The 131,541-nt window shown below is 40.8% G+C and overlaps 2 protein-coding genes across 2 annotated transcripts in view; one reads left to right on the top strand and one right to left on the bottom strand.

Moving 5' to 3' along the window:
• Nucleotides 1-15,991: 15,991 nt before the first annotated feature.
• zfpm1 (zinc finger protein, FOG family member 1) lies at nt 15,992-123,616 on the bottom strand. Its single transcript, XM_053319189.1, has 9 exons — nt 123,129-123,616; nt 74,937-75,083; nt 67,139-67,279; nt 42,567-42,700; nt 23,637-23,739; nt 22,696-22,944; nt 21,512-21,745; nt 21,118-21,360; nt 15,992-20,910 (listed from the first exon to the last, which is right to left on the bottom strand). The coding sequence occupies exons 1-9, from the start codon at nt 123,166-123,168 to the stop codon at nt 18,272-18,274; spliced, it is 3,930 nt and encodes a 1,309-aa protein (XP_053175164.1). The 5' UTR covers nt 123,169-123,616; the 3' UTR covers nt 15,992-18,271.
• A 7,755-nt stretch (nt 123,617-131,371) lies between these two features.
• Nucleotides 131,372-131,541, top strand: part of ces3 (carboxylesterase 3) — a 10,022-nt gene continuing 9,852 nt past the window's right edge. Inside the window, exon 1 of the mRNA XM_053319201.1 lies at nt 131,372-131,531. Coding sequence (XP_053175176.1) covers nt 131,465-131,531 — 67 coding nt within the window. The 5' untranslated portion in view covers nt 131,372-131,464. The remainder of the gene's footprint in view (nt 131,532-131,541) is intronic.

Raw genomic sequence — 131,541 nt, 5'->3', positions numbered from 1 at the left:
CATGCTGTGGGGCTTTACTCTTCACTTAGGAGGTCGTTTGAGTCTGTAAAATTACAACCTAGGTTAAGATCATTTATCTTATTAGCACTTAATTGTAAAAAAGACTTTTGGTTTGCTTTATCTATATCTTTTCAAGGGAAAAGTTAGAGTGTATTTTGGATTGATGTGTGTTGCTTGGCAACAATTATTGCTTCCCATGTATTAATGTGGATGTGCATCATAACATCAGGTGCAGCTACAAATGTGAACTAAATGTACTGTATTTACACCAAATGTGTTAAAACATTCTTGACCAGTGACCCAGGCTTGACACTGTGTGAGCAACAGATCTTTGAACTTTCTGTAATTTAGTAATGAGAAATTACTTTCAGTCATCTGGATTTTCTAATCTAGTTTTCAGCTGGCTGGACATTTTGCTTTCATACGAGGACTTCAACTGGGCGTGTGTCAAAGGCTTGTAATGTTGTGCAGTCATACTTTTACCATCTGTGTGCTATATCAACATTAAACTACAGCTATCTCTAGCTCACTTACAGAGGGTCAGTTGTGCATTTAAGTTTTGGTAAGACAGTCCTGTTCACAAAACATCTTCTCAGTTTTTACCTCCTTACACTCACCTGTTACCCATTACATTTAGAATCACTTTGAGGACTACATGTTCTCTGTTCAGGAAATGATTCTCTGTTATCTTGTAAAAAATAGTTTTCTTTAACAGTAATAATTATCTAACATTATATCAACACACACGCATATCTATCCATTTATAAAAAAAATATAATTAGATTTAATTGTGCTGTAAAATATCCATGCGTAAAAATGTTCAAAATGTATTGATGTATTTTATTTTATGTGATAAAAGGCTGCTACTTTTACAGTGCGGAATCCTTTTAGAGAAGTGTATCTAGTCACACAAGCTTTTGCATATTAATTGACTGATGTCTGTGTGTGTGTGCATGACTGAGAGCAGAAAAGAGCAGAGAGTGAAGAGCAGGGGCAGAGAGAGAAGCAGTTAATAAGCTGATGCAGTAGTTTTTAATTTACTTGTGTCTTAGATTATTTGCTAAGATGATCTGCCAGAGGATTTGTTTCTGAGTAAGAGAGAATTTCTACCTGAGGTTTGCTGTGCTGTTGATCACCTGTATCTGTGTTAATCAGCTAAGGGGTTAATCAGTGGTGTGAATGGACTCTGAGTAAGAAGCTCACACAAATAAATAGACTAATTTCATATTTAATGTTGCTTGACTCTTCTTTAGGTTATACACTAGCTACAGGTTGCTCATTGTGAACAACATTTAGAGTCCAGACTTTAGATAAATCATTTCCACTGTTCAAAAGACACCATGATCATATCCTGAGTTAGCAAATATCAGAATATCAGGCAGTTAATTAATAAATAGTATATAAACACACTCTGAGTGCTGATCAGGAGACAGTGGACAGTATAAATACAGAATGCAGGTTTTTATTCATGTGCAGGTCATTGTCGTACAGGTAACATGCTGCAGAGAGGAAAAAGTGCTGCTCTGTTAGTGTTAACATAGTGTGCATGCAGATACAGCCTCCATCAAAAGTCTCTACAGCTGTTATAAAGCTGACTGACGGCTCATCCAGCTGTGATCAGCTGCAGCCGTCATCAGAAAAGGACGTTGTTTGGGACGCCGCAGGGGAAAGGACATCTCTAAAAACAGAATGTGTTTCATTAGTAGTTCCACTTCTCCTCACTTATTACCCTCAACAATTGTAATGATATAACAGCATATTGCACAAGGCCACTTGGAGAGCAGTGGGATTGTGGCCGGGGGAGGAGCAGGTGATGTAAACAGAATGCACTCTTCTACTGACCTGTAAATACCATAATAACATACACAAACACTATTGCCTGGCCTCACATAACTAGATTGTTAAAACGATGTGCAACACAGCATGATTCAGTAACTTGGGCAGTTCTGAATACAAATAAATGGGAGTCGTAACGTTGTAGTGAAGTAATTACATGAAGCAAATTCTATAGCATGGCATACTGTGATCACCCAGATATTGTTAATTTAATGAATTAGATTAAATGTATTCTATTTATGGCAAAACTAAATGATAATAAACATAAATGCAAAGGGATAATGAAATTACATAATGAAAGACACATTTTAGACAATTATATAGTTTACACATATTAAGAGTTTTTAAGGCTCTGGAGTTTGTAGAGTGCTGAATAGTTTGTGTGTTTGTTGCATTTCATTAATTCAAACAAAATTAAATGAGGCTTGCTTTTTTAAAATGTACTGTTGTGAATGTAAGATAAACTAAAAGAATATTTTTGTTCTGAAGTGCAGACATCATAAAAACCAAACATCTTTGTGTGGTAATGAAACGCACATCTGTTGATCTGCAGCACTGAGTGACCATCGTTTATCACTTGCTCCCTCAGCCCTTGAAGAGTCTATCTTGTGAAGTTCACTTGAGTTTTCAAAGAACTGGAATGACACTCATGGCAGCAGGGATTTCTTGGAGGGTAAGAGCAGAGAGGAATTCAACAAGGACATGTTTCCATGGATTCAGAGACTTCCTTTGTACCTCCTATATGTGCTACAAGCTACTGTCATCCCTCCAGATATGAGCAATCCCAAATCATCTTTGACAGATATGAACTCCATCTCATATGATGATATTCTGGTGACAGCTGCTAGTTGGGTATGAGAAGCTGGGAAGGAGTCTGGGTTAGTCAGTTGTGGTGGGCGGCAGTGACTAATTCACAGAAGGTGTGAGTGTTGGTGAAAAACTGATAGATCTGTTTGATCTATGCTTAAACGCTGTGAGGTAGTCTATGCTGGAGAATAATGATGAGAGAACAAGTACTTAGTTAAAAGATGCACTTAATCAAGAAGAACTTCATGTTTCACTTTCTGGTCAATAATAATAAGATGTGGAGTAGGGATGAGCATGAGCCCATTTTTTGGGTGGTCAGAACTGAATATAAAATAACTGAATATTTGCTGGGTGTGACTAGTGGCTGAAAGTGAAAAATGGTGTTAATTAACCCTTTATACTATCCCTCCTGTTGTCTTCCTGTCCACTGTGCAACCTTTGTCTTCCTGGGTCAACAATGGTCTGGTTTGACTGTTCATAAAGCATAAGGTATAAATTATAACCCATTTATTTGTTAAGACATTTTTATCAAACTTCATTCCAATTTATTAACACAGGTTTTACACATATTCCCTGGAAATGATGGTCAATGGACCTCATTTAAATGAAACAATACCTTGAGTTAATGCCTGTTGTCCTCTTGGGTCAAAATTGACTCAAGAGGACAAGGAGGAGGGGTGTAGTGAAAAATATGTTTATATTAGTCTTTTAACTACAAAGCGTCAAAATTATTTCATTACTGACCAGTGATGTTTCCCGTCATTTCCACTAAAAATAATATAGCGTTTTCTTTATGTTTTTCTTTCATTGTCTTTTTTTTTATTTCTCTCATGCAGTCTGAAACATGTACTTTCATGCCTACCTTTGTTCAGCCAGCATGATGGGCACTGACATCCATTTGTTTAGTTCACCAAGTAAAAAGCACTCTCACTTAAGAGAAGGCTCTTCGGTAGAAAAATAAGCCCAATGGAAAGAAAAAAATCAAAGCATGCCTTCAGAGTGATAATAAAAAACCTTCATCAGAGCTGACTTGCTGCAAAACATGAAAGTGTTGGTGTGTTTCAGCTTGTCACTTCAGTCACTGTGGATGATTAGTCTTTTGTTCTTCAGTGCTAAAAGTGGTTATTAAAGTCTGAGCTTTTAGTTATTTGCATGAGTTTTGTTTAAATGAAAATCAATCTTACCTCTCCGTATCCTTTAGATACTGTAATGTTGGAGCTCCTATATTCTAATCCAGGCAGCATCTGAGGAAGTGGTGGAGCGTTTTTGATCCTACACACCTCACAAACACCTTATAATGAGGAACTTTTGTTACAGGTTTGGCCTCATGCAGTATGGATTTTAAGTTGGTAAATCTATACAAATAATTGCCACACATGATTTATCACAGCTAACTGAGCACTGCAGTCAGAGGAAACTGCATCTGAAACTTGGCATATAGGGGTGGGTGCACTGATACCAACAAGTCCAAAGAGTGTTTTCTAACGTGCAGTTATCCATAGCACAACATCATTTGTCAGTGCTTTCACATAAACAAATGAGGTTAAATCACGTTTAGGAAAAGTGGTTTTGGTTATAATGGTCACTTTGTTAAGGTTAGAGGAATATGTCCACAGTTTTTACTTCTATAAAGTAAGGGGATCTCGTCATCATGGCTACAGGAATAACCACAGGGTTAAGGTTAGAGGATGATCATAGTTTAATTTTTTAATGTCCCAAACAGCGGTCTCTTGAGGCAAACTCCACTATTGGGTTAATGCATCCAGCTACTCCTCCTCTGAATGAAAAAATAACCCAACACATTTTGACATACGTCATCTGAACTGCACCTCTGCTCTGGGTCATAATTACTACGGCCACTAGATGGCATCCATCACTCAAACGTAACTATAGGACTTTATGACCTATTATGTCTTTCTTCTTGAAATGACTCATTGATACCTTCAGTAATACAACCCATATAATTTTGAGTGTCGACCAAGTGTCAGTACCAACAAAATGATATGCTCTGAGTACATGAACACTCTCCATAGTGCACATCCATGCAGTGATACCCTTGTTAGTTTTACTGACCTCTAATAAGTAAGCAGAGGTTATGTTTTGGCACTAGCTGTGTAGGTTTACTCTCTTTACAAAGGCAGAACAAAATTAATATAGACTTTAACATCCACGCATATTTAAAATGTACCAATAAATACAGTTCTAGTGGTACTGAACGAGCAGATTCTCCATTATTCCTTGCTAAGCGACACTCTTATACACAACAGGTATTTTCAGGGCTATTTGCAGGAGGCTGTGGCAGTAGATGTGGACTACACAGCAGTATACTAGAAGATGAATTATGATTTTATTTGATTGTTGTGCCCTTTTTTATTCCCCATCCTGGTCGTAAATGGCTGAGTGGATTCAGTTGATGTATTGGAGTATGTTGTGGAAAGTGTGTGGGTGTGCACTTTCATTGCTGAGCATCAGCAGTTGTGTGCTGGAGAGTCTGGGTCTGCTTCAGTCTCCTTCATAATGATTTGTCTCCTTTCAGATGCACTCTAGCTTTTTCACTTACTGCATTATTTCACATTTCTGTCGAACAACTTGTGGTTAATCACAGTACATCAGATTGTCTCACTGACAGCTCCTGAGCACTCAAAACATAAGGGAAAAATATGGTCTTGTCATAATTTCTTGATTGGGTACATCTTTGGCATCAAGATTTTTATCAGTTGGCATTTCCAAAACTTTTGAACAAAGTCTTACATTCTCAACATCTATTGGCCTGAATCCCAGGAAATGTATCCCCATAAATCCTAATGGTTTGGTGATCTGCTGACTTTTCCTCCACAATCATGCAATAATTTGAAAACTCTTTTCGGAAATATCAACCTTTAATGGGCTAAAATGGAATAAACTTCTTGATTTGATCAGGATCATAGATGTTTCTCAAGCACAAAAATTTACATTTAAGTCTGCTCCTTAATTTCCTTCCTTCTGTGATAAGCACCTGATTGATTTTGGTTCAAGTCTGACAGCTTTATGTTCCGACAGCCATATGTTCCCTCAGTCCTGTGACCCCTCAGTTTAATAATAAAATAAAGAATTTCACCTGTCTTTCAAGCATTTTCTAGATGAAACACATTAAGTGCATTAGGGAAATTGGTGGAAAATCCTTGAGGGTACATAAGGCTGAGGGAATATTTTTAGAAATGAGGACCAGTGCTGTGGGAACATAGGTATGGCACCACCAAATGTGCTAAATTTAGCTAAGCTACTAGCTGAACTACTTTCCAATAGCAGTTGGGTAGCGTTCAACTGTTCAAAATAGTGATTGTAGTAAATGTGACTGTGTTGTGTTGTGTTGTGTAGAAGGTAAAGACCACATTGTCTTTAAGCATTTTGTTTCCCAACCAGCAGCAACAGTAACTGTAGTTATTAAAAAACAAAATTTCCATAGGGTTTCTCTTGCATAAATCCTTTTTGTGCCTGTGTAACGTCATAAGTAAAGTCACTAAATGCCCCATGCTAGAAAAACACAATCTCAACAGTACACTATAGCATGGCAAACTATTTGGCAACTCTGCAATACACATGCCACAAACTTCTCCCAAAAAATACACTATTTATGCATGAAAAAAAAATTAAATTACTGTACAACAACCCTGCCACAGTTACAGTTGACAGCTGCAGGGTAAAAGTGTTTGTCATCTGATTTTTTCACCCACAATAGGAGCACTTGAGCCTTCAGTTACAAACCTGCCCGCTCTTACACAAACCTCCTCAGGTAATAATGTTTGTGATGCATTGGACATGTTCAAGGTGGGAAGCAAAAACTTTTATCTCATCCCTGAAGCTTAAATAAAAGTACACCTTCCTTATTAATCTGAATCAACTATGAATCCGGCTCTCTAATCAAGTATGGAAGTGTCTTCGTCTGCACAGCATTTGTCTGATAGAGACTTATTAAAATGTATTTTTCATTCATAGACCATATCTGACAATGTTAGAAGTCCTCATTCATTTTTTTCTCCCTTCCATTCTGCACACTTCCACTACAGCCGAATTAATCAGGAAACAATCATGACAACTATCTACTATCTGCCGTTTTCTTCCTGAACATTAAGCAGGGCATATCCTAAACCTTTCACACTTTCCACACACTGCATCCTTAATCAGCCTTGTTGAGTGTACCGCAGGAGAGGAGAGATCCTAAGATAAAAAACCCTTTTCATTTAGTTCTGTATGGAGGAATAGTAGGGAGGCTTTCAGTCATTTCCATTTGGAGACATCAGGGCCTTTGATAGCTTCAGACCAAGAGGGATTGCCTCTTTAATTCCATGACCACCAGGCACTCCACTCTCATTTTACTGGTCTTACTACTCAAAACCTTCATAGAAACTTGAGAATTGAAGTCATCGAGCACTGAGCCCTTTTTGTAAAGCAGATTTCTAGATGAGAAGTGCATACAAATCATAATTGCTGGTTTACTACGTCCACCTAGAGAAAACTAATGCAGTGCAATAAACCTCCATGAAGCTTCTAATGATCAGCTTTTGTTTAAACTGTTTTAGAGAGGTGTTGAAGCAGAAAACCCGAATGGGCTTATTTGAAGCCTCCACCTAAAAAGCTGTGTGGAGGAAACCAGGCCTCTGCTGTACTCCAGATGCTGCTACTCTACTAGTTTAGTTTTTGCAGCTTGTAACCTCAGGTCATCAATATTTCTCATTTGACACATAAAAGCTGACATATATATGACAATATATTATGACTTTATCTTTGCAATATTACACATTTTTCCCCTTACAGTAATTTGAATTTTATTCAAATAGTATTTTTTATATATTTTTTTTAATCTCATAGTGGCCCTATACTCTGTTTGATGAATGTTATTCCATCTATTTATCCATGTTCTGCTTATCCGGGTAACCCAGACATCCTTCTCCCCAACAATGTCCTCTAGCTCCTCTTTAGGGCTGCCAAAGCATTCCAGGCCAGAAGAGATATGTAATCCTTCCAGTGCATTTTGGGTCTGCCCCTGGGTCTCATACCAGTTGGATGTGTTGGATGTGCCTGGAACATCTCTAGAGGGAGGCATCCAGAAGGGATCCTAACCTTCATTTCGATGCAAAGGAGCAGTGGCTCACTCCTCCCCCTGTCTCTCAGGCTGAGCTCAGACACCCTGTGGAGGAATCTCAGTTTGGGTCACTTGTATCCACGACCTCATTCTTTTAGTCACTCACCAAAGCTTATGATCATAACTGAGGGGTGGAACATAGACCCACTAGTACATTGAGGGCTGAGCTAGAAGGTGAAGCTCTCATATTGTACCACAACAATGCACCAATTTACCTGTCAACCTCACCCTAAATCTTACCTTTACTCATGAATAAGACCTTACTTCAACTCGTTTAGTACAGGCATATGTACTGTGATGTAGTAAACTGAGACAAAGCTCAAAAGTCATTTGTCTTGCAAAAGTTAAGTGTTGGATTTTGAGCGACTGAGGCCAAAGAAATAACTGATGACAAAGTTTGCAAGTCTGGGTGATGCCTTCAAAGAGAGAGTCCTCTCATACTCAGACAAAACTCCATCTGAAAGAAAATCCTCAGAGGAGACACTTCTTTTCTATGCATTGTTTCTCCTTTTTTGGCTAGTCTCAATGTTCAAATTTGTATTATTCCAAACTCTGGGTTGCATCCGAGGAGTCATTTCTCTCTCTCTCTGACTCTCTCTCTTTCTCTCTCACACACACACACACACACACAGAGCTGTCATCTCTCACAGTAGCAGATATGATCCCTCCACTAGCTTGTCACACCTCGCTGCTCTTGTGGACAGCTGGTATTGGCTCGCCATCCGCTTTGTCACACTTGACCACTTTTGTCATAGAGAGTCATTGGCCAAATTCTATGACAACGTGCTGTCTAGTGTTGTGTGTGTGCGTGTGTGTGAGGGAGTGTTCCTTGTTTTCTCCTTTTGAACTACAGGTACACTTTTTAAAGTAGTAATCTACCATTTTGACTCCACTTGACCTCATGTTCCTTCTCCTAATACTTTTTTCATTTCTCCACATGAGAGATGTGCTGCAGTGCAGAGAACACTATGTTCAGAGACTTCCAGTAGATAACTGCTTGCTTAATGGAGAGATGAAATAGAGATTGAAAAGGCCAAAGATTGTATGAAAATTCTGGAAGATTACTTCTTTGAAAACCACCATGTAGACTTATTTTTTTCTTCATTAAAGCCGGGAACTGCAGCCACTGTGTGATAAGAATGGATTTACGTGGGGTTTTTCAAAGCTGCTATTGTTATTTCAAAATCAAATTGGTCATATTTTTTGACAGAACTCAGCGTCTTTAAATTTGAACACTTGCTCAATTAGAGTAATTTAAAGAAAAAAATGTAGCTTCTTCTTTGGAATTTGATTCTTCTCGGGGTAATAAAAGTTGTTTTTTTCACTGCGTTGTTACAGGACTCTAGTTGTCAGCTGGTAGACAGGAGACACCGGAGTCATCAATTTATTTTTGAACCACGGGTACAGTGACATGAACAAAATCAGTCTCCATGCTCCTTCATTAAAACAGGGGTCCTCTGAGAGCAGAGTGCAGTCAGCCGGTCTCCTCAGCAGGTGCAGCTGCTGCTAAAAACATCTCACCTGCCTCAAGTGCACTTTGGTCTAGGGTTGGATTAGTATATTTGTCTGATATTGGTCACTTATCCACTTATCTGAGGGATAAGAGCATGGAAAATGTGATGTGGAATAACTTTTTTCAAACAAATATTTTTTTTATTATTACGTAGGTGTAGAATATGAGCAGGGTTGATATTTGGCATCTAGGCTCTGAACACCACACCACACAAGGAAGCATCAGGCTCAGCACAGCAGGGAGTGGGGAGGGGCTGCTGGTAAAATGAACAGCAGCAGGAGCAACAGCAAGTAACAGTTTGTCTTCAGGCTAAGATTTATCATGCTCTCACCCTCATTAAGAATGTTGGTATTGTCAGTGATAAAATAAGTACTCATTTACTCATCTTTTATTAAACTAAAATATTAAAAGTATTATTAATAAAAAGTTAAACAGGATTTTGTGTTTTGTTTTAGACCTTTTTTAGTTATGTCCAACTGTGTTTGTGAACAGGGCTTTTTAGTTAACTAATTGGCTGGTCCAACATTAATTAGAAAGATAACCTTAAGTTTAAGCTAAGTTAGACTGCCTTTCACATTGTTAATATACGAGACAATTGGGGAACTGATTCAGGGTCCTGTAACCAGTTAAACTATGTGGGCACGTCACTAACTAAACCAGTGCCTGTTCATGCTTACGTCTTTGTACACTCTGTTGTTTTACATACCTCATTCATTTGACCTGTGTTTCCTCTCTGTTACAATCACTGCTGCCAGTGATGTTGAAGGTGTGCAACATTGTGATATACATTTTCTGTGTTGTACTTTTCACTTTAGAGTCATTTAGTGTCCTTTAGAGCAATTATAATATAAATATAATTTCAGAGCCAAGCAGTGTATAGTATTATTTAACAGGAATGTAACGTCATCAATCTTGTGTCTAATCAGACTTAAATCATAATAAGTCTGACACTGTGTTCACTGTGTTTACTGAATACAGCATAATTACTATTCTTTTACTTTATAGTTGATGAAATGAAGAAGTTGTGGAAGAATTTAAGGGACACTTATGTGAAAAAAAAAGCGAGAGGAGGGGGAGGTGAAGAGTAGCCAGGCAGGCAGCAGGCAGAAGAGGTACAGGTTTGTGGAGGCAATGACTTTCTTAGACAAGTCCACTTCATACAGGAGATATGTAACTCTTTAAACTTACCTCTAATTTTCTCAATGACGTAATTTTTTTGTTTTTACCAATCCTGTTATCTGGTGACAATTAGAAAAATTTGTTTCAACACATGGTGCCTGATTTTTTTTCTTTTTTGGTCTGTCTGTTAATACAATAGTTGCTATTATTAACCGATTCCTGGAAAAAAAAATCAACTGCTCTAATTTTCACCTGTCATTCTGTCACTTAACGTTATTATTAATAGCACCCAGAGCAATGGGATGGTGAGGAAGAGCAGGAAAAATGATGCAGGGCCAGCAGAGTGTCTGCCCAAGCAGAAAGTAAGGGAGAGTGTGCTGCTTTATAGCTCCCAGGCCAGCCAAGGCAAAGAGGAAGAGTAGTAGTGACAGCGTGCTGGAGGAGTACCTGAGGAAGAGGGAAGCCAGGGAAATAGAGAGGGAGAGCACTACAGAGAGATGAGGTCATGCTCGTCCTTTTAAGCTTGGTCTGTCCCTATAGAAAGACAATCCTGGGTTAGGATCAAGATGCAGGAGTCATGAGTTTCCTCTTCTTTGAAACAAAATCATCTACTAATCTTGGAAGCATGAGTGAAAAATACAAATTGTGGAGGAGTTTCATGTGTGTGTCTGTGTAGTCTTTGTCCAACTCCAGGTGCTCCGTTGATGTCCTGCTTGCAGCATCAGATGCATTGTTGTCAGCTGGATCTGTTATAATACATGTAAATAAAATGGCTTACATTTATTTTAATGAAGGTTCTGTCAAGTATCTGTCACATTGGCTTACACAATATAAGTAACAATATTTTTCATTAACCTGGAAGTAGTATTCTCTTTGAGAAAATTGAGATACTTCCCATCATGTAAGCATTTATTGTCCCTCTTCACATGGCTTGGCACCCTACAGTGGACACCTAATCTCATGGAGCTGTGATGATTCGAACATACCATCTGGGCTGGCTCCAAACCAGAGATGGTCAGGACACACAATCACGCCTGAACCTCCTCGCTTTCTTTTCAATATTTAATTTCAGCTTTTCCATATAGGTCGTTAGTAGTGCTGTTTAGAGATTCTCTTTGCTGTGCTGTGTATTGTGCTGTGTTCTATGTCTGTTCATTACACTGGCTCTGAGAACACTACTGAAGGAGACTATCTGTCTGCAGCTGAAATAACAGAGCCATCACAAAGGACTGACAAAAGTTTAGAATTTTGTGTGATCCTTGAAAAGTTTGGGGACGTTTATGGGATATAGCGTTGATGTTGATGAGCCTAGATGAGTGCACTCTGGTTTGTGACGTTTGAAATGTATGTGCTTCACCTTTTTCAGGTCTACATTCTTCCCTGTGCTTGCATTCCACTTCCTCTGTGCATCGGTATATGACATTCCTATCTTTCCCTGCATTCACAACCCATATTAGAAAAGTGGCCAATATAAAATACACCCAGCGGTCACAACTGTTACAACATTAATTAAAAAACAGTCATGAAACAATCAAAAGACTGTTTATCTTCTATAATATTGCAGCTGCATGGCTGCAAGACCACCCTGGTCCTGCAACACATGAGCACCAATCCTTTTGCATTGCCCCTCACATTGAAACTAAAACCCAGGCCTGGTGATGTGGGACTATAAGATTCTGACCAGGCAACACAAAAGCTAAAATTAACTTTCATGAACTGAAAACACACTGAAATAGCGCTGACTGCTGCTACACCTGTACTCTGTGAATCTTGAGTTACTCCATGGTTACATAACATGACCAAAGTTGTTACAGTGGTAGCGGTTTGTCAATCACAAAGTAGCCACATCCTAAAGCATACCCTTCTTTATTGTCTATTTTACTCTAAAAGGAATCACAATTTACTAAATGAAAATCATGCTGCATTGTGGAAGACTTGAAACTAGTGATTGAGACCATAAACTCATTAGGAAACAGTTAACTGAAGTAATAAATTGCAGACTTCCATACAAGCAGGCCTCTTTTTGGAGCCAGTGGAGTTGCCCCCTACTGACCATTAGAGAGAATGCAGGTTTAAATCACTTCCACATTGGCTTCACCTCACCTGCTTCTGTTTCACTAACTTGTCACATCCTCTTAACCCTGTACTACATAATACATTTCAGAACAAAGTCAATAGGTTGTGAATTCAAAAATGCTAACTTTCTGTGTCCAGACTAATTTATTGGACTTGTTCAGTTTTGCTGTGAACTGCCCCAGGGCTAGAATCGCTTTTGATCCACACACTGTAGGTGTTTCACCTCAGGAAACTCCAGACACTCTTTGGCTCAGCATTGAATCAAACATTCAGCAACATTCAAAGCAATTATCCCGACAAGGATGACTATAAGTTGAATTAAATTAGAATAGAGTAATTAGAGCATTGTGTCCTTATGTTTCTATTTAGATTGACTTAACTTTGTTGATAATCTGTCTATAGATGTTCTGTCCTTCCTTAATCTGGCAGAAAGTATCAATATGCTTACATAGATTTTTAGATACTTTGACTTGGGTTAAATTGTTGCTTCCTGTCACCAAAACTCATCAACTAAATCTCAGCTTTTTCAATATAGATGTTATTTCTTGCAGTGTTGTGCTATATTTCCTGTCACATCCTACTTAAATGTCCTACAGTATATGGTGCATTATTGTCCCAGTAGTGGTGGTGCTGGACAGTGACTACATAGCACTATGGTCTCGTTCATGCCTCACTCCTTGTGTCTAGAGCCCAAGGACAGAATGTATACATTGTTGCCTTTGAGTTCTGGTCCACTTTGGTTTCACATTGACCTCCAGTACAATAAAGCAAAAGCTACTTCATTCATTAGACAGTTTTGATACTATGTGGGCCTATGTGGGAGGAATGGGTACAGTACAGTGTTACAATACTGTTCTATTGACTTCTGATTTTAATAGAATTTACAGATTTCCAAAATTCTGAGATGGTATATCACAATTGTCCTTGGTGCCAAGTATGAATGAATAGTTTCAGGGCCTCATCTTGCGGTTGGTGCACAGTGGATGTGTCTTTGTTAATTTCCACGAACGCAGTTGTCATTTTCTCGCCCTACGCCCACGTTGTCAAAATAACAAATGCACTTGCACCAGTCTGTGCGCCTATGGGCGTGTTGGTCTCAAAATGAGGTGTGGTCAGGTGCATTGGTGGCGCGTTGCTATTTTGAGGCAGAGGAAAGCGATTGAGCTACTGACCAAAAAACAAACAGAACTAAAGTCACTGCCGCATATTTCACTGTTATTAAAGGGCGCATCATCAAGAGTCCAATATGCTCCTATGTTTGCTCGAAACACAGTTAGATGTAGGATACTCTGGTTGTTTGGTCCACACCAGAGTTCAACTGTCAATTTATGACACCGGTCTTTATCCAAAGAGAGCTTAAATCAAACCTGTACAGTCAAGTTTGAAAGACAAAAAATGATGATTCATATAGTGCCAGCAGTCTATTGTAAGAGTATGTAAGTCTAGTGTAATAAAGTTATTTATTTGAAGTTTTTGACACCTAAATAACTTCATAGTCTTTGCCAATTAAGCCACTGACTCCCTTTTGCTGGTAAGCCATCCAGTAAATACATATAAGACAAGACATATAAAATGGAAATAGGAGTTTTCTTTTAGGAATAGTCTTATTTGTTTAAGGTAATTGTACTCCCCTTGTAATTAACATGTCCATAAATTCATGTGTTTAGTGTTTTGCTGTCCCAGAACACAGAATACAGCAGTGAAAAATTAATCCACACACCATCATTGAAGGGTTAAACCTGAGGTGAGAAAGTCGAATATGGAAATATGCATATGCTTGCAAGCTCCCAGTGTTTAGTGTTGCACTCTGCCACTGCCTGGAGCAGCCTTGTAGGTGTGCATGAGCACAGACAACTTTTCTTCTCTCAGGTACTACTCATTCTCATTCTCACATAAATTAAAAAGAAAAGCTGATGATTCATTCAGACTTTTTGTACTAGCTGACATCACACAGAAACAGCGCACTAGAAACTTTTCTGATGAAAAGAAAGTGATTTGTGAGTGACTACGCATAAGCAACAGTGCCTCAAATGTGTTCTAAAAGTCAAGGACTACCACTCAGACTCATGACGAGAGCTGCGCGTAGGTGTTCATGAGGAAAAAGACAAGAAAGAAGCACAGTCACACTCTTCATCAGTGTCTCTCAGAACTTTTTTATTTCCCATGCATAGTTTGGACAAGAGTGTAGTGGAACTGAGCTGAAATGGAATATAAAGAAATAAAAGTTTTGACATTCATTGTGATTTTTCTCCATTATGGACATCAGAGGAATCAATAACAAAACATGTTTACAACTTAAAGAAAAAAAGAAAAAAAAAACAATTACGCGAGGGTCAAAATCTTTCAGAAAGTCCTTCATGTTAGAATGATGCATTTTTGGACGGGGGAGGGGGAAGTGCTGTATAACATAAATACATTACAAAAAGTCCCTAAAACTAAAACATTCAGCACATTTTTATACAACACAGTGCAATAAAAAACGGGTAAGTTCAAAGGGTGATTTTCCAGCACTCAGTTCCTCAATTTGTGAATAGTTGACATGACTGTGTCTTTCTCCTGCTTCTTCTCTCTCCTTTTAGGACCCGAGAGAGACAGACCAGCACAATTGTAAACACTAATAAGATATGTCTGATAAAGTGCTGCTCCAAATCACAGCAGAGGAGAGAAATCAACCAGGATTTTTAAAAATTGTGATAAAAAAAAAAATTCCTCCATTTTTTATTTAGTTTTTTACATAATGGTCTTCCAGTTTTTGGGGTCAACATTAATTGTTTGATGATTTCACACCTAAGCAGGTTTTTGGGGAGTAATGGACACATGTGATATCAAAACTGGACAGCAGGTGACAATTTGTGCTCTTCTGGAAAAAAAGTGTGTAACTGAGAAATTAAATTTGACTTAATTTTCCATATTTGAATGTTTGTTAGTGGATGTAAAGGATAACAATGCTGATCTGCATAATCCTACGACTAGTAACACAAAGATGTACCTGAAAGTAACCACATGACCTCAGTGAGTATGGATCAAGGTAAAAATCTGTATTCTTAAAGCTGCATTAATCAATATATCTTTTATGTTTACTGTGGATACAATTAGAGTGCAGTTCCCCTCACTTCTACAGTGCATTTAAGCATCTTTAAGCTCGTCGTTTGTTTTTGTTTTTTGGCAGCCTGCAGCTTGTGTGGTTGAGTCTCACTGTCGTTATCAACCCCTGTTTCTATGCCAACACCTGCCCAGCACCAAACTGCAAACAGCTAGCTGGTGAACATAGCAGAGCATTTAGCAGCTAAAGAGCTACATATCGTTCTCAGGATTTGGTGGAGACCAAAAATAGAGCTCAAAGGGGACCGGATGGCTCTGAGCCTGCCATATGTGCAAATATGCCCCCCCCCCCCACATTGGTCATAACAACTTCAAAATGTGATATTATGTCAATGTTGTGTTTACAGCTTCTTGTTGCCCCCCCCAACTACCCCAACCCCCAGAAAAGAAAAAGAAAAGAATCAATTAATGCAGCTTTAACATGACAACATTCCTCATCACTGCTGTGGAGTTGTGAAGACTTGACTTCCTTTAGGTGTAAGTGTGGGTCCCTTAATGCTACTACTGATAATAAACAGGGTTCCAGATCTGCCTTGTGTTGGTAGGTCTACAGTTGGACTGATATTAACAGAGAAATCCTTTCAGTATGGGAGAATTGGCCTCAGAACTTACAATTAAGCTTTCACATCTGCTATCCCACTCATAACTATATCATTAGTCGGGAGTTTTAGTGTCCCGTGATGGTCCAAATGCAGTTTTAGATGCTCCTGCACATGTAGAGGAGTAAAATCCTGAGGAAATGTTGATTTTCTATTGTTTGGGAGAAGAAATTACCATTTTTAATGAATTCAACACCAGGACGCATTATTGCCTGTTGACAACTTCGATAAACAATGAAGTTTGTGCCTCAAAAAACGTATGAGCCTTACATCGGTAAGTATGCAATATTGGAGATGAGAAAAAAAAAAGTATTTCACAGTTCTAGCTAACACTGTATTGCAACTGCAACAGCAGCATGGGAACATGTGGCGTAAACTCTGTGTGAGTATGTGTGTGCAAGTAAAAGAGCAACAAATTGAAAGAAGCAGAAAACAGACTCTCTCTCCCTCACACACACCATGGGCCACGATAAGTGGTTATTACATATGTGCTTTACCCTACTGTGTGAGGTGTTATACTAAGATGGGACTATTCCCTGCTACGCCTTCATTGCCGGACAGAAACACAATCATTAAAAAAGAAAAACTACATCTTTTAAGATGTGTATAAACCCCTAAGCAGTGATGTGTTTTGTGTATCCCTTAGTATGTACATCTGAAATGACAGGTTTGCAACAAATAATGTAAAGCTGTGTGTCCTCAAAGGTCACATTTTGGATGATATGCAGCTGGTAACTTAACATTGTTTTAGATTTTTGTATACCCTAAAGTCTGGGAGGCTTCATCATTCTCACCAAAGTATTAAGCAACAGTATGAGAATCCACTCTCAACTCAACTTTCTGATGTGAGAAGCTGTTCTGATATAATCATGTTTCTGATCTGTAAAGGTACAAGAGGAGATAAAACTAAATAGTGCTGGTTGCCAGACCTCACCATCAAATAAAGACGACAGAAACAACACAAACTGCTTTACGTGATAACAAAGTTCAGTGTGATCCCAGTGATTACTGTGAGAAGATATTACATATCTACACTTAGAAAATACACTTCAACATACCCAGATCCAAACAGTTCCTTCCAACAGTATGAAAAATATACAAATAAAAAATACAAATACTCTCAGACACTAGGTAGGTAGTTTTCTGTTGACATGAAATCAGTGAGGACTAAAAGATAAATATTTCACATTTTTTCTCCCTTGCATTTTAAAGAGAAAATAAAAATTTGTGTGTATGAAAGAAAAAAAACTGTCCATTTTTGAAATATTATCCTTCAGTAATTAGTAACATTGTGATACCACATATTTGTTTTCCAGCTAAAAACGCTTTAGCTTTTTCTAGTAAGCAAAAAGAGCCAGTGTTGAAACCAAAAGCATATAGAATTCTTTTTTTTCTTTTTTTTAGACATCATACACTATGCACAGATAATAAAAACATTAACAATGATCAAGTCTTTTCCACACAAGAGAAATGATTCCTCCTTTAAGGTCTGAAACATCAATAGCTATAGAAAAGACTGAAGATCCATCATAATCAGCATTATCGTTACTGTATCATCATCAGTCAGAAATGCCTCCAACAGTCCAAATCTAATTACTGCCATTATAAACAACTCGGTTCAACAGAGAGACAGAAAAGAGGTTGTTGACAGATCTTTTTAACGTCCCATAATGCAACATACTGTGAGGCCTGGGAGTGGTAGGTGTCCAATGTGGGGCAGGGGGATGAAGACAGAGAGTGATCTAGGGGACGGGGGCACACCAGCGTGTGCAGGTAGACAGGTGGAGAGCCACGTAGCATCTGTATCAGCTCTTAGTGTACTACAAACTTTGACCCATAGAAGGAGGAATATCAGTTACTTTATGTTAGTAACACCACCTGCAAATTCTGCTCTGGAGCAGTTGGGCATCAGGCCCTGCCAGGTGAGTAACAGTCATTCATGATCCTGCCAGCTGAGTGCCGCTTTGGCACCCACATGGGAGGACTGGCAGAAGAAGAGGGACATCTGAGCTTCTTGGAACTGAATGAAGAAAAATCTCCACTCAAGAAGAAAAGGGGAAAAGGAAAGAGGGAAGAGGGAGAAGAGAATGACTCAGTTCACTTAACATGTTCAGCGCTGTGGGAAGAGCAGTAGTATTTCTTATGAGCTATGAACGTGGAGAGGCTGCTGAACTTGATGTTGCACAGCCGACAGAAGCGGGAGTTACCGTTCTGGACTGGGGAGATCACTGGGGTTTTAGCGCCGGGAATGGGAGCAGGCTGGGACGCGGGGATGGGATGGGAGGCCGTGGTTGGTGTGGCCTTGTTTGGAAGGAGGGATGAACCCACTGTCTCCCTCAGGACCTCAGGCACAGGTGACAAAGTTAGAGAGGGAGCCCTTGAGGGGGACATGGGCAGAGGTGAGCTGGCCGTAGGTGATCCAGCCCCACCTGAAGGGCTGCCATTTACCACTGGAGAGGAGGGAGAAGTTGTACCACTCCTTGTCTGCCCGTTGATGCTGTCTCGGTGAACTCGAGAGACCAGTCTGGGCTGCCCAGTTGGGGTGGTGGAGGTGGTTGCTGCAGCGCCATCCCTTGGGCTAAGGCTGGGGCTGCGGCTAACCGCACTGCCTGGTTGGGGTAGGGCCTCCTGGGGTGGCTGAATAGTTACAACCAGGCCGTGGGTGGTCTTGAAGTGCTCCATCAGATCAGAGGTGATGGGCCTGTTAGGACAGTATGGGCAGACCATCTGAGAGGAACCAGCGCCTTTGGCTCCAGCTCCTGGGATGGCTGCAAGTGTGGTAGCTGTATGGGGAGAAGATGTGGCATCAGAGGCAGGTAAGGCAGAGGGACTGGATGATGACCCTTGAGCCTGGGCGACCCACTCAGCGGGTAGGGCTTTAGCCTCCATAGGGTGCAAAAGATCCTGGCGCTCCTGTTGAGACCTGCTTTTGGGCGAGGTAGAGGCTGATCTCTTGAGCCTGTGCAGCTGCTCCATTGTGTGGGGCTGGAGGGTGGTGGCGGGGCAATAGTAGGTTTTATGAGCCAGGTAGTTCTCAATGCTGTTGAAGCTGATACTGCAGGCGGTGCACTTGTGGTAGTCGGTAAGCGGCAGAGCAGGGAGAACACTGCTGTTCCCGTGCCGTGGAGCCTCTCTCAGACGGGGCCTTTTGCTCAGGTCAATTGGGCCATCTCCTTCGGGGCTTGAGCTGCCTGCCCCACTGGGAGAAAACTCTTGCTTCACTGCCAAACCGAGTACAGAGGGGGACGGGGCGGAGGCAGCAGCAGTGGCAGCAGCAGCAGCAGCGGCGGCAGCTGCAGCAGCGTTAGCTAAGGCTTCAGTCCTGGCCATGTGAATCTCATACATCTTCTTCCTCTTGCGTGTGCGGATGGGCTGGGGAAGGAAGGCTGCTGTGGTGGTTGCCTTGGCCATGTGTACGGATCGATGGTTAGATGGGTCGTGGCGTGACGCGCAGTAGAAGCGTTTGTGAACAGTGTAGTTTTCATGACGACTGAAGCGGATGTTGCAAGCCACACAAAAGGTTTTATTGGGATCATCTTCCAGGTCCTCTGCAGAGCCACTGGCAGGACTTTGGCTGCCTTCGCTTGCTCTTCCTCCTCCACCTCCCACACTACCACCTCCACCTTCCCCTTCAGAAGAGGATGATATTCCCTCTTTTACCACAGGAGTTTCTGACTTCACTTCAACCACTCTCTTCGATTCTGTTGTTCCGCTCCCTGCAGCAGGGTCCAAGTCAGTAGGAGAGGCTGAGGCTGCTCTGCTTGCTGCTCCACCCTGAGGAGATGCTGATGATCCATGTGCCCCGCTGGACGGAGCAGTGGCTGGGCCTGCATCCCTTGTTGATCCTGGGCCTGAAGCTGAGGATGCACCATCTGCTTGATGTCTACTGGAGCAGTACAGCCTCTTATGTGCATAGAAGTTGTTGATGTTATTGAAGGTGATATCGCACTCAAAGCAAGTGGCTCCTTTGTGAGGTGGAGTGGCTGTAGCTGTAGGTGCAGTCGGTCCAGAAGGGAAAAAGGTGGCTGGGTTGTTCTGGGGAACTGTCTGGCCCTGTTTCAGACGACTGTGGACCATTTCTGACATTTTGGCCAGGATCTCTGAGGCCTGAGGCAATATCGCTGCCTCAGGGTTAAACATGTACTGGGGCAAGAACATTGCTCCTCCTGGGAGAACTGACCCTGCACCTCCCACATGAGCTGGGCTAGAACCAGGGGTGGGACTTGTTGGTTCAGCCTTCACAGTTGTGGCTGTTGGACTCTTAGGAGAATTTGATGCCCGGCAGGAGGAGGTAGCAACTGGCTCCTCCTGTGTCTTGCTTGCGGCTTCTTGGTCACCCTCCTCTCCATCAACCTCGTCCTCTCTATCCTCCTTAATTTCCATCTGCTGCTCTTCTGTCTCAGAGTCTGAATGAGGTTCCTCTTTGATCTTTAGGTTGGTGGTTGGGGCATCAGGGGAACTGCAGCCTCGCGGAGTGGCTGAGCCACCATTTGCGCCTGGGCTGGATGAGTCTGGCTTAGGTACACATGCTAGGGGCTCCCTCTCTGAGGGAGATGGCTGGAGCTGGAATTGGTCAACTGATGATGGGGTACTTTGGCGTGGGGTGGGGCTCCTTTCAGCTGGGACCCTGACCTCTAAGTGGGTTCGTACATGTTGCTGAAGCTGGGCGGGGGAGTCAGAGTTGTGACCGCAGACTTGACACTTCAGCACCACACCAGAATCCCCTGGACTGAGACCTGATGAAGAGAGTCAGAATTAATTAACTGTCCTAGTCGCTTACATGTACATGGATTTGAAAAGTCAGGACCAATGTCTGGTCCTGATTGAAGTTGAAACATGTGAAAACCTTGATCAACAGTCCTAAATCCTGACACATGATAACATTGTCTATAGAATCACATCAAGTGATAAAACTCTCTGATGATGATGGTAGTGTGACTTACCAGTGGACAGAGGCAGCTTAGGAAGGCCTGGTCCTGGAGAGTAGACCTCACTACGAGATCCAGGCTGGCAAACCATGTGGCTGGTGACCAGATGGCTGTAGAGGATGTCCCTTGTGGTAGAGACGAATCCACAGCCATGACACACCCCATTGAGTGTGTCAGTGTGGACCTTAAGGTGGCGCTCACAGTTTGCTTTAGTGGTGAAGGCTGACAGACAGATGAGACAGACAAATGGACGTTCGCCTGTGGAGGGATAGAGAAGGAAAATAAGTCAAATCTGTGAGCTATGATCTATCACAACTAACGAACTGGTCAATAAAAGCACACTGGTCATGTGTCTGCATCAATGTTTTGACCTCTGCATGTTTAGTCTATGTAAATATCTTGCTCTCACCGCTGTGTGTGCGCATGTGGATCTCCAGTGAGCTTGCACTGGGGCAGCTCTTGTTGCACTGTGGAAAGGGGCAGATACGTTCATTGGGATAGGACTCCTTGGGTTTGTCCTGTGGCGGCGACGAGGCTGCGGCCGGTTGCTTCTGTCGGCTGGCGCAGTAGTACATGAGGTGGGCCTGCAGGTTTCTCTCACTGCGGTACCAGATTCCACAGTCCTTGCACGGGAAAATGTCCTCTGAAACATCAAAAGAACATACATTTAGGGTCACTTGACTAAACAAAAAGACAGCCATTCAGTGTCGGGCACACACACACACACACACACACACACACACACACACACACACACACACACACACACACACACAGGCATTGCATTGTTATGAGCAACACATTGCAAAAGGTTATAGAGCTAGAAGTCAGCTTTATCGCATATCTTATCAGCTGAGTTATTTTTGACACCTCCCAATTATTGCTGCAATGTTGCCAGATCTAGGAATGTGTAATCATCTAGACTGATTACCAACAGTCTAAACAAAAGTGTGTTTGTACATGTTGCTCAGCATCAGCCGCAGACGTCAACACGGCTCAAGGCCAGTAGGAATCTTTAAGTGGTGGCAGTTAGAAGCTGAGCAGTGATACTGGCTGATAAAGACCTGTGGCACCATCTTGTGGCCAAAGAGAATATTACAACTTTAAGACAAATGGGGAATTGACTAGCTAATATTACAGTACTATGAATGACAAAGATAACACAACAAGGTTTCTATTTTAACCTTTTTTTATTTTAACCTTTATTTAACTTTTTTCTGTTATTATTGCATATTATTTTCTTATGGATTTAAACATTTTTATCATTCTTATTTTCTCTCACATGTATTGGTTTTTGCTCCTTCTCTTAATGTTATTCTTGGCCTACACTTGTTCAGTCTTATTATCAGCTTGTCCATCAACTGTGAGTACTTTGAACTACATTAGCCTGTATGAAAGGTGCTAAATAAAGACAGTTTGATTGATTGACTCGAGGAAAGTAATGTAAAGCATGAAACCTTATAGCTCATATTTTATGTGTACAAATTATATCCTACTTGAAAATACTGTACATACACTCTACTGTATTAAAAGGCCCAAATACATTGCCAACAAATTAAAAACTTATTTTCATGCCTTTAAAACAACACTCACTATTCACAACAGCAGTAGCCAAGATGGCGGCCATGCCTGCTTGCTGTGGGAGGAGCTGGATGTCTGAGTGCAGAGCTGCTGGGTACAGCGGCTCCTCCTTCACCACAGGTTGTTTCTGGGTGACAAGGCTGAGTGGAGGGGAGAGCTGGTCCATGGGAGAGGAGGAGTTGGTGGGAGGAGGCAACAGGGAGGCCAGGAGCCCTTCACCGGTTGCAAGCTCTCTGGTCACCTTACAGAACAGCTCCTCACCTGAAAACACACAGACACATAACTGTGATTGGCTCATTAGAGCAGGACAAGCAAAGCTGGAATTAATAACATTAATGAGAACAATCAGGAGCCCTGTGACTGACACACCTGATTGAAATGCAACCATTGTTAATGTGATTCCTCCTGTTCATACTGACTATTAGAAGATCCCTTCATGATGCACTTATAATGTATGTGATGGGGGACAAAATCCACTCTCCTCCATCTGTGTAAAAATGTATTTAAAAGTTGATGTGAAGCTAATATGAAGCTTTAGCGTCCAAATGAGTCAAATCAAGTCTTTTATGTTTCAACGTTAGTCCTTTTAGTGCCAAAGTCCCTCTTTTTGTTACTATACTATAAACACAGGGAGAGGGAGGGAACTTGATGCTAAAAAGAATGTAAATGTGTCAGATATACACTTTATATGACTAACTCATATTGCTGAAGCTGAATATAAGCTACACATCTACTTTTAAATGACTGTGTGTATTTTGTCCTCCATCACTTCCATTGAAAGCACATTTGAAGGAGATCTTTTTTATAGTCAGTATCAACAGGAGGAATTGCTTGATTTTACTGTTCATATGGACACCTGACTGCTGGTTTAACACACATTTGAAAAATTGTGAGCCTGCACTGCAAGAATATACATCAGACACCAAAGTGAGCCATATTCATGCAAATCTCACCTTGGCTATAAATGGTACAGTTGGCAGAAGAGGCGTCAGAGGTCACAGGGAGATGGCTCATCCAACAATCTGGATCCTCGCACACCAGTGTCCACCTGCAGTCCTGCAGAATGAAGAAGACGAGGAATAAACATGACGTGAAGGTCAGACTCATCTCACTCACTACTAAATTGTACTGTATAGTATATCATAAAGAAAATGCATTATTTAAAGGTCCCTTTTATTTTCTTTAATTGTCAATATGTTAGTCCCCCCCCCCCCCCCCCATACCACCATGAAATGATTGTTTTGATTTTACACAAATGTCAAATACACTGTCAGTGTAGGTCTTGATTTGTGCCAAAACAAGTCAACTGTATGCAAATGCATTGACACCAATATTGATAATTGATCAATTTACTTTATGAAGCAATGTTTTCTGGTTCCAGCATCTCACATGTGATTTGCTAAAATAAATAACTTTGGGTTTTTGATTGTTGGTCGGACAAAACAAACACATAGAAATTTGTGGAAATTCACAATTCCTTTAAAAATGGTAGAGAAACTCTTTAAAACCCACCCCTGCCTAAATATTAAATAAAAACAAAAAAAAAGGTTTTTGTTCATCTGGACATAAAGTTTTCAAGTATGACACTGTTGGGCTGCTAGGACAGCTTCAAACACTCTAGAAGCCACACAACCTCTACACTGGTGAGGCATCCTGTCAATCAAACGGTCACTCTGTCCTTAACTGATTCCCTGTGTGTTGATGCTTTTCTCTCAACATTGCTTCATGTCCTCAATGTTTTCTTCAAATGGAAACATGTCAAATGAAATAAGAAAGACTCTCACACTCTTCAAACAAGTGCCATTATCACTTTAAGTATTCATTTTCCTCTTTAGCAGGACTTCATTATGTGTGTCAACCAGGAGACAATCACAAAAATCCAAGCATTAATTGCTGTCAATTGTGAGTAAACAGTCACACAGAACTGTCCAGTGTGTGTCCAGTGTGTATCCAATGGTACACCCGCTTATAAAAAAAAAAAAGGCCGCCATCGAGCAGAGGATGATTACAACCCAAGAAGGAAATGAGGAAATGAGGGGAGCATGGGCTGAACAAAGCCACACGCACAATAAATGAGAAGAGAGAAGAAAGAAATAGAGGGAATAAAAGAGGGAGAGAGACCCCGAGAGAGAGAGAGAGTGAGAGTGAGACAAGAAAAGAAAGAGAAAGAAGATCTGATGAGGTCGACAGGCTGCTATTCAGCCCGCTGCCATAATAAGATCCACGGTGGATACAACGGACAAAGACTGGAGAGGCAACATCTACTGTGTCTGTATGTGGAGGTATGAGAGAGAGAGAGAGAGAATACACATATTTTATGCACACGCACGCACACACACACACACACACACACACACACACACACACACACACACACACACACACACACACACACACACACACACACACCTGTGTCAGTACAATCTTGTCTTTGTTCATTTGAGGCACCAGGAGCATTCCCTCTGCTTATCCCATGTCTCCATGACACACACAGTACTACAGTCTGCTACTTTCAACTCATGCTCAATTGATTTTACTGCAACATGCTGCGAAAAGTCAACTTTAGACATATCTTCACGTGCAAAAACAGCATAAACACACTGTGGATGTGTGTTTAGCTTGCAGGGATATCTTGGAGCATCATAAAGGGGAACATACTGAATGAGCTCATTCTGAATTCACACAACTGCGGCTCATGAAAATGTTAAATTTATAAGAAAACAACATCTAAGCATATTGATACATGCACAGGAACTGCACCTTTACCTTTCTGTTCTTCCAACTTCCAATTTCAGAGATGAAAATGAATGTACAAGAGATCTATTCTTCTAATTTATAACAAATTCAACATTTTAAAACACTGAAAATGTATCAGTGTACATGCAGTGGCTGAACGTCTTTATCAAACCCACTATGCGAGTATGTGATGCAGTACAGTACATGTCCACCAGGTGGCAGCATCCACTTAGTGCTGGACCTGAGTCCTACTGAACACTTACAATCATTATTGATTGTCAGTGAGAGTGAGAGTTGACATGATGGTATGCTCTGCTCTATTTCTTTATATTGTAGCAATTTAATCTTTCTATTATTATTACTTTTTAATCTATACTGCTGCATTTAAAGGCTGATGAGTGAAAATAAATCCAAGGATGTATCGCTGACTTTCTGGGAGGAAAACCATGGGTGTGGAAAATCAGCAGTAGCATAAAACAGACAGTGTGTTTCAAACTGCCACAATTCATGTATTTGGCCAAGAAAAGGACTCCCCAGATTAAAGAGCATGCTAACTGTACATATATGTGACCTCCATTTATTCCATCGGTAACAAACTGCCAAAAACCTGGTTCACCATATTCCCCAAATCCTCCTTCCTCAAAGAAGCAGAAAGCACTCTGAGAGCTCATACAATCCTAGATTCATTTACCATTGAAAAGTACAGTTTTAGATTTTTGGATGTATTTCATCGTATTAATCAATGGTTTTCACTCACTTTCGTACATTATGAATATGTATTAGAAGACTCTTGAAAGTATGCGATGTGACCTAAACTCAAGTCTGCATACTTTAAGGATACGTGGTGACTTCTCAAATTATATCACACTTCCGACTGGTTAGTTGATTTCCATACTGGATAGAAATGAATGGAAACCTATGGCTTCCTGGAATAATGATAGGCAGCATGGTTTGCAACGTAGTTAGCTTTACAGTACGATGTATGTGATTTGTGGTAAAACAGTGGGGCTCGGTGTGGGTGTTGGGAGGGTCAAGGGGGCACAAGTTGATTCAAGAGGTGATAAACAAGACAGGAAAGAAGAAGGAAAAAACATTTCTCTAGATGTGGGCGGTTTCACTTCTGTAGGACTAAACACATTCAATTGATAGTCCAATAGATTCAGGACATTTGGGGTCGATTCCAACACTGACATAACAGATGCACTGTTTTTTGTTTTTTTAAATCTGACTGATATATTTGCCCATTTTCTTTACACAACCCATTACATAAATGAACATTTTGATAGAGTTCATTAAATGTATTTTGGTTTTATAACTGTGACCTGTGCTGAAGGTTTTACACATGACAAAATAAACCTCACTACTAATAATCTGGTGGACTACATTTCGACACTTGTAGTCTACAGAACAACTTAATTGTTAGACCAACGCGTTTCGGCTCATAGCCTTCATCAGGGTAATCATAAAACACATTACAAACAGTATTTAAATAGTGTCGTTAAAAAGCAGAAACAAATACACAAAAAATAACCAATTATGTGCATTCAGATATGTATCAGCTGATGTGGTATCTACCAATATGGGCTAGGTCACCCATGTCTCTTATTGGATACTCCCCTTGCCCTCCTGTCTGTCTAATTCATTTTTTCCAGTTTTTTCCCCTTCTCCATCCACCTTGGAAGTTGTGCTAGAAACCTCTACTCTGCTTCGACATTACACTTCAGTTTCTCATCATTCATTGGTGGTCACATCGTCAGTTTATCGGTCAGGCTCTAATTCAAATGAAAGACAAGAATGTTGAATAGACGGTATTTCTTGGATATAAGGGGACCCAATCAAAAAGGTTGTGAATAAGTTTGATTGGGCTAAATAATCAGTATCAATTCTCAACCAAATGTAATCAAAATCTGGTTTTAGATATTCACCTAAATGGGAAGATATTATTAGTGGAGATAAATAAAAAAAAATACTGCAATGATCAACATGTTACATCCCTCCATTAAAATGCCTCTTTACCTGGATTGAACACCTTTCCTTCATTACAGTATACATGATCAGTCAGACACAGATACCGTCGCAGCCTAACAACTAAGCTTGAAACACCTGAGGAAGATGGACATTTGTCTTTGGGACGGTTTGGGGAAGACAGTGAGAAGAGAAGAAGGAAGCCTCTCAGTCTGTTGCACGTTGGAAGATTGAGGCAGAGCGTATTGTATTTCATGGGGAACTAGCGCTGATGTGGAGATACGGCTGCTTTTGTTTTAATTTGTAACCCAATGCTGGAGCCGTCTGAGCTGTAAGTACTGCTAATTTGTTTCAGACTAATTCATCACGGCCACGGCTTTGGAATTCACCATGATAGGGCAATGGGGAGAGCTCAGTAGCGCGCCAGTGGAAAACACACACACACACTCAGACACACGCAGATATACAAAGCAAATTAGAATGAAACATATTCACACTTGTTCCTTCAAAGATAAAAAAATATACTGATTTAAAAAAAATATTTTTTGATATTGATTCATACTCTTCCTCTTTTCTGATATGAAAATCAATCACCTGTTTACTAAAAGTCAATATTGTCCACTTTTCCCTGATGAAGCTTCCTCTCAGACCACAGTCACATGAACATATTTGTATTAATATTAGGACAACTGTAGGATAAAATAAACATGACTTACAGTATCTCTGAGAGCTTATTGATTCATAATTCCCTTCATCTTTATATATCTGAAGTCTGGCCGGTTAAATGACTCCCCAGGATGTTTAGAGAATAACTCATTTCTGTGGACACTGATAAATACTGTAATTTTTGTGATATGTTTTTTTTTTTTTATTCCAGAAACTTTCCTAATCTTATATTGGCCCTGGCATAAACAAGCAGAGTCAAGTAGAGAGAAACCCTCCAGCCAAGTGTGGCTCAGGATCAGATGAGAGGACAGGAAGCCTGGAGGACTGAAGTATAATGTTTTTATTTCGGGGAGGGGTGGGGGGTCAGCCTCTGGACACATTCAGGATTCAGGAAACACTACAGCAGCTACAGTCGCATGTAATTACACTACATGCACCTATATCTACAGGCTGTGAGAAAACTTAACCAAACATGACTTGCAATACTAGATCATCTACAGTATCAACCTGCAACAAGATACACATGCTACTTTACAGTCACAAATACACACATGTAAAACCGCTTCATGACAAGATAATGAGAATCAGAGAGGCAGGGGGCCAGATCACACCTGGAATGTGTGTGTGTGTGTGTGTGTGTGTGTAATTAACCAGGCCAGTAGAGACAGCAGGTGCCAGAGATTTCAGGGTGAGTTAAGGAGAGCAGAGTAGCCACCGGATGCTATCAGAATTCTTTTCACTTGTCTTGGTCTGACGCCCATCTCAGTGACTAAAATGACCCGAGGAACGTGTCTGGACACACAAACAGTCTGACAACTGTTTGAAACTGTTTATCGGTGTATTATATCAAATGTCAGAACAAAATACATAAATATACAAAAGAACCTAAACTCATGCAGTAGTACTCATGTGTGTTCGATGTTATGACAAAACTGCTAGAAAACACCACGTCACTATCTGACAGCGTCCAAAACATTAAAGTCCTCCTGCACTCAAAAATATGTTTTTCTTCTTGTTCCTTCAGTTGGATGTTTGAGCTTCTCTATGAAGAGTTCCTCTTTGTTCACCTTAAGGTGTCAGCCTACAATCAGGAATTGTGACATGGTAAATGTACTTATATAGCACTTTTCTAGTCTTTTTGACCAATCAAAGCACTTTTACACTACATGTCCCATTCACCTATTCACACACATTCATACACTGATGACAGGAGCTACCACACAGGGTGCCAACCTGCTCTTCAGAGGGGAGACTAACATTCACACCCATTCACACACCATTGGTGCAGGGAGCAATTTGGGGTTAAGTATCTTGCCAAAGGACACATCAACATGTGGACTGGAGGAGCCGGGAATCAAACCACTAATCTTCCAATTGGTGGACTGGACGACCACTCTACCTTCTGAGCCACAGCCACACATAACAACTGCAGAGCCAATCGTGTTCCAGTATGCAACTTACACAATGTGATGTGAACACTTGAAGCCTCCAAGTTTTGTTTGTCTCACATGTGCATAAAGACAAAGTCACTGCCAATGGTTTCACAACATTACACTGATCTACAGGTGTCATAGCTGTAAACAGTAATTGATGTAGGGTTTAAAATCCTTAAAAAACAAACCACATGTTTAGCATTAGCTAGGTGATGAGGGTTAATCTTGGAGTTAATGTCTACCTACTTTGAAACTGTCTGTCTCCTGGTAAACTTCTCTTAAGTTTCAGTTATCATATACACTACACTATACTGCACTGCACTGCAGTAGATCACACATAATGTCAAATATTAAACGTGGAATTATTTCATAGACTTGCTAGAAAATGAAATGATTTCACAGGAATAAAAGATGGAGTGAAGAATCAAGGCGAACTAAAAATGTCATTTACAGGTCAGATTTGACTAATGAAATGTTCTGGTGGGCCGCCAGTTTGAGATTCGGAGTCAGACAAACAGCAGCTGCTTCACATCACACCACAAATCAATCCAGCAGATTTCCTGACTAATTTGAATTTTTGCTGATGGTCTTTTCTGCTTTCCTCATCTTCTGATAACGTGATTCGCTCTAGTTAAATATCTTGAATGATTTGTAATTTTATCGTTAAACAAACTACCGAGCCACTTGACGGCCCACATGCTCTGCTCTCAACTGGTATCACTGAGAAGTTTTCATGTATCACATGTGTTTTCCCCTACAAAAACAGTCTGAGGAGAAAAAATGGTGGATATTGGGAGACTACAAGTGTCAGGATGGAAATAGATGCTACATTTTTTTTAAGAGAATTGTCAAGTTTCCTGCATTATATTAAAACTACAAGCTCAAATAAAGATCCACAGATCCACGAAGCTGCAGGTGTATTCAGCGCCACACCTTCCTCTTCCTCCTCGTTTGCCCTCGCCATCCACCCAGCCCTCCATCTATCACTGGGATGTCAGGCCTCCCCCGGCAGAGCTCCATCTTGGTTGAGAGCACTGCCTTAAGCCCCATCAGCCGGAGGAGAGTCTTTGAGCCGCAGTCTAAGCCCCTCGCCCGGACCCCGGTCCCCTCATGAATATTAACCAGCCCCGAGCCCGGCTTTAATCTGCCTGATCCCCGCACTGCTGCCGCCGAGACGATAGTGAATCTAATTATTTGGTCTGATATTAACCCCCCGCTCCCGCTCCCACACACACCCACCACACACACACACACACACCATTCCCACCCCCCAACGCTCAGTCCTCACTATAGCTGCTGCAACATTCACGTGTGTGTGTCAATGCAAACACACACCAACTGAACTCCAGAGCCACCTTCTTTTTGCCAAAGTCAGTTCACATATAACATTCACATCCACACACACACACTCACAGAGGCACACACCTCCACTAACCCCCCTCCCCCCACCTCCAGCGCAGCCTGCGACGCCCTCTCCTTATCAGGCCTAAAAACGCCCTCCTCCTATGCCGATAAAACTTGAATGCAAATGATGCCAGGCTGATTTCATTTCTTCATTTTCTTCCTCCATTCCCTCGTTCAGTATCAGAATGGCTCCTCGCTCTCCCTCCCTCTCCCTTCCTCCCTCTCTCTTTCTCTGGGGAGCCAAACAGTGATGGTGATGATGATGATGACGACGGGCAGCAGAGAACTTTCCCTAACCCCAATGTCTAACCTCTCATCTCATATTGCCTTGCCACACACACACACACACACACACACACACAAACACACACACACTTCAATTAAAGGGGAGGAAATAGAGAAAAAAAATTCCCCCCTCCCTCACCCCTTTCACCACCACCCTACCCTGCAGATGAGCAGATTAAGATTTCTCTCTACAGCTGTCAACGGCCACAGTTTTACTGCTACCACAGGGGAATAAGTGTTTGTATATGCAAATCACCACTGGTACATCTAGCACATCTATGTCTCAATGGCGTGTACTGTTACACATTGTCTAATATAGTTTACACTGGCCTGTGATGCTCTGAACGGGCACAGACCTGCAGTCATTAAATGTAAAACGTGCAGATCATTTCCAAATAAGTAAACAAGACAGTGTGTGTGGAACACCTCACACACAACTAGTCTTTGTTATTTTCCTCTGTGATGCAGCCAATGTCTCAAAAAGCTTCTTTTACAAGGGTTACTTATGTAGTGTTTATTGTGTATACAGATACAAGTACTTTTTTTTAATATAGTTACCAAAACAATCGTCATTAGAATTAAATGTCTTTCAAGTTTATTTACAGCACCTGATGATGATGTCACATGTTACTGTCTAATCATAAGTTTCTCTAAATCAGGAGGGTCAAATTCATTTTAGTTTAAGGGTCACATGCAGCCCAATTTCATCTCAAGTGGGTCAGACCAGTAAAACCATTGCATAATAACCTATAAATAATAAAGAATATATATATTTTATTTTAATAAACCATCTATTTACAAAACAGATGAACATGCTGAGATTTGTTAAGAAAAATTAGTGCAATTTCAACAATATTATATATCAGTTTTTTTCAGATTATTTTCAGAAGCCACTGATTGACATTATTTTGTACAATGTTCAATATATGAATGTTTTAAATATGACCACAATATGTATTCATTGTCAGGGTGGGAAAAAAGCAGCAGAAAAATGTAATTTTCAAACTTTTCAAAGTTATCCAGCAGGCCAGTTTGGATCCCTTAGCGGACTGGTTCTGGCCCGCGGGCTGTATGTTTGACACCACTGCTCAAAATTTTGACTTAACCAGGAGCTCTCTGATTAATAATGACTGAAAATAAGATTTAATATATTTGATGCCAACTTTCAACATACTGTTTAGTAGTTTTTGAGCCTTAACATTCAATGTGTGGCTCCATTAGTTAACTGTAGAGCCTGGCCAACCACTCAAGACTGACACTGCTTTTTAAGGCTAATATCAATATTTGTGAGATAAAACAAAACTGATAAAAACATGTTGGCCTATGTTCCATTTCTTTTCTTTTTACATAAACAGACTTTTTTTAAATGATTGTGATCAATATCTGATATTGTCTCTGATCTACGCCAACAGCATCACATCTTTAGATTAAATAACACCACATTCACTTGGTAAAGTTTATGAATGAACACTCTGCTCTCCCTTATCACTGTATTAATCATTGTGCATTTTCACTTTTCAAATTTCATAACATAACATAAGAAAAATGAAAAAATTGAAATCTGGACATTGATCGATGAAAAAAAAAAGTCCAAACTAATCAATGATAGAAAAAACATCTCCAGCATTAAATGTTTCACATGTTTGGAGCTTCTCTTGCTGGGAACTTAAAGCTCCACCCTGCTCCTCTCCTGACCTTTTCAACCATCATTCATTCATTCACCCCTCTCACTAAAATCATTCATTCAATCATCCAATATCACCCTCTTCCTCCCGTCTCCTCTTTCACTGTCTCTCCTGCACTGCCTCCTTTCTTTTATACACCTCTTTCTTTCTTTCTTTCTTTCTTTTCTTAGTCTCTTATTCTCTTTTCCTCTCTCCCCAAACTCTCATTCCTTTCCCCTCTGTCTGCCCGCCCCTCCTTCCTATCTCTCTCTCTTTTCTTTCTCTCTTTCTATCTCTACAGGAAATGGTTTCTCTCCCCCCTGTCCAGGGGGTTGGAGGGGTGTACTCACTGTCCCAAACAAAGAGGTCACTGTGTGAATCCTCCAAAAATACAAAGAAGAAAAGGAAGGCAGATAAAAATCAGAAACCTACTCTCATCCGCCTCGCTCGTACACACACACACACACACACACACACAAACACATACACACACACACACACACGCACACATTTTACCTCTGTTGCACTCATGCTTTGAGTTTTTTCTTTCATTTCTCCAACATTCAACAGAGACACACGATACTTTCTTCTTTTTTTTACGCTGTATATTCTGCTCACGAGGTACAAATATTGTAAATACAGTACATGGAAGAGTGAGAGTTTATTCCCTTGAGAACGCACACACCTCCCAGAGGAAGGAAGAAGAAGAAGAAGAAGAAAAAATGAAAAAAAAAAAATAGAGGGAGCCAGGTTTGATGAGCTGCATGCAAATGACATGTAAAAATATAAAACTGCGATACTTAAAACGGGGGCCGAGATAAGAGATTTGAAAATGAGGCACTCTTGGAAAGCGGGCTCCTGAACTGCCGGAGATGAGGCTCAGAGATAGAGAGGATAGAGGTTTTCCCTCTCCTCTTCTCTCCTCTCTTACACCTCCTCCTCCTCTTTCCTTCCTCCTCCACCCTGCAGAAGCCGGTGCAGATGACAGGGAGATGCAGATACCAGCCAGTCATTCCCACTGAGTGATGAACACCTCCACCCTCCCCCCTTCTCTCTCTCTTGTCTAACCCTCCTCTTTCCTCTTTCACGTTGGTCTCACCTCTCTTTCTTTTTTTCTCATATTTCTTTTTTTCTGTCTCTCGTGTTTTTGTTTCAGTTGATGGACCTTTTCCCTCTTTTTTCTTCTTCGGGTCTCTTTTGTTTCCTCTTCCTCTCTGGCCTGGCTGGAATTCTGTCTATCAGTATTTTATCTTTCTTGGCTGTTTTCTCTCCCCTCTTTCCAATCATTCCTCCCCTCTGTCTCTCTTTCTCTCTCTCTGGGTGATAGGCTCTTCTGTCAGGGCCAGATTGACTGAAAGACAGACAGCTACTGTCATGATGTGGGCAAGTTATACGACAGGTGGAGGTAGAGGTATAGCCTATATGGAGCGCTCAGATGAAATCACAGCAGATAAAGGCTGGCTCTCCTCACGGCCATGATGCACAGGGGCGACATTATGAGGCAATACGTCCATCAGCAGAGGAATGATGAGGGTTTAGCTGCTAGAAAAGAATTGGAGTCCATGTTTGAGCAAAACAGCAGTTAACATATTTAGATTCTATAGTGGTGAGCATGGTACCTTCACACGTCTGGCCAATGGCTGCATTGAGTCTGTGTTTATCAGATTGACAAACCAAATAGATTGGAGAAAAACTGTTGAGCACCAAGCTGGCAAGCACTGTTCTTTATAATATAATGCTTATTGGTATGTGCACAATGTATCATCATTAACTTTTAACCCATCCAACATCTAAATCATCACCATGACAACTGAGGAACTCACTCTGCTTAGGAAGACCACAAAGATTCAGACGGTAGCTAAGTTGGACCTGTTATACCCAGAATTTGGGTGAAGACTGTTCTGATCAGGTGTGTGTGTGTGTGTGTGTGTGTGTGTGTGTGTGTGTGTGTGTGTGTGTGTGTGTGTGTGTGTGTGTGTGTGTAAGGGATTGCTAAAATAATACTAAGTTAGCATGTAGAGCCCCAACGATTAACCAATGAATCGATTAGACCAGGCATGTCCTAACTATTCCATAAAGGACTGTGTATCTGCAGGTTTTTGTTCCAACCAATCAAGAGCACACATGATTCGACCAATCAGCTATCTGAAGACTGAGATCAGCTGATTAAATAAGTCAAGCCTGGTGTGCTCCTGCTTGGTTGGAAAGAAAACCTGCAGCCACATGAACCTTTATGGAATAATTTGGACATTTCTCGATTAGGTGATATCAATCATTTTGTGCCATTATTAAGAAAAAAAGTACCAAAAATCTCTGGTTCCAGCTTCCTAAATCTCACATTTTAGAAATAGAAAGTAGACAGACTATAATGAAAATAATTGTTAGTTGCAAACCTAATAAATAGTTTCCACAAAATTGATCCAAAATGTGTTGCTAAGGAGACGGTAATAGACCACAACTACATGCTTTTGGCTTTTGCCAACTGAAACTGAAACCTCTGACCTGTGATATCACTGTGTGCTAGCTAGTGCACTGTAATGCAGTGGGGGGGGGGGTCCTAAATCCATTGGGATACATTTATACATATGCTTCAGTGCAAGGAGAGAAAAATGTGGTTCCGAGGACAGAAATTGGGATGTGTGTGTTTTCTTTTACTGGTCTTTAAAAGTGGAAAACTCTTGTTCTTGTTCCTCAGAGAACACTGATGTATAGCATTCTTCTGGGGGGCATCGCAGACGGTGTCTCAACACTCATCGTAATCATCGATTTGTTCTGAAGGAGCATCGTTTTAATTAACATTCTACTTTGATGGGCGGAGGAAACAGAAACAGAGAGGCAGAGAAACACTGTTGATGAATCCAGATAAAACATAAAGATCGGAATCAGGATGTAAACAAACCAGCTCAGTCAACACACACACACACACACACACACACGCGTGCAAAGAAGAAAACAGCTTGAGAGAGAATAAGGAGGAGACGGCGATCACCTTCACTCGTCCTTCCAGGGGAGCGAGGGAACGAGGAAGTGGAGAGAGGAGAGTAGAGGAGGTAGAGGGGAGGAGAGATAGAGAGTGAGAAGAGACTACCCAAAAAGTGTTTGAAAAGCCGTGGGTGGCGCGCCTTATCGCCCCAGTTCTCCTGGAGAGATTATTGGGGGATTAGTGCGAATGCTTGTTTCTAAAACATGATGAAAAGACGTTCGGCGCGTGATAACGCTTTGAACTCCCCTACTCTGCTCCTTCTAGGATCGTGCCTTCAGGCTGCCTTTCCAGGAAAGACAGGATTGGGGTGGGGTGAACTGCTGGGTGCTGCTGAAGGAGGGAGAACAATAGGAACCATGTTGTAAGAGGAGTTTCTCCAGTGGTGGTGGTGGTGGTGGTGTTGAGATTTTGCTGTGGACATCTGTCCTTTGAAAAGATGCAACAGATGTGACTAAACTCTGTGTTTGCAAACCTTTTCAGCATCATCACTGTTTCACCTCCTTTTCCTCCTTCATCTCAGCTGAAATTTCACAACAATCCTGCAACTTCGGTCCAATCATATGCGCTCGCCCTATCAGTTAATTAAAGCAGGATCCAATCAGAAGGAGAGCAGATATAATATCAGATTTGTTATATGCGATCCAATCAGAGGAGCGGCGGCGGTGGCGTGCTCGCTCCTGGGTTGCCATGGGAGGCTCACCGGGTAGGACCTGGTTGCTCACTCAACCAAAAACTGTGAGGAATCAGCAGCCAGCTGATCAGTTGATCAGTAAACATTATTATACCCTGTTCTAAAGTCCAACAGCCATATCAGCCAGAATATATTTAAATAGATAAATGGTTTTACGCCTCTTTCTCAAGAGATGCAAATGGCAGGATTTCCATATGACACAGGCCAGTTAACACGCCGCTAATCTAATGAAGGAGATCTGTTGGAGGGAGAGCGAGGACTGGATCTCATGCCCCTCTCTCTCTCTCTATCTCTGCCCCACCCTGATTTCTCAGAACTGACAAACTCACTCCCACCCACACCAAAACACACACACAAACACACACTCTATGACAACATCAAAGACATATAAGTGTATAATATTTCAGATGAAAAAATAAAAGCCATTGAGCTTCACATGTCTCTGTGTGAATGTGTGTGTGTGTGTGTGCGTGTGTGTGTTGCTTGAGTGCGCATACACTTGTGCACATCCAGACTGCTTCCCCATCTAGTTGTGTTGCTGAGTAGGCCTCATATTAAACTGATAGCTTATCTGTCCGGGCCAAATAAGAAGCAAATTTGTCGAGAGAGAGAAGTTGAGAGAGAGAGAGAGAGAGAGAGAGAGAGAGAGAGAGAGAGAGAGTGAGAGTGAGAGTGAGAGTGAGAGTGAGAGAGAGAGAGAGAGTGAGAGTGAGAGAGAGAGAGAGAGAGAGAGAGAGAGAGAGAGAGGGCGACGCTGGAAGGGGCAGCACTGCCAAGTGGGCCATACCAATCTCAGATTGGGAGGAGGAGGGGCAAAGCCTGAGGACTGAGGAGGACAGGTAGTATGAGTAAGATTGAAGTGAGGAAGAGGAGACAGCTGGGAAAGATCAGGAAATTTCCACATATTGAAGTGAGCAGATGTTGAAAGTATGTTTAAAGTAGGAAGCTGGACAACAGAAGGAAATGAGCAAAGGATGAGCAATGGAAAAGCCATTACATCAGATTTTTTCCACTTTCAATTAAAAAAATCCTATTATACGATTTTATGTATTTACATTAATATGCTGAAGAAGGCTCACCTTAAATCTGAGTTTAACAAACACTGAGAATGGACTTTATAGTGAAAGAGGAAGGGAAAAACTTATGAAATGAACAATATTTGCATCAGATTCTGTAGCTTTTCAATGTCATTTTGAAAACCATGTAGGACACAAATTATTGTCTTAAAACATGTCTGGAGGGGATAGAAAGAATTTGTTTGTGTTTTTTCATCAGTCCCTGTTGATGTAGCTGATGATTGATGGTGTTATGATGTTATTAACACTATATCTGCTGTATGGTTAACAGGAGTCATCACAGAGTGGATGGGATGTTGGTGGAAGAGTTAAACCCTTCACTGTCTTTTGGGAATGTGTGCAATAATATCAAAATGAGGTAAAGACAATATGACAAATAACATAAGCTCTTTAGATTCTGACATACATGTGTACTGCATGATGCTATTAAACTATTTAAATGGACTGAAGTTGCTGAACAGGCCCAGCTGACCTCGATTCAATATCAATTTGTCAAGAGGAAGAGATGGAAATGATTGTGATGAAACATGGCTCCTAATGGGAGTGTTCTTGTCAGTGGTTTGATGAGTCAGCTGAAATATAATGACAGAGAAGCCACTTAAACACATGTAAATGTTTTATCCAGACAGCGTCGAAGATGTGTTGATTTAACTCACTCATCATTTGTGAGGTCAAATCCTGTTTGCTAACAAAAACAACTTTATCTATAGCAACAGTGATGATAAGACCTTCAGCATGCAGGTTAGGAAGGTGCTCGATAGATTAACAGGCTCACAGAACTACTCATGAGGAAGTAGATGTGATGTCATCAAAAGGTCAACTTTTAGAAAACCCTCGGAGACTACAGAGCTATTTCATATAAATGTTCGTTTCTCTTTGGGTATGATTTGCTTTAATTTGTTTTGAGTCATTTTTATTTGATTAGATTTATCCCTTAATTCAGAATCAAAGCGGGGCCTTGCTGTTATGTGGCATGTGCAATAACCAATCAGCTAACAGGGTGCTCCTAGCCTTGTATTTTATGTGCCTTTACAATTTACACACGAGCCCGGAATCTTTCAAATACATACAGTTTGCAGGTTTTACCCTTAAAAACTGTCAACTAATATATAATAACATTTTTAAAAAGCCTTACACTAAAGTAAACTCAAAACAGTCAGTCTGTACACTACATAAACTTTGATTTTGCTGTGATGTATCTATTGATGTAAAATGCCAAAGAATATAGGAAATCCTGCTCATGGCAGGGGTAAAAACGAATGATAATGTAAAACAAAAAATATCTGTTGAATTGTTAAAAACATTTTGCGGTCACTTTGTTAAGTTTAAAGATCCCCTGAAGATAAGTACAGTAGATATAAGTAGATTTGGAACAATAATGTGTGTCTAATGTGTTTTCCACAAAAAAGTATCAAATATCTCTTTAAAAGTCCTTCAAATGGAATCTCTTATCTATGAATATACAAATATTGAAAAAAAAAGTTAATTCTCAGTGTCACTGGAGTCTCAGTCTTGCATACTGCATCATGACTCATAGGTCCTGCCCCTTAAAAAACTGCTCTTTAATAAGCACGGGGAAACTTTCTACTTACAGCAGATAAATATGAAAACAGCTTTATAGTGTCAAACTCTGTACATACATCATTTTGCACAGTGAAGCTCAAACATCCCACTGTAGGAAGAAGGAAAAAAAAAACATATTTGTGAGTGGATGGAGACTTGAGTTTTACAGTTGCATTGTATCATATTGCATCATTTCCTGTTAGTATAAAGAGTACTATTGTATCCAAATAAAAAGCTGATAAAGTGGTAAAGTGATCTCATCCTTAAAATCTGCCCTTTTTTTGGATCCCTTCTAATAACCGATGAAGAGATGCGGACTGTGGCTTTAAAGCAGAGCACCAGGAGATGAGCAGATTTCTCCTCTTCAACACAGTGAGGAGGATAGCCCTGACCCCTGTTGACCCACGAGGGAGGGATGGAGGGATGGATAGAGGGGGGGAGGATGTGGAGTGACAGGGGGAGGGGGGAGAAACACAGGAGGAGGAATGTGAGATTATGGCCACTATCTCCAGCAGATACTGAAGGTCTATCTCCTCCTTCAGCCCACGGATGGGTGGAGGGGTTGAAGGGGGGGTGGGGGCAGAAAATGAGGAAGAAGAGAGAAAATGGGTATTAAAAATGCTTTCCATATGAATGCAAAGCCTTTAAAAGAAGAGACAGACTTTACAGTTTAGAGGAGGAACAGGACGGTATGGGCAGCGGAAGGGAGGGGAAGAACAAAAGGTGATGGGTGAGTGTGTGTATGTGTGTGTGTATGTGTGTGTCAGCGAGTGCTCGTGCATTGACACACACACACACACATACACACACACAGACATCTATCTGTACACTCAGAACCTCACTGATAATAAACGAAATCTTAGAAATGAGAGCCTATCAAGCAGGAATCAATCACTGGGGTTTGTTGTCCAGGAGGATGGCGCCATGTGGAGATAAAAGACAGGCGGACGTCTGGGTAGGGCTGGGGAGGAGAGAAGAGGAGGAGGAGAAGAAGAGGAGAGATGATGGAACGGAAAAGGAGAAAAAAAGAGGAGAGTAGAGAGGAGGAGAGAGGAAAGGGGAGAGGATGGAATGGAAAGGGAGAGAGAGAGGAGAGGAGAGGAGAGGAGAGGAGAGAAGAGAAGAGAAGAGAAGAGAAGAGAAGAGAAGAGAAGAGAAGAGAAGAGAAGAGGAGGAGAAGAGAAGAGAGGAAGTATGAACTCTGGGTTTTGCTGGACTAGCTGTGAACTCGATGTGAACTGGTCTGGATCCACACAGGAACTGGTTAAACTGTGCTGAGCCGGACTGAAATTTATTGAGCTCCACTTGGCGTCAGGAGTGAAAAAATGACTGAGGATGAGACAAAGAAAGCAGGTATAGCAAGGTAGAATTACAGAAATTAGGTAGGAATGCTTGTGTGCGTGTGTGTGTGTGTGTGTGTGTGTGTGTGTGTACGCGTGTCTGACCCTGCGTGTGTGTGTGTGTTTGTGCAATTGTCCGAGTTTGTGCTCCGTGCCAGGAAGCCTCTCCCAGCATCAGTATCATATGATTAGATGGACTTGCACATGATGCACAAACCCAGCCTCTGATAGGGCTCCATCCGGTCCCACACACTGTTCCCAAGAAAGCACACACACACACACACACACATATACATATATATAAAGACACACACACACACAGCTGTTTTCATTTCCAATCGCTGTCACACACATACGTGATAAGGTGTTTACTCGTCTCTCTTTGTTATCCGACCATCCGACCACTGACCTTTGACCTTTGCAATTGAAATCATGTCAACCAGTTGGACTCTCAATTCAGCCTCAACGTCAGCATATACATGTCTGCTCTGCAGCATATACAGTATTATAATAAAGCCTCATGGTCCCACTCCAAGTACTTTTTTTAATGTCTTTATTTACTGCTGCAGGTAACAATTATTCTCACTATCACTTCATCTGCAGAGTCTCTTTTTGTTCACCATTAAAAATAATGATTCCTTATTTGCCTAATTAAGCACCCAAAAGGTAATATAATAATATAAATCAGCCAAAAATATCGGGCTTAAACTACACAACTGTTTTTAAAAATTATTAATTAATCTGTCAACTAGTTTTTGAATAATGAATGAATCATGAATGTCATGTTTGGTTCGATCAGCAGTAGAAAATGTCAGATCGTCACGGTGGAGAAGCTTCAGCGAGGAGAACGTTTGCCATTTCTGCTCCATACATGACTTTGAATTATCAATGGAGCATCAAAACTGTTGATTGAATATCAAAAAGCATAGTGATTTATTTGAGTATTATTACTTATTTAATTATGTTAAATTATCTGTTTACCTGTGTTCTACCTGATATTGTAATGACTTGTTACTGCTAATTTATAACATTTACCGTGACTGCAGGCCTCACCTGTTGCTGCCCTGAGTTTGAGATAATAACACTAATACTACTACTACTACTACTAGTACTAGTACTAGTACTATTACTACTGCTACTACTACTATTACTATTCCTACTACTACTATTACTACTATTCCTACTACTACTTCTACTACCACTACTACCACTACTAGTACTACTACTACAACTAATGTACTACTACTACTACTACTAATAATAATAATAATGATGATGATGATGATTAGATAATCCTGGACCAAACACTCTGCTCATGTCTATCATGAGGAAGATTCCTTTAACGATGACTCTGTATCTTACAGGAATCTCACTATATAGACAGGCAGAGTTCATAATGGACCATAATATATGTAACTGTGGTCAATTTAATGAGGATTGTTATGCTGACACTTCCCTCTAATCTGTCCCATATTCAGCTCAGCAACAACTAGCCTCACAAGTGAGAACTCACATTACACCTGTTTTAAAATCTGCTTGATCTTCAGTGTTTGTACTGATTTGAAAAGTCTTTCACTAGTTTATAAAACACTTTATCTGTCAGGATTGCAATATGAAGTTAGAAGCCCCCCTTTGGGTCTTGTGGAGTCTTTTAATTGAACTTTTGGTGAGGTGGGTTTTACATTTCTTGCTCCGAGCTGTTGAAACAGACCGCCTGAGGATCTGAGAGCAGCTCACAGCACTGCAATCTTTAAACATGAACTTCAAACTCACTTCAAACTTTTTTTTTAGCATAAAATACACTTTATTTTAGATTTATATTCCTTTTCTTGTTTATGTTTTCACTCTCTTTCACATGTTTGATTTCTTAACCGTTAACTTGTATCCATTTTAGTCTCATGAAATGAAGTTGATGGCTTACTGTAATTTGTATATATGAATTTAACCCATGTATGCACTCATGATGTATTGATGTTGCTTTGGAATGCTTCAACTGTATTTAATTAATAATCTACTGCATTAAAAACACATATTTGGTTAAATACATAATAAGTGAACCATCCAACACTGCCCTCACCTCTGTCTCTTGATCATCTGCGCTGCTCTCTGATTGGAGCATTCCTGGGTAGGGCCCCCATGTTGTGTCTGGTTGGAGGTCCCTGCGAGCCACCACCCTGCTCTCACTGCCTTCTTCACTTAACTCCAGGTCATCTGGTTGGGGTGAGGGGTGGGGGAGAGAGAGAGAGAGACAGAGAGAGAGAGAGAGGAAGTGAGTGTTAAATATATCAGCGCTTTGACGTATAAAGCTAGTCCGTATCATTAAATATCAGATTATCAGTCAAGCAGTGTCACTGATGACAAATGTGATGAAGAAACTATTTCACACTTTGTTTCTTCACATTATTTGATCTTTTTTGGCTTCATGTTCAACTTTCCCATTTTACTAGTAAAACTTTTATAGAAAGTTTAGACATTTTAAGACACTTTTTTAAAGATTCTGAGTTTTAAATACATAACACTGCCTATTCAATAATCCCTTCTGGCTCAAACATGACCTGCCGCACTGAGCAGGAAAGGAAACATCAAAAGCAGCATATGGCTTGAACTTGAACTGAACCCTTGTGACAGCAGCAGCAGCAGCAGCAGATGGAGATGAAGCGGCAGTGGCTCGACAGCAGGGGGAGTTTGATACAAGCTGAGCACTTTCTGTCCTGGCCCGGTTCAAGCAGGGGAAACTTCTTGTGTACTTCCTCAAAGTGATAACTGTAGAAGGATGGCAGTGACGGCTGTGGTCTGAGCCTGCTGCAGCCAAGATAGAGCCAGATAGCCGGCAGGGATGGTGGAGGAGGGGAGGAGGAGGAGGAGGAGGAGGGGGGACTGAGCCATCTATTTAAAAACTTTAGACAGCTTGGGCTGCAGGAGAAGAGGCACTCTGGAAGTTTTAAAAGAAGTCTCTGCACATCTGAGGATTAATGAACAAGTTGGAGCAATACTAGTGAGAGTATTGCAGTGGGGACTGAGAACAGTGACTGACTGGATGGGATTAATGCCGACTGCTCAGCCTCAGGCTCTGCTCCTGGAGAAGCTTTCTCTATGCTCTCTATGACCATTCACCCCTTTCTCTCTCTCTCTCTCTCTCACTCTCTCCTTCTGATCAAAATACATAGAGATTTCTGCCTCCCCTCTTCTCCTTACACGCGCCCCCCACCCCCCCACCCCTCCCACCCTTCCTCCTCCTCCTCCTCCTCCTCCTCCCTACCCCTCCTCATCTCGTCCATGGTTCAGCCAACTGTTTCGGGGGGTCGGTCTAAAGTGGCGGGCCTGATAAGAGTGTTTGTCTAACACTCTCCATGTCAAAACACTCATCTATCTTCTCTGTATCTATCCCCACCAGAGAACAACGGACAGACGCTGATAAAATGGCTTTCCCACAGCCGGTGGGGGGGTGGCGGCGGTGGTGGAGGTGGAGGTGTCAGGGGGAGGGGAGCAGGGGTGGTTATGGAGGGGGAACAGGAAGGAGCCGTGGTTTGCGGGACGTAAAAGCGCTGCAGAGGAGAAGACGTTAATTTAATAGAAAAAGCCCCCCCCAAAAAAAGATTGTTTGGCTGTCGGGACTGTTGTGGCAAAGTCACACAGAAGTGGTACGTTTCTCTTAACTCATGGCTCCAAACTGCTTTGACAATCTACGTGATTATAAAGAACTACACCCTAGATAAAATGTACAAGATTATGCTCACATTTTTAGAGAAGGAGGTCCTATTAGGATCAGGCGTTTATGAAAAGGTCATGGTCACTCTGTAACCAGCACGACTTTTTTGGGCTGCTTGGATGCACATGAGAGCTTGACACTGACGCCAGATGCAACAGGAGCTGATCTGAACTGTTTTCCTTGGGTCAGGTTGGGCTGAATTTTTTATTGAATGACTCAGGTTTTGGTGGGAGTTCAGTTTCACAAATATTGTTGAGGGTAATCGACAGTAGTAGCGCTTTCTTGTTAGAATACATCAGATTTCTTTTAAAGAAGGATTTATTTGGGAAGTTTGAGGTCTGGGCTCCTGACACATGAGATCCATTGATTTTTGTTGGTGGGGGTTTGGACACAAATGCTCCAGGTTAGAGTTGGGTCAGCGTCAGATTTCAGTCCTAGGTCAAGCGCCAACCCAAACATGACTCCTCAGACAGTCTAACCTGCTGCCTACAGAGTCTGAAGTCCAGTGTCTGTCCAGTCAGTATCCTATCTCCTCTCTCAGTTTGGCCACTCTGACCTTCCTTATCTCACCACTCCATCAATGTCCAGTCTGCCTCTATGCCATTGGCTGATCCTCACCACATGGGAGTCTTATCAGCCTGACCAGCTCCATTGACCCTCATTGTGAAACTGTGCAAGGATTTGACCTCGATGAGCCAACACAGATATTAACTTATAAACAAGCCAGACCCAAGCATTAGTTTGTCAATTATTAAGGCTGGACACATGTTATCCTCTTCCTTTCATGACCTGTGGAGCCGTCAGCTTCATGTCAGCTTACCTTTAGGTAAACCAAACAGGTCATTAGTTGTTCTAGCTGGGGCAAGGTCAACCCGAGTATTTACACTGAAGTTCCATGGAATCTTTTAATGTGATCTTGATGTATAGACACATCTTACACTCCTAAACTCCACTTGTGGAGAACATACAACGAATACTATTGCAAATAGTCCAGCTTAGGTGTGGCTTGAAGTGTATTTCCATCCACCTGTTTTTGTGCACAGTGATTTTTTTTAAAGTGAAAACATCTCAAGTAAGTTTTAGGCTAAGGTGAAAAACTTGTTTCGTTGTGTCCTCTTCTTCTGTGGTGGATTAATGGCACCAAACTGGAGAATTGGGACCACCAACCATTTATCTTGATGTACCCGCCTCTTGATGTTTACATACCATTTGAGGATAGAGACACATTCATTTGTATTTCATAAATCTGTTTCCATCAGCATTATCACTTCATCTTTTTCATCTTTTGTTCTTTTTCTTTTGATTTGTCAACTTTTTCATCTCAGCTTTATGTAAAATCTTTCAATATCTTGTGTTTTTCCCCCCAGATATCTGGCCTTGCAAAGAAATCTGAGTAAAGACAACCAGGTGGATGCAAACATACCGAATCAACTTAAGGCGAGAAAAACAATGTTATCACCACACATAGACTGTATAATAGGGATCTATGATATATATTGTCTGCCATGGTATCTTTATTGTTGTTTTAACAATGTGCGGGCTGACGTTATCGAATATGTCCCTCACTTTGCAAAAAACAATCAAAAGCAGCGTCCATTCATTCACTGCTACACACCTAAAACAACTGATCTTCAGTATGTCATCAATGCAACATAATGTCCAACTATTTATTCATTATATTTAGACGTGTTATATCAGGATAGGTATAGTTATCGCGATTTGACTGACCTAAATCACGGTATGAGATTTTGTTCAAATCGCCCTACTGTATAATGATATGAGCAGTGGTCCACCAACAGTTTCTAGACTATTTAAGATCAGAGCCAGTCATTCTCCAGTGACTAGTACTTTAATTAGCAGATAAAGCTACACTGACATCGATGCTATAACAACATACCCCTTGGTTAGGATGAGCTGTTTTGAGTTGGTTAGGTACTGTCAACACACTAAAGATGATAAGGTGTTCTGACTACATTACCTAACTTACTCTCTATTTCATAACTCACACTCATCATTATTGCTCATCTGGTTAAAAGAATATGAGAAAATGTACATACACAGTATATAAATGTAAATGGTGGAGTGTAACCAGTTAATTAAAGGCGGCATCAGTGACTGTAGATTAAGTCATTGTCAGGGAGTCTGCTTTAATAAAACAGTACCGTCTAGTAGTTGGGAGAAAATGCTATCGGTGCACCTCCACTAATGAGTACTGCTTGCTAATCCCACCAGGTTAGCAGTGTTCACTGGGGTAACATGAGGCCTCCAACAAACCTAATCCTTGTTAATTACCCCTCCTGCCCACCGCAGACCTGCACAAGAACCCAGCGCTCATTATCAATATGGCTGCTACTACCCTCACTGCTCTGTATGATACTGCCCCCATCAGTGCTATACACTGTAAGAGCAGCACACACACACACACACACCATTCTTTTTGTCATTGCTAGATGACCTATTCCCAGAAAAACACAGGGCTGGATGGGCTTGTTATCAATATCAACCAGCTTCACAGTATCCACACTGCCTTACTCATTTAGATTTGACACACACACACACACACACACACACACAAACACACTCTCTCTCTCTCTCTCAAACACACAAAACACACACGTCCACAAGATGACACGTTGACACACGGCAGCCAAACACACACAGTGCCCACATACACACACACACACACACACCATCACACCGATATACACTCCCTGTCACCACACACACACACACACAAAGCCTTATCAATACGGACGCTTCAGCAGCCACTGGGGCGTCCAGGCCTCTTTGATGAACCAACACAATAAAACAATCAGTCCGTCATTAATGAAATGACTAACGCAATTAACCGATGAGTGTGTGTGTGTGTGTGGGGGGGGGGGGGGGGGGGGAGGGGTTGGGCAGAGAGAGAAAGAGAGGAGACCAGAATAATGTTGATGATGATGTTACAGGATTTTCACATCTGCATCTTTTCTTTGTGTTACCGGTTTAACGATGACCGAGTCCTGTCAATACAAATTACACAGAGCAGATTTATAGATTATTTAGTTTATGGCTCTGATGCTGATATACATTAAATATAAACATTAGAGCCCAAGTGATATATTGGTCAGCCGATATTATGGGCTGATATTGGCCAGTCACTGATATATCGGTAACGGTCTATATGTTGTCCATTTTTTAAAATATTTTTTAAAGTTATAAATCCATCTTTGAAATTCAAGTTTAATATATGTGCATATGTTTTATTTTAATGTAATTATCAAATTTGCAGTGAAATTTACTGTTTCAGACATTTTATACCATAAAGTTTATTGTGAAACTATCTAAATTTTTACCACTGTGATCCTTTACAGTGTAGAATGTAGTGACATCTAGCAGAACACATATGACAAAAAATGAAATATACTATTCATAAATATGTTTTCATTTGTGCATCATCACCTGAAAATAACAATAACTGTCTTTTTGTCACCTTAAAATGAGCCCTTTATATCTATATACGGAGTGGGTCCTCTCCCACAGAGTCCGCCATGTTGCACTTCCATGTTTCTACTACAGCCCAGGATGGACAAACCTAACATTGGGTCTAGAGAGGGTCTTTTTCACGAGTTTCATGGCCACTGTAAGTTCTCCTTCACACTTGGAAGGGTAGAGGGAGGGGTTGCAACCTTCAACCTCACTGTTAGATGACACTAAATCCTGCACAGTAGTGGGAGCTACTTTAACTTTAAAAGGCAGACACCCCTATTACATAACATGGGACTGTGAATGATGCCAAATTTGCAAAGTTGATGGATATTTTGATAAAGTTATTGCATGGACATGCTCAATTCTGTAAAAGGTCACTGAATGTAACACCGCAGCATAGCTTACTGATGAGTGGATCTTTCATGTTTCAGAGAGATAAAGCTTAAAAAGTAGCACATAAATGAAGCAGACGGCCAGAGAGACACTACCAATGAAAGTTGTAACTGTTTAAGTTATAGTGAAAGGTCACTTTCATAATGAAGCCATAATTGCTAAATATTTATGTTATCAACTAAAAGAATGATTGAAGATGTCCACTTAACATGCAGCCCTATTGGAACTTACATGAGGGACAAAAATGTTATTCTGTCCTTAATCATGCAGATTAATTGTTGCGTTCTCAGATGATACATCTCCAGGTAACTTGGAAGGAAAATTAATTAAACTTGCAGGTGGGCTGTTATCTCAACTGATACATCATATTATTAATGAATGCTAGTAAGAACTGTCCAAAACTTTGGAAATAATCCAAAACTAGACCCTCATCCAAAGAGAGAGCAGATGATTCACTTGCTTTAATTGTAGGCCTTTTAAGAATTTCTGCTGTCTTGTTATTGGTCGTCAGAAGTTTGTTTTCAGTCAAATTCTTATTTACTTTACTGGGAATGGTTTTAAAGGATTAGCTTTTGTCTTTCAAAAGAAACATCCTGGTAGTGTCCAGCGTTTTACTTAACTATGTCATTTGTGATTGTACTTCTTTGACAGCAATTTTAAGTTTCATGGAGTCCCACATGGAAGTAGCTTGGGACCAATTTTATTTTATATTCATTAAACAATTTATAGTAACTTGTCCAAAATGCATGTATGTAAATGTATGTAAATCACTTGACTTTTTGTCTACTGTACATTACACAACATAGATATGAGATTAAAAGTCTTGAAATTAGCATAAACTCAATGTTTTGTTTTCGGTTGTGGTTCTGCGATGCCTCTCAGTTCCCGTCAAGTCACTGTAAGTAACATTTGGTCTTTGTCAGATGACATTAATCCTACTGATGTAAGACATTATTGTAAAAATGAATATTGTTAGGTATTGGACTTTTGGTTGTAAAAAACAAGCAAAATGAATACAAAATATGACAGCTGACATTTTACATACCACAAGGTTGATTGAAACAGATAGTCTACTGATTAATTGTTAATGAAAATGTTGGTTGCAGTAGTTCTTCATTTGTCTAATAAACATGAGAGAGACCACAGCTCTCCATTTTTATGTTATGCTTTTATGTAAGGTAAAACCTTCTATTTAGGTTTAATACACATCAAGTTCTAGATATCTAGCTATCTATTCATACCTCATCCACAAACTATAAATTGAAAACAGTTTTTAAGGGCTTTTTTTTTTAACACCTTTTCATTCCCCAAGATGGAATTACATTGCAAGTTTTTGAATGTGTCCTTTTTGTTTAAGTGGCTGTTGTTTTACTGAGGTTAGATTAGTAACCTCTCTGCATGATGTTCTTTGTCCATTATGAAAAGAATGAAGTCTAACACTTTGTAGCCTCAGTGTGCAGTGAGTTACATATGCAAAAACCAAGCATAAAGACATCAGACCTTGTCATTAAATGAAAATGAGCATTCTCAACAACAGCCTGTCTAATTGGATATCAATGAGGAATGCAGGAGAAAAAAAAGAGAAAGGTGTAACCCAACACTGATGTCCTCCTCTATCCGGCCTAATTGATTTAAAAAAAAAAAAGAAGACTATTGTTGATATCAAATGAGCACATCGCAGCGGAGCTATTGATTTTTTGACACCGTACAACAGGAAATCTTTATCTGCGTGCTACTCCGACCCCGCACTAATAGGTGGGGTTTAACCTCTACTGAATGACAAATCCCAACACCTCACGCTCCTGTTCTCCCTCTAGTTCTCATGGGAAACACAGGACAAATAATGCAGTCCTGGCATCATTAGAAAGGATCTGCGCTGTATGTTTACATGATGTCAAATCCAATTCAAAGCCTTTGTCACACTCAACACATTACAAGTCCACGCACTTGCATATTGTATCATGCACTGTATTTAATGAGCACAGAGGAGATTGTAGGGCTGGGGCCTTCCTGTGTGGAGTTTGTATGTTCTCCTTATGCCTGTGTGAGCTCTCTCCAGGTACTCCCGCAGACCAAAAACATGCATGTTAGGTTCCTTGGTAGCTCTAAATTGCCTGTAAGTGTGAATGTGAGTGTGAATGGTAGTCTGTCTCTATGTGTTAAACCTGTGTATGTTGTATGATTGACTGGCGACATGTCCAGGTTGTACCCCGCCTCTCGCCCTATGTCAGCTGAGATTACGATCCTCTAGAGGATAAGCGGTAAAGAAAATGGATGGACTGAGAGGGGATATGGGACCTTGTAGCACCAAAGTGAAAGGAGATATTACAAAGTAAACCATATAAATGTATAACACATGCAGCAATGTGTAAAAACAATCTATATATTATGAGCTACTATATAGTTTTGACATACTGGATATTCCGAAACCAGGTGGTATCAACAGTAACATTTTTGGTAATTCATATGCATAAAATTTGTAATTTATCTCCTTAAATTGTCAGTGACACCCTTAAATTACTTAATTTGCTCCCTTTATAAAAAAAAATGTATTCAATTTTTTCTTGTCCCAGTTTTGCTGCTACACTGGAGACCAAGCAGCACTCAATCAATCTTTATTTATATAGTGCCAAATCACTACAAAAGTCATCTCAAGGCACTTTACACATAGAGCAAGTCTACACCATACTCTTTAATTTGATTAAAGAGTCAATATGCAATTAATCTGACTAGCAAAGACTCAACAGGCTGCACACATGCAATTCTGTAATGCAATGCATGAAAAACTGCTAAAAAAAGGACTGAGATTTGATTTTTTTCAGATTGTGTTATTTAACATACATACTTTTCAGATTGTGTTATTTAACACGCATACTTAATGTTCTGTTCTGTTGATTAATGTGCACAAATTATCATTAAAATACTGTAGGTATCATAATAACAAATGGAGCATTAAATTATGAATGATGAAGTTGAAAGAACAATCCAATGTGTGTTTGTAGAGCTGCATCTATTGATTTTTTGGACACTGTTGGCAGAAGAACTCCCAAATCCAGCTGGCAGGCACACAGCCCTGATATAATATCATCTTATAAATTTGTTATGGCTGTGTTAGCTCACTGTTGCATAGTTGACACATCCAGCAGACACTGGAGAGTGAGAGTGAGACTAGTACATACAATAAATGTAAGGCCAGAACACCAAAATGATGAGCTAAAAGGGTTAAGGTTATGGTTAGGCTTTGGTCACCATAGTGGTAAAAATAATTTCCAACAGTTATTCTTTTTCGCCTAGCACTGGCAGGTTTGAACGCTCATCCTGATTACACTTCCCATTTGCTTCCCTAACACATAGGAACCTTTTCTAGGCACTAAATCACTCAACATTTAATTTTGTGTCGTCCCTGTTATCTCACTTACCAGCATTGAAGCAGAAATGGCTGATTTACCACCTTTGTTTCTGCTTTTTTTTTTTTTTTTTTTTTTTTTGCTTTTAAACGTAAAGCTCCTGAAAAGTCTACAATTTAGATTTATGAATTCTGTAGATTTGCCAACCTTTTTTTTTTAAACATTAATGACCACTCATATCATTTTTAACACTGACTGATTAAAAAAAGGCTTCAATCTAACAACAAGAGAGACGTGATTGCGTTCTCTTTTCTCTGTCTTGTCTTTCTCTTCATGATCCTCCATGCAGCACCCCTGGGTCCCTGGAGTCCGGCAGGCTCAGCTCAGCGGCAGATAGACATTTCTGGGATAGGCATCTACTGCTCAGGACCACGCAATCATTTCCATTTTACCCTCTGTTGCAAAGGCAAGATAAGACACCTGCGTAGCCCTGCTAATCAGATGAGCTTCAACAGAACTTTATCATTGACATTTACCACTGTTTACCCAACTAATTTCTCTTAACTGCACTGCTGAACTTTTATCTACAAAATACATACACCACCAGAAAAGAGCAAGAAGCAAACATGCAAATTCACAAATATGCGAAGAAAGATAAAATGAGGGAGAAAAAAAAAAAACTAAAAGCATTTTTTTTTCTGTTAGAGGACGAAGGGGGTGAAAACAGAACAAGTGACAAGGCTACTGTTGATGAGATGAGCCCTCCCTCCCCCCCTACTCCCCTTCCCCCTCCTCACTGAAGACAAACAAATGCAAAGAATACTGACATTCACATGCAGAAACTTCATTTTGGAGTTCAATCACCTGACTATTGGTGGGTAGTTTCATTTATTGCTGATAAAAATGCTACTGTGTGAGAAAGAGAGAGTCCAGCATAACCCGACCCCAGTCACAAGACAACATGCGCGCATCCAACACACTGGTATACAATCTGAAAGCATACGCATATTTCTTAATGAACCAAAATCAGGCTGACTACTCCTCATAGGACACTTTGGTGTTATCGTCCAGACATAAACGTGTCACTTTCAAGTTTCACAATGGAACGACAGCTTTGCTCTGGTCATCATGTATTACTTAAGTAGAATTACTGATTCAACTCTTTACTCAAGTAAAAGTAACAAGGTAACGGGTATGAGATGTACTTAAGTACAAAAGTGAAAAGTAAAAATTAATTTTTACCATACATTTTTACCTCTTTTGATAACTCTGCAAAATGCAGGAAGTTCTCGGCACACAAAATAGAATAGTTTTCCTCTTTTGTTAACAACCAGCACAGAATATATATATATATATAAATATATAATGTATGTCATATAAATATTAGGGCTGTCATCGTTTGGACCTATTTTTATTTCAGGATGCTTTCTCACCACTGTAACACATTTATTCAGAAATATAAAAAATATGATCATATATCTAAAATAATGATGGTCTTGAAACCAGAACTGCTATTCCATTTCACATCATTCACTCAGCCTGACATTGTGTTAACTGGCTTTTGACCAATCAGAAGTGGAGTGTCTGTCATTTTCAGTTGAAGCTGACATACTGTATAGTAGTAGTGGCTAGACTGCCAGCTATGCAGAAAGATGACATCCCTATTCTTGACACTGATTTACCAACTGTTTCTCCAGCTAGTGGTAAAACAACTCCACAGTGTTTGTAGGTCTTGTTACCACCTTGATCCAATTATCTTTGCTTTAGTGTCACCCTCAGGGCTAGTTTTACATTTTTAGACCAGCTACTGTAAAGAGTGATTAAATAATAAGTATGCTGTTGTTCTTCCATCTAACTCTTTGATACTGTGGAATGTAATGAACAACCACTAGCAATGCTTCAGACTGTTGGCTTTGTGCGCTGGACATTTTGCGGGTAAGGACTGAGTTTCTGTTGGCAGAACATTTTATTGTCTGTTATGCAAAAGGTCACTGCTATTGCTATAAGTCATATTATGCAAAATAAGTTGAAATCTTTCAAAGTTCTGTTTTTCTTTTGTAAAAAATGTAAAAAAAAAAAAAAATGTTATTCTATTTCAGTGAAGCTTCATATTCAGCATAATTTAAGGTATTGTTTGGATTTTTCATAGCCAAAATAGAGAAGGACTGACTACAGCAACCAATAACTCTTTTATTATATTAAGCTACAGTAGACTATCCAAAACTACCCTGAGAGTGTTGTGAATTCCACAAATCTTGCATTCAGGGAAATGTAAAATACACCTATAGAAAGTATACTATGTATACTGTCTTATGTTTAGAAGTCAACAGTCAAAAAACTTGTTTTGTGTAATATTCATGTTTAGGTTAAAGACAAACATTACTGACTGGAGTCACGACTCGACGGGGAAAAAGGAATTCTTGGTTGAGATTTGAATGTGAAGCTGTGTGCGTGTCAGAGAGAACAAGAGAATGTAAGTTCATTCAAACCTCACTGACTATATGTATGTGTGTGTGTGTGTGTGTGTGTGTGTGTGTGTGTGTGTGTGTGTGTGTGTGTGTGTGTGTGTGTGTGTTAGAGCACGTACTCTACGAGCACAGCCGCTCCCTTATTCTCACTCCCACCTCCATCTCTCCCAGCCTTCCCTCTCTCCTCTGCTGTAGCCTGTCACAAATTGAAAGTGGAGACCTTCCAGAAACTATCCCTGATAATCACACATAAATTAATTAGAAAATGTTTCTTGACATTCTCTACGCACAGACGGGGGAGAGGAAAAAAGACTGAGGCAAAGCCACAAAATTAATTGTACGGTATGTGACTCCGATAATTAATTCAATCATTAATTCATGTCTGCTTTAACAACTCCTTCTGGCTCCCGCGAAAAAGGACGTTTCAATCAGGCCGGTATCGGCAGCGCCGGCCGGGGAGAGGGAGACGTAGGAAAAGTTAAAGAGTGATAGACTTGCTCGACACACTCAGGGTCATTTAGAGGTTCACCAATTAAACAGACAAGACCAAGAAGAGAGCAGCGAGTGAAGCGAACAAACAGAGGGAACATGAGAGCGGCTGTAAAACACAGAGATTCCCTTTTTTTCCTGTCTTTGTAGTCAGTGTTCATATCTAGACAGAGTACACAAATACTGTTGGAGTAAAGCATCGGGCTGTTTAATGGTGACCGCTGAAGGGTAGAGGAAGCTTTGACTTGGAAACTGAGAGGATTCGAGGATTTGTTTTTTTAAATTATTATTTCTATTCAGACCTCCACCATATATCTGGGTTTATATTCCCTGCTGCTAGATTCAATAAGATGAACCAAAGAGTGGCCTACTGCTCTGAATATGTGAAGGAATTCATTTCCAAACACGACCAACTTCATCTAAAAATAATACAACTGAACAATATGTTTTAAATATAAGACCAGTTTCACCTTCATGGATATTTTCTCCTTTATCAAACTGCTGTAACCCAAATGTTTCTCTACTGGTTACACTGTTATGTTGGCCTAAATTAGAAACCTAAGTTAGATTCAAGGTTCAAAGGAGAGAAGTGTGTGTGGGGAAATAATACAAGCGAGGGTGTGAGCAGTTGATCTCATAGCCGAAAGGGCATTAACACATTTGATGAACTAATTTGAGTTTTCTACCACCGCTTTACAGTAGCACACAAAGTCCTCTCAGACTTGGCCAACAAGTGATCGTTGTCTAATAAGGGAAGGAAACTGGTGAGGCCAAGATACTGTAGAGGGCAGAAAGAGAACGAGAGACAGAGCACGATAAGACAGATATGGTGAAGATGGGGAAAATGAGCTGAAAGCAGGAGACATGCCCCCCCCCCTTCCTCCCATACGTCTATTCTTACAGGGTGTGAGCATCCTCTCAAGGGCATAGAAAATGAGCAAAAATTGAGCTTGTGTTGGTTGTCATTGCTAAAAGGGGTCAGTGTAAGGTTAGGACTTGACTCGAACTAGGATTATAGCTTCAATATTTTTAAAATCCATACTATAATAAATAGTCAGATATGATGACAGTAAAATGCACAGAACATGCTGTATGTTTTATGGTAAAGGAGGCAAAACAGACAAGAGGGGAGATAGTTAGACCTTCGGCTTCATGCCGGTGTCACGTGTTCATGTACAAAGGTGGGGCTTAATAAAAATACAGACCTGGGTAGAGATCATGAGCCTCATTACAATTTACCAGAATTTTATCTGTCACATTTCAGCCAACAACTGAGCTCCATCAGCCTCCACACAAACTAATATTTACCTCCAGCTGCTCACAGGATTCTGAGAGATGCTCAATCAGCTTCAAATAAGGAAACATGCCCAGTTCTCCCTTATTATCTCATTTTATTAAGCGGTTCATTTAACTAATTCTACACTGTATGAAGGCAGTGATAAACTGTTTCATTAAGGCAGCAAAATACGTGTTATATTATTCAGTAGGGCTGCTTCAAATCAAAAGCATGTTGGGGAGAAATGAGAAATGAAACAACCACTTTATAACATTACTATAATATAAAACACATCGAACATATCTCATCGGTTTACTTAAAGGTAAAGTATATAAATACTGCTCACTAGACCATATTGCTGTAATATGTTTGTTTAATGGTAAGCCTTCATGGGAAAAGGAAACTGCATATACAGTAAATGATTCAGCTTCTTTCGTTTCTGATCCTGCCAACATATGTGGGTTTATATTCACTGGTGTTGCATTAAATGACGTGACCCAAACTGTTGGGGTTTTTTGAACTGAACATATCACCTAAAAACAACATAATGTTAATGTACACACACACCACCTCACTTGGTGCAATCTTCCACTCCCATAGTTCTTCATACCATTGCTATGCTGACGACATCCAGCTCTTCCTATCGTTCCCACCACCTCACAATCTCAACCTCAGATCTAGTCATGCCTCGCTGATCCTCGGCATGGATGAAGAAACGCCACCTTCAGCTTAACCTCTTTAAGACTGAGCTCCTTGTCATCCCAGCTGGTCCCTACACCAACAGATCAATATCCAGCTCAAATCAACCCAACTCATGCCCACAGAGTCTGCCCCAAACTTGGGTGTCATGATTGATGACCAACTAACCGTGGCCTTGATTGCTCGGTCGTGTCAATTTGCCCTGAACATCATCAAGAGGATTAGACCCCACCTGTCTGAGCACTCCTTTCCGGCAGGCCTCTGCAAATGTACGTTCAAACTTCTGCATATGGTCCAGAACGAGGCAGCACGTATGGCCTACCTGAACTGCCTCATTCAGGTCATATGTCACTCATCACACTCTGCCTATGAAAGGTGCCTGGTACCACCATCACCCTAAGATGCTAGCCAGACTCTTCTGTTCTGTAGTTCCCCGGGGTGGTAACGAGCTACCAAACTCCATTCAACCGCAGAGTCCCTGTGGATCTTTTTGGAAACTGCTTCAGACCCAACTCTTTCATTAACACCCTTGAACCTGATGGACTTAGCCTGTTGGCACTTATGTCCTATCAAACCTGAGCTTAGCTTTATAGCATTGGCTTGCGTCTCTCCTGACTAGATCCTTGCTTGTGTTGTTTTAACTCTCATGTGTAGGTAGCTTTGGATAACAGCATCTACCAAATTAAACATTGTGATATTGTCACATATACAGGATGTTGTGAGGTGGTTGCAGGAGAATGCAGGAATCGGACAGCCTGGTAATCAAGAGTGCCAGTGTCCTGTCCCGCCCACCAGCACCAGGTCTGTCATGTGCTCACACACCGGGTGTATGGGGGCTGCTGGGCTGATAGCAGCCGGACAGCATGGAGAAATGTCCCTTTAGATTAGAGCCTTTCGCCTATCAATCATTGGGGATGGAGGGGGGGGAGTGACACATCACAGACAGGATGGAGAGATGTGTGACAGTGTGTGAGTCAGTCAGAATATGTGGTGGAGATCAGGAGTGAGGGAGATGGAGGCAGAGGGCAACGCTGACTTTGAATGCTCCTCATGAGCTCCTGCTGCCAAGGTTAAAAGTTATAACACAGCTTTTCTCCTGGTTGTTAATGCTGAAAAAAATGATCCTGAGTTGGTTTAGGTTCAGATATACATACACATAACATCTTATTTTATGGACATGTGTTTTAGAATAAACACAGATTTATTATGAGCTTTTTGTGCTTTGTTATTGTCATGATACCACTAAGAGGAGCTCATCACAACAACCCTATCCAAGATATGCTACTTGTTTAAATGTTATGCCCTCATTAGAAGACAACTAAAGTAAGTAGTTTGAATAACAGCTGCAGTTAAGGTCCCAATAGGGAGCCTTAAAAATAGGACAGAAGGCTACTGTACAATAAATTAATATATTTACATGCTTTTTATTAAAACACTTTTACATTGTTTTTGTTTGGGTTACACAAATTACATGTCATGTGTTATCTAGTGAGGTTAAGAGGTGCTGATTGGTGGAATTTGTTGCACTTGGACAGAGCCAGGTTAGCTGTTTCCCCTAGATTCTAGGCTTAATGCTAAGATAAACTAGGCTTAGCTAACCACATGCTCGCTGTAACTTCATATTTAGCCTATGACCCACATACAACACTGTTTCTGTACTGTTTTGATGGTGAAAAAAAACATGCCTCCACAGAGTCCCTTCAAACTGCAGACTACTTCAAAGGTGTCTAAAACCTTACTGACAAGACAAGCCCTCTGGACACACGACAACCAATCATCATCCCCACAGCGGTTTGATTGATGGGTGGAATTGACAGGGAAGCTCGCAGGGACACCCTCCTCCTGAGAGACGTGGGAGTCTGCTGGCTGGAGATATGGAGGAAGGTTACAGAAAGAGACAGAAAAGAGAGCACAGTACGAGATGGATGGATGTGGGTTGGCTTGGTTCTGCTGGAGCCCACGGTTGATACATTGTATTATGATTGTAAATGTGGCAAAGAGGGGTTAGATGTGGCCAGTATTGCCCATTTGGTACTGTTATCCAAATGTTAGCTGTTGGACAGTTGTTGTTGTCCACTGTTTATTACTGTCCCTCCAATGTGGCACAGCAAGGAAACAGTGTCTATAAAAGCACCAACATATTTCAGCTTGCAGCCTTCATCAGGGCCTTGTTTTTTGTCTAAGTAAGTTCCATCATAAAACACTTTAAATGCTGTTTGCATTTGAAAGCTGCAAGCCGAAAAGCGTTGGTCTCACTATTTTTATTGACACTTTGAGTGCAATTTGATAATTCACCTCCAAATAACGTGGATCATCTGGATAAACAGCTGTCTGATCGTCTGACGTTGTTTTAGTGATCTTACCACAACCCCAGATTTCCATGATTACTTTAGTGTGTGTAATGTTATAACAGATTTCTTAAAATAAAACTTGTTTTCATACTGAAATGATCCTTCAAGGAGAGATATGAAAAGTGTTTAAATGACACCGACCTCAGTCCCGTGCTGTTTTGAGTACCTTTACCCACAGAGCCAACATGACGGCCTCGCTGTCATTTCTTCATACGCTATCTCCCTCATCTTTCTATATCTTCACCTTACCCACTTCCTACTTCACCTCTAATTTCACTATCTGAATTGCGGCTCTTAAAAAATCTCTCTCACCCCTCATCTCTCACTCTCATTGATCCTTAAACCTTCACCCCTCTTTCACCCTTCATTAGTTATCTCTGCACTGCAAACTCAATATTCTTTATTCCACACTGCCGCCTCCTCTCTCACACACACGTTCTTTTCACCTGTCCCTTTACTCTTCCCACCCCCCACCCTTTTCCCTCCACCCTTTCCCCTCCACCTTCGCACTGCAGTCTCTTCACTTCACTTACACTTCGTCGCTCTAACCAAAGTTCACCCCCTTTGACCCTGGCTAAGTCTGGAGATGACGTCTTGTCTCAGCGCTAGGAGTTAACTGTCTATGCTCCTGGTCAAGCAGATAACAGATAACACTCATTAATTGCAACACACACACACACACACACACACACACAGATATATGCGTCAGAACAGAAACTATCAAAAAAAGTGGGTTGATTCTAAAATTTCAGGTTTTATTCGAAAGTGGAAAAATGTCATAAATATGGTGTTAAAGGGTTAGGGTTAGGGTTAGACCGTTAAACTGTGTTTGTTTGCCAAGAGAAGAAGAAACACTGTTGTCCTTGATGTTTGTTTCAGCGGGAGGAAAAACAGGCCATATTAGTTTCAGGAGTTTGTGGATTTATATGAATATCGCAACAATGAAACAAGCGAACCGTCAGCAGTGCAGAAAAGTGGAATCCTTTACACAAACATCAAACGCTGCACTCAGCCATCCGTGACTAGATGGAGAGAAACAAAGGTCTTATCACATGTGGACAAAGTGATGAGGGTGCACCTTGTGCTGCTTGTGGTGATTTCAAAAAAAGAAAAAAGGAAAGGGGGTGGGGAGTGGGTGGTGGGTGGTGGTGGTGGGGGGGGTAAAGTTGCCGTGCACAGTATGCAAATGTGATGCCGCCAACGTCTTCCTTTCCTCACCCCAAATAAATGAGACTCTCAGCAGTGATAATTACGCATATAGTGTGCCTTCATGCTCCATTATAATTAACTACTGTATGATAACCCAACACCCACCCACTACACACACACACACACACACACACACACACACACACACACACACACAAACACACACACACACATACACACACACAGCCTGGTAAATAATAATAACCATTATTACGGCTGCCATTATAATGCTTTATTGGAGGTAATTTAAATGACTCTGTCGGGGAGGATAAGGAGAACAGAGTGCTGGGCAAGCAGGAAAACACTCGCCTCGGTCGCCTGGCTTCACGGAGCTCCTGGGGGGCAGACGAGGTGTCTGTGGGTGTGATTGGAGAGCCCAAAGAGGGACTTTTTTGTCATCCATGTCTCTCACACACACACACACATACACAAACACAGACACACCACACACCAGGAGGAAAGAGCTTAGCAACAAGATGCTCCACTACTACCTATCTACTTTTGACAGCGACATTTACACCTTTTTAAATGCAATTTGAAGAAAAGGCAACAAAATGTAACTTATATTTTCCAGAAGTCCAGAAACCACATATTAGATCCCTGAACCAACAGAAATCTAATTAACAATTTGATAAACAAAATTACCCAGCATCCCCTAAATCCAGCTGACTATCTGCTTTTCTTTGTCTTCAGTTATGTATCTTTAGATTTTGGTCTACTGATACTGACACTAAATTTGAATATCTGGTGCTTTGAAAAACTATGACGGCCATTTTTCTCTATTTTCTGACATTTGATACATCAAATGTCTATTCAATGAAAAAAAGAGAATAATAAGCACATTATTGAGTGATGATAAAAAAATAAAAAAAAAGGAATTGTCCGCTGCGGCTCTCTGAAATGTTTAATCATTCGGTAAAATGGTCATAAATGAAACCTAACAACAGGGAAGCAACACCGAACAGAACTACTGTGAGCTCAAAAAGTATTAAACACGTGCACAAAGATTCATAAGTTGGTGTTCAGAGTCAGGCTGCGACTTCATGTCCAAGTCGACTTCCAACAGTGTCAAATGTAAAAATGATCAATTTCCTCTCACATGAGACAGATAATTAAATCCTCACACCTGGAAAGAAGCTGCTGGTGAACGTTGGGTGTTTTCTTTATTGGAAAAATGACTTTAGAAACTATAACTTTAAATTATTTTTTATTTGATTATAAAAATAGTTGCAGATAAATGTGCTGATTAATTGACTCTAAAAGCCCAATCACCTCACACTGAGCTCAGCATGATGGTGGAGTTTGAGCCCCTTTTACAGGATGATGCATGTCACCCTGAGGTCCTGTCATAATGCTGTCAAGATGATGATTCCCTCACACTCCTGTCTATCATTTAGCATCCCAATCAGCAGCTCTAAACACTAAGAGCTGTAGACATGAAGGCTGTCCTTGAAGACAGCTCCTGTATATCATTAGATTAAATCCATATTCATCAACTGCTGAGTGTTGCAAATATTTTTTCCATGGCTTTTAAATTGAAATGGATATAAAACATATTTGCTGTTTAGTTATAGCTTCTCTTCGGCCACTGACAATGGATTTATAAGAGAGAATGTGTGGGGACCGCCAGGCAGCCAGCTAGCAAATGACAAGGGATTACTGTGACACCCATTTGCATATCAAGAATTTTAAGCAGCGAGGGAGAAAATATCGAACCCTCCAGCCTGCAAGGTCATTCAAAAGATAGTTTCTTTCTTTCTTTTTTTTTTTCTTCTCCTCATAATTTATTTTGCATATCATGCAGTATGGACACACTGTAGATTAAAAAAGACGGCTTTAGCATATCATGCCATCCCTGATAGGGAGCAGCTCCCACCTAGACTTCTCCTAGACTCAGTGCCACCACCACACCCTCATCAAACTGACTGGACACACACACACACACACACATAGATAGATAGAGAGAGAGAGAGAGGAAGAGAAAGAGAGAGTTGATTGTTTTAAGACCAAGTACACATCGGAGAAAAGAAACTGAAAATTGCTGAAGCCTCTAATCCATTCCAAGTTTATCATCTCTTTAATTTTAATGTTTTTTTTTTTCATATCAATGGAAGCCACAAAGCCAACATTTTGATAGCCGCTGTTGGCAGAAAATGGTTAAAAAAAAAGAAGAAGAAAAAAGTAGAAAAAAACAGGAGAAATACAACAAAAGCGCCGCCTGGACTATCATCTATGACTAAGGAATTTATTCAGATTGACATATAAACAACTCATTACAAACTGAGGAGAACGATGTCAAATGTGTCGATTGAAAAAAAAATGTTGTCGGTTGGTAATGAATTGTATTATCTTGAAGCAGGAAGAAAAGCGCTGAGCTGAGAGGATGAATTAAAAACTGTTCTGTTGTTGTTTTCTCTGTTGTATGTTAATATCAGCCTGTCTGAACAGTCATAATGAACGCCACAAAGAATTATTTGAATAAATTATTTGAATAAATTAAGAGATTATCATCATAAGCTTAGAACAGAAAGGGACATTTTCCTATCTAGGAATTATTGTATTTCAAACTAAATGAAATCAGGGTTTTGTTTTGTGGTGGGGTTTTTTTTACCTTTGAAATGTTTAATTTATGCATTTATAATATAGTCTGTCAGGTCAACTTTAGGACCTCATCACCTAAAAACCTGACGGACACTGTCACAGATTTACACAAACGACTGGAGAGTGAACAAATAGAGCTGGATGGAAAGAGGTGAAGAGTGACTGTCTGCACTGGTGAAGCACAAGGGGGAAAAAAGACATGGTAAAGGAAGGAAAGAGGACTATGTGCAGACAAGGTGTAGAAGAAAGAAGATTAGATTTGGGACCTTCTCTCTGTTTACCTGACGTTGTCGCCACTTAGACTTTCTACAGTCTTACAGGGACACTCTGATTATGTCACACACAGAAAAAATGGCTGTAAAAAGGGTGAAGGGAAGGAAAAGACACATTCATTGTAAATCTATTTCACTGCATCGTGTGTCAAGTCAGTGAAGCCAAGACTACACCGGAGTCTATAAATCTACTAAAATGATGCTCAATTAGTTTGACATGCAGTTGAGCATTAAGCTGGACAGGCTCTGTATATTTCTTTATTAATCATGTACACTGTGTTAACTCATTCTAGACATTTGAATCGTTCTGCAAGGTACTCACACTATAGAGCTCACACTGACTGTAAACATATTAGTTTTGTTTAGAGACAATTTCAATAAAGGTTATTCAAGCAGAATCGAGCTCACATAACCTTCAAACAATGTGACAAAGGTGTTGTTGCTCTGTGTGAGTACTATATAGTTTTCCACTATTAATGCAAAACTGCTGGAAGATGTAGTATATATATGTATTCAGTTAAGACTACAGCAGCCACTACATGTACATACTGTTCCAATAATGTGAAACACACTCACTACAGTTTAGAACAGATCTTTAGACAGCAGCCATGTGACTAATCTGATCATGACCAAAATCATCATCTCCGCCTAAAAAAATCATCAACAACCAGAGTCTGAAAAAATTAGTCTGAAGTCTTTTCTTCTTCTTCTTCTTCTTCTTTACTTTTCTGTTTCTAAAAGATGAAAAAAGAACTGCTCACACAAGCAAACATTCTTCAAGCACTCTTTAACATTTCACACCATTTTGCCCAAGAGTGCCAGAAAATATGGAGATCAAAACTTCCCAATGCTGCTGATATTTAATATTTATTCTTAATAGTGATTATTCTGGTGATCATCAATTTTAATGATGGTTCTAGACAGATTGGAAAACAGAGAAAAATTAGGAGTTTCCAGAGCCCAAACTAACTGGCTTATAGCGATGGTTTCGGCGTAATATCGACCTATGCATCATGAGGTCGGTCTAATCAGTGCCTCAGCCCTTTTTTTAATTTGGTTGCAAAATAGTGGAGTTAGAGCCATCAGCTGAATGGAAAGTTTGTAAGTACACCAGGAGTTTATTAAAATAAACACTTACCTGATGGCTTTTACTCTGCTGCTACTGCTAAAGCTGTAAACATCGTCAAAATATCGCGTGATCACACACAGCACATCTATCTGTGCGGGATCTCGTGAGATGTTTAGAGACTCCTGGTGTACTTACAGTACAAACTTTCCAATGTATGGATTTATGAGTAAAGACCCTATTTGCACTACTGTAGAAGTTTGATAACAATCCAGGCATTATTAGTGGGGTCATTTACCAGATACACTGGTGGTCCCGTTAGCGCCTGTACTAAGACATTCAGCTGATGGCTCTAACTCCACTATTTTCTGACCAAATGAAAATGAACAGCTGAGGTGGTGTTTAGATAGACCTCATGGTGCATATGACGCTAGGTCGAAATTACGTCGAACCATCGCTTTAAGTTGCTCATTTTGACTGAGTAACAGTTCAGATTGTAAAATTTGAGATGATAAAAGTAGCAAATCCTCACACCTAAAAATCTGCAACGGGCAAATAATCAAAAATCTAAATTGCTGTTGATGAAGATTTTCTGTCATACAGGCAGCAGGTCAACCAGCTAGCTAACTGAGCACTGATACTCACATAGCAGGGATGACTAGACTGCATATGAACCAAGTTTGTCTCTTTTCAGTGATGCAAGGATGCAGATTTAAACTTCATACAAAAAAAGAAAGACAACAAAAGACAAATTCAACCAATCAGAACCTGGAATAAAACTAAACTAAGTATAAAAAGCACAAACAAGGTGATAATATGTAAAGGTTGTAGTGACACTACAAACCACCAAACTGAACTCCCGCCCCTCCCATAAGATTAAACGCCAGGAAAATTCTGGTCCCGGGAGCGAGTGTCTAAAATCAACAACAGTGAGAAACGAGTGGAATGCCAACAGTCCTAGAGGAGATAAAACCTGTTTATTTCCATACTTTCTCTCTCATCTGTTTATGGGAAAACGTCTGATACATGGAGAACGTTTTGTATGAACAAGAGCACATTAGCTGCTGCCGTCCCCAGTTGTGACGCGCCGGACGGGGCGCGGGGTGGGGAGGGGGGGGGGGAATCAAAAAAGAAAAGGAAGAAGGAGAAACAATGAAAATGATGGAGGAGAGAAAAAGAGAGGTTGTTGGAGGAGGGAGGAGGTAGGGTTGTTAGTGGGGTTGTTAGCGGAGATGGAGAGACCAGAGGAAGGAGGAGGAGAAGGTGGATGGATGGAAGGAAGGGAAGAGAAGGGAGGGAGGAAGGGGGGAGGTGGAAGAAGAGGGAGAGGGAGAAGGGGGGTGAAGGGAGGGGGGGTTGACGATAAGAGAAAAATTCAGACCGGTCAAAGTTTCCTTTTTGCCAATCGTGCTCCTGATAAAGACAGCGCCTGCTCCGGAGCTGATAGAGGGGCTATCTCTCTCCCTTACTCTCTCTCCCCCCCCTCCTCCTCCCTCCTCCTCCTCCTCCTCTTCGCTCACCCGCCAGTTAGTTTGTGAGGAGGAGAGGAAGAGGAAAAAAAAGGGAGAGAGAGAGAGAGTGAGGGTCCCTATCAGTGCAGCATCATGGTGCTACCATCAACCAGCCACCGCGCGGCAATTAATATCGCTCCAATTACTGTTAAAGGGACAAGGCTGGGACAGGACGATAATGAACACATCCTCTCTCTCTTCCCCACCAGAGGAATTAAAAAAAAATACACGTGCGCGCTCACGTGAACGCACGCGCCCCTTGCACCGTGGTCGACGCACGTGCACGGACGCACATGAAACGTGCGCAGCTTGAAAAGGAAATAATGGCGAGATAGTGCGGTAATCTTCTTGCATTGTTTAACTCATTGAAGACAACAGACAGAGAGAAATAAATAACCAAACAAACCTCGATAAGAGAGGAAATAAATAATAAAATTATGGCGATTTACTTGTTATCTCCTCTTAGCCGCCTCTGTGTGTTTATGTGTATGTGTTGTTGGGTTGGGGTTTTTTTTTTTCTTTCGTTTTTTTTTTTTTTGTTAAGAGTTGAATAAATTTCCTCCCCGGCCTCTGTCACATTCATGTCTTCTCCTTACAGGGAGAGGACAACACGACGGATCCTGAAAGACATTTGGAAGAAGAGGCGACAACACAGAGGAACCTCTCTCTCTCTCTCTCTCTCTCACACACACACACACACACACACACACTGCAGAGCTGCTAGGTTCCCCTTCAGAGCATGTTACAGTAAGAGCTGAGATGATGTTGGAGTACAGATGGCACTGAATTTACATCAAACACCACCATTCTGTGTCTTCTGGCTAGTGATGTTGAGTATGAGTGTGTGGAGGTTAGGGGAAGTATCAAGAGAGTGTCCCGTCATCTTCCAAAAATGGCTGAATTTTAGTCGGTGTGTTTTAGCTGCTTCACCTTAATCATATCTTAACCATGCTGGAATTGTCATGAACTAATATATACAGTACATCTATGTTTGAGTGTTGGCTTTTCTAGAATTATTTAGGGTTTTCTAGAGTACTAGTGTTTTTGAGTGACGACAGTGTTGAGACCAGTATATTAAAGATAGCTGTCCATACATTCAGGGACTATTTCCAGCAGCGGAAGCATCCACATTTGGTGCTCTAGTGAGTATTTGTGGCTCACTTGTGTGTTTTTATCTGTTTATTGGACAACAGTGGAGCTCTATGGCACAGAGGAATAAGATATAAGAAACAGCACTAAATAGATCAATTCATTATGGGGTTTTTTTTTTTGTCTGTACAGGCGTGTTAACAATAACAAATATAGAATATTATCAGAGTTCTCCTTTCAGATTAAATGAGTTTAATAAAGCGAGAAGCTAATTTGAAGAAAATCTATAAAAGCTTGAACAAGATAAAGTAAAACACTAAAAGCTCTGATCAAAGAAGCTTCTCATGTACGTATTGTGTTCTGTCTTCAGCTCCCTCAAGTATGAAAAAAAACACAGGAATAAACTTGGAGTTGACAAAGTATCGCAGTAGATGAAAAATGACAAGTCGAGTGCAGTTTCATTCTCAGTTTTTAACAGGATATAAAACATCCTAACATGAGTTGAATGTAAATCAATTATTTGTTGAATGGTTGAATTTGAAATTGAATCTGTTTTCACTCGAATGTTTGTGCAGTGGCTCATGATGATCAGGAAAATAACACTTTCAACATAAATTAATTTGACACTGAACATAAATACCTGATCACTCATGACCTGTTTACTGTGTGTGTGTGTGTGTGTGTGTGTCTGTACTAACCTGGACCCCTCCACTGTAACAGATCCTCCTCTTCCTCCCCGTCCTCTTCCTCCTCCCCACCGCTGTGTGTCGGCCCTTGCTCCTCTCCTCTGTCTTCGTCTTCTTCGTCAGGGCCTCCTCGAAAGTCTTGCGTCCTGGGCTCTGGATACAAAACACACACACACACACACACACACACACAGTCAGGTTTACAGTCATCCTGACAGCTTCAATTTTAAACTTCGGCCTTGGAACCTTCACGTCGATGTGTGTCTAAATGTGTGTGTGTGTGTGTGTGTGTGTGTGTGTGTGTGTGTGTGTGTGTGTGTGTGTGTGTGTGTGTGTGTGTGTGTGTGCTGTTCTCGTCTGTTGATCAAAGGCAACGGCGAAATGACTCCCTGAGCTGTGTAACACAACACCTCGCCACGCAGAGATGGACCCTTTGATTCTGACTGCAACTATGGAGAATCAAAGACTCATCAGAGACACACACTCTCCCTCTCTTTTTTTGTTTTTTTGTCTTCTGCTACTTTCTCATTCTGTCATTTCCCCCCGCCCCCGCTGACCATAGGGAGGTGTCATGGCTCTATCTGTGCATCTCCTCCTCTTGGCCTGTCACCTTTAGCAGTGACTGAGGCCGCCTGTGTTCCTCTAATCAGCATTGATATCCCCACCATTGATCAAGCTGATTAGCCTCCTGCTCGCTGATCAAAGAGATCTCCGTGTGTGTGTCTGCACGTGGCAGGACCTGTGTGTGTGTGTGTGTGTGTGTGTGTGTGTGTGTGTATTTGATGCATTTATCCATGCATGCATATGATACGTGAACCCTGAACTTTGCCTGCGCTGCAGTTATCAGCGAGTTCATCGCAGCGTCCTGTCCCTCCCTATTAGCAGGAGTGATTAGTTAGATTAGATTAATAGTTACATCACAGCACCTCAGGCTATCTGAGCTCAAGATCGCTCTCTTCTTGTTCTCACAGTCTTGCATCATAATCATCAGGCCAAGGGTTAGGGTGACTCAAAAGCTGACTGCACAGAGCCGGATCACAAACATCTCTCTTATTAATCTCACTAATAATGAAATAAGTCACCTTACTTATCATTAAACTCTTTTTCTTTAAGCAAGGGATTTCAGCTGAGGGGTGAAGGCAACTTTTTAAGAATCTCAGAGGCTGCTCCTAATAAAATGACTTTTCTTTCTTGTTGCAAGTGAATTATTTGTTGGTCTTGTGTAGGCTAACAAGTTAAAAGTACTGTTTGGATCATAAAATGAGGGGCATCCACTAAACAACACTGTGTATTAGGCGACTAATGGCTTCACTTTAATGGCTTTATGAGTCAGTGAGCCAATATCATACAAGATACAGTATCACTCATGCAAGAAGCTCTCAGTATAGATTAGGTAAGTTCTTAAATGTATGTACGAGTGAGTCAAGAGAATTACTGGCATCTATCAATGTTTTCAGCATCTAGTTTTGTGTCAAAGTGGTGTCTCTTATTCTTTATATCTATTCTAACAGAACTGCTGACACTGATAGATTTGTCATGTTTTTGTTTGCTGATTTCTGACGGCAGGACTTGAAGCTCTGGAACATTGTTGGTCACCTTGTTTGGATGTTATTGGCACGTGGTGATCAAATGAACAGCTGACAGTTTGTTGTATCTGACCTGGAACGCTCACATGAGCAAAGCTGAGAGGAAAAAAAGGGACTTTTCGAATGAGAATATGTTGATCTAAGATAGATGTAAAAATGACTATGAATATGACATCTGTCAGCTATAGTGGGAAATTAGTATGATTCTGTCTCAAAAACCCAATTGACTGCTTGCTATGAAGTATTATTGAGTAATGATTATGCAGGGAGTGGTGAATGAATGAATGGAGGTGTGGTTACAGAAAAGGAACTGTGGTGCTGCAGTATCACACACCACATCTGTACCAACATCAATTTACTTTGATAGTGTTGATATGTGTTATATATAAAACATGCAAAATATGTAGCTGCCTAAAACCAATAGATCCATATGACACTTTAATATTTAACCAGGCTAACAAAGCAATGTTACTGCAGATGATGTTTTTTTTTTTAGCACTAAATCTTTTTATTAATTTATAGAAGGGTGGGGTGGGAATGGTGGTGGGGGAGATAAAAATTGTCTTTGTACATTGATGAAAAATGTATTTACAGGTAAACAGTTTAGAAAGTAGTCATTTCTGCTTGTATCAATTAAGTGTTTGATCAAAAAAATGAAGTATCATATTATGCTGTTATAGAAAATATGAATGATACCTGCCGTGAGAATGCAGAGTGTTAGAAAGAGTCATTATCTTTACAACACCTTTAATTCTAAATAAAATGAATTCACTTCCCCTCTACCTCCTAACTTCTACCCTCCTCTTCACGCCCCTTCCCCCCCTTGCCCGAATCCCGCCCCCGTCTTCAGCCTCCTCCCGATAACACCTCGCCTGTCTGCACAAAGGCCGTGTTTACCCTTGCATTCCCGCTCCGATAAACAGCGATAGCGGCCCCGATCGATACCGGCCATAAACGGCCTCGGCGTTACCACGTGACGCCCTCACACTCTGCTGTTATTAATGTAACAGCTGAGAGATTGGATCTGCATCGTCAAATAAATCAACACACACACACACACACACACACACACAGAGGGAGAAGCAGACATACACATACACATACACACACACACCATCCATCTTCACATCACGTCCACCTTTCAACCTCCTCCTCCACACGCAAACACTCATATGTGGCGACATACTGTACACACACTAAAGCAAGCAAACCCACACACACACACACACACACCTCCCCCCCTGCCTAAACAGTGCCATTATTTTCAGCTATAAATCACATTGAATGGCACATTGATTTTATCCTGCAGGGGCTGAAGCGAGGGAGGGGAGCTGGAGACACAGTTATTGCGTTTAATATTATCAATATTATCTCCCATATCATCTCAGACAGGGAGGCAGGTATCAGGAGGAGTCGACAGACACTTTTCTGCCAAACTCCCCTCCACCTCCTCCCCCTCCTCCTCCTCCCACCTCCTTCTCTCTTCTCTTTCCTCCCCCCACCCGTATAAGCGAGACAGTCTCCATCAATCTGATAAGCTGAACTTCCCCTGTCACACCTGCAGGGCAAAGTCACCCAACAATCTCTCCTCCAAACTTCTACAAGCCCCTTCTATACGTTTACTGTCTCGCCTCTTTCTCAGTTAGATTCTGTGTCTTGTCATTTACATGTGTTGCTCATACAGTCTTATGTGTTTATCCAATGATCATCTTCCACCCAGTGTGCACTGTAAGTGTTAAGAAGGCTCAAAACGTTAGTGGCAGCTGTGGTGGTCCGTGGGTGTCGATGCTGGATCTGATCAGTGACAGTGCTGAGCAGAGTTTAGTGAATCTAATAAGCCACAGCATCTAAATCTGAGGTGAGAGCGTAAGAAATAGAGCAGTTGGCGGTGGTGGCGGGAGGGCAGGAGGGTGTGGCGTGGCACGTAACAGGGATCCCCGGGAGGATTAGAGCCCAGGACGCTGTGGTTATGTAGCATGTGTATTGAGTATAATTTGTATTTAGATCATTTTATATATTTTTGTATTGATATAATTCTATATATTTTTATTTTTATTTGTTTATTTTTGTATTTATATAAGTTTGTATATTTTTGTATATTATGTGAGCATGCTGCATTATGTAACCATCATTTTGATAGTGGACTAATCGTTGCCATCAGTCATTTTTCAAGCAAAATACCAAACAAGTGTGATCATTTGCTGCTTCCGTCATGATAATAAACTATATCTTACATAACCGAATATCTTCAACTGTTTGTCAAATAAAACACATGATGTGAACAAATCTTCTTGGTCTGTGTTATTATTACAATGTGCTTTTTTCACTATTTTCTTACATTTTATAGACTAAACTAAGCGATAATAAACAGATTAGTTGCCATATTAGACCATTTTATCTTTATGCTTTGTTATAATGCTATCTCCATCACTGTGTGAAGTCTACATCATATTGAGAGATTAAGTATAATCTGTCCACACTCTCATAAATGTTATTTGTATTATTGTTGTTGCCGTTGTTTTATAATGAAACTATTGAATCATTTTAGTTTGGACCATCAAAACAAAGCCAGAAGTTTTCATTGCATTTACATAATAGTGTAAGATTTCATGAATACATAATTGTGATGATTTGAAGCTGCATAATCAAGTGATTTAAAACCTACTGCAGGTGTTGGACAGAATAAAGAGTGTCCCAACACCCGCACACCTGCTGGTTGAAAGATTTTATTGCAATCTATTGATCTTGTTGGTAAGAACGATCAATGATTTCAACTATATCATTTATTGGTGCAATAACAACAGCAGGTCTTAGGGTTAGGGTTAGGGTGGATGTGTGGATGCTTAATGATACGTTTGATATCATACATGTGTTTGTTAGCTCCCAGAGGCTTTAATAACCAAAAACCGTCCCTGGATGAGGGCACGACAATTGAGGTCAAAGCGAGGTAACGCATTGACTAATCAGGCCACAAGTGGATTTTTATCAGGCTTCCTGTGATGTAGAAGTATGATTGCCTTGTTATGAAAAAGGAACTTCACTTGTTTCGACGGATCACTGCAACTGTTGAACGATTCTGAGAAGAGAGGGGAAGAAAAAGAAAAATGCAACAAAAAAGAGAAAACTCACCACAACAGAGACAGATGTACTAAATGCAAGGTTCAAGTCTCCCTCAATAAAGTGCAGTATGTGTGTGTGTGTGTGTGTGTGTGTGTGTGTGTGTGTGTGTGTGTGTGAGTGTGTGTGTGTGTCACAGCATTGTATCAGCATTAATAAACTGGCTCTCTCTCTGTCAGGTTGAGGAGGGGGGGGGGTGTTATAGAGAGAACACAGTGCTTGGTCTTGTTACTGGTAGAATGTGTTTTTCTTGCTAAAGTTATCAAGGGCGGTTATCGCCAATGTGTGTGTGTGTGTGTGTGTGTGTGTGTGTGTGTGTGTGTGTGTGTGTGTGTGTGTGTGTGTGTGTGCTCTCTCTCTCTCTTCCAGATGGTGGATAAGAGGCCTTGCCTTTATTAGCCAGCGCTGGCCAGATAAAGACCTGGTATTGATCCCAGGTTGAAAGAGCAGGTTCGTCAAACATGGCTGATTTACAGAGAACTGATAATGGCAGCGCCGGGCAACCGAGGAACCCCAGAGAAGAGAGAGAGAGAGAGAGAGAGAGACAGAGAGAGAGAGACAGAGAGAGAGACAGAGAGAGAGAGAGACAGAGACAGAGAGAGACAGAGGAGTAAATCAACAGTGTTATTAGGAGTTGTGGGGTAGGGGTGCAAAAAGGCTAAAATACAAACAAACACACACACACACACACACACACACACACACACACAAGAAACAAAGACCCCAAGTCAGTTTGCTATTGACAATCAAACTTGCTCACATGCGCAGCATGCCTGAGCTCTCTCTCTCATCTTCTCCTTCTTCTTCTTCTACTATCTAATACACACATAACCCACCCCTCACCTCACCTCACACACACACACACACACACACACACACACACACACACACACACACACCCCTAGCTAATCTCTAATCTCGTCTCGATTAGCACCTGACAGAATTTCCATGGGTTTATCAAACCGAGCCAACCAACAGACGCTTATCACTTCCAGCCCCCAAAATTTCACAAGAGCAGGAATTTTTGAGATTAAAAAAAAAAACACACACACACACACACACACACACACACACACACACACACACACACACACACACAGCGAGTGAAATCTTGAATAAGTGAAAAGAATATGACTGAGAACTCTGCTATCACGCGGTACAAGGAGGAGGAGGAGGGAGGGGTGATGCAGAGGGGGGGATAAGAGGTGCACGAAGGGGCAGATTCAGTGGAGCCACGGTATTCTTCTTTTTTTTCATGTTTTTTTTATTTGTTTATACACAATAGAGATGAGAGAGTGGTGCATGTAGACAGCTTCACCCTCATAATGACTGTACAGTAGGGATTTTTTTGTTGTTGTTAACTGTTGACGAGAGAATTGATGAGATCTTACAGTAACCACAATTAACTGCCAGCTGAGTACATTTGTAGACTTTTAGAAGAGCTGCTCACTGCTGATGCTCCCTGTCACAGATTAGAATGATACAGAGTCACATCTGTATCATTCTAATCACTGAGATAGATATGATAATAACTACACAGAACTGAGATGGTGAAACACTCTGATGGTTTTCCTGATGATGAGATGGAACTATGAGTGTGAGCAAGTGATCAAAGGGACTATTTCTTGTTACTGTGCATTATCTGGTATAACACTTAATTTAAGGTAAAGTACTTCTACCATCCACTATGTGTCATGACTTTAAATATGGGATATGAAAGAGGCCCAGTTTAGATTTTAGTCACTTCTGTATTAACTCAAGTTTCACCTCTTTGGTTGCATTTTTCTGGTTTATGGTCCAAATATGGTGTCAGCCATGTCTCTTATTGGATATTCCCCTTGGCCTGAAGTCACATGACCATATAGGCAGCCCATCTTGGTCGATACCCCCATTGGCTGATACATGTCTGGATGTATATAGCTGGTTATTTTTAAAATATTTTTCTGTTTTAGAATACAAAGGCCAAGAGCTGAAACGTGTAGGTCTACTAATAAAGTTGGAGATTTCTTTAAGACTTCAAGCCCTGACACAAGAGATATCATGTTTGTGTGTTTGTGTTATAATAATCTATGTGCAGTGTTACAGGTGCATGTAGAGGCTGTTATATTCAATCTAACCTCCACTACTGAAAAATAAACATTTGAAAAAGGAAATAATTGATTGATCATTTTGAAGCAAAAACGCTAAAAAATAAATAAATAAATAAAAAGTTAAAAGTAATCTTTTCTGGTTTGTCAGTGGTCTATGACTGAAAATTGAATATTAGGAATGCAACTAATGATTACTTTCATTATCTATTAATTAATCATATTTTTTGATGAATGGATTTACTGTCTGGTCACACCAACATAAGGTATGTGACTGTTCATACATGTAGATAAACTGCTCATTCTCACATGTAAGAAGCTGGAACATGTTTCTGCTTGAAAAATGACTAAATTGATTATTGATTATCAAATTATTTGCCATTTAATTGTCTGTCTGACTCATTGATGAATTCACCAACGGTTTCAGTTCTAGTGAATATTTTTTAGACTGTCCAACAGACAGAAAAAGCATTTTATCGACCAACATGATTAACAGTAATGGCCAAGAATCAGCTAAATGAATCATTGAAGTTCTTACAGGGTTACATACAATTTAATGTGCAATCATAATAAAAGGTCAGCTCTGTCCGGGTGTGCTGTGATTGGTTAGCAACACAATTCCTACTTTACATGTCAAAGTTTGCCAAAGTAGAACACTGTGGAACTTCATCTTCATCACAGTGATTCAGTTAAATAGTGTTTCTAAATAAAGACACCTGTTCTAGGTGTGATGTTCTAAAGTTGAAGCACCACAAACAGAACTCTGTGAACTGTGGTGAAGGCAGCCTGGACAAATGAAACCATCAATCTGCATGACCAGATAACACATTCTAACAGTGGATATGATGGAAATGAATATATTTACATTGTTTCAGAGAAGATATTCTGCTCTAAAACAAGGATAAAATGTTACAATTCAACAGCTAATATGTTTCTGATCAATCTATCAGACAGGAACAAGCATCAGGCCTACATCTGCTGCTCATCCCCTCACTTCACTGAACACCTCCCACCTCTCACCTTCATTGTACAGCGGTGTGTACGGAGGCGGGCTGGAGCTGTCGCCTTCCGCCGAATCGTCCGGGTCCGAGGCTCCTCCCTCCTCGCCTGATAGGCTGAGGTTGTCCGGCGTGTTCTCCTCGCCGCCGTCGAGATCACCGAGGGAACCTGCAGGAGGAAGAGAGAGGGACGGTGAATCACTGACATTCTGACACTGGTTGCATCTACTGCTGAGTCTGGAGATACTTCTGGGAGGGATGGATAATGTTTGTGGGTGGATGGAGGCACATTTGCAGCAGTTATTAAGATAGTTTATTAAAGGTCAGTTTAAAGATAAATTATAAATAAATAAAATATAGTTGGTAACACTTTTCTTTAAGTCCTATTATTTAGCATTTATAAGAAATACACCAATATAAGCAGATTTAAGTATTTAATAATGTACAATATTTATGAGGAATTATAACTTCTCCTATGATGACATATTACAATAATAACATAGATATTATACACTATTACAATTGTGTTTTACTGTATTGTCATTCATTATCTGTTTATATTAGGGCCCAACACATTTTTTTGCAATGATCCTTTAAAAGTAGTTATCAAACACTTGTGACAAAGATATGTAATGGAGGCTGTGATATTTAAGAGCTTAACTATAAACTTTATGTTCTGAAATGACATCAGTGCTCTGAAACAGTTTTATTGGGAATTTAATAATTATAATTAGCTACGAATACTTTTTTTTTTTTGTTAAATCGGCACATATCAGGCAATATATATTAACCATTATCGATATATCTGTCGATACTGGCAGATAATATCAGCTGACAGATATATCAGTCAGACTCTAATTTATACACCACGATAGTTATGAGTTCTAGCAGTTAACAAATACCTAAATGACATTATAATGTGTTACAAAGCATTACTGAACTGATTATTTACTGCTTATAAATATAAAATAGAGGCACTTAAAGAAAAGTGACCCATATTCAAATGAGATCAGGTGGCCTCCAAACAAAATACACGTGAATAATAGTAAAGAAAAAAAAGTGTGATATAAAGTAAAGCACTCTAGAGATCTCTGTGTGTATTCAGAGTGTAATATAACACTGCAGGTCTGTGGAAGCAGAAGGATTGGAGTTTAATTGGCTTCCCATGAGCCTTGGGTCTAAACAGAGCGGTGCAGGAGAGGTGAAAAAATAAAAGAAGTGAGATTGTTCAACAAGCTACTTATGATTGTATGTAAGGGGGGAGGGAAAAAATACCCTAAACACACTGATTTTCTTTAAATATATGAATATATATATATATATATATATATTTAACTGGTATCCTTTAAAAAAATGGTTTCAATAATTGGACACGCTGTACGGTCTAATCCAGAAGATTAATAGCAGAAGCCAAGGGGGACCTTAAAGCCAAATTACAGTATACCTAAAATTGTAGCTAAAAGAGTGATTAGTGCAGGGCTGATCTGTATCAATTACAGTTTCATAATCCCTGCTGACCATAGTAATTATACAGTACTTTTGATCTATTTTAGCCTGTTTGAAGATTATATCCTTAAAAAAAAAAAAAAATGGAGTGAGTTAATATGGATTTAATGTGACTGCTTCATTAACAACTCTCCCTCTCTATATAAGATGAACGTATCGCTTTCAACGCCGCATTAACAGCTCTTCTCGCTTGTTTGTGTGTATCTAGAAGGCGAGTGAGTTACAGTTATTAGTGTTTCCAGGCTCGCTGATTCACTTTCTATTACGTTGGAGCGCGTCCGATGACACGCCGAGTTCTCAGCTCCCCGAGAGGATGCCATGATAGAATGATTCATTGGTTTAGAAGGAGGGGGTAACCGTTGCTTTTAAGAGGATTAGGGAGTGCTGGAGTGAGACTGTCAGAGAGAGAGAGAGAAGGGGGGGGGGGAAACAACACACACGCATAATGATGATATATTGGAAAGTCAAGGAGGGTGGGCACATTGTTTTTTTTGTTTTTTTTTTGAGTAAGTGAAATTAATACATAGAGGGAAAGCCGCTTTTTTTTTTTTTTTTTTTTAACTCCCCCTAAAAATCCAGACAGGTTGTAAATTAATTTTCCATTAGGTTGTGTCGAAGCAACGGAGGGGATTGTTTCGGAGCTAAAGCCGTGACTGGGGGGCGTATATATTTACAATGCTGGAACAAAGGAGTCTATAATCTATACAAAGCGCACAACAATACCCCATGAATAAAGAAGCTTGTAGAGGAAAAAAAGGGAGAGGCAATTTTTCTAATTCTGTTAATTTCACTTCCAAAGCAATTAAAAAGCAGGCAGAGATAATGCTTGGAAACAATCACCGGCTGACAAAGTGTTTCTGTCTTTGTAAATGAAACATCTTTAGGGCTAATTTCAACTTCCACGCCTGCATGGTTCACTGTAATTTCAGATAAAAATTAACACAGCTAGATTTGGACCTTCATAAGAACAAAAAAAAAAAAAAAGATCGATCCTGTATACAATATTTTTAGAATTGGCTCGAGTTTTTTTTTTTTTTTTTTTGCTAGATCTAATTTTCAGTATCTGTGAGGACATTTTCATACAATTAATTTTCCTTTAATCATAATTGTACAAAGGGACTTCTCTGTATAAAATTTCCAATTATATTTCCTGTTTAAAATGTTAAGTTTGAATTATGATTTCTTTTTCCTCATTACGGCTCGGCCTTTTTTTTAATGAATCAATCGCTGCATCACTGCTTTCAGACATCAAATGGTGCGGAAAAGAAAAGTTCCAGCTCCCTTACTCTTTTATCCAAGGAGAAATATTCTCTCTTTCCTCCCTTTTCTCTCTCTCTCTTTCTCTTTCTCTTTCCTGTCTCGGATAGTTGCCAGAAAGGATAGCGGGAGGCTGAGTGGAGGGGTTGGGTGGGTGGGGGGGGGGGGTTGTGTGATAAAAAGCGCTGCGCATTCTACTTCATTTGCCAGTTTTAAAAGTTAAAGCCTTATTAATTGTTACGCTCTGTGATATATCCAACAGGAAAATTGGACTGAGCTCATTTCCAGAGATGGAGAAATAATAATAATAAAAAAAAACGAGGGACATCAATTAAGTTGAGACTTATCCAACAGCACCGCTTAAACTTTCGAGGTTGTGAGCTAAAAAAAAAAAAAAGAGAATCTAAACTGTTAATGAAAAAAGAGCCTCGAGCTCCCACTTCAAACTTAACACTCTCCAGCTTACGGATAAAACTTTCAATGGAAATGTTGAAGAATGAAATGGTGTTCTTGATGAATTGAGGAGGAACACAGAACAGAACATGTGGTTATTGTTGCTGTGTGTTTGGATTGGAGGGAATGTAGTCTATTAGCAGCCACACTGCCTCATGATGATTACAGTCAAATACACAAGCTGTTCCACATGTGATGAAAGGCCATTTCCAATAATAATGAAATGAAGCTGAAAGCGTAATCAATGATCATTTAAACCACAGAGAACGCAGCTCATCATTGTTAGAGATCACGCTGAAGATTCAAGCCAAAAAACTTCAGGTCTCATTTATTCCATTTTCTTTTCTTTGTTTTTCTTCATTTTCTTTCTGTTCTACACTTGTTCTGTCTTATTATCAGCTTGTCAATCAACTGAGAAGCACTTTGAACTACATTAATCTGTATGAAAGCTGTTATATAAATAACATTTGACTGATTGATTGATTTAGTAAATCATTTGAAAAAAAAAAGAAAAAAGCTAAAGAAGGCAGTGGAATCCTTAGTCTGATTATTTAATAGTCTCAGCAGCTAAAAATCCCCAAATACATCCAGTGTAAAAACTAAGTGTCATTTAAAATGTTTAAATATCAATAAAACCCTGATTTTTGATCAGTTTTCAGCAACATGACAAACATGTGCTCAGTGTTCTGTCTTCTTGGTGTAAATGAGCCAATCTGATCAAATAACAAGCTTACAACACCTGATGATGATCAGCTGCACATTTGAACAGTAGTAACCTGCTATTTATTTTGCACATTTTGATGCAATAATACATTGATAATGACAACAAATTGATTGATTTCATGTCAGTCAGTTAGAAATGAAAAGAGATGATAGACCATTGTATCAGGAGAAAAATAACCAACAGTATTTGGATGATTAATGATAAATTGTTTAGATGATTCCTATACTAAAATATTCAATATTCTCAGGTTTTGTGAGTATATTCTGCTTTTCTTAAATGATAACAAACTGAATCTTTTTATTCTAAAACTGATTGCACAAAACAAGGAGACTGATCTTGAGCTTTAGCAAATTCACTTTTTTCGTACATTCCATTCAACACCCACACCTAGCTGAGATCAAACTCAAGACCGAGACCTGGATGTAAGATGTCTGATTTAAGGGCCGACTGTTCACGAGTGCACACTCAAATTCCTCTGCTCACATTTTACAGCAGCAGAACACATTATTAAGCTAACAGAATTTAAATTGAGGAAAAAAATGATAGAGGTCTGGTGTTGAAATAAAGTTAGAGAGTCCCTGTTTTCTTGATGAGGCCGACACAGATGTTGTAGAAGAGGAGCACTTGAGCTGCAGCACAGACACTGCAGCTGTCTGTCTCGGAGGCGCGAGGAGAGGCAGAACAAAGTGCTGCAGCTGATGAAGGCGCCAAAGATACTGCTTTATTAACTCTCCGTCCACATCAAACCTGCAGCGAGCAGCCCGCTGATTAAACACAGAGACAACACACATCAAACCTGCATGCTCAACAAGCCTGATTAAACAGACGCAAGCCTCGCCGCTCTCACGCTAATAACCCACCACACACACACACACACACACACACACACACACACACACACACACAAATACATTAGACCTGAAAGCAAGAGAAGCACAGAGAGAGAGAGAGAGAGAGAGAGAGAGAGAGAGAGAGAGAAGCGCGTGTATCAGAAAATCACAGACTTGAGAAGAAAGAGAATTTTAGAGAAAGAAAAGGAGGAGAGGATGGGAAGGAGAGGAGGATGTGTGAGGCACCTGACACAGAGTCACGCACTGGAGAGGAGCCACTTATTGATCAGAGTGAGGAGAATTACCCACCACTGAGGAAAGACTTTTTAATCAACTTTGCACTTTAAACACTTCCCTCGAACGCTGCATGGGCTCTTATCACAGCTACCGCGGCTACCGTTCTCTACCTCCAACCCTCGTACGACAGCCCCGCCCCCCCCCCCCCCCCCTCACTCCCTCCCACCCCTCCACAAACCTCCCCGTGATATATCGATCCGTTATATTCAGCTTCAATAAAAATCAGCTTTTTCCCTCCTCAGCCTTTAGGATCTGGAGCCACTAACGACTTCCCATTGATTACTCGGGGGATGACAAACTTGAGCAAAGCAATGGATTTTTCTTTTTTTTCCTTTACTGATCTGAATTCCCTGGGACTTACTGACCATCCCAATGTGATGATAAAATACCCAGAGTGCTGTGGGAAGAGGGGGCAGGTGGGGGTATGGATAGGTCACTAGCACTCAGCTATTAGCCCATTTTTCTCCAGTGGCCATTTGCGGTATTGCAGCATAAAAATCCCCCTGCAACCCAAAAATCATTTTCCCCATAGACCACCACTGTAAACACACCAAAAGACACATCAAACTGCAAACAAGGTCAATTATTACTCTTTCTATTATAAATTGATAAATATGATACATTTTTATTTGTAGAACCTTACTTGAGTCAAGAAAAGCTATTTAAAAATATAGAGGCATCATCACACTGTAAAGTCTATGGGCGGAGAGGGAACTCGTGGGCAGGGCCAGCGGGGGAAACACTACTGAGTATATTAAGCAAACCCAGAAGCTAGAAACTTTTTTTGGTGTGTGTGCCAGCCTAGTAATTCTTATAGAACTGAATGATTTTTAGTCCAAATTTTTAGTCAAACTTTTACAGTATATTACATCCATGGTTACGGTCTGCAGGTTGATCAACATCTTTGCTGATGATGCTCTGCAATTCTGCACACATGTTCTGAAACTGATTTATTGTATTTATTTGATTGAAACCTGCAAGCTGATTGAAAAACACAACATTTAAATGATATAGGAACTAATAGTTCAACTGTCTGAACTGTCACATTGTTTTGAGTATGTCACCAAGGCTGCAATGACCAGATTATACTTAGTCACTACTTACTCAGTTGATCATTTCTATATGTCTTTATTATTGATTCATCTGTCAATATGCCTTTCGTTTCTCAAAACTATGTAATCTTACATCTAAACCAAACTTTGCCTTGAGAAAAGCCATCAAACACATACACACAACAAAATAACCATCATCACACACTAAGGAGATCCATTCAAAACACAAAAAACTGTACATTACTGTAATGATTAACGGCACTAATGGTTTCCACAAAACCATCTCTTTCATTATATCCTGAGGTTCTGATTGGTGTATGAACAATTTTGACTCTTAGTGGAAACTTGTGTGTTAATTGGCTTCTAGTTGTGATATCTTAAGGTAACAATATTGAATGCTTTCTGACTGAGTGAAAACAGGAGGATAGTGTTTTTTTTGTTTTGGGAAATGTGACTGATGGCATCATGATTTGTTAATTGGCCCAAAAACTGTAAGATCATTGTAAGAATTGTTAAAAATATTCTTGACAAAAGGTCTACAGGGACCAAAACATTAGTATGACCAATACATTGTGATGCTGAGAGAGAGCAGAGTGCAGGATCTTCTTTTCTCAAGAGTGAAGTGACATTTCCAAACACATCTGTATGTCAGACAGCTGTATGTGGGTGTGTGAATATCTCCTTTGACAAAAAAATGACCTACATCTTTAAAAAGAAAGTTGACTGACTGATCCCCAGAGCTAAAAGTAACTATAGCAATACTACTATTACTGATGCTGATAGTGAGCAACACAGGTGTCAATATAAATTCTGGCTTTGATGGTGCTACTATTTTCACTTCCTGAGTGCATCTACTGTTGCACCTGGAGGTGGAAAGACTGCAGCACCATTTTTCTCTCTCTTTAAGAAAAAAAGCTTTTTTAACAGAGGGGCTGCTCAGCTAATCAGACATCACATTTTTTAAAGCCTGTTTGACACTGATTGGCCAATAAGAATGTATTGACTATACATTTTGTCCAATACTGACCACAAAATACTGGACAACTTTGCATCTCCATGAATGTGAGCTTTTCAGGAACTACATCCAGACTATTTTTGAGCTTGAAAACTATGTTGTTCTGATGTCTGAACATTCTCAGTCATCCAAGTCATGGTTATCCAGGGAGGGCAACTGGGTCCTCTTTAGGGAGTACATATTAAGGTCATACGTACATATTTTGGATTGAGAGGACAGATGGTTTGCAAGAGAAGTGTAGGAGGCAATCTACATCAAAGAAGATAATCCATCCTTCAACAGAGGAGGATGTCTACAACACCATCCCTTCCCAGGAAATGTAACCAATCATATCATCATATCTCATTTACACTTGGCTACAGGGTTAGGGTAAGGGTTAGCGACTCCAACAATTCTAACGACTGGCGTTATAACAGTCATCATTACTGATAATGAACTTAATAACGACCCCACAGTGGTTAAATACCTGAGATTCCCTGCCAGCCAGTTAGAACTGAAGAAGACCATTGGATGAGAGGTCTCCAAGTGTCTACAACACAGAAGTCCAGTTGCCTTTGATTCAACCCTTCTTGGACCCTTTCAGTTTATGGCTTTTGAAAGTTTCATATAATAATTAAGTATATCTTTTTGGATGTCAAGTTATAGTTTGTGGTTTCAAACCCAAGAACAGTCTCATCATTGTCAAAAGCTTCCCTGTAGAGTGGAGTGGTTGTCCTATATTAGTACTATGGAGCAATTTAGTGTGTCTGGATGAGGATGCACATGCACACCATGTGACGCGCATCCCTGCCAATGATTTCATTCCAAACATCAACAGGTTACTGTAACCTGCCAAGATATTCAGCGACGTGGCAGCAAAGGCAGAGAAGAAAAACCAGCTTTGCTTATGTTTCATTAGGAAGGAATGGTGAGAAACATTGTACTTTTAACCTGCTACAGTACACAAGTATTTATGCCCTTTAATTAAAAACTGCATATGGGCCAATCAGAGCGGTCAACGTCATGTGTGATAAAGCTTGATTGATTATCACTTGATTTAGTCCTGCAAGTGTACATTATTTTCATTAATCCGCATTTATTCTCTCAATTAACATGTCAGAAAATAATGAACAATGTCCATCACAGTTTCCTAGAGCCCTCATCAAATGTCTTTTTGTGTCTAAAATCACAAGGAAAAGCAGCTAATGCTCCCTTTAGAGAAGCTGGAAGCATATAAATGATACACTTTTGCTAGAAAATTGATTTAAACAACTAAGAAAATAATTGTTATTATTAATCATGGCAGTTCTAATTAGATTATGTGTCATGATCAAATGATCGGTTTTAAACTGCTGGTCAGAAGGAAGCATTGAGTCTGCTTTGTTGATAGAGTAGAGGAGTGGACCATTGAGTACTACAGTATATGAAAAGTATGAATTTTACTACTATAACTGTATTATAATGTGACTGTATGGCAGCATCAGTTAAAATCAGCTGGATTTAACGTTAACATAGGCCCATCAGCTGATAAAGGAGGCTCTGAATGTTGCATGCAAGAGTTTTTTTTAATGTGGCAATGGCTCATTTTCATTCTACGCCGCAGCAGGTTCGCCGCCACACCTGCGAGAAAATGAAAAAGCAGTGGCCGGCAGATGTGTGGAGAAACAGGCTGAGTGAAAAACAGATGGATAAATATGCAGAACTAAGAGGGCGGAGAAGAAGATTTCAAGCAAAAAAAAAAAAAAATCATAGTGTAAGGATAATGATAATGAGTGATTATGCTGGTTAGATAAAATGTTTGAGCTGATGCACTTAAACGCAGCACGACACCAAAACATCAAAAAGGTCTGAAAATGAAATGAACGCAATAGAAATAGACTTTTTTTTTTATGATTGGTCGTCACAATATTACATTTTTAACCTGACGGTGTGTACAGGGTCTGGAGTTCAGGAGAATTCGAGGCATTTTTGACTTTCAGGCCTCTACGTATAAAAAAAAAAAAAAAAAAAAAATCTCTCTCAGTCTCCGTCTCTTCTCTCATCCCTCATCTCTCTCCCCTTTTTTCCCAACCTGCCGTCTCTCTTTTATATTCTTGCTTCCTCCTCCTCCTCTCTTTCCATCATTATCTCTCCGTTCCTCATCTCCTCTTATCCCCCCCTCCCTCTACCCCCTCCTCCTCCCCCTCCCCGCGCCCTGCCGTTGCCACCTTTCTTCCTCTTCGTCCCCTTTCAAAAATCACTCCTGCTCTCTCTCTCCATCCCTTACACTCCATCACCTTCCCTCCCTCTCTCTCTCTCTCTCTCTCTCTCTGTCTTTTTCCTCTTTCTTTCTCCCTCCCTCCCTCCTCCTTCCCCCACCCCCACCCCTTTTTTTTTTTCTGGTGAAAAAGCGTAGTGACTGGGAGCGTCACTCTGTGTGGATAGCTGGGAGCCGTTGGCGGTTATCGGCTCCTGCAGACTCTCTCTGCCGGTCTGATCTGTCTCCTCTTCATTAAGCAAATACGCCGACGTGGAAATGAAAACATAATAGCTATTTGATTTCCAGCGAGATATTTTGCATATTGGTTCGGAGCTGATAGCGGAATTTCATCAAGTCGTTCTTTTTTTTTCTCTCTCTCTCTCTCCCTCCTTCTCTCCTCCCTCCCTCCATCCCTCCCTCTCCTGCCGCCGCTGCCCTCCTCCCACCCTCACTCCTCCACCTCCCCCTCCTCCTCCTCCTCCTCCTTCCCCCCTTTCCCTCCATCCTCATGCTTTAAAAACTGAATTACTGAGCTGGGCCGGCTTTCAGAGAGATTTCTTTACATTGCTGGGAAGAGAAAAAAAAAAGAAATCTAGTTCCCCAGGAAGACTACTTAAACGATTAAATACCCCCCCCCTCCTATTCCCATCTTTTTTTCTCCCTCTCCTTTTTTTTTTTTTTTTTTTGATAACAAGGAAGGAAAATTTAAAGAATTCACAGTGCTTTAGGTTGACTATACTAATCAGAGATAGCAGTGAGGAAAATTAACTCCTTAATGAGCAGAGCCATCTCTGTGATAAAGGTGCTGGGGAGACAGTGGGGTGCTGGGGACACAAGGGCTGAACCTTAGGAGAGCGACACAGAGACAGAGAGGGAGAGAGATAGAGAGTGATGGAGCTGGGGCCGGCGGATGGAGGGATGGGAGCGTAATCGAAAAACAAAACGAGAGAGGCTTGACACTGCGTGGGGGTGACAATTATTTTCCCTTCTCTCCTCTCCTCTGAGGAGATATTTGCTTCTTGGGTGTGAGGAGGGGCAGGTAAGAAGTGAGATAGTGAGATAGTGAGATAGTGGCGATAGCGTCCCCCCCCCCCCCCCCCCCCCCCACCCCCTCCTTGTATCGCCAAGGATACCCACAGTGCCTTTGCGCCATCAGCGGCGGCCGGTGATGGATGGTCCAGTTGGCGGGGTATCCTTCATGCCCCCCGGAGAGAAAAACTAGCCCTGGAGGAGAGGATCAGCAGCCTCTTCACAGCGGGCCTATCTGATAGTCCAGAGCCTCTCAGGAGGACTATTCACCGGCCCCCCGAACCCGCTGAAATAAATCTCCCTGCTGCTGCTTTCCATGTTGGAACAGCGTGTTGCTTCAGGCCTGATAGCAGTCCTGCCGTGTTACAGCTGCAGTACTGTACACACTGAACACACACACGCACACACACCTTTGTCACAGGGTTCTGAGGTGAGAGTATTCTTCTTATTATCAACAAAAAAAACAGCATTAGTCCACTGCTTCATACCTTCTGACTTCCTTTCCTGTCTGTGGTACTCAGCCCCGATCACTGAGTCCTCCTGATGACATTTTATTTTAGTTTTATTTTGAAGTTTCATTTTTCAACAAAGGCTCAGTCATTTCCTTGAAGAGTTGGGCACTGTAGTTTTTAACAAGTATTACTCAAACATGAGGAAATAGTGCATTTATTTGGGGACTATTTTCAGCTGCGGATCAATACACACATACTCTCGTCATTATTTACGACAAATTCGGCATATGTGAGGTTTGCTACTTTTTTATTGTTCATTTTATTTGGAATTGGGTTTGTTTTAACTCTTGGACATCATCTTGAACTCTTATAACTTGTGATTAGAGTTTCAAGTTATCAATTAGTTTCTCAAATATGAAGAGGAATATATGGACATTGAAAAAGATTATTTGCAGTTATTCAGCAATTGATCGGATGAATTTAGATACCATAACAAATTATTACTAGTTGCAATTTAAATCTATCAAAAAGAAGAGTAAAAATCTGATTAAAATGCTGCTGGAGAATGGACTACTGAGCAAACTGTCACAATAATTATTCTAAAAATCTAATATCATAACACAGATATTAGATTAGAAAATTAACAATTTTGATCATTGATTTATCATTTAGGAAATTTAAACAAAAATGCAACAAAAAAAAACAAAAAAAAAGAAGGGTGTCGGACTTCTTATAGTACATAAGCTATTAATTAAGACACAAGTCACTTAGAGCCCTGTGAACCTGATTTCTTTACCTCAGATTTTTTACTGACCAAACTATTACATCTAAAAAAAGAGGCAGAATATTTAAATAACTCTTATTTTGAAGGGTGATATCTCAGCACTCCAAAGCATCACACACCCTGTCACACACACACACACACACACACACACACACACACACACACCAATTAATCCAAACTGATCACGGAACCATCGAGGAACGCCAACACAACGTTTCAACAACAACATGACAAAACGTTGCTGAGATGCTGCTGATAACATTTTGGAGATGCTGCATTTCAGCATATTTCATCACTTTTTGAATGAGATTCTATCAGACTCTTCTGACTAATACAAAGTCACCTCTCTTCATCTCTGAGAACCACCATCTGTTCCGCTTCTAGTCTTTTTTTTTTTTTCACACAGATCTCTGCTCTTTTTTGGCTACTCTTGGTACACAGCTGCCATGTGATGGAGGAATGTTCTCCAGGCTCCGGAGGATGAAGAAACAAGAGAAATACTGTACCAATAAGTTCATGAAGATAGAGTATTATGTTTTTTTTTTTTTTTAAATGATCTCCTCTGAAGCTTCTCCTACAGCAGCAGCAGCAGCATCAGCAGCAGCAGCAGCAGCAGTATGGAGACACCTGGTGCTGTAGTTGGATCAAGTCTTTCCTCTGGTATTCTGTTTCACAACCGTTTCTTCTCTGGCAGCACTTCAGACGCACTCGCCCTGACAGACTCTTTTCATTTTCTCCCTCAAGGACGCCTCACTCCCACGTACATCACAGAGGAGCGGCGGCAGCGGCGGCCTGCGAGTTTAAACACTGTCGAGAAAGCAGCCTGTGAAAAACTTAATGAAAAGCGAACATGTGTGCGTAATGATGATAACGGGTTGTGTACGTCTCTCTCTTCAAAAAGTGAGAAATGGTAGCTTTCATGTTCATTCGCTCTGATCAAACCCTTCGTTTGCTGGGGATACTTTTTTCTTTTTTTTTTCCTCCAGTGTCGTGTCGTTGTTGTCGCCGAGGCAACCTGCGTGTTCAACGTGATGTCCAGACTTTTCTAGCGTTCTAAATAAACAGGCTGCTTTGAAGAAAAACCCCTCTTGTTTCATTTCATCCTCTGTTTCAACACATGTGAGGTCATCAGCAGAATGAATCACATGACACAGTGAACTACCAGGAACCTGTGCACTGAGAGTTGCTGGATGAGGCTGTGCTGTGTTCTGGAAAAAGTTTGAGACAAGTTCAGTTTTTTTGCAGAAAGATAGTGTAAGTTATTGCTCTGTAATCAGGCTCTTAATGTGCCAGTGCAGTTTTGTCATTAAAATGTGTGTGTGGGCTACATTTCTTCATAGAGTGCTAATGTGTGAACAAATCACTATTATACTGACAGATTCCTACTGTACATTTAATCTGTCCACTTCCTGGATGAATCATTACAGGGAAAACGATTTAGTAAACAGCTGTTTGAAGCTCTGTATGCCTCATCAATCAAATACATATCATCCAATCAACCTGAACTTTGTGGTTGTAAAGCTTAGTACTCCAGTTAAAACAATGAGTCCAATAAGTAGCCAGTTAAAAACAAATTATTCACCAAATATTTTGATAAGTGCTTCATTCTACAGTCACTTTTAAGAAGAAAATGTCCATATTCTGTGGTTTCAGCTTCTACAGTGTGAATATTTTCAGTTTTTTAGTCCTGTATGACAGTACACTGAGTACTTTTGGATTATGGACTGTTGGTCAAGACAAAAAAAAAAGACATTTAAGGACAATATCTTGGGCTTTCAGACACAGCGATTGCCATTTTTTTCTATTTATCATAATTTGTGTTGCCATTTTCCACAATTTTCACAGTTTTTCGCCATTTTCTGACATTGTTAATTCTCATGACCTCCAACATTTAAAGAATCTAATGTCTTGGAGCGCTTTGTTAGCCCATCTATATGCCATCAACTGTCAAATAAAGGCAAAAAATTCCCAAAAATAATTTTTTAAAAAAACAAACAAAAGAATCTAATGTCTTCTAAAATTGTGATTGCCATTTCTTTTTGTTTTTCACATTTTTTCACAATTCTTCAACTTTTTTGACCGTTTCTCACTGTTTTCTGACATTCCAAATTCTCATGACCTCCAACACATAAAGAAACTTATGTCTTGTACATTCTATAATTGACTTTGGGAAACAGTGATTGCCATTTTTTTTCTCAAATGTTCATGATCTTCTTTTTCATTCTTAATTCTCATGTCCACCAACAGTTAAATAACTAATCATCTAATGTCTTCTTAAATCTCAAATTGACTGTTTTATTTCTTCATTTTATTTCCATGGGAATACAGACAGAATTCATCATTAAACATATTTGATTGTATTAACTCTATCCTATCATGACTCCATCTGCTTCTCCTAACAGGTTATATTACCAACAATCTCAAAAAACATGAGCTTGCCAATACCACTCTTTATCTTTGCTGTGTGTGGTTATGATAAACATTTTGGAGGAAAGGGGGGGGGGTAACAACAGGTGGTGTTTCAATGAAAATGAGAAAAAAAGAGGGGGGCGAAGGGGTGGGTTGGGAGGGGGGGGGTGAGTTTGTTGGAAGGGAGGGTAGATAGAGAGCAGTTAACCGTGCAGCCTGAGCCGAGACCCTGGACTATTGAAGCCAGGCATGCAGACGAGAAAGCCAGCCGATAAGCCCGGCTGATAAAAGATAGAAAATAGCAGCAGATTTGAACTTTCCCACCGTCCTGAGATCCACAGAGAGGAGGAGGAGGAGGGGTTGATTCAACTACTTATTGAATCCTTTCATATCTACAACCTTACCCTCCTCCTCCTCCTTCACCCCCTCCCCTTTTCCCCACAAAAAACAGCCAGGCAAGGCCACTGAGCTGAGTAGTGGATACAAGGCTGACACACACACACACACACACACACACACACACACACACACACACACACACACACACACACACACACACACACACACACACACACACACAGAGGGTTCCCACTGCTGAACAATTCCACAACTCATCGAGAAACTGTAGAAATATTCTTGTGATACTCTAGAAATACCATGACTGGTGGGAACTGACACATACACAGAGAACAATGGCTCGCACACACACACACACACACACACACACAATAATGTAATCTTATATTACAGGATGTAAGAGTTAAAATAATCAGAAAGGTTTCATGGAGGGTTCGTGGAAAGGTCATGAAGAGCTCACTGGTTTTTCAACACCTACACACACAAACGGACACGCACACAAGGTCATACAATAATGTGAAGTCTACCCATCATCACCCCATCCTCAAATCATATCAGAGTCTCCCTCTCTCCCTCTCTCTCTCTCTCTCTCTCTCTCTCTCTCTCTCTCTCTCTCCTCGATAAAAGGAGACGTGGCCTTGAGTAAAATGGTGAGAATTTTCACACACTGCTACACACAACAGAAAAACACGAGCTGTTTGCTGAAATAAGGTCATTGCCGTATCCGACATGGTTTTGGCTATGAAATGTATTGATGGCATTCATTCACAAGGTCTGAGCTGCAGATGTGCTGTGTCACCGGTCTGATTTACACTGCAAGACAGGTGTGTGTGACAGCCATGATGACACACACACACACACACACGTACTTAAAACCAATGTTTCATATATTCAGGCATGCTTCAAATTACATTTTTAATTTCAAAGTTTTTAGCCAGCAATGTGCTTGATTAGTTCAGTGCAGTTCAGTAAAAAATCATTCCTCATTCTTTAAGTTATTAAGGTGAGGTAAGGTATGGAAACTTTATTAATCCCCCTGAGGAGAAATTCAACATTGACACAACAGTAGCTATATAAGGGTGAAAGTGATAAAAATAAATTAAATGAATAAATAAATAATATAATAATAATATATAGTATTACAACAAACTTTGTGTGTCTGATACTGTTATTTGTGAGGTGTTAAAAATAAATGATACATTAATCTTCACATAATGGGGCAGTTTTACCAGTTACTGCCACAACGGTCATAAACGAGCCTTCTTATAAATGCTAATGTGAGATAGCCTGCTGCTCACACCATTTAAATAGGTAACATTAGTGCTACACACACTGACTCTTGTCTGACTCTTACACTACAGGACAGGTGTGCACTTGTCAATAACCTGCTATGCAAAACACAGACGGTTTCATATATTTAGGGATGCTTTGAAATGAGGGAATTATGAACTCAGAGTTTCTAGCTAGTAGTTTAGCTCATTCATATTGTAAAGTTATTACAGCGTGCATTAATTATCACAAACTTTAAAGGTGTTTAATTCTATTTTAATTAAGTATTAGGTCAGCTCTACTTTTGTTACTTTCTCTTTCTTATTTCTTTTTCTATGGTTATAAACAAGCCTTCGTTTAATGCTAACGTAATGTAAGCTAACGTTAGATAGCCTGCTGCTCACACCATTTTTAAAAATTAGCTACTTTTATGTGTGTTGAGCACTTTTCAAATTACACTAATTAAGTGTAATAGTGTTAAAATGAGTTTTTATTGTGAATAGTCTGTAGCTGTCATTCCTGTTATCTCCAACATGGAGAGAGTTGACATGAACAGTTTTCTGACTCATTATTATGATGAACAACAACATGGTGTGGAGGTGATGTCATATTAGTGGTAGGCACTAATGTCAACAGAACTGCTTTCAGGTACTCTGCACTGCCCTCACACTCAAATCTTACATACATTTTAAAGATTTTTAAAGCTTTTTTACCCCATGTTTTTATACTATTTTATTAATTTCTTGTTTATTGTGTAGTTTCTATTGTTCCTCTCCGCTGATTGTGTTCTTGTCTTATGAATGTTTCTTGTTGTCAGGTATATGAGATCTTAATCTTGAGAGACTGCCTGACAAAATAAAGATTAAAATAAAATAAAATAAATAAATAAATAAAAACCTTGATGCATTGCCACACACTCTGCATCTCATTTAATACATGAATCAGGCAGTGTTCATAAACAGGCTGCGTGTTAGTGCGTGTGTGTGTGTGTGTGTGTGTGTGTGTGTGAGTGAAATGCTGCATCACATTAACACATTACAGACAGACAGATAGGGAAGGAGACGTCAAATGAAGGTAGGTCACAGGCTTTAATGTACGGCCGGATGTGCAACATGAGAGACGTTTCTCTTACATGTGCGTGTTTGTGTGTATTCGACTTGCAGTTTGATTAGTGTTTGACTTTACTCTGCATGCATGTGTGTGTGTGTGTGTGTGTGTGTGTGATAAAATAAGCCTGATTGCTATCCCTGCTCCTTGATCTCAGCCCTGAATAAAGGGGGGGAGGCAGATGAGATTATAATGGTATGCGGAATGACTCCCTCCTCTGTGGTCCTCCCTGTCTGAGCACCACGTCTCTGACATGAACCAGGTCTCCTGTCCTCCATGCTGCCATGCTGCAGACGCTCCACACACATACACACGCACAAAAAACACAAACAACCAAGAAACTACAACTGATGAGAAGTTCAAGTTTAGCTGTCCTCTTACTGTATTTCTTCTTCCTCTGCCTGTTTTTGGTTACTCATCTTCCTCTACGCTTGTTTGGCTAAATAATCCTCCTTCTCCTCCTCCTCCTCCTCCTCCTCACCCTCTCAATTACAGTGGCCTTCGTTTTTTGCTCTTTATCCGAGTGTCAACCCTGAAATCTCATGTCAACTGCAAAGCTACACAGGGGGAACACACACACACACACACACACACACAAGGTCAATGTTTATACCAGAAAAAGTCCCCAAGAGGTAACAAAAGCATGCATACACACACACACACATATGTTTCTGCTGGTCCCAGAGACTAAACACTCTGAGGGAGGGAGGAAAAACAGCTCCAGCAAACAGAGACAAAAACATGACAGAGTGCAACAAGAACTGCCCTGGGGATGGCGTATGTGTGTGTGTGTGTGTGTGTGTGTGTGTGTGTGTGTGTGTGTGTGTGTGTGTGTGTGTGTGTGTGTGTGTATTATGAAGACAGCAAACTGAACTAGGGTTAATGGCATCTGCTTCAGCCAGTGTGATCCATCTGTTTGAATTGATGTATTTACAGTGCTGACTGATACTGATAGTCAGCTGCATGCTCTTCAGACTATTATGTCATCCTTCAAAGTAAAACTGCTATTTTATAAAGAGTTTTGGGCATGAAAAGGTTAAATATAAACATATGAAGAAATATCATATAACTGTATCTACTGTATATAACTGCTGGTCTGATTGTTGACCTGATAAGTTACAGTTGAATACAGTAAAAACAGTTTAATCATTTATCTTTGATTATGTTTATAGAGATAAATCTAGATTGCTGCATTAAGCTTGGACTTAAGTGTAATCAATAAAATCATGCTCATTACTGTCAACCTCTTTTTGAAATTTTAAGAAATATACTACACATCAGAAGTAAATATATCTGCAAATATTAAAAGGTTTGAATGATGTAAAGGAACTAGTTTGGTGTCCCTGCAAACATAGTGACTTGCTGATTTATTCCAAAAAATGTAATATTAAACATATTATGAGTCCAAATAGCACCAAACTGGACACTGCACTACCTTTGTTCCACAGTAATACACCCACCAAGTGTGGAGTGTATGGGATGAACAGTTGAAGAGATACATGAAGGACATACATACACACACAAACACACCCGCACAGATTGTTTCCTTTAGTAGAGAGATAGTTGAGCATTTTGGGAAACGCACTCATGTGCTGTCTTTCTCTGAGTCTGATGAGAGGATTGATATCGATCTCATGACAGGAAGCAGGAGGAAACGGTTAGCCTCGCTCTGTCCAAAGTGAAAATATACACCTGCCCACACCTCTGAAGCAGACTCATTAATATGTTGTATCTTGTTTGTTCAATCCATACACTAACAGAAACATTTAAAAAAAAAAGAAAAGAAACAATCTGTGGGTCTGTGTAGTGTCTTCAGATAGGACCTGCCAGATATGGTGGATAAGCACAGATTTTAGTTTGGGGTCTTTAGAATGTAGACTGTACTGTACCAACCCTGCCTCACACCGTTTTTCAGGGGATAGTTTTCCATTTTTTCTCTCTTCCCCACTCTCATCTTTTTCCTCCATCACACTGGTCACTGTGTAATTACTCGTAACACATGACCCACATAGCACAGATGAGAACATTTTTTAATAACTTTCACTTAACTCAACTAGGGATGTGTCATTAAAACCAAATAATCTAATAGTCATCTGGAGGGTCTAAAGCAGACCATTATGCTGTGGTGGGGTTTTTTTTCATTGAGAAACCTTAATGAAGTGTTGGGATGTGTAGTTTAGTATGAAGGGTTCATTAACAACTACTGCAGAGCAATTTTCACTTTCTGCCACTAGGAGGTACGTTTTTTTGTAAACCACCTCCACCTTGTGTAGAAGTGGAACCTGACAGAGTGAATTTTTACTGCTTCCCTTGGCTACTTTGACTCAGTAGTAAGTTAGCCTGCTAGCTAGCTAACTGGAAGGTACATGATGCAGACAAAGTCGTACAAAAGCCCAGGATGGAAAAACTTACAGTAAGTAAAGGATAATCTTGTCAGTTGTGAAACATGTGGAGCAGAGTTGAGGCTATTGTGGTTTCACACGGACAATGCTGACTCATGTGTAAAAGCTGCTGTCTGCTGAGACGGTAACTGAGGGAGACGGACCTGACGCTAATCACCAAACTAGTACGCTCCGAAAATCCACACTGTTATATTTTTAGGGGTCTGTAAGCCTGTAAGATTTTAATGAATGTGTTTCTGTAAAGAATATTGAAAGTTATTTTTTGACACATTATCTATTTAGCCCCTGTGAAAGTCGACATGCAGCGAATATTCGATTAATCGTTGGTTATACCCACCAACTAGTCGACCCTTTTGGGCAAATATCCAAAAATGTTGAACTAGTCCTTTAAGAGCTGATAGAGTGTGAGAACATTGGGGAGAGTTTATGACTGGTTTGAATGTTAGCGTTGCACTTCAACTCAAGTGTTCCGTGAGGTTTTTCTGTATAAGTAAGCACGGATCAAGCCGCAAAAGAAAAAAAAAAATTCAATATGCAGTCGTTCCACATGACAGAATCGCAGCCTTGTACATCTGTGTGATCTGTGACTGCCTATACTGTACATCTGCCTCTCCCGCTGCCAAGAAGAGGGAGCTTCTACCAGGAAAACCCTCGCTGAGGAGTAAAGAGAAATACCACGAGAGAGAGAGAGAGCGAGAGAGAGAGAGAGCGAGAGAGAGAGAGAGAGCGAGAGAGGGTGAAAGGGAGGAGGGTGGTGGGGGGGATAAAAGTGCAGAGAAGTGATACAGATAAAGAAACAGACAAGCAAAGAAAAAAGGAAAAACAAGGGAGAGAGATGGAAAGATGGAGTAAGGGCAGTCTTTTATTTTATTATTTTTTTTGTTGTTGGAGAGAGAGAGAGAGAGAGAGCAGAAAGGGAGAAGATGGGTGGTGGTGATGGTGGTTGAGATGGAGCGGGAGAGAGAGGAGGAGGAGGGGGGTGCCACTCACAACTTGGCTTTGCATCTGTTATCTCCACCTCCTGTCACAAGGCTTAAAATAAAAATAAAAATAAAGTGAGATGGTGGCAGCAGTGTTGGTGCGATAGCCCCGTGGAGCATGGAGAGGGGATGTAAAGGAGATAGCTGGTTAAATATAACCCGCTGCATGGCTGGCAGCGGCAAAGAAAGGGGGTATTTTCAAGAGGCAGGGCATCACTGGAGCCCTTGCTGCCCTGATAACATCCATGTTAAGAGTGTGTGTGTGTGTGTGCGCAAGTATGTGTGTGTGTGCGCGCAAAAGCCAAATCCGTAATTACTACTGATTGAACACGTGCACACAAGAGTATGCAAAAAGCTGAGACGTATGTGCACGGAGGAGAGAGGACACACACACACACACACACACACCCATGAACGCACGCACGCGCACAGAGGGAGCAGCGCCAAGAAAAGATGCGCTCGCTCACATCTATGTATCTCTCCGCCTCGCCAAAGGAAGTATCAACGACCCCCCCCCTTACCCCCCCACCAGCCCCCCACCTCCAACGCAAAAAGTCACAACGGGATTTGTGATGGGAAAAATGTGCTTTCCTCAGATGATGGTCAGATAGAGGGGGAGTACAGCCAAATGTCAAAGATGATAAATGGAAGGGTGCAGAGACAAGATCACACACACACACACACACACACACACACACACACATATATATAACACACTACACAAGCAGGCACATAGAGAAACACTGTCTTTCTCACTTGCGCACATAAAAAAATACACATGCAAATAGAGACACACACACACACACACAGACACACACACACACACACACTTGAGCTGCAACTGTCACTTCCATGTTTGAAGAATCTATCAAAGATGACTTCCATATTCAAATCATATCATAATCATATAATCAACAGGAGAGAGAGAGGGAGTGCACATTCTTCACACTTTGAGATTCATTTTGAAAAGTTGAATTGAGTTTTTTTTTTTTTGAGAGTTTTCAAGCTTGGATGTATATGTAATGGAGCTTCTTTCGCTTTCTTTTTTTAGTAATCTATTCATCATTCAACTCGTGACAAACGGTCAAACGTGAAGAAAAGAAACGTGCGGAAACGATGTGAGAAAAAGAGAGAAGCTGCTTTCAGATTAATCAGCTGTTTGAATGACTGTCAGTTTATTGTTAGAGCAGTTATTTCATCTTTAATTAAGCTTTAATATACACATGCAGGGAGGAGCTCACTTCAGTTCACTCTTGCTTGGTTAAGACTGTAAGACTGAGTTAGTTTTAGTAAAGCCTGGCTTATGGAGCAGAGCTGAGTTTGAATGATTCGTAAGGATTTTCAGTTTTAATGCAAAATTCAGCCCTGTGTGCACTTGCTTGTCTCAGAAAGTGCTGAGTCATGTGTACGATTAATGTATCACTCAGTCAACAGACACATTTAATATTTGATTATTCATTTATCACTCATCAAGCTAAAAAAAAAAGAAAGAAAACTGTTGCTGATAGTCTGCTTTTACTGTGCATTCAGTCCTGCTGTAATATGTGGCCGCTCCACTGCTGCCTTTACCACCTGCCATGTAAACAATCTTTGGACCGGAGCAATTATTTATGGGAGAGGTTTATTTGCTAAAATTATAATGACAGCCTGCTTGGTTACTGAGAGCAGCTGTTTATTACTACTTACAGCAGCAGGTGGATTTAAGAGGCGGATTACATTTCACTTTACAGGAGGATTTCTTTATGTTACCTGACAACTTGATCATCACTAAAGCTGCAACTATTACCATTATTTCCATTATCCATTCTTTTTCCCCCCCCCTTTTCATTCATTTGCTTTATTAAACCAAAAAACTGTGAAAAGAGTCAACATGACGTCTCCAAATCCTTTGTTTTGTCCCGTATGGTAAGGCTGCACGGTAAAGCAGATGCCAGCCGCGTTTCTGTGGGTGCATTTGAGGACGTGTAACACACACACACACACACAGACACACACACACACACACACACACACACACACACACACAGAAACATATTATTTCCCCTCCTGAACATACACATCCTGTTTTTTTCTACATCTATGTTCTTTTAGGCTTTTTTTTATCACAGCTTTTATCTCAAATCTTAATGTCTGAGCGTCTTTGAATGCACCACCAGGCCTCCAGCGGCTTAAAATGACACCCAAAGGTCAAAGGTCAGCTGCGTAATGACATATCTGTGACTTTTGGGGAGACACAGGGTGTGTTGGCTAAAGGCACTTCAGCCACCACAGGGTTTGAACCTGCACCATCCAGTCTGTCCACTAGATTAACTCATAGTAGACTCGGTATCTGCTCACTGGTTGACACCCATGATAACATCAAAGTCTTGGCCTGGCCCTGTCTGGTCTTTTGAGGCTTTAGAGTAGTGCCTAGCTTAGCCGAAGTGTGTATGTGTGTGTGTGTGTGTGTGTGTGGGGATGACTTAAGAGATAATTTTAATATCAGGCCGGTGTGGATTGCTGATAGTGTTTTAAGGCAGGGCCCGGTGGACCGAGCGCTGGTAGTACCTATCTGTAATTAGTAACCATTCCCTATCACTGATAAGATAAACTACGCCTGACCTTTTCCATTTGGTCACCATGGCAACCCGACACCCCCACCCCTGCACCGCCGCCCTCCCCTTCGTATTATTTTAGTGATTAAACAGCAAATAGCACCGAAGATGTGAGGAACTGATAGGAGCATGATTAATAATAGTCCTCCACATGGTCCTCTGAGGTGTGTGTGTGTGTGTGTCTGTGTCTGTGTGTGTGTGTGTGTGTGTCTGTGTCTGTGTGTGTGAGCGTGTGCTAAGGAGGAGCCCCCCCCCCCCCCCCCCCGTCAGTGTCAAACAGTCATTGTGGAAAGGCTTGGCTTGGCTTTTTGTGGTGAATAATGGAAATTTAAGATGAGCAGAAAGTGAAATAAAAGCGGCGATAGATGTCTCCCTTACCCACTCAGCTTTTTGCCCGGTGTGGCCCCTCCATTTCTGAGGGGCCCGCGCCGTGGAAGCTGCTATCTGTCGATGAATAATGAATGCCGCATTCCAGGGTTACCTCCACCCTCGCTTTAAAAGGCGGCACTGTGGTTTTAGAGTGGCGGAGGGAAAAAGAAGGACTGACCTCTCGATGAGGGGAGAAAGAAAACTTGAAACGACAAACTAAATGTTGTAGTTGATGGATGTCAGTGACAAACTTCCTCTTACTGGTAGATCACACAGTCATTGTGTAGATAGTGTGAGATACTTTCAGGTGTGAATATGATGAAATACTACTTCTTATGAAACAACATCTCATACAAGTATCACAAATTTACTGATAGCAACGACAAAGTGATGTTTTGGAAAATAGGTTTTAAGAAGCAGGTTTTACAGAAGCATCTAGAACATTAAATGCAGCTCTCACATGCTAAGATTACCTATACAAATGTGCCCACAACAGGATTATAATCAGCTGTGGCTGGAGGGGGGGGGTAGGGTAGGGTTTAGGGTTAGGGTTAGTTAGGTTAGTGTAATATAGACTAGTTCAGAATGTCCTATTGGTACTATATACAACTACTAACATTACATGTACACTCCTCTCTATCATCATACACATATTATATAAACCTGTGCAAAAAGCTAAAAAAAAAAAATCATAATTAAGTCATATTGTGTAATACAGTTTTTAAAATATAAAACATATTTTCAAGGAAGTTAAATCTCGTGTTTTAATGGTGTAAGTAATCACTGATCAATACTTTGAATTTAACTTAATATCTCAGGGTCCAGTTACTTTTATGTACTCTTACAGAATCCAACAGAACAGCTGAAAAGGTAACTCCACTAAATCTTTCACTAAATGACTTTCTTTCCTGTTCAGTATTTCTAATGATGTGAAAGCAGCTGTTTGTTACCAAACTCAGCTGCAGCTTCTCTCAGCTCTGTGGAGTTTTATTCATATTTAGCTCATTGTTTGGTTCATATGGACTAAAGCTGCATGATATATGGTTTTAGCATTGACATTGCAATGTGTAATAGGGTAAATCAAGGTTAATTAACTAATACACATCATGCTACTTTTTTGCTGCTTGGTACAAAAGAAAAACTTTAAAGATCATTCCCATCTCTAATGTACAAGAAAAGTGTTTAATATGACATCATTTCTCTTGGATGCACAGAGTTTGATCAGTTACCAGTGTGCACTTCACTAATTCATCAACCACACTGACTGCTGTGCATGCACACTCTGAGGATTACCTGCCTGTAAACATGCAGACCATGCAGCTACTGTCACACATGATGTGGCCTGACCTCTGATAGCATGACTGCAACACATTAGTTCATTTGTAAAGTTTATTAAGAAACTTATATTGTGTTTCTATCTGAGTTGCATATGTGAGACCAAAAGTGTAAGAATCCATGTTGATATCTGGAGGAGGTAGAGCAGAGGGCTCAACCAAGTGTGGTACAAGTAGGAGGAGGGATTCAGTTTTGTTAGAGGGGGACAGACTTTTAAAATTACCCAAATGATGAAAATTATGATTGTTAATTTTATATATATATATATGCACATGAATAACACACTGCATGTATCTGGTGTTTCTGTATGTAGTTTTGTCCAATATAGTGCAGCCCTTATATGGATTCATTTATACTCTAACCTGGTTTCCAGCAGCAGCAGGTAGCTGTTACCAACAACAACATCAACATCAACAACAACAACAACAACAACAACAAAAGAAAAAGATGTGAAGTTCACTGTTTACTATCTGCTCAGCATACAGACACAGTTAGAGAGCTGCTGGTGAACACTGCCAAACATCTCACTTGGTAAGGAGTTGTAGGACCAAACCAACACCTTGGAAGGAGAGTGGATTTGAATTTGGGACATGCTAGCTTTCTTTTCATGAGTTTCTGCTTTCATTTTTAAAGCTAGATAATGGCTAGAACAGGACATTAGAACAGTAGAAGCTGCTCAAAACTCAAGATTGACCATTAGCTGCTCTGATAACATGATTCTTCCTATTTATCATCAGGTATGAGAAACTAGCCTCAAAACCACCACAACTCTTAATACGGAGGCCTGTACCTGACTTAATGTTCACCTCTTGTGCCGGTATCCACTTTCCCTACTGTAATGTTTTTTCCCCTCTATCCTGTGCAGTGAGGTCTCAGAGTGAGGCCTTCCCCACTCCTAGGAAGCCTGTTCTGTATCTCCCACCATTTGCATGCCAGGGAAACAGCGAGTAAGGTATGCAAAGCGGGACCAGTTGACTGAAAGGTCAGCGTGGGGTTTATTGAGGCCGAGCAGCCGAAAAAGCAAAGCAGAGCGACCGACCTGACTGTTATCGTTCAGATCGCCCGACTGATAACGGCTGGGGGGGGGGGGCACTCCTTCCCGATACTAAAAAGGGAAATCTCCCTTTTACCTCTACTGGTGGATTCGAGCGGGCTAACAAGGCACTACAGGATGTCCTTATGTACAGAAAGCCTACAGAAGACTAATTATAGACATTAGCACTGTTATCTGTACATACAGGAGCATGCTACACAATACACCCTATATACAGTAAGACTCGTCTTGGTTTTTATACTTACAACACATACGTTAACCACATGGTGTTTCATCATACTACAGAATAGAGAAATAATAATAATAATTATTATAATGACTCCAGTACTGTGTCAATTCACAGTTAACAGTTTTAACTGGAACTACAACCCTAATGATTCCATATATGAAGTGTTTTACAACCTGTTCTATGGATTATCCACAGTAGCTAGTACCACTGTACTGTGTGGAGGCATCATTTTTACATACAGATATCTCTACATGTAGACAAATAAAGCCATATCTGCATACCTAGATATCACTGGAGGTAAAAGAGAAAGTAATGCTTTGAATTTGTGTTTTTTGTAACTTGGGTGAACTGAACCTTTAATTATTTACTCTTTTTTTTTTGTATGCAGCGTTTTCCTGCATTTTGGTCCTCTGGGGATGACCACATGATATTATTTCTCACATGGCCCTAAGCTCTAGAATAAGGACAGGTCTCCCGACATTGCACACATTGGGATTGGGGTTGTTGTGGGGGGGTGGGGGGGTCAGAGGAGGAATGTGCCTGCCGAGGCGGATTTAGCCAATCAGATGAGTGTCAGCCATCCAGAGATATTTTAGAGATAATACGCATTCTGGGATATCTCTGGAAAATTCCTGCCCCTTACAGTGGAGCAGATAATGGATGCCATACACTGCTGAGTGATGTGTGGACGCAGGCAGGATCACATTCACACAAGCAATGCACACCACACACACGCACACACATAAGTTTATACATATTGCTGCTGGTATAAGCAGTTCCCAGCAGCACTTTGAAGGCAATGTGGCTGTGGCACACTTACACACACACACACACACACACACAGGGACACGGTATGTCCGCATGATTGCTTGAGTAAGCGAATTAGCCTCAGCGATGGCTGAGGAGGCAATAAGTTGGCAGAAAAGAGGGATAATCTTTTATCTTTCACCCTCCCAAATGATTTCTTAAAGTCTGTATCACTTCCCTGACAGTTGACGTTCTACTTTTTCCCCTTTCATTATTTATTTATCTATTTTTGCTTTGTGTGAATTCAGCTAAAATACTTCTAAAGCGCTTAATGGCCCTATCGCTGCCTCAGATCTGCTGCCACATGCTGCCTTTTTCCCCGCTTCCCCCCCTTTTTTTCTTTTTTTTTTTTCAGAGATATTTTCCGGCCCCGGCCCCCGAAGAGCCGCCGCTTTATCAAAACCGTCTTGACAAGAATGACACGGCCAATTATTGACAAATTATTCCTTCATAGAATGACAGTAAGACAAGGAGAGGAGTGAGGAAGAGAGAGCAAGAAAGAGAGGGGGGGGGGCACTATTTGGCTTGATGAGTGGAAGCCCCCACCTCACACACACCCCATCCCAACCAGGCCTGAGGAGACAGGCGTCTATCTATCAGATTCTATTAAGAGCTCGGCACTTTGGCGAACAAAGCTGCCCGCACCCCGCCACGCATTAACTGCTATTATACGCTCATGAACTTTGTCACAATCACAATGGTCCCCCCCTACACCCCCCACCGCCCCTCCATTCTCTCTTTTTGCACATTTTTATTCTTCCTTTTGTGCACTTAAGAACTGAGAAGCACATCACTTTTCCCTTTGTGTGTGTGTGTGTGTATGTGTCACAGTCTAATGTTGGATGGAGAGGATAATGCATACAAGAGAGACACAGCTGTTAAAAAAAAACCTTTTTTTGGGGGGGGGGGGGGGGTGTTTGAAGTTATGTGTGTTTCTCTACTGCTTCACATTCATTGATGAAAAGGGTACAATCGCAGTGTTGTGTCACTCCATCACACAATAAACCACCTCTTTTTCTAACGTTAGCTTTAATTATAGTTTGCACCAAATGTGTATTCATTCGCCACTGAAAATAGTGCCACATAAAAGCTGTATTTCCTCTGGTTTAAGTTACAATACCCTGCTGATTTAGCAAATTACTGAGCTTTAAAACTGAAACTTTATATTTGTGAGCCGTTTTAAAAGGTTCACATCTTCACAAGGGGTGCTGACTGATGTCCTGCTACCTTGATTCATGCTAACATGATTGATGCTGGACGTTGCCTCGTGTTCTGACCAGGTGTTGGATGATGTGGTGGATAAAAATTTTGACAGGCAGGTGCGACTTGTACGACCATTCTCGTCTTATCTTTAAAAAAATAATGTAAAGAAGCAGAAAGTTTGTAGGAAATGGGCTAAAATATCAGTTTGAGTTATATCTCAAACCTTCTACCAACTATTTGGGCTTTAGTAGAGTATTCTTGACACTCTGACAGCTGGCAACCTTCCAGTTTGGGATCCAACCAGTCAATAAACACTCAGTTTCTCTCAATGTACATCAGCTTCTAATGAACACCTGTGTTACAGATACTGTCCAACTAATCATCAGTCCACTAACGACCTAATGCTTTATCAGTCGTTTGTAGTGCTGCTTTTGTGAACCACCTGTCTTATCACCTGCATCGTAATCGGTGGGGGGGGGGGCTTGCGAGATAGAAGCTGTCAATGTGTTCACGGGGACGGATGGACTGCGGAGTTGGCGGCCAATGAGAACTTTGATACTGACACGAGGCGGTTAAGGCCTGCGGGTAACCCTTAAGACAAAGAAAGGAGTGGGTGGAGTGGCAGGAACTACATCTTAACTCTTGGATTAGGAAGTTTGCTTTAAAGAAACAAAGTGTATAGACAAGCGTTAAACCACTGAGGTCATTTCTTTGTACTTTTCAGGTGCATTCAGCTTTCCCTTTACATTTTCAACTCTATAAGAAGTTCTAGTACAACAAATGCATGTTGAAGGGTAAAAGGTTTGTCCAAATCTCTACAGCCTTATTCCAAACTCTAGTAGGAGCCACTAATTCATGAAAAAACATGAGGATTTGTAAAATGATACACAGGATCCAGAATATTGTCAGATGCCATGTGATAGTGTCACTTAATAAGAGCATTATGTAGTTGGCAGATTTCAGCTCACAGGTTTGTGATACTTTCAGAATGAGTGTCTCAATGACCATGTATTAACCTCTTCATTTCAAACTATTAAAGGAGGTAAAAAGAGGAACGTGAGCCTTGTTCCAGGAGCATAGGAACCCAGAGAGAGAGAAGAAAAGACGTATTTGGTGTGTGTGTGTGTGTGTGTGTTTGGGCCCTGACCCCCCGACTTACGACTGATGCCAAGGAGACCTCTCTTTACTCCTCTGACCCCCCCCCCCCCTCCCCTTCCTCCTCCTCCTCTCCATTGCTGTCGTCTCCCCTCTTTCTCTCCGTTTTTTCCTCCACCTCAGCGTGCCCCTCCCCGCTGCTCGCCTTTGCCAAGTCCACATCGTCGCGGTAACGAGGGTGTAGTTTCTTAACATTCATCATCGCTGAACTCTGAAACTTTATCAGCTCCGGAGAGCGGCGCCACAGCCCCGGCCCCGGCTTTCTCGGCTCTCAGATAGGACCGATAACACGCTGATAGATTACAGCAGATTGTTTTACTTCAGGGGACACTGCTGCTGCTAATACTAATACGCAGACAAGAAGACTCGCTGGTGATAGAGGGGGGTGGGAGGGATGGTTGGAGGGATGGTTGGATAGAGGGGAAGGGTGGGGGTGGGGGGGCAAAGAGGCACAATGAGGTAAGGGCGAGGAAACCGCGATGAGCTGGAGGAAATTACAGCTGATGTCCGATACGTCCTTATCCTGGCTCCACAATCATCTGTGAAAAACGCGGGCTCGCAAATTTGGACTGGTTAATATCATTTGAATGTGAAGCAAAAGTTCAAACTAATTAAAAGTAAATTATTTAGAACTTTTATATTGATGTAAATTGACAAATGTTATTTATTCTTTAATGCTAAGTATGCATGAGGGGCTGCTTACACGCTACACAGGTATACACACACTTACACAGGTAACCTGAGCTAGTAAGAGGGGTTGGTGGGGTTGGGGGTGGGGCAGAGGGTAGAGTGCCAGGTGACCTGCGGTTAAAAACAGGGTCAAGTGTGAAACACAAGGACCACTTTCTCTCTCTCGCTGTGTGTGTGTGTCTGTGTGTGTGTGTGTGTCTGGTTCAGTCTCTAATACTATGTCTCCCTCTGCCTGGATAGACAGTTTACCTCTTAATAAAAAGCCCCTTCTTCTAAAAGAGATCTTAATCTCAGTGGAAATAACCTCATAAAATCTAACCTTAGAAAGTAAGAAATACACCCTAATAAAATATCATTCCAAAGGCATTCAATTAATGGTTTATCATTCTTTATTTCATATCATTAATCTCCCGACAGTATTCTCTCATTTCAGTTATGGATTTTTCCAGCCTATTGCTACAGGTGTACTCCATCATGATATATATATCTTTATATATCTATATTTATAGATATATATAGATATAAAAAGGGGGGGCAAGCCAATATTGTATGAAATAACTATAAGATAACAAGCACTGCTTATGCAAAGCAGTAGTGAGTTTCAGTGTAAAGTTTTACCAAAAGGAAGCGAGAGGTTACAGTAGAAATGGTGAAAATTCATCATTGAGAGACGAGTCCAGGATGTGTTCAAACAGAGGAGGCAGTTAGCTGTTAGCTTAGCATGGTGAAAACCACAGTTCTTTTTAATCGCACACATACAAAGATAGGAATGTTAAAAACAAGACATTATAGCTGTGGTTGCAGTTTTTGCATTGAAACTAGTGGAAATGTATGAAAGATCACATCAGACCCCAAATCTAAAAAAATACTTTTAATTCATTGCTAAATCTCTCCTTATGCTGACTGTAGCAGGAGGTGTTCTGTCCATGGCTCAGTCATTTGCCTCTAAGAAATCACTGTTTACTTGTTCAGGAGGCTACACATGTCCTGTATGTCTTTGTACTGATCACACAGATGAAGCTAGTTGTGATTCAGACAACACTTCAGTCCTACTGTAGTTCATACACAACACCACAATTTAATTGGTCTAAATGATTAAAGGCCTTCGGGAACAGGCTATGCTTATCACCAACAAATAGTTTGAGCACGTGACTCCTCCTAAAACCACAAACTGTCACTTTCTAAATTTGTGTTTGTGTACAGGTTGAACTAAAGGACTTTGGACTGAGTCAGGTTACCCCCACTCCCTTCCAGTCTGTATGCTGAGCTAAGCTGCTAGCCTCTGTATTTAACCCACACATATGAAACTGCTATCGATCTTCTCATCTCACTCTCAGAATCAAGCAGCATGTTATTTCCCAAAAATGTTCAACTAGTCCTTTAACTCTTCTGCACCTCAACTGCTACAAATGAGGCTGTTTCTTTAAAGCCACACTTTGTGATTCATTAACTAACATAAATAAAATGGGACACTTTGATTTGCTGTGTTAAATTATACTGAACACTACCCCCATGGGAGAACACACACACACACACACACACACACACACACACACACACACACACACACAGAGTCAATCAGCTGGGAATTCAGAGCTATTGTGTTAAGAGCACACAGGAGCAATTAATGATTCAGATGTAAAGTCGGGTCAAGCCGCTGACCCGCCTGTCTTCGTGTCTTCTGTTGGGACGCCAGCGGACGGCTCCATGCCACAAAGCGACCAATCACAGGGGCCCCGATTCTCAGCGGCGACGTTTCAGCCTGTCATTGTAGGAAACTCAAACCTGTCTGCCGCTAGTTTTTCCCTCTCTATTAGCCAAAGATTGAGGACTGAGCTTATCTGAGCCCACCAGAATGTGTGTGTGTGTGTGTGTGTGTGTGTTTATGGAGACGGAGAGGGTGTGCATGTAATGAATTGGTGTCAGCGAGGGTGCAAAGAGTTAAATTAGGTCTAATCTGCTAATAGCGAGCAACAGCGAGAAATTATAAACGCACAGCTTGCACACAATGCAAAAACCTTTACACACAAATTAGCCTACAGACAAAAAAATACATAAATATCATCATGAAAAACTGTCACAGAAGCAACAAAAAAAAAAAGCTTCCGTGTATTGGTCTTAATTTTGGCGTCAACATTTTATCAGGCAACCCCCATGAATAATCCACACGGTAATTTCTTTCTTTCTCCCCCTTTTTTGTTCCTGGCATTTTGGTGCAGCAAGATAAGGGCTAAAAAACAACAGAAGGGCTCGCAGAGTGAAAAAAAAACGACAGATAGATAACATTGATATCAACTCCTACACAACACAGTCATTCTCTTATCTGGGCTTTTTATCACACTGTTTCTTTTTTTTTTCTTCTCTCTTCTGTTTTCTTTCTTTCTCTCTTAGCCTTCTACTCCCCGTTCTTTGTGGACTTACAGGACAAAACAAAAAAAAAAGAAGAGGAGGAGAGCTGCCCTTAAAAAAGAAGTATAAAAAAAAAAGTGAGGATTTTTAGTATTTAATGAACCTTTCCCGTTCATTTTTGCTGCATCCGTCCTGGTGCAGGTTCATGTGTGTGCTCTGTTAGGCGTTATAAGCAAAGCAGACTGCGGGCTCCAAAAGAAAATATATTGAGATAGCTGATCTAGTGAGGTGGGAGGGAAGTCGCTTATTAGCAGACACAGACAGGAAGATTGGTTGGCTGAGGCAGACTGACACACACATACACGTACACGTACAAACACACACACACACACTGCAGCCATATTTCTGAGTAGAGGCACACAAAAAAAAAAACTATTTCACACAGACTTATCATCGCTGTGTGTCAGACAGAAAAAGCCTCTCTGGGTCTAATCTATCAAGGTCAGCTAGTGTGGCCCGGACAAACAGCGTGTTGTTCCGTCCCGCTGCTCCCTGCTGGAGAACACAACATCTGACTGGCTCACTGGAGGGATGACTGACTGACTGACTGACTGTCTGACTGACTGACTGACTGACTGACACCGCCAGCATGACAAGCTGACCACGCTGTTAACCCGCTGATAATAGGTGTGAAAAACACTGCTGCGTCACCATGAATTGATCTTTACGTTAGGAAACAAGTCAAATCGAACTTTCCGTCTAGTAGGCCGCTGTTGGTGTGGGTTTTTAGACAGGTGTATGTCGCTCATGTTCCAGTAAGAGGATCAAATTTCACCCTGAAAATAAATATCAGTTTAAAAGAGTAGCTTTATGTGAGATTTCCACGTGTTTATTATAATAGCTGCTGTGCTTTTTTTTTGGAAGTATAACTAAATCAACTACAATCAAAGTGAATGATATACTGAACTTCTGAAGCTGCTAATCCACTTTTACAATGCAACACTATGATTTTTAACTCATTTTACATAATTTGTAAAAACGTATCTAGAAAGAAATGGTTATCTTTAGGATATGTTCTGCTCAATATTGACAAAACGCATTCAAATTTAAATATAGAAATACTACAAAAACTACTACTACATATTTCACTACTACATCTTGCCAATCCTTATTTGTCACTAATCCATGTACTGATCTTTGGTCTTAACTGGGATTTAAATAAAAGGTTAATTTCTTTAAACTTCAATACTAACTGACATAATACATAGAATCCTAATGTGATCATTGTAAAAACTCAAACTCAACATCTGTGGGTTTTGGACTGCTGGCTGGACAAAACTAGATCTAACGTCACCTTGGACTCCTTCGAAATATTAACAGCTGGTTTTTAGTTGCAAGTTTATGAAGTCAGCTAACAGCCAAAATGTTTCCTGTCAGCCTCTCTAAGGTCTATTTAAAAAGTGTTAGACAGTGTTAGAGGTGGTGTATTTGTGCTGGTGTTATTATATTTTATTATACTGCAAGTTGTTGATGTTATCAGTCTCTACATTCTGACATAATGTTACTTTATGTTTCAGTAGTACAGTATGCTTCACTTCATATCTCGTGAATCAAACTTGAACTTGAACCCTGCATTCTGATGTCATTGGATTAACTTGTATGAGATTGGACACTTGTTTTAAAATGACTGTGTTTCAGGGTTTCACACTGTTAGCACTCACCTAAAGTCCAAACTTAAGAGTGTGAGTGGATCATTGTGCTTCAGTCAGCCTAGGGTTAAGTCCAAGCCCTTAGGAGTACCTAGTAAAACTAGACAGTGTCCACCTGCAACATACTCGTGTCATTGGCCTGTGAGACAAGAAGGCTGTCAAGTTCAGGGATAATGATTAACTACTGTTATTACTATCTGACGTATTGTTATTACTGGTATTACTGTAAAACACTTCCACTTAGACTATCAAATAGTAGTCATTCATTAGTAATAAGAAGTAAGATTCTTTATTTTCGGTGATGAGCTAAAACTTGAAGCTATTAACAGACACAATCATGGAGAAGAAGAAGAAGAGGAGTGACGGTGAAGAAGAGAGGGGGGGGTTCTCCTCATGGAAAGAAGGGAGGAAGAGGTAAGAGGAGGAGGGAGGAAGGAAGGAAGGAAGGAGGACAGAAGTTCAGTTGGACGGACAGAGAGCTGGAGAGCTAAAGATAAGGGAGGGGAGAGAGATAGAGGTTGCTTTTGGTGTGTGTGTGTGTGTGTGTGTGTGTGTGTGTGTGCTTGTGTGTGTGTGTGTGGGGGGGGGGGGTGGAGGAGTGGGGGAGGTGAGTAGGGGGATAAAAAGCAAATGGGTTAGAGGATTTGGATGCAGGGAGCATATCCATCAGGGATCTTTCCTGGTATCAAACTGGAGCGATCAGTGATAAAAAGTCAACCTGGAAACGGCTGTAGCTGCAGTGGGAGTTCACTGGGCTGCAAATAGGCCTGTCTGCCCCTACTCACTCTCTCTCTCTCTCTCTCTCTCTCTCTGTCTCTCTATCGCTCCATCTCTATGTCTCTCTACCCCCCCCCCACCCCGTCCAGCCACTCGTGTTGCCTTTATAATGACTCGAAAAGCCAGTAATACAAGTTTTCTTTATAGTGTGGTTGGTGCTGATGGCCGTTCCTGCAGCGATCTCTGTGCCCGCGCTGATTTCACACAACTGTACTCTGTCCTGTAATATACATCTCCATACACTTCCTCCAATCATATGACCACTACACAATCTCTATATCCACCTCACCCCGCCCCCCCCCCCCTCCACTATGCACTTCATCTCCCTCATCCTCCTAAAAATAAAAAAAACTCCACAAAAGAAAAGAGAAACGAAAAGAGGAGAGGGTTTTTCTTCTTTTCTTTTGCGCCCCACCCTTTTCTTGATAGAGAGAGGGGGGGGGGGAGAAAAAGAAGAAGAAGAAGAAGAGGAAGAAAAAAAACATAATTTATCTGTGTATTATCAAGAAAGGCAGACACTTTAATCAGTCAGCTATGAAGTCAGTATTTCCATTCTTATCTGTCGCAGGAGTGGAAATGGAGAGGAGATAGCGTTCTGGGAGCCCATCGGTGGGCAGGAATGATAATGGGGGGGGGGGGGGTGAGGGAGGGAGGGAGGGTGGGGGAGGGGGGAGGGGGGGCAGGGCTAGGCTATTGGACCGCTGTGTCAGCGCTATCTGCACCCATTATCAACGGCCTTATCGGCCCTACCATCAGCCTCGCTGTAATGGGGCCAGTTCAACTTTCCACATTATCATACCGCCAAGACCTGGTTCGCCAAGGCTAGGGGTCTGGCTGGAGACAGAGAGAGAGAGAGAGAGAGGGAGAGGGTGGGGGGGAGTAGATAGATAGAATGAAAGAAAGGGTGATAGAGAAGTGGAGGTGGAAGGGTAGAGATAGAGAGAGTGCAGTTTAAAAAAATAACAGAAGCTTTGAGAGTGAAGGGAGAGGTGATTATTTATAAAAAGGAGGAGAAAAAAAAGAAGAAAGGATGAATTGATGGAATAGCTGAAGGCAGAGGTGGAGGTGGAGGGGTGAGGGTGGCGGGGTGATGCTGAAATCATAATAAACATTTTTTTAAACACCATGAAGCAGTGTTATTTAGTGTAATATGGCGGTGACATTGTGTTACGGCCTGCTGTTGCGTCTACACGCTGCAGGAGTGTTTACACTCTGACTTCCTGCCTCTGCCGGCTGTTAAGTTATATTAGATCAACACGCCCATAATAAATTATGTTACAGCCAGCCTTCATTAATCTGTAAAGATTGCATTAAGTTAGTTGGGAGAGATCACTCAGGACTTATCTGCGTCTTTATCGAGAGGGAAGATGAAAGAATGTGTCAAGATGTTGCACAAAAGGTGTTTTTTCCCTCAACAGTGTTAAACTGAACATAGAGAGCTCGTATGCAATGATTTATGTTCGTGTGATACAGGACTTTTTTACTGCTCATATCAACAATCTCGTGGTGAGCCACTGTTTTGAAATTTGACTCTAACACTTCACAACATATGTTTCCAGCTGGGTTTGATCCTGTGAGGATGGACAAGCCTCTGAAACCAAATGGATATTATGTTAAACTCCAGTATTACAGTCTCATAAAAGTTCCGGGAACTCACAAGAGACAGATTTTTTAAAAAGGAGTAGTCCAAACTGGAGCAGCAGAGGCTAAAATAACCTAACTTTTACTCCCTAGTAGTAAAAAAAACACTGGCTCCTACATTTCCCACAATGCAACAAATCACATATTGTTCCCTGTCTGGAAAACACCCAGGTCCTTCAATCAGCAGCACTCCCTGTTTATTACACATTGTTAAGCGGGGGGTTTGTAGTCTCCATGCTAAGGCTAAAATAACACTGATGACATCACTATGACATCATATTTGACAAAGCTCCTCTAGAGACAGAAAAAAAACTTGACATTGCTTTTAAGTGTATTGATTTGATTTGATGACTCTATTTGACAGGGGCAGTGCATGTTAGCCAGAGTAGCTCATTTTCATGTGTAGTCACCTGATCGGAGCATAAATGTTAAAAAATAAAAGCACCGACACTACAGTCAACAATAAAAGTAGAGCCTGCTCTACACTGACTCAAGAGAGACTCAATCACCAATAACATGACAACAACAAATAGAGAGAGCAGTCAGGACAGGTGGCGTGTGGTTGTTAGGTATATAGTATATGATAGGAGCTGTGGTGTTTCAATGGTAGCTGGCACACTTTTTAATGTGTTGAAGTAAATTGTTTCAATCCTGAGAGACTCTGGCAGAAAAAAAGTAGACTGGCCAAAACTACTCTGTCTTCTAGGAGTAAAAACTCATCTCCTCTAGCTGTGGCTCTGGTTGCTCAGCTTGTTTTTAACATGGTGTAAGTACAGACTGGTGGAGGAGCCTTATTGTGCAACATCTCCAAAACGATTGTATTTAATCAGGTTTCACAGTTTAGCAAGTTGTGCTTTTATAAAAGTGTTGAAATGATAGCATCCTTGTGGATTCTATTGGCTTTAGTGTGGTTTTGTTGACGTGTCAGACAGACTGCATGTGATGTGTGGGAGGATCAGTGTATTCATGTAAACATGTTAGCTCTATTAGTGTTCCTTGTGAATCTGTAATTGGCCACATTAAAGCAGACCTTTCTTTCATCTTTTTTTTTTTTACATCTGAGTCTTCAACAGTAACAATGTGATTTAACACACATCATCACTTAGGTCTGTCACAATACTTATCATACAATAACATAATTATCAATCATCATGTGTATATATATGGCCCTATCGACATGACTTTGATCATTTTTTGACCTCAGTATTGTCATACTTCACATTAGCAGCTAAGAGTCTATTCATGTCACATTGGTTGAGCAAGTAGTGTCCTCCATTCCTCACTGTGTACGTCCTGAGTGGAGACTGCAGAAGAATTAAAAGGTAAATAACTCTGTCCCCAACCACAATGGCAGTCTGTACTTCTTCTATCTGTTTTATACCATTTTTAACTGTTTATAGGGCAAAAGCAAGCATTTTGAATATGTCACCACAATGCTTTATATACTCAGAGATTAATTAGACATAATTAAAATGACCAGTGGTTGAAGTGAAAGTGAAAGTTAAAGTGTTGCAGATAATATAATCGTTACTCATGACCCTTGAAAGCAGCAGTTCAGCCCTTCATTGGATCCCAACCACAAGATTGACCTGACTGACTATAACATAATAAGTCTGCACTCACTGCATCTAATAGATGTTAAGTCTTCACAAGCTACACAAACACTGTGAGCTATAATAAATGCAGTAATGATCGTGTTTAGCCCTCAAACATGTTCATACTGTATATTTATAGTGAATCCTGGAGGAGGTCAATTCTTCTTTCAAATGTGCTCCCTCTCCACCTGTGGCACATGCTGTAGAGTCTATGAGCATACTGTAAGGCCAGGCATGCACACACACACACACACACACAGAACAGGGGTTGATTGGCAGCTCACTTATCAGTCGGGGAGCCAGAGCACCACGGTTTACACAAGCACAAAGCAATCCAAAGGGCCGGATCACTGCAACACTACTGGCTCACATGACTCATAATGTACACACTGAGACGTGAGAGAGAGATACTGAGAGAAACAGGGAGGGAGAGAGGGGAGAGAGAGAGAGAGAGAGACAGAGACAGAGAGAGAAAAAGAGAGAGAGAGAGAAAAGGAGCCCGCTGTATGTTACTCATTGCTTACCAACACGACCATCATCATCTATATGTTTCTAAAAATGATCAAATACATAAATCCATCCATTTAAAAAGAGGACAACAAGTTCTGTATGACTTCTATCATCCTCTGTTGGCTGCCAGGTGCAACTGCAACAACTGAGCTGAGCTTCCGGTGGTGTGTAACAGAGAAAAAAAACAAATAAAGAGGAAGCAGGCTAATTAACAGACAGTCAATGATGCTTATTTTACTGTAGTGTTGTGCTTTAAAAACACTGACAATCCTAAATCCCTAAAGATCTGAGGGAGCTGCTACTAATTTTATGAAAGAAAGAATATTGTTTGGTTGGTTGGTGTGTGTGTGTGTGTGTGTGTGTGTGTGTGTGTGTGTGTGTGTGTGTGTGTGTGTGTGTAGTTTTTCCCCATTCTTCAGACAGCCAGAGGAGCCGCTGGTCTAGACCTCCTCTGTTGAGGTGGCTCCCGGGAGGCTCCTCCAGCATCTCCTCTTTCTGCTCGCATTGTCTCAGACGCCCAGTCTTCCTTATCGCCTCTTCCTCTGCCTCCTAAAACCCTCACTGCCTTCACCTCTTCCTCTTCCTCACCTGCGTATTTACCACACATCTCACTTTTTCGGGTGAATCTGTACATTTAAATGACACAAATCACTATCAGCTGTCATAAAACACTATCTGCCCATTGCTTTGTGCTTTGTTGGGGTCAGCCACTTGCACCCCCCCCCCCACTGCCACTCCCACACACACACAAACACAGAGAGAGTGTGATTATCATCCCCTTACAATTGGCCCTTTTTGTTAAAGCACTTTTTTTACTGTATTTAAGAGTTACTTAAACACAATACACTATTTATCCCAGCAATCTAACACCAATGTGTGCCTGTGTATAGTTTGTTGTCCGGCTCTTACATTTACACAGTACATTTAGGTTTGCTTTGTTTAGCTTATCTTTGGTAGCTGTGTGTGTATTTGTATGCGTCTGTACATTGGTTCTCTGCACTTTGGATGTATTTTGAGAGCTAGTTATTAATAATTTTGTTTGTCATTTAAATGCCAATAATACACACACACACACACAAGGTCGATGTTTGCACCAGAAAAAGTCCCCAAGATGTAACAAAAGCACACACACACACACACACACGTACACACACAAGTTTCCATCACTATCTCAACCAAGTTACAGATGGAAAACCTCTTACTACTTAACAGCTGACCAAATTACACAAATCCAATCAGTTTCCAATCTATAGATATACAGTTGAAAACATACACACAGGTTTACCAGCCAGAAAAAAAAAAAAAACGTCATATTTCTAAGTAAAATATGTTTGGGTAACTTCCACGTGAATAAAACTAACCCTGTGACTCTGTATGTTTGTTTATTATATCTTGAATATGTTACACAGTGTATGTAGAGTATATTCCAGAATGCATACTCCTCCTCCTTACTCATTAAACATTAATAAATACATTACATGAATTCAGTAAAATACTATAAAGTAAAAGGCTCAAATGTAACAGATGAGATGTTTTCATGTAGCAGTGGCAGAAGGACAATGTGAGGTTTTTTGTTCACTTACTGGCCCACTGAAGCAGCAGCAGGTGCACACGGGGGTGGGGGGGGGGGTGGGGGTCAAAGGTCAGTGTTTGTGAATGTGTGTATTAAACACTTCATGGTGTGTCTAGGGACAGTGAAATATTTTTCCATCTTGTCAGGCTGGTGTGACCTTTGACCCCTGACCTCTTAACTGTTTGTTCACTTTAAAAATTGCAGATGTGGGAATTCAAGGCTTGGCAGCTTCGAGATGTGTGTGTGTGTGTGTGTGTGTGTGTGTGTGTGTGTGTGTGTGTGTGTGTGTGTGTGTGTGTGTGTGTGTGTGTGTGTGTGTGGCTGTAAAAGCAAGTCAGCCAGTGTTGTTTGCCCAGGTTGCTTTAACACCCCTGAACAGAGCACTCAGCACAGTAGGAGCAAATGGTCTGTCTTATCACTGCCACTGGGGGGGCCTTGTCATAACACTGACTCTGACACACACACACACACACACACACACACACACACACACACACACACACACACACACACACACACACACACACACACACACACACACACACACACACACACACACACACACGAAGACTTTGACTGTCCAGACTCGTTCTGACCAGAGATCAGAGCCTCGTAGCCCACAGCTACCCACCACACAATGTAGCTGAGCTCTACTATAATAGGCTGAGATTTAAACATCACTGAACCATCATATGTGCCCTCAAACCTGTGTTTTCATACATGGATCGGACGGCAGCTCTGCCTGGATTCTTCAGTTACTCTGGCTGATCAGAGAGCACGTCAGCCGGGAGTTAAGCCTTTGCAAACGCCCCATTAAGAGCTGTCCGAACGGTAATTACAGCCAGAGCAAACAGTACGGACATAGATTATGCTACTGTTGGTCTGAGGTGCTGTTTTCTCTCCTCCCTTCATCTATGGAGTCGTCAGCACTGGGGGGGGGGGGGGGTCAAGGGTGAAACCGTTTACAACAGCGCTGAGTTGTGGAACCATAATTCACCGTAAGGCCGTCCCCTTGGGTAAATAGCAGGAAAGGGTAATAACTCATCGGCACACCGAGCACAAACGGTGTTTCCTCTGTAACCCTGCCAACTTCCCCCTTTCTGGTGTATCTGACCACGCACACACACACACACACACACACACACACACACACACTCGCTGCTCACATAGACACAATGCAAACACATACACATTCATGCATAAAGATTAATACCTCTAACAAGAGCAGAGAAAAACAGGAAAACATCTGATATTGATCAGAAAAAGCGAAAAAAGGAGTGAGAATTGATGTTTTTATGTGAAACTTAAGAAAGAGATGCAGACGTTATTGAACCTGTATAGAAAGTCGATTTGTGGTTGGTTTTTCTCAGCCGTTAAAAGATTGTTGGCTTTGTTTCAGAAACTCAATCGGAACTGATTTTGAAGCTGTCACTTCTGCGTTTGAAGGTGTTCACAGTATTCTGTCCACCTCCCGTGCGCGCACGCACACACACACACACACACGGGTACGAGCAACTGCGCTCCGCCTAAGTTATCTGATCGTGAGCATGAGAATCGTTGGCAACCGATACCCAATCAGTCACCATCTAGCTACTCTAATATCTGTCAGTAGAATCAAGCCAGCGCCAGTCATCCTGCTGATGCTGCTACTTTCTTCTTCTTCTTCATTTCTCCCTCCCTCGCTGCTTACTGTACGCTCTTCAAGTTTTTAAACGCCTTTAAAACAGAAGAGAATTTTTTTTTTTTTTTTTAAAGAAAAAAAAAATCACCCTGGAGATAATCATCGACGAACACCGAAATTTCCCAACATGTCTGCGCTATCTTACACGGGATCTGGAATGAGTAATATGTGGTATTAATTTTAATTAAATTAATCAATGACAATGCTTGTTAGGGAGGAGAGAGAGAGAGAGAGGGAGGGAGGAGGGGGGGGGGCAGGAGGAGGAATGAGAAGGAGGGAGGAGGGAGCTGGGGTTTGAATGAGTGAGAAAAGATTGAGGGAGAAAAGAAATGCATTCACACCTATCATCTAATTATACAACAACATTAATCCCATTAGGGCTGGAACTGATTGCCAGGGTCCGGACCCCGGCTGCTCCTGCCCGGGCCTGTTGTTATTGCGGCGGAGCTTCGGCTCCTGCCTGCTCCAGCCTGATAACAACTCTAATCACGCTTGGCGATCTCTATCTGCACCGGAGATCAGGCCCCGCGGCTTATCGAAAGTTCACATCAAGCTAAAAGCAGAACAAAGAAGAAGAGAAAAAAAAAAAAAAGGCACACAAGGGAAAGCCACCAAGGCGCTGCATGAGTCTTATGTGTGTGTGCTTGGAATTTAGATGTATGTGTATGTGTGTGTGTGTGTGTGTGTGTGTGTGTGTGTGTGTGTGTGTGTGTGTGTGTGTGTGTGTATGTGTGTTTTATTTCACTTTGGCTCACAAAGAATGAATTAATCTCTCAATTGTGCCGTCCATAAAACAAATCACGTGACCCGGGGCCTTGTCAGACTGCTGATAAAAAAATAAAAAAACAACACAGTAACACATTCCTTTCACACAGCTGCAACACACTCAACTGGAACATATCTCGAGTCACTTTAGAAATCTAAAAAAAACACCTCTTCTATAAGCTTTAAAGAAGTTATAGAGGAGGAGGGAGAGAGAGAGGGAGGGGAGAAAAAAAAAGAAGGGGTAGAAGAAAAGGAGGAGGAGGAGGAGGTCAGTGTGGTGATTTCCTTGTCTGGCCTCTGCAGGCGTCCTGGTTTGCTTTAAGCCGTGGGAGGCAGCGTATTATTCATGCTGACCTCTGAGCTCCTGCATTCGTGTCATAGGAACCAGGCTTTTTTTCCCCTAACACACACACACACACACACACACAGAGAGAGAGAGTGAGAAAGAAAGAGAGAGAGAGAGAGGTCCAATCAGCAGTGAGGATCTGCTGGCTGTTATCTATCTACCATCAGCAGGCCTCCTTATCAGCCCCAAACATCTTTCACAGAGGGGGTGGAGGTGGTGGGAGGGAGGGTGAGGGGAGGTGGGGTGGGGTGGAGCAGCAGAGCTGGCTGGGCCTGCCATTAAAAAACACACCACAACACATTCATCTACCAAGCTATGTATTCTGCCCACTTTTTCACTCTTTTCTCTATCTTTCCACCCTCCCACCACACCACTACTACTATCTACCTCCACTCCTCCTCCTCTTCTCCTCTTCTCTTATCATCGCACTTTTTCTCCCCCCCCCCCCTCCTCCCCCCCCCTCCTCCACACCCCACTCCTCCACACTCTGCTTTTTCTCTTCTTTTAATTATCAGGAGATCCACCCCCAGCCAATAGCAAACAAAAAGCGATGACAACAACGCGACAACGCTGGGGAAAATGGCATGCAACAGCCAGATGTAATTACAATGTGCCCTCCAATCTCCATCTCTCCTTCCATCTGCCCTAGCTCCCATCTCTCTCTCTCACTCTTTCTCTCCCTCTCTCTCTCTCTTTGCTTTCTGCGATATCAGCCGCAGCGATCGCCGCCAAGTTTTATCACGTCTCCCATCTCAACCGCCAAAATATAAGCCCAGGGATCCAGCCTCAGTGGGCTGCCTGCCTGCCTGCCTGCCTGCCTCCTATCTCCCCATCAAGGAGAGGAGCCTTATCAGGCTGAGAGATCACCAACCGTTGGGGAGGATGACGCACAAAGAGACACAGACAAATATCTATCTGCTACACAAACACCCCCTTCTCCTCCTCTACTATGGGCCTCCAGAAAGCCTTGGACTTAATCCATTGTTGTTGTGGGGGGGAGAAAAAGAGAAAAAAGATATCTGTGCTATGTTGTCTTAATGTAGCGCTCTGTCAGGAGGTGGGTGGGTGGTTGGTGGGGGTAGATGTTGTTGTCAATTGTTGCTTTTTCTGGTGGTTTTAAGAAAAGTTATGTCAGGACAGAGAGTCAGGGGGGAGAGCTACACTCTAACACATCACTCCCCACATCACTGGTGGGGCTGGGTACTGTTTGATAAATGTTCAATAATAAGAACAAAAGTAGTGAGATACTAAAAAATAATACATATGCAGCCATATAACAATTTTAAGAAAAAGTCTTAAATTAATCAGGAACTATCGGATCAAAAAACATTAGACTAATATTCACAGAAGTGTAGAGCCCACTCTCCAATCCCACCCCATGGCTCCCTTACATTATTATACTATGAAATTATCATCATATCAGTGGTATAAAATGATCTTCAATTGACAATAATATCCTTTATCACAATTATTTCTGAGACAATATATCGTCCAATAAAAGTAGTTATCATGACAGGTCTACCTAAACAGAGTTATTCTAAAACAACATCATAGAACTGACGTGGTTCCATTCGTTTGCGGTGCCTCTGCTGCTTCAATGAGCTAATAAGTAGCTTCTGATTTGTTGTCATGTTAACACAGATGCCAGACTTACACTTTCTTTTTTCCTCCAAAATTGGATACCTCAACTCAAGTTACCTGCCGATATGCTGCTGATATATACCTCACTGAGTGGATGTCATTGGAATCATTAGGAAACATGAGGCCAAAATCACAGACACTGACAAAGAAATTGTATATAATGTGGATTGGTGATATCTAGCCACATTGGTCGGTACATGCCTGCTAACATCACAGTTACATTATTCAAATCCAAAATACTTCCACACTTCACTTTGCAGGTGTTTGGTATCCTGATTATCCGTTCATCCGCCTGCTAGTTTCCTGCATTTTGCATTCATGAAGAGAACAATAACAGTCTAGTTGACTGATATGACCACAAGGTTGCAATATCAGAGTGACAATGCATTTTACAAATGCCACCCACTGGGGTACAGGCACGGTCCGTTTGCGATGACACACTGAATTTTGATTTTGATCAGATATTGACAACCAGTCGGTTTCCTCATTGGCTAAAACCCAAGTAGAATTCAAAACAGCCTGCCGTTAGCCTCGCCATGGCTGGAGATACTCACAACCAGTCACTATAATGGTCCAATCTGTTTCAGGTGACACATATTCAGACACACTGATTTGATCAGTTGTTTTACTAATACTTATAAGTCTTAGGGTTATTTAACTGTGTGGCACCTGCAGGAACATTTGATTAAACCCACAACAGACTTTATTTAAGCACTGATAACATATCAAAAAAAGACAACCATCATGAAGCCATCAATGAGTGCTATGAATCATTTTCTCAAAGGGAAAAGGTTAGTGTTGTATTAGTCTGATAATGAAACTCGACCCAACAACAGTGTGACCTGGCTGGAATTCGTCATATCAGTAACAAGCGAGCAGCATGCTCAAAAACAACATGGTGGACATACTGCTTCAGTAGTAATAGTAGTAGTGCTAGTGGTAGCACCGGCAGCCCCCACCTCTGCTGAACCCCCCCGCACACCCCAGCCGAACAAAGTCCTTATCATTCCTCACTCTTTCCTATCAAAATGTCTGCCAAATCACAAGAGAGTCACGGGGCTGAGAGCCTGGCTGGCCTCGGCCGCAGCCGGGGCCCAGTGCACAGGGAAGCATGGTGGACCAGAAGCACTGATAAAGACGGCCATGACACCCCAGAGACGCACACATGTACACACAGTCTCTCTCTCTCTCTCTCTCTCTCTCTCACTCTCTCTCTCACTCTCTCCCTCTAATACACGCCAAGTCTAGCCTGGGTTTATCAGCCTTGGGGTCTGGAATACATCTCCAGGCCTCGCTGCAGGCTTTACTGTAGGTGCCTGCTGGGAGTTCACAGCTGATAGGCCTCTCTATGGAAACAGATATGAAAAAAAACAGGAAGTGACTGACTATATAGATGACTTGCAGTGGCACACAAGAGAACCTCGTCAAGTGAAATCTTTAATTGCGGTCATGCTCAGTCGCAGGCAGCAGAGCTTTTCTTGTGTGGGGTCAGATAGATGATGTCAGTGTATTCAGGGTCGTACTCTGGGTGGCAGCCTATGGTAGCAAGTGAGCAGCTCACGTCAACTTTCACTACATCCTTTCTCTAGAACAAACACCTCGTTGTCATCTGCATATAGCAGTTAATCGCAGCATGTTTGTTAACAGGTTATCTAGCTAATGCTACTAATAAAATAGTTTGCTGCATGGCTGAACCTAATGGGGAGAACATCACATGCATTTGCATTTTACTGGTCAGTGTTGTTATTCTGCTTCAAAATGCGACTATTTATTGAAGATATTACATGAATTGAATACTTAGGTTCATTCAAATTTGATCATGACATTCAAAAGTGGGCTTACGCTTATTAATGACAGTTATATAGATAGTCAGTTACACTAACAATGGCTCCTTTATTCTTGTTTAAACAAGTGTTTTAAATGCTTGTTTTATGGCAAATTAAATGAAAATTACTTCTGGCAATGTTTGATATCCCGCTGACAACCCCTAATTATACTGTTGGCAGCACTTTGGCAGCTCAAGCTAACGTTAAGCTTAGCTTCAAAGGATGACAAGGAAGACTGATTCACACCTGAATCCTGCAAGTCCAGATTCAGAGCTTTCAAGGTGAAAGGCTGAAACACCAATATCTGGTGTCTAAATGTTTGAAAGAGGATTTGGACAACTCATTTACACTCAACAACTACTAGGCTTTATGAAACTGACATAAAGGGATTGCTTGGATCTTTTATCCAGAGCAAAACTCACCACTGTTGCTGTTTTTATCAGCAAAAAGACAAGACCACTGTCTATTTTTCAAACATGATCAGTTCAATCATCTTAGGTCAAGTGTAAATAGTAGAAACACCTGCATACAGAGAATATATAGGCCTTTCTTCACATTACACACAGTAGTGAAACCACAGGTAATGAAATGAACAATGGCTGAATTTAGCTGCTCCAGTTTCAGGGGTCCAAATGTCAGCTTTCATTACAGTTGGCAAAATGAACTCCCTACATTCTCTTCTCTACTGTTAAGTATGTATGTTAATAAAATGATGGCTCTTTATCAAACTGTGGTTTTGATATAAAAATGATGAACTGCTCAGCCCCAGGTTACAGATTGCATAGAAACTAGTGAGCAACTTTCCACATGATGTAATCTGTCTTTTTGCACCCTTTGACCTCCTGCTCTTCACAACACAAACAGCATGTGAGGTTGCTTTAGAGTAAAAAGTTCATCATGAGCTGTGCCTCAAACGCAATGTGTTTACTTTATTCTTTTATATGTTTGACTCAAGCATCTTCAGATAAGACATACCTGAAGCCAGCAGGAGATTAATATTTCATCAGGTCTGTCTGGTCAGTAATGTGGACACAATAAGCTATTGTATACATATAAGTGTATTTATGATACAGTACAGTCTAAGCATCCAAATGTTGCTTTCAGACAGCAGGTCTGTTGGGACATAGTGAGCTGTCATTGATGACATATTATTATTTTCTCAGTGTGATAACTTATAAAATAAACTACAAACTGACCAGATGATGTAATGGTTTCCATTTCTGCTTCCAAAAAGAAACATGCACACTTCTCCCTCTCAATCTTAACCCTCCAATATAATGACATTAACTTCAGACTGACACTCCTCCTCCGCTCAGTGTGCAACGGGCCTCAGGAAAGCACAGGGAGAGGTTACAATCACAACATCATTAATATGCTTTTATATCAACTTTGAACATCAGTCACCAGCGATAAACCTCCACACGTTTTTATAAACAGGAAGAACTCGTCAAGCACGGAGACCAGCCAAGCACCAGACCAAGAACAAGGCCTTTCAAGCGGCCCTAAGATGCATTATTGAGTTAAAAGGATAGATGAAAAAAAAAAAGATCCAATTGTAAGCAGCTATCAGGAGGAGAGATCAGCCAGGCGGCCTATCTGACGCCCCATCTCTGGAAAAGAGAAGTGAAAAGCCAGGGGGGGAAATGCAACGGCGGCCTCGGCGCTGCCTCAGACAGAAAACAAATAAAAAAGATCCAATTTTAATCTTTATCTGGGCTCACATCGGATCGCTGCCTTATCTCTGTTCACATCGGCCTTTCAGAGAACACTGACGTTTCCACAACAGAATTAAACAGGAAGCCACGGCTACAGTTTTAGCTGCCAATGGACAAAGCATTCTTTACAAGGTAATAAATGGAAAGTTTTCTTTTTTATATCCTCTCACAGTCTAGATAGGGAGGCGCGCTGATAGCCTCATTTTGAAAACGGTCTCATGTGGAGGAAAAAAGTGCACATCACCCGGTTATTCTGAGAAACTTCTGTTTCTGAACTCACTTTGATGATATTATCAAATTCGCAACACATTCAGGCTCTCCTGTAGGTCTGGGGTATGTTTTTTAAGGTGAAAGTTGCCCATAAAACAGTAATAAAACTACTGTACAGGCAGCCAGTCGTTACAGTTGGGTTTCACACTACTTATTAACTTTATGTTGAACGCACACACAAAACACGCAGCTTCTCCCCGCCACTCACACAAGTCATGAACTAATAGTCAATTCCTTACGTTTTATCTGCCGGGGTTTGCTCTGCTTTCTCCGGGACATGGTGGCTCTTCCCTCTGACCTGGAGCCCGCTTGGACGGACTGACAGAGCGTGTGTGGGTCTTCTGTTTTCTGCTTCTTCTCTCTTTGCCCTCCGTTTTACTGCTGCGACTCGGCGCTCCGATCAGCGACCGGAGAAATCCGCATGACCCGCGTGCACTTTGATATCTTCTGCCACGACAGCTAACGTAGGTCTCCCGTGGCCGAGTCCTACCTGTGGCTGAGTCCGCTCACTTTTCACTGCCCTCCTCGTCTTCTTCCCAAACGTGCCTTCACCTCACCTTTCTCTCCGTTTTTCCTGCTAACGTTATTCCTCCGCCGCAACAGCTAGCGCTTCTTTCAGGGAGCCTGCCTTCAGAAATATGAACGCTGATAAATATTTTTATAACAGTTATATGGGTGTCAGCGGAGTGACTGCTATTGTTTTCTGTCAAGTTTCCTTTCGCCGGTCCGCCCCCTTGTCCGCCTGCACTGTCTCTGAACCAGGGAGCCACTTCCAGCGGAGACCCAGCGGTACAGTCAACCTCGCTTACTACTGAGGAGCAGGCGCGCCTCCTGAACGCCCCTTACGTCTGACGTTAGTACCGCACTCGTCTTCTATTGGTCCACACTGATCCTATGTAAAAGAGTAGAGCATTTTTTTCTTTAATTACTGTTAAAATTCAAGTAAAATGTAAAAACTCAAGAAAGAACTCTTTATATAAATATCATATTATTTCAGCTGCATGATTTTCTAAATCATTACACAAAGAAAAAGACGTAAATACATAAAATATCAGTAATACTTGAAGGAAAGTTGATCATATGGATTTCACAGGCTCAAAGGGATCTTTTAATCCTATATGACATACTGTACCTGCCCAATACATTATTATTTCATCTTGTTAAAAATATGTATAAAACAACAAAAGTGTTATTCAAAAAGGAAGAATTTAATTTAATATATCTGTTATATATCTATTTCTTGTTTATCTCTTGTTTATATCTAAATAATTGTATCACTATTTTTTTTGTGAAAAAAATCTTTGTGCCTCCAATTGTTTTGTTTTAATCGTGTGTTTACACAATAATTTTAATGATTCACTTCAAATAAAGTAGCATTCATAATCTACTTATATGATGTTCAGAAAAATATTAATATCCCGGTTCTCATAACACCCTGATGACAGTGTGACTGTTTTCATAAGCACAATATATGTTTGTACTTATAGAGGACCTGTCTTTCACAGATTTGAGCTCTATCCAAATGGTGAAAATGATTTGCTTGTAATTTTCCTGAAAAGTGTTTTATCCCATGTAGTAGCCTAAAAACTATAACTGTGAATATATATGGTGCCGGTGAGTGTTTCCATTGTATTGTACTTGTATTGTATTTGGTTCTTGTGTAAATGTGATACAGACATTAGATTAGCCAGGATTTCCTGTCAGGCTGCTTTGGTTTCCTGCATGGATGACTCAGATTGAAGTTATTGCATTAAAAAGGTGCTTACAAAGTACAATAACATTATTAGACTATAATGGGGGTTTAAGGACACAAATGTGAATGGATTTTTGCTTTTGAAATTTAATCAGATTGTTTTTAGTCACTAACATCAACACTAGGCTATGAATGGAATTTCAATTGAAAATTAAGTGTTTCATTTGATATTTTGTCACAATACTGATATTTTAATGTATCCTTACACATATATTAATTTACATCCATCACTTAAAAAAAATAACAGAAATAACAGAACACTATTTATTGAATAAATCTCAAAATTGCATCCCAACAAAACACATTGAGCTCTCATTAATGCCTCCTATACTATTCCATTCTGTCAAAGGATTTGAACCAGCAACCTCAGGGTCTCACAATTGCTTTTCCAATCTCACCACTGTCTACAACATGATCATTCAAAGGAGTCAATTATGTTTTCTCACCAGCTAAAAGCACTGGTGCCATCTAGTGGTCAACTTGTCCTGAGAAAACAAGAAAACGCATCACATGCTCTGTGCTTGGAGCAGAGTGGGGATCTGTCATGCTGGCAGCTTCAGCGATTGACTTTAAGGGCTGGAGAGCCATTCGTCTTTAGGAGTTATATCCTACTGAGGCTATTTCTTGCAACAAAACATGAAGTGTCTTAGTGAAGTGTTGTTCCACTGCGAGCTGACAGCACAACTGCAGTGCTCCTTGTTATACTGTAGATTCTCCAAGTGTCTCAAAGGAAATGTAGCTACTGGAGGGATAAACAGCGTTCTACTTCAAGATATTCCCTCATTTGGTGTTTTGATGATGGTGGTGGTGTGAGTCACAGCATTGTCATACTCCTCAAACCACTCAGTGAGCTCAAAGCCTCCTATGAGCATGGTTACATTTCACTTCTTCTATCTCATTAACATGGCCGGATCTACCATATGGGCAGTCTGAGAAAGGGGCTCTCAATCGTAGGGCTTGCTTATAAAAACTCAAATTGGTTTTAGAATCATTTTTAATTGATATTGAGGCATAATTATGTAGGGCTGGGGTTACACGTTTGATAAATCACAGAAAAAGTAAATAAATATATGTTAGGACCCAGCCTCGGGAAAACCCTGGCACAACATGAGAGATGCCTTTGCTTATAACACAGAGCTCCAAGTTTCATTAAGCAACACGACTTCAGGTGAGTACCGGAACTGATTTGGACAGTATCCCACTTCCATAAATCCACACTCTTAAAGACCATCGGACTTATATGCCAGTTTTCTTGTTGTTGTTGTGAGCGCTCAGGCAAAATGTGACACAGTTGCCATACTTTTGTGTGGAGATTTTTGAGGCTTACTGGAAAGTTTGGTCATTAATCCAGATTCCAGACTGTAAGTTTTTTCTTCAATGACATCATCCCCTGATTTGAAACTGGGTCAATTGGAAATCTGTTTTCAAATCCCTTATCATTTACTTGGTATTAGTCATTTCCTGGATGCCAGCCCCTGATGATGGACTGTGGTCAGACTCTGGTGTATTAACATGTGTAGCTATCTTTCTAAATTCCTTTGGGTTTTAGTCACAGTGTGCAACATGTACATGGTAATACACTGTTTTTGTTGCAAGTGGAGTTGTCGTCTTTTGCCAAGAATGTCAGATATAAAAAACAAAATTACTTTCTTCTATCTGTTTTTGTTAACAGAAGCACTTTGATGTTGAGAGCGTATGTTGTTGAATTGCAGTCAAAGTTATGCAGACTACAACATGAACACAACTCAAGCACATTAAATGTACCACTTTATTTATGGTGATTTTCTATAGACAGTCTAGATTTATTGTAACTCTTGCAGACAGGTGATGGAATTTTTAAGTAGAACTATAATTGAACCTATAACTGCTATTTAATTACTAACAGGCCTCTACTCTACTGACAGTACATTTGCCAGAAAAAGAAATTACGATAAAATCAGTCTGACTCAATAAGCGAGAAGAAGTAGATTCACTGTAATTTGAAGAATTTTTAATTAGGTAATTGAACTTCTTCATGGATAAAACAAATCAAACACAAATTAATATTCAAGCATGTCTGGAGGGGATTTTAAGTGCAGTTCTTAGATGTTTGGTAAAACCTGTTCTACAGAACTTACCCCAATAGTCAAAGGAGGAGGAGGAAGGCATGACAGGAGTGACACAATATCCTTAAAAAGAAGTTAATTTAACCAGGTGCTCCATCAGTGCCCTGACAGGATATTTGAAATCCTCATTTTGACCAAAAAGTCACAGCCAAGGTTTCCTCAGTGTTCCTCTGATCAGCTCAGATCAGTGGCCTCCCACCCTCGTGCTGCAGAGAGTCTGCAAACCACTGCTAACATGTTTATGCCATGTGCTATAGGTTGCAATGGAGCATTTTATGATGTGGTTATGCTAGATTAATGAGTATTAACTGAGTCATTTGTACCATCCTTCAGAGCCTGCATTGGAGTTGCACTATGACTTTAATGTCTATTTCTAGTCATATCGAAATTATCATAATTACAAGAGTCTACAAGAGTGGTAAATTGTGTTCACACCACCTTCCAAGTTATAAGTACAATAGGGGAGCTCAGACATCACTGAAAGCACTGATTTACACCCAGCTTGGTTCTTCATAATATGTCTAAAAAAGTAAAAGCATGAGCAAAACTTGTAGGATATAAAACAACTTTTTTGTTAGACCAATGCGTTTCAGCTTGCTGCTTTTATCATTCTGTTGTTAATGTGTTTTATGATTTAAAAACAAAATTTTCCCCCTCTCAGCACACCTTGGAAGTAGGTGAAATTCTGCCAGAAACTTCTACTCTGCTTCTACAGCATTCTTCATCATATGTGGCTGAAAATTCAGCAAACACGAACACCTCATATATAGCCAAAGTCCATCAGTTCACCATTCATGGTGATTAAACCCAAATTTAATAGATATAATATTATGTTATCAATGCATAGTACGTTTAAACCTCGCTTGACCCATTAAAGTTATACAACTGTTTGTCTGATGACATGAATGCTCATAAGTCATAAAAATTGGCATCTATCCCAATAATCCAGTTGTTCTATTATGCCAAGTTCATACAACATGAATGTGATATAATATAAATTTATAATGGCAGTATTCTGACTTGTCATAGCAGTGAAAGCACAGGTGCAATTAATAACATTAATTCACTTTCAGTGAGGAATATATGTGTATAATGACTCACAAGAATAGCTTACTGGGACACTTGAAACAGAGCCAGTAATGTTAATTGTCAAACCTCACTTTTTCTGCGATGAGAAGCCAAATGTCTGCTGTGGAAAAGGCCCATTGATGACCACTGTGCAATATTCTTGGAAGCCCCCTTCAAATTCACTGTTGTGCAACATGATACGTCATGACATGTTAGGCTTCCTGTAAAGCAGCACGCCTATGGAGTGTATCCACCATATAGCCCTGCTGCTCCGAGCCTAGGTTCACGATGCTTACCATGTTTGTTCGGCCTCGTGGAACGCCTTGTTTCAGTACTGATCATAGAAAGGCAAACACTGTTGCTAAACCTGACCTCTGGGGTGAAAAGATGACAGGGTTGGATATGCCTTTGTGTCACCAGATCAGACATGCCTGAAGACTGTCAGCAAGTGTCTTTGATATCTTTAGCTTCTACCATTTCTCTTTGTAACCTCCATCAGTCTGCAGTGCATTGATGTGCAGCCATCAGGTCTGGTGCTGTTAGTTGTGGATTATTGTAAAGTGCACTTTGATGATAGTTTTGTCATGTTCATACATTCACTGTATTGTTCCATAGCTTGCAGGGTTTGCTGCAAGCAAAAACTTGCTAAATGTGGACTGACGTCAGGTTAGTCTCAACAGCAATTTCCATTCTAACAATTAATCATAATCTGAGTCATTGCGTTCCTATTCGTCTGGAGGTTACTTTGTCGGTTACACCTTTGTTGGTGTTGTGTCACCTCTGATTGATTATTTAACAAACTGAGTTAAGCTATGTTTACACTGCACTAAATCTGATCCATTTCAAATTTCCAACATCTGACACAGAATTGACATTTAAATTTAGAGTGTAAAAAACACAGAAACTTTGATTTTCAGATATGTATCAACCACTTTCATGTGTGAAAAATGCACTAATAATCCTATTTTCATTTAAACACAGATTTCACCTCGTCACAATTCTCTTGGAGTTTCCCAACCAGTATTGGGCTAGTTAATTAGTAAAGTTATTACTTTACTAATTACTCAACAGAAAAAGTAACAGGTTACATCACTTGTTATTTACTCTCCCATTCCAACACTATCAGAAGCACATTTTAAGCACATCTAAGAAAAGAAAAAGAGACATTGTGGTTTAACAAGCAGCCAGCCTCATTCAGGGGTATTTTCTGACAACCAACAGCTAGCTTAACGTTAGCCACAGTTAGCTTTGTTCTCACAGCCTCCAACTGTGAACTTGAACTAGTTGATACCTGAATGTAGCTTTACCAGTGGCAAATGTTAACAAGTCAACAAAAAAGACACAACATGTATTACTTTGTTGTCCACATACTTCCAACTCCCACACTGGGGTCAGCTCTATGTTCCCACAGCCCTATGTTCCCACAGCTCTATGTTCCCACATTACTTACACTTTTTTTTTTTCAAAATTAGGCCCTATGTTCCCACAGCTCTATGTTCCCACAGCCCGATGTTCCCACATTTCTAACTTTTTTTCAAAATTAGGCCCTGTGTTCCCACATCTCTTAATAGAATCACAGATTCTCTGTCTGTCACCCTGTCTGTCCCCTCTTGTCCTCTCTAAACCCCAGAAGTGCACTGCTATTTTCTGCCATTTTTTGTACATGGCAGTTAATGATACTGTCAAAACTCTGAGAATATCAAGGGCTCTAGGATTGGTTAAAGTAACAACCACCAACTCTGGCTTGAGGGAAATCAGTTTCTAGTGCAGTTGAGTGCGCTCAAAGCCCATGTGCCGTGCCGTATCAGATGGATTGGTCAACCCAATGGGGAGAAAAGCCTGGTCTACCTGATCTTGCGAGCACAAAAAGACGGCCCAATAAGGGCGGCATTGTGCCCGCCCCAGTGCTTAATTTGTAAATTATTGCTCATGAGGGACTTTTACTCGTAGCCTCACAGAGGTACCAGGACACCACACATGTCTGTAAAATGGAGGGCTGTGGGAACATAGGGTCTAAATTTTAATAATCTCTTAGAGCTGTGGGAACATAGGGCCTAAATTTAAATAATCTCTTAGAAATGTTGGAACATAGGGCTGTGGGAACATAGAGCCGTGGGAACATAGACACACTCCCCCTACACCAATCTAACAAGTACACCACCAGTCTTTCCATTGAACACATGTCAAACTACCAATAAGACTGCAAAGGGGAGCTTGTCTATGTTCCCACAGTCCTATGTTCCCACAGCCCTATGTTCCCACAGCCCTATGTTCCCACAGATCCAACCCACACCCAACATTTTCAGTCCACCTTTATTTCCCAGATCTATGACACACGCAAGCCATAGTTCTGTATGTCAACCAAGAAAAACCAAATAAAACCATCTTTACCAAAAATGGCCCACATTTGTTTTGGGATATTTGGGCCATATTTGTTATTTCACCATTTCAGCTTCACATTCATTTTTTCATGAGCCAGAAGAAGGCCAGCAGTGCTGCTTCACTGCTTGACCTCTGTATGCTATCTGGGTTGTGCCCATGTGTTCAACACTTGAAACTCTTTAATTTTATTGTAGTATCATTTATTCCTCAGTCACATCTCCCTAGCAGATGATTTTGAGTAGCAGCTCATTGTGTGAGCTCCATTCATTAATAGTAATTCTAAATAGTTTTTAAGAATCTTAGAATTTTATTGCTATTGGTGTGGATCCAGGGATGGAGATGTTGGTCCAGACTGAAATATCTCAACAAATATTGGATGGACCTTCCCTTCTCTTCTCTTCTCTTCTCTTCTCTTCTCTTCTCTTCTCTTCTCTTCTCTTCTCTTCTCTTCTCTTCTCTTCTCTTCTCTTCTCTTCTCTTCTCTTCTCTTCTAGAAGAATATCAACCAGCTGGTATTCTTCTGGAACACTGCTCAGCTTTTCAGGATATGTCAGCATGAGTCAGCATTGAGATTTAGAAATCTCTACAACAACCAACAATATCCTTACCTGTGATTGAAAACACCAAACTATACAATATATTTGTCACATGATGGAATGTAATAACATACATTCATTTCCTCTTGTTTATTTCCATTTCACAGTAAATACATTTCATTTGGACTTTTCATTCCGTTAAATCCAAATTTATTTACTCTCTCCACCTGAAAAAAGTCCCCATTCCCCCAAATAAAGAGAACATTGTGTGTTATACTAAGTGTAGAATAGAAAGCGTAGAGATTATTGTAGAAAGGATGTTATGCAGGTTTGAGCTTTAGCGGTCAAAGAGCAGGATTTTGTCATTTTTTGACTCAGCGGTCAGAGTTCTGTTTGTGGTGTGTTGGAGGTTAAATCAATGGAGATTATAGTTTTTATGCTGAGCTGGTATGTGACATAATGTGCTTGTTTGGGATATTTGTGTGTGTGTGGAGAAGGTAAAAGTGCACACATACTACATTTGTATAGATTAAAATAAGTGTGTGTGTGTTTGTGTGTGTGTGTGTGTGTGTGTGTGTGTGTGTGTGTGTGTGTGTGTGTGTGTGTGTGTGTGAGAGAGAGAGAGAGAGAGAGTTAGAGGGGAGGTACTCGAGGGCCAGGACAGGGGCAGAGGGCTATTTCTCTGAAAGAACACTGGAATTCTTTCTGTCTTTTCTTCAAGCTCGGTCAGGATGAGAACAGCACTGTTCTTTGTTTATCTGCTTTCTGTGCTGACAGCGATAGCGCAGGCAGCACCAGGTAAGAAAAT

The sequence above is a fragment of the Scomber japonicus genome, chromosome 5 (assembly GCF_027409825.1).
Source record: "Scomber japonicus isolate fScoJap1 chromosome 5, fScoJap1.pri, whole genome shotgun sequence".
Taxonomy (NCBI): Eukaryota; Metazoa; Chordata; class Actinopteri; order Scombriformes; family Scombridae; genus Scomber; species Scomber japonicus.
Note: the sequence above shows the minus strand (reverse complement) of the source record. Positions and strands in the feature narration are given on the sequence as shown.

Excerpts from the sequence above, each read along its gene's own strand:
- zfpm1 (XM_053319189.1), bottom strand. The coding sequence starts at position 123,168 with ATGTCCCGGAGAAAGCAGAGCAAACCCCGGCAGATAAAAC. Across the intron at positions 21,361-21,511 it reads CCACATGCGCACACACAGCG|GCGAACGTCCATTTGTCTGT; the intron begins GTGAGAGCAAGA and ends ATCCCTCCACAG. Across the intron at positions 20,911-21,117 it reads TAAGCTGCCTCTGTCCACTG|GTCTCAGTCCAGGGGATTCT; the intron begins GTAAGTCACACT and ends TCTCTTCATCAG.